This window comes from Myotis nattereri (assembly GCF_964212035.1).
Source record: "Myotis nattereri genome assembly, chromosome: 3".
NCBI lineage: Eukaryota > Metazoa > Chordata > Mammalia > Chiroptera > Vespertilionidae > Myotis > Myotis nattereri.
This window is the reverse complement of record NC_138077.1, coordinates 198,054,018-198,166,834: the sequence shown is the minus strand read 5'-3', so window position 1 is coordinate 198,166,834 and position 112,817 is coordinate 198,054,018. Positions and strand designations below refer to the sequence as shown.

General features: G+C 52.2%; 1 protein-coding gene and 1 pseudogene across 2 annotated transcripts; both read left to right on the top strand.

The window, feature by feature from the left end:
• Positions 1-5,404: 5,404 nt before the first annotated feature.
• Positions 5,405-87,356, top strand: PTPRU (protein tyrosine phosphatase receptor type U; the record flags this gene model as incomplete). Its single annotated transcript, XM_081086100.1, has 32 exons — positions 5,405-5,477; positions 21,914-22,045; positions 25,085-25,356; positions 25,830-25,911; positions 26,016-26,131; positions 26,336-26,510; positions 27,033-27,326; positions 38,279-38,587; positions 42,477-42,586; positions 42,916-43,117; positions 43,437-43,539; positions 46,007-46,280; positions 47,335-47,371; positions 48,116-48,254; positions 52,508-52,537; positions 55,337-55,494; positions 64,517-64,707; positions 65,647-65,722; positions 66,191-66,267; positions 68,007-68,024; positions 72,666-72,702; positions 73,335-73,432; positions 73,515-73,631; positions 74,353-74,507; positions 79,327-79,462; positions 80,178-80,327; positions 80,546-80,719; positions 82,767-82,907; positions 84,310-84,435; positions 84,567-84,724; positions 85,800-85,935; positions 86,164-87,356. The coding sequence occupies 32 exons, from the start codon at positions 5,405-5,407 to the stop codon at positions 86,224-86,226; spliced, it is 4,359 nt and encodes a 1,452-aa protein (XP_080942226.1). The 3' UTR covers positions 86,227-87,356.
• Positions 76,641-77,855, top strand: LOC308516747 (saoe class I histocompatibility antigen, A alpha chain-like; annotated as a pseudogene). Its single transcript has one exon. The product of its transcript is annotated as a saoe class I histocompatibility antigen, A alpha chain-like (transcript).
• Positions 87,357-112,817: the final 25,461 nt, after the last annotated feature.

Genomic DNA, 112,817 nt, shown 5'->3' with positions numbered 1-112,817 from the left:
TGATGAAGGGTGCAGGGCTGGATTCTGGCAAATCTGGACTGAGTCCTGGCTCAGCCACTTTCTAAAACCACTTCAAAGTGATTTTGGACAAGTCACTTGGCCTCTCTGTGTCTCCATTTCCTTATCCTTGAAATGAAGGAAATAATAGTGTCTGTTTCAAGGCTGTTGTGAGGATCAAGTGAGATATTATTCACTTCACTTGAAGCACTTAGTACAAGAATGTTTGGCACATGAGAGCATTGGATGAACATTATTGGGGCGTTATTGTGAAGACTAAATGAGAACTGTCACATGTAAAACACGCAGACTATGGTTTGGCCCATAGGTCATGCTCACAAAGTGTTTGTACTTGCTTTTATTATAGAGAAAGTTGGTGTCCCATCATGGGGGAAACCCTTGGTCCCCCACAGCGCATTCTCTCTCTCTCTCTCTCTCTCTCTCTCTCTCTCTCTCAATCTCTCTCTCTCTCTCTCTCTCTCTCTCTCTCTCTCTCAATCTCTCTCTCTCTCTCTCTCTCTCTCTCTCTCTCTCTCTCTCTCTCTCTCTCTCTCTCTCCACCCCCACACACAATACCCAGTCTTGCTTATCTTCTGTTTTCACAGTGACACACAGGTCGATGTCTGTTGTAAGACTCCCTAGGTGATTTTGAGCTGTTGACATTATCTTCTCCACCAAATTAGTTCCTCTGAATTATGGACAGCCAGTCAGGAAGCCGGGAAAATCACCCAGCGGGTCTCTCTCCTTGGAGCTGGACTCAGGCCCCATCCATCCTGATAGTCATCACGTTTGGTTCAGGCCATTGGCTCTCTTGTTTGAACGGTGTCAGCAGCCTTCTTTCTAACAGAGATCCCCTCTCTTCTTTCTGCCTCCCCAATTCCTTTAGGGGGAACCAGAAGCTACAGTTCTTTGTAAAGCACCATGAACTATTGCTTTATGAAACTTTAAATTGTAAACAAAGCTCTGATTCTATGCTAATTCTAGCATTCTCTCACACTACTGACACATACTAACGTCTTCAGAAAAATGTATGTGGGAAAACACCTTAAAACAACAACAAAAAATTACACTCATTGTAATTAATCTACCTTCTTGCAAATTAGAAAAATATGATTGGTTTTAATTCAATGGTAAACCCCCCCAACTTGGCTTGAGGAACACCTGGGTTCCTCAAGGGGCAAGTTTGAAAACCATTGCTCTAGGAGTTCAAGTCCAATTGTTCCGGCCTCACATTCAAGACCTTTGCACTAGGTCTCCCAGACTGTCTTATCTCCAGCTATTGGACCATGCACAGCCCATGATCCACCCGTACCTGATACCCACCTTTCCCAGAACTTCCATGTCTCGGGCCTTCATTCAACCTGCTCCTCGTGCTTGATATGCTCTTCCCTGCCCTTCCTACCTGGGAAACTCCAGGTTCACATATAATTTCTCTGATGTTATTTTCCAAAACCCTAGGTTGAGCCAACTCCTGCTGCCTTTGTGTTTTCTCTGGACAGGTGTTGCCGCCTTTAGTCTCTTATTTATGTATGTGCCCATTTCCCCCTCCGGGCAAGAGTGGAACTCTGTTTTGTGTATCTCCCTGATGCCAGCACCCAATATGGGGCCTGTCACGGGGCAGGTGTCATAAATATTCCATGAGTTGAAAGTAATTGAATTTCCTCGTGGCCTGGCCCTGCCTGTGGTGCCGTCTCCTTTACCTTAGATTTGGGTCACTCCGGGGCAGGACTTTTCTTGTTCTTCCCCCCTCTCTCTAGGATTATAGAAGTTTGTGGTCTTTTTCAAGTGAAGCAGAATGTTCTCTTTTCATTTGTCCACCTGTTGCTTGTGTTCTTTCTTCTTCCATCACAGTCTCTGCCCTGTAGGCTTCCCCTGCACCGAGAGTGGAGGGGTGTGGCATCAGTCAGATCTAGGTTTGAATCCCGGGCCCACTATTGACTAGCCATGTGACCTTTGGCGAGTACCTGATGCTCTCTGAGTAGTGCTTTTCTGGGTATTGCTTTCTGTCTTTTCTCTGCTCCAGTTTCTCTTTCTCTCCATTTCTTCCCAATCTCCCTTTTCTTGCTTCTATCTTACTCCCTGTGACTCTCTATATGGTTAATTCTCTGTCTCTGGTCCTTGCCTATTGTCTTTTTGGCCACCTCCTGGCTCACAAGGATGGAGACCAAGAGCCCAGGAGTCCTCAGTCCTGCCTCTCCTGCAGGCCACAGAAACCTCAATTGTGCCAACATCCGTGTGGAGCCAGCAGGGAGCAGAGGCAGTGCACAGGAAGGCCTGGATACACCTTGAACCGCTAGGCTCTGTTCAATGTCACTGCCCACTGGTTAGACCCATCTGCCCAGGCCCAGGGGTCTCTGCTTCCCCAGTCTGCTCTCCATTTGGCTGATCAGGGGACTTAGTACTATTATTATTATTATTTTAAGATATTATTATTGATTTCAGAGAGGAAGGGAGAGGGAGAGATAGAAACATCAATGATGAGAATCATTGATCAGCTGCCTCCTGCATGCTCCCTATGGGGGATCAAGCCCACAACCTGGGTATGTGCCCTTGACTGGAATCGAACTTGAGACCCTTCAGTCCACTCTATCCACTGAGCCAAACTGGCTAGGGCTATTATTATTCTTTTAAAGAGACATAAGAACATTTTGCTCTTCTGCTTAATGCTTCAATGGCTTCTCACTGCTCTTAGGGTTTAGCCCATAGTTGTTTGCATGACCTGCAGAGCCTGCCAGCCTCTACAGTTGCCCTGGCCCCCTTCCCTCCCCTCTCATTTCAGCCCCCTTGGCCTCTCTGCTGCCCAAACCCACCAGCTTCTGCCTTTGCACAGGCTGTTCACTCCGTCAGCAGTGTTCCTCGCCAGGGATTGCGTGAGGCTACCTTCTCATACTTCAGGTGTCAGCTCAAATGTCACCACATCACTTACTCGGGGAATCCCTCCAATTATCTTAAGTAAAGTAGATCCCTCCACCCCATCCAATTATGTATCACAACACTCAATCATTTCTTTTAGAGCACACATCTCAGATTGTAATTAGGTATTGATTTCCCTGTTTGCTATTGGTCTCTCCCTCTAAAGTCTAAACTGTAAGCTTCACGAGGGCAAGGACAATGTCTATATTAATTATTGAATTTAATATTTATTGAGCACTAACTACATATCAGATACCAGGCAGTGGGATACGTGGCAGAGTCCTGGCCTTTAGGGAGCTGATGTTCTAGGGGTGGAGACAAGTAATACGCCATAGAGTAGATGCTCTGTTTAAAACCGCAATAACTTGCTTCCCTCTCACTCTCAGACTCGCTCCCATTTCTCTGGTATATCCCTGTCTCATATACCAGGACATTTGCTGGTTTTGGCTGTTTATTTTTATTGTGTGTTTTTTTTTTCATTGGAATATAAGCTCCATGAGGGTAGGGATTTTTGTCTGTTTTATATCTCCACTTGGACTCATAGCAATTGTTGAATAAATGAATCAGTATCCAGTATTTGTTGATTTGTTCCAGATGGAAGGCAGGTCTCAGCCCCAATTCAATTCAGGCCAGATGACCTTGATTCAGTGTTGGTGCTGCTGCATACTAATGCATAACCTTTGAAAAGTCCGGTCTCTCTGTATCTCCATGTCCTCAACTGTGTAGTCGGAATAATAGGGGTGAAGATTAAATTAGCCCATGGGGGTTAAGCACATAGAAGGTGTCTGGTCTTACAAAGCCATGGACAACTAGTTAGTGGTCATTGTACAAGGGCTTCTAAGCCCAAATAATACTTACCCTGTGTAGCCAGTGTAGGCTAGAACAATGAGAGTTGGTGAGGGAGGTGGGCTTCACAGAACGAAAAAGAAGTTTCTGAAAGCCAGGATTGCAAGGAGAACTAGATGAATCCACTATTATTATGGCTGAAGACTTCAGCATCCCTCTGTCAGAAATGCACATTTTCAGCAGGCAGAAAATCAGTAAGGACATAGCTGAACTCCACATCATCAGTCAACTGGATATAGAGGACATTTATAGACTGCTCCACCCAACAACAGCAGAACACCCGTCCTTCTCAAGCTCATCTGGAATATTCACCAAGAGAGACCACATTCTGGGCCATAAAACACACATCAGCAAATTCAGAAAAATAGAACTCATACAATGACTGCTCTCAGACCACAATGGAATGAAACTAGAATCAATAACAGAAAGAGCTGTAAAATCCCCAAATACTTGGAGATTAAATAATACACTTCTAAACAGCACACGGAGAAGAAATCTCAAGAGAAATGTAAAACTACGTTGAAATAGCCGGGCCAGAGTGGCTAAATTGGTTGAGTGTCCTCCTGTGCACTAAAAGGTTGCTGGTTCAATTCCCGGTTGAACAATCAATGTTTCTCTCTCCCTCCCTCTCTCTAAGCATGTGCTTAGGTGAGGATTAAAAAAATAAAACCCCACTACTTGGAACTAAAAGAAAACGAAATGAAAATGAAAACACAAGTTATCAAAATTTGTGAGATTCAGTGAAAGCAGTGCTTAGAGGGAAATGTATAGCACCGAACGTATACATGAGAAAAGAAGAAAGATCTAAAATCAACCATCTAAACTTCTGCCTTAGGAAACTAGAAAAAAAGAGCAAATTAAATCCAATCAGGAAGTAGAAGAAAAATAATAAAAATGAGAGCAGAAATCAGTGAAAGGGAAAGCAGGAAATTAATAGAGAAAAACCAACCAAACCGAAAGCTGGTTCTTGGAAAAGGTGAATAACTCCACAAGCCTCTAGCCAGGCTAAAGGAGGACGCAAATTACTAAGATCAGAAATGAAAGGGGGACAAAACTAGAGCCCGTGGACATTAAGAGGATAATGAACACTAGGACCAACTCTAAAAGTTAGCATTCCAAAGACCCAACCACTCACTCAAGTGAGGCGATGAGCTTCCTGTCCTTGAAGGTATGTACCAATGCGCATTTGGAGGGGCCTAGATAGAGGGGATGAAAGCAACAGACATCCCACAGGACACAGGGTGTCTTTGGGTCTCTGTCCCTGAGAGCGCCGCGTGAGAGGTAGGCGTGGGCAACGAGCGCGCTTGCTTGCGAATGTCGGTGCCAGCTCAGTGCAGCGCGGGTGGTGCCTAGGCCCAGCCTCCGACCTCCAGGCGCGGGGTGCAGGAGTGGGGGAGGGGCGCGCCGGGGCAGTTGGAGACCCGATCCGGCGGCAACACGGGAGGCTACCAGCAGGGGGCGCCCCGAGACCGCGGAACCCGCGGCCGGGCCTGACGTCAGCGCCCCGCTTGCTTGGGCTCCTGCTCTGGACTCGGCGCCAGTCCCGCTCCGCGCTGTGCTGCTTCGCTCCGGCTCTAGCTCGGCTCGGGCTCGGCTCGGGCTCCGGTGGCGCCCCCCGCGCCGGGCCCGGGGCAGAAGGCGGCGCACCATGGCCCGCGCCCAGGCTCTGGTCCTGGCGCTCACCTTCCAGCTCTGTGCGCCGGAGACCGAGACTCCCGCAGGTAAGTGCGCGTCGGTCGCACCGAGCTTGCCCTGCGGAGTCCACGGGCCGTGGCGTAGCTCGGAAGAAAGTGTGAGTTTTGGGTGACCGGGCGTTCGGAGCCCGCTCCCTGTGTGTGTCTGAGTGTTGGATGTGCGATCCTGTGCTCACGGTATCCTGTGCCTGCGACCGTTGTGTATCCATGAGATGTGTGTGCAAGAAACGGTGCCGTGTGTGTTGTGTATCCACGAGTTCCTTGGGGTGAGCGTTGAGTGCATTGAGGCATTGGGTATGCGCTGAGGGTGTGTGTCCGCCAGTGTGCAGTGTTTGTGCAGCCAAGTAGGTTGTGTGTCTGTTGTGTGTGCGTCTGAGTTTGGTTGTGTGGCTGGAGTTGTATCTGCTATGTGTTGCATTTGTTTTGCATTTTGTGTGCCGCGGCAGGGAGTGCTGTTTGTTGTGTGTCTGACAATGTGTTGTGTGTTTGTGTTACGCTTGTGACCGGGAGTGCTCTGTGGATTCTGCCAGCGAGTGTGTGGCGTGTGTGCATGTGAGATCTATGTACGTGTGTGAAGGCGTGGGAACGGGCCCGGAACGTGTGTGTCCGTGCGCTGTGTGCGCGGTGGGTACGTGTGGGAGTGTCTGGGGTTGGTGGTGTGCTTCGCCCGGGGCAGTGTGGGTCCGAGTGAATGCCCAGTGTGCCGGGAATGCGTGTGCAGGAGCGTGTCTGGAGCGGATGTGAGTGTGAGTGTGAGTGTGTCCGTGCGCGCTGGCTGCGTGTCTAAGAATGTGGGGAGTGGGGTGCGCGCTTGGCCGTGGCTGAGTGTGCGCCCAGGGCCCAGGCCGCCCGAGGGGGCAGCGGCAGGATGTGCGAGTGTTTGAGTGTGTGTGTGTGTGTGTGTGTGTGAGTGTGTGCGAGTGTGTGTGAGTGTGTGTGTGTGAGTGTGAGTGAGTGTGTGTGTGTGTGTGTTCCCCGCGTGTGTGCGTGTGTGGCGCGCGGGCCTGGAACAAGTTGCCGCGCGCGTCTCCACCGCCCCTCCTGGGTCGCGCCGGCCACAGGCTCGGGAGGGAGGAAAGGGGCCCCGCGGCCGCAGACTCCGACATGTCGGGCCGTTTGTTGTTTCGCAAGTTCCGCGCGGCGCTGGCTGAGCCGAGGCGGCGCCAGGGCTGCGGGACGCCGGGCGGGTGGCGGGGAGAACTGGGCGCGGGAGGTGGACGCGAGGGCAGCGGGGAGGGCTGAGCCGGCGGGCGCTTCTGGGGGGGCCGGGCCGGGCGGGGCTGCGACGTCCCGGCGAGGGCAGGGCTTGGCTCTCCGCCCCGGACGGCTCCCCCTCCGGTTGCTCCCGGAGGCGCCGCGGACGGGGTCTCCCGGGACACTCCCTGGGTGGACCCTGCAACTTCGTGCGGCCTCCCGCCGGCCAGGCCCGCCCCGCCGTGTGCAGAGTGTGCCCATGTGTCTCTGTGCTGAGCGATCGCGCCGTCTCCGGGTGTGTTTCGGAGTCTGGGTCTTGCGGTGTGTGTGTGTGTGTGTGTGTGTGTGTGTGTGTGTGTGTGTGTATACGTGTGATCGGATATCGACGTGCATATCTGGAGCTTGTGCCAGTGGGGCCGTGTGTGCTGTGGACTGTGTGTGTGTGTGTGTGTGTCCCCAACCACCGCCCCCCCCCCCCCGCCGCCCCCAGAAAACCCCCACATCTCTCCCTGAGGCCTGGATCCCAGACTGTGTCCCCCTCCAGCGGAGTGGCTCCTGATCCCTCCCCTGGGGCGCCGGTAGGCGATCCTCCTCTAGGGGCCTCAGCCTCCCCCACTCCCACCGATTGGGCGGTTCCAGCCTGGTCGCCCTCCCCGCCCCCCCCTCCGGCGCCCGCAGATTGACAGGGAGACGCCCGAGCAGGGGTCAGCGCGGTGCCGGATCAACACGTGCTGAGCCGCCTCTGCGCTTGTCGCTGGTCCCGAGAGAGACTGGCTCCGAGAACAGACTCCCCCGGGATCGAGTTCACGGTCCCGCTGTCCTCTCAGGCCTTTCGAACGCAGCTCTCCGGTCTCCACGGACCCTCCTGCCTCAGGCTCAGACCTGGGAACTAGCATTAGCTTTGACCTCGCCTTGGAGACCTCCCTCTCTATCCTCCCCCCTCCCCCCTCCATGGGCCGCAGCAACTTTGTCCCCCTCCCCTGCCCTGAGATTAAACCCAAGGGGTGCAATACCTTGATTCCAAGAATCCTCAGGTGCCCCAATTCCTGCTGGCATTGTCCTGCTGACAATCCTGGAGGATTGTCAAGAATTGCAGTTTTGGGAGTGAGACCTTAAGCAAATGACTTCCATTCTTCAGGCCTCAGTTTCCGCCTATGCCTCATGGGCATCATAATAATGGACCTTGAAGATTGTAAAGTAAGGCTCTGTCTGTGAATGCCAGGGAACAAAAGATGGTTTTGAGGACTGTTACAGAGTCCCAGCGACTGTGAATGGAAGCTCAGGGGCATCGGTCAAGTTCTGCCTCCACCACTTGCTGTTTTTTTGTGACCTTGGGCAGGTCACTTCACTTCTTACGATCCTGGCACCCTTGTAGGTATTACTGTCAGAGCTTCATTCAGAAGCTCTTAGTAGAAGGCGTGAGATCAGCCCTGACCCCCAATCTATGTATAGTCTCAACCCGGCTCCCTGAATGCCTCCTGATTCCTCCCCTCCTAAGGCTGGGTGTGTGATGTCTCTGCCATGTAAATCTGGCAGTAATTTATTCCTCTGCGTGCTAGCTCATTTTGTCCTTTTGGTTGCTAGGGTTGTGGACAGCAGGAATGAGGGAGAGGCTGCCCAGTGGTTTCAGGTTGGGCAATAAAATCTTGTCTGGGCAGCTGGTCCTTGTCCCTGGGCCTGGGGGAGGGGATTCGGCAGGAAGCCCAGCGTGGCCAGAGTGGGGGGTGCTGAGCTCATGGGCAGCCTCCTGCCCTGCTCAGGTGTCAGGGAAAATCCAGGGTGGGCACCCTGCTTGCTCCAGGCATGAAATCCTTCCATGCCTTCGCCAGCTAAGCTAGATTTGCAGGGTTACCTTGTGCCCCTTCCCCCTTCTGCTCCCTTCCTTCCTCCAAGCACTCTCTCTGCATCCTGATGCACCCTACCCTTACCCACTGTCAGGATCTCTCTCATCTGTCCGCTCTTCTCCATCCTCAGCCATCTCTCAACTGCAAAAAGGCTCCAGTCTCTTCCCTCTACCCCTCCCTCCATGGTGCCAGGGATCTCCCTACAATGAAAACTGCATGTTTGGAACCTCGGTTTGAAACCACCTGAAGGCTCGCCATTGCCTTCCGGGTGAAGTCCCTTTCCCTTGGCCTCACTGCCTGCTCTAGCTCTGCTTGCCTGTCCAGCCTCATCTCATTTTGTGCCTCTTGTTGCTTCGCCCTATTCTCTGGCCAGTCTGACCCACTTATCAGTATCCCCTACATGTCCTTTCCCTCCCTCTCCTCTCTGGGCCTTTGCACTTTCTAAGTCCATCTCTTTACTTGGTGAACTCCTGCTCCTTCTTCAGGCCTCAGCTTAGACATCACATCGCCCCTGAAGTCTTCCTTGGTTATCCCTGTTCTAGGAAGGGAAGGTGGGGATTGATTGGATTTTTCCATACCATTAGTAATTATTGTGATTATTGCTTATTGGTCCATTCTCCGTTTCAGACCACGAGCTCTGCGAATTGAGTTCACCTCTGAATCCTTAGTGCCAGGCACAAGGCCTGGCTACTCATGCTGAGTAAAATATATATGGCGTGAAAGAATGAATGAAGTCCAGTGGGTCAAATTCTGAGCTGGAGGTGCCAGATGGGGGCGCAGTGATTCCACTGAAAGTAGAGATTAACGAACTAGGTTTCCCTCCAGGAATCTAGAAAATTCTGTTGGGGGATGATATTGTGTGTGAAAAGGCCGGGTAGAGAGTGCCATCTGGGAGTTGTGAGTTGAGGAGCGTAAGTCCCTGGGAGAGAGGAAGGGAGCAGGTCTCTGCCTGACAGCCCCTCCTCCAAGTTTCCCACATTGCCCCCGACCTCCCTCCAACCCCACCCCCAGCAGCTGGCCAGGCCTGTCAGTGGACAGGCCTTTGTGCTGGAGGCCTGGCAGTTGGTGAGAGGCATTGAGTCCCAACCGTCAGTGAGACTGTCTGGGGAAGAGGCGGGGAGGGCCCTGTCTCAGGAAGGGGAGACTCTTCCTCAGGTCTCAGCTTCTGTCCTGGCTCCTTGTGAGCCTGAGGGAGGCGAGGAGAGCTGCTCCCCTGGTGACCCCTGCAGGGGGGGTGAGGCCTGCTGAGGTGTGTGCAGGTGTGATTCTGGCATCTGGACAGTCAGAGTGGGGAGGATGTATGTGTGTGTGTATGATTGTGGTTGTATGATTGTCGCCCAGGGCACAGGACATGTGTGGCCTGTCAGGGTATCTAGCCGTCTGGTTACTCTGTGTGGCAGGCTCTGAGTGTGGAGTAGGGAGGCGACCAGCTGCTTTGGTCCTCGGGGAGCCTGATGCTAGGGTATCCGGGTATCTAAAGGTTAAATTCTTGGAGTTTGGGTGCAGAGCTGTTTGGGTGGGTTGTGTTTCAGTATGTAAGTGTGGGTCTCCCCGTGCCAGGATGTGGAGGATCAGGGTGTGCCAACATAAGGATATCCTAGCGTCTCTGTAACCGGAGGTGGGTGTATCCAGGTGTCTGGGAGTCCTCAGGCTAATGGGTGTCCAAGTGCAGGAGGGTGTTTGTGTTGTGTCCAGCTGTGGGCTGTCCAGGTGCCTGGATGTCTGGGTTGGGGGTACGAAAGTGTCTGGATATCTGAGGTTGGGGTACCCCTGTATCCAGCAATGGGCTACACATGCGTTGGACTATCCGGTGTTTGTGAGTCTGGCCATGGGGTGCCCCGTGGTCGGTGTGTCTGTTTGTATGCTTAGGTGTGTATGTCTCCAGGAAAGGGATGTGTATGTGGACCAGGAACTGGGACTGTGTCAGCTCAGCTTCTGACACCCCCTTCCCTGGGTCTTGCCTCCAGACTTTCCTTTAGACCCCAAGGCCAGGAGCCTCTGGAGGAGGCCGGGTTTCTCTGTGGTTAGTCAGCTTAGAGCTGCACATTCCAGTAGAACTTCCTTGCAGTGATGGACATGTCTCTCCCTGCACTCTCTAATATAATGGCCACTGATTCACATGTGGTTATTAAATTTAAGTTCGTTAAAATTCATTGAAATAAAAATTCAGTCCCTTAGTCTCACCAGCCAGATTTCAAGTCCTCAAGGGTTGCACGTTGCTAGTGGCTATCATATTGGTCAGCGCAGGTGGAGAACATGTCTGCCCAGCAGAAAGCTCTATGGACAGTGCTGGTCTAGCAGTGCGAGGCCTGCAGCATCTTTATGAGGCCTGGACACCCCAGGGAGGGGCCTGGGTCTTGCTGCCCGTCACTCAGCAGCTGATGAAGACGCTTTGGTTCAACCTACGACGCCAGCTCCATCATTTCGTGCCTGGACTATTGCAATTGCCCCCTCCTTGGTCTTTATTCTGCCACCAGCCTTCCAATGCTTCCATTGCCCTGAGACCTGCATGACTTCTCTCAGGCAGACACAGGATGCTGCCATGCCATGGCCTCAAGGCCCTCCAGCTCCCAGGGGACAAAACCCAAACCCTGACATGGCAGGCGAGGCCCTGCATGACCAGCGCCTGCTTTCCATGACAGCTTCATGCTTAGGCCTCTCCTCCCGACCCCACTCCTTTCTGTCCATACCTTGTCTTCCAGGTTCACCAGGCCAGACTGATCCCAGGTTCTTTCACATGCCTCTACCTTTGCCTATGCTCTGCCTCCTTACCCCCCTCTCCCCTTCCCCCTCCTCGGGGCCCGCCTACTCACCCAGTCTCCCTTGAGCTGTGCTATCACTTCCCCTGCCCTCCTGGCACAGCACAGTGCGACAGCGTTTGGCACTGGTTTTCTGTCTCCTTCCCCATTAGGCTGGGCTGGGAGCTCCTGAGGGCTGGGTTGAGCCTCTGTCATCTCCCATCCCCAGGGCCTTGTACATGGCAGGTGCCACTCCGTGTTTGCATTGATGCGAGCCTCTGGGTACACAGGGAAGGTTCGGTGGGGGTGGCAGGTAGAGCTGGAGCTCCAGAGGGCAGCCCTGGATGGGCTGGTATGCCCCCTTGGCTGGCTCTGGGCAGGGGCTGCCGTAGCCTGGAGAATGGCTAGGGGAGGGCTGGGTTGGACACCTCAGAAGAGGCTGTTGTGACAGGTCTTGGGCAGATTTCCAGGGTGCAGAGCCCAGGACCTGGTGGTGAATTAGAAGGGATGAGGAGAAAGGGGGCTTAGAGAGGTCAGTGAGGTTTTGGAGTTGACTGTGGAAGTAGGTGGGAGGAAGGAGTGGATGGGGAAATTGGGTGTTGTTGGGGCACAGGACATATGTGATGGCCAGGATCACAGCTGGGGGTGGAGTGATGGGACACGGGGGGGAATGGGAGATCACTAGTGATGAAGACACTTGGGGGGTGCGCACAGCTGGGAATGAAGGGACAAGGAATGGAGCGAACAGCTGAGGGTTGGGGGACATACGAGGGATAGAGAGAAGGGGGATTTGGAACAGCTGGGGGATAAGAGGTGACAACTGGGAGGTGTCAGAAGCTTATCTGGACAGGATAAGTGGGTCTCCTCTGAGAAGGTGGGAATTGCCCTGCTCAGAATGTATGTACGTATGTATGTGTGTGTTTACATGTGAGTGCATGTGTGTAAATATGTGTTTTACCTAGAATGTGGTGGTTAAGATCATGGCCTCGGGAGCCAGATCATCTGGGTTCTAATCCTGGCTCCACCACTGCTAGCTGTTCAGCACTTGGGCAAGTCACTTGACTTCTCTGGGCCTTTAGTGTTCTCATCTGTGAGATGGGGGTAATTATAGAACACACTGCATGGGGTTGCTATGAGGGTATATTCCATTTTCATCCATACAGAGTGTAGAACAGGTCCTGGCCCATGGTAAGCGCTGTGTACTAGTAAGTACTAGCTATTATTAAGTGTGCATTCTTGGCTTCTGATGAAGTCCAGGCCCAGGACGGGTAAAGAGTGATCAGCCAGATGGATTGGGTCTGGCTCGCCTCTCACTTCCACCCCGCTGTTTACACCAACTTGCCGCCCACTCTGTACCAGGGCCCAGTCCAATGGGTCTCCCTCTCTGACTCTCTCCTGCTCTGCCCTGCACTGCTCTGCCCTGGGCTGGGGGCCAGGGGCTGTGCTTTAATTGTCCAAAAGCTTTTTAGCAGAATCTGAATTCATTGTTTGCCTGCCAGTGCGCTGGGGCCCTCCTCAGAGATAAATACCTGGGCAATGTGCTCAGTTCTGGCTGCCCGTCCCCTGGGCAGCAGTGGTTTCATCCTGTGCCCTTGGAGAGTCACTGAGGTGGGCGGTGTTGGGGGTTGGAGCACAGGGGACCCACAGAGCAGACACGGCTCCTAACCCAGGGGGTAGCCCGTTCTCCCTGACAGAGCTTCAGGCCCAGAGTTTTCCAGGGCTCTGGGCTCCCTGCTCTCCAGGGCAGCACAGGGAAGCATGTGCAACCTTCCCCACACACTTTCGCAGTGTGCCGCCTCGTTGCCTTATGCTAATAACCGCGCTGCATCATGGCCCTGGACTGCTCGGAGTGTGTGTTCTCTGGGGTTCCTGGGCACAGCCCCTCAGGACTGGACCACACTGCACTGCGTCTCAGCCCTACACAGCATGGCCGTGCCAGGATCCTGCATTGCATTGGCTGCGTGTCATAGACTCCATAGACTCCTTGTACTGCACCTTCATCCTGCAGCTGTCCTGCCACTTATGTCTTTGCAACTGTCCTCTGTGCGATGTTACTCTCTCGGGCCTCGCTGTTGCATTGGGCTTGTGGACTCTCTTAGGAGTTGGGCATGGCTCCTAGCAATGCACCACTGTGCTGTGCCAACAGATGGCATGCCACCACAACACTGCATCTTTGCGTCGCCTGGCATGTCTGCCTGCTCCTGGCCTAGCCCTTCGCACTGCGCCACTGCCTTGTAACGCTGTTCCCTATGGGATCCCGTCCTTTCTTGGTCTCACCACTGAGGTGTCTGCTGGTGGTGTCTCCCAGGTTCCTGTTGGCAGCCCCAGTTTGAACAGCATCTTTGCCTGGACGCCATCCCTGCACGCACCTCTGCCCCTCCTTGCACACTGCTCAGGGGGCCCGTACATACACTGCAGCTGGGGCCCGCTTTGTTGGGCTTGGGGACTGGCCTGGGTTTTTATGGACAGCACCTATTCACAGTACCCAGCTCTGCACGTGTGCACCGCCCAGGGTTACTGCCCAGACTCCACCCTGCCCTGTACCCGCTCACAGTTGGGTCATGCGCACTCTACTGGATATCAGGGCCCAGAGCCCTTGCACTGAATTCACTGTTCCACGCACCTTCACTGCACTCCATGTTGGTGCATGTTTCTACCCCTGCCCTCATGTCTACACGTACTCTGCTCCTTGGGACTGTGTTGAGCTTATATTGCACACCCAGCAGTTCCTTTGGCATCGCTCGTGTCCTTCTCTTCCCTGTATCTCTGTGCCTACACTGGACACATCCTTTCTGTGAGAATTTGGAGAGCACCTATGTGCCTGGCCCTGTGCTAGAGTCTGGAGGGGAAGAATTAGCAAGGTTTGAACTTAGCACCTGGGCACTCTCTCCATACACCACTCTCCAATCGCACTGCACTGTGCGCTTGCCTCTGTGAAGTTCTGGGTCACGTCCACGAGGGACGAGGCACCTCTACGCTGCATCATGGCACTGGCCAGTTGGGCGGTGCCATTCCAGGTGTCTGTACTGGGCTCTGTGCACGCCGGGTGCTCTACTCCCCTGCGTTGTGTAACTGCATTGTGCCTCTGTGTTGTGTGCAGCGGCTGCCTCGTACCCACAGCAACACCACATCGTGGTACACATAGCCCTCTCCTTCCACGGGACTGTTAGGAAGCATAGTTCTTTGTGCTACATGGTTTGTGCACAGCCCTCTGCCTCTCTATTCTGTACTGTGGCTTTATATGACACAGGGTGTCTGCATGCAGGAGTCTGTGCACTCTTTGCCCATTGTACCTCCGCACAGCACAGCCCTCCATTCAGTCCTTTGCCTCCCGATGGAGTCCTGCCCCATCCTGTGCCTTTCCCTTACACTGCCAACATGGCAGCCCTACTGTTAACCTTGGGATTTGGGATACATATTGATCAGGGAGCTGGGGAGTGGGTCTGGCCTGTTTCCCTTGCTGTAGTTGGCTTCCTTCTATCCTCAGTGGAGATGAAGGATGTTGTGGCTGGCCTCTGTGTTGGCTGCTGTAGGGCAAGCATGTCAAACTCACGGCTGGCGGGCCGCATGTTTGACATGCTTGCTGTAGGGGGACCAGCTCAGCTTACAGTCCCGGTGGCCGGCCCTGGGTGATCTTCCTGGTTGCATTTATGCTCAATCCGCTGTGATCAGAAGGTGGACATATGGCTGCCAGCCCTGGCCTTAATTAATTGCTCATCAATTATTCAGGGCTCTGGAGGGCAGTTCCAGAGAGACCTGGCTGAGGTTTGGATATGTTTATCTGGACAAGGAGAGCAGTGAAGTGGGCTAGGTCAGGTCTTTGGGCTGGAGTCATGGTCCTTGACCTTAGGTAAGCTGGTTGGGGTCAGACTCTCAGGGATCCTAAGTCCAGCTACGATGGACCATCTACTCTACACAGGGTTTGAGGATGGGGTTGAAAGGTATGAGACAGTCCTTAACCTCAGGAAGGGAGGAGGTGGGGGTTAGACGGGCCTGAGATGGAGCCTAGTTGGTGTGAAGAACCTGGGGTAGGGCTGGGTTGGGCAAGAATGTCCAGGGGTGAGGCCCGTGTTGGTTCCGGGGTTGGGCTGGTTACCTAGAATAGGGGTGTGCCTTCAGATGATCAAATAGACCTGTGTTGTCATTGGGGTTGTATTTGGGTTCCCCAGGTCTGGGTTGGGGCTGTGCCTGCGGTTGGGTGTGACCCAGCCCTTACATTTATAATCTTTGGGGAAAAGTTTTGTTTCTCCTGGGGCCACCCGTGGGAACTGAATGCTCTGTTGACAAACTGAAGGGAACACAGATCTCATTGCACACAAACTCTGTTTACTGAGGTTCATGAGAAAACATGGGTAGCGCTGGCAGCCACAGCTGGCACAGAGCACTATCCCCTGTCTAGTGGGGAGGAGTCTGGTGCTCACATGCTTGTGGTCACGCTCACATGCACACACGTATACTTGCACAACTCCCCTCCACCCTGCCATGTAACACCCCCCCTGGGGCACAGGCTTATCACTGAATATGCTCATTATCTCTGCACAGCAACACATACCTGCACACCACAGCTCCACCGCGCACTGCCTGGGGGCCATCCTTTGAGACACCCATGCCCACTCTCCCTCTCCCCCAGAGTATCTATCTCTGCCCTCAAGTAATTCGTGCTCACGTGCATCCTCACACAAATGGAATCAGAATTCTGGAGGTGGAATCCACGGTCACCCGGTTCCCCATTTGCATTTCATAAGTGAGGAAGCAGGGGTTCAGAGAGGGCAAACCACATGCCCATGGTCACAGAGGATGTTAGAGGCTCAGAAGCAACTAGGTCCAGGTCTCCTGCTTCCCACTTGAGTACTTGTAAGTTGGTATCAGGTTATCAGTCTCACAGCCATGTGCACACACACACACACACACACACACACACACACACACAACACGCACCTTGTGGAAACAAGCAGTGGAGTGGTGGAGACCCCCACACCAGGCTTAAACCAGGGACACCCCCTCCCACACTCGGGCTCCTCCTGCAGAGGTTGCTTTGCCCCTTACACCACCCCATCCAGAGCCCAGCCGGATGTGGATAAACCATCCTCCTGCCTTCCCAAATTGTGGCTGACGGTTGCTCAGGCAACCGCCTGCCAGATTGGGGAGATTAGCTGAGGAATGTCGCTGGGCCAGTTTGAATTGATGCTGGGGGAGCTCCTGGTGGTCCTGCGTTGATTAAGCCCACCCTCTCTGGGAGGTCCTGGCAGAGATGGGTGCCCAAGGAGGGGCCTGGTTTTCTCCCTGCCCCTAGGCCAGTTGAGACGGTGTCCCTAAGGCTTGGACTAGGCTGGAGTAAGGGAGTGTGTGTGTGTGTGTGTGTACATGTGAATGTGGGGCTGTGTGTGAGTGAACATTTGAGTGCGGGGCTGTGTGTGTGTGAACATTTGAGTGTGGGGCTGTGTGTGAGTGAACATTTGAGTGCGGGGCTGTGTGTGTGTGAACATTTGAGTGTGGGGCTGTGTGTGAGTGAACATTTGAGTGTGGGGCTGTGTGTGTGTGAACATTTGAGTGTGGGGCTGTGTGTGTGTGAACATTTGAGTGTGGGGCTGTGTGTGTGTGAACATTTGAGTGTGGGGCTGTGTGTGAGTGAACATTTGAGTGTGGGGCTGTGTGTGTGTGTGAACATTTGAGTGTGGGGCTGTGTGTGTGTGAACATTTGAGTGTGGGGCTGTGTGTGAGTGAACATTTGAGTGTGGGGCTGTGTGTGTGTGTGAACATTTGATTGCAGGGCTGTGTGTGTGTGTGTGTGTGTGTGTGTGTGAACATTTGAGTGTGGGGCTGTGTGTGTGTGTGAACATTTGAGTGCAGGGCTGTGTGTGTGTGTGTGTGTGTGTGAACATTTGAGTGTGGGGCTGTGTGTATGTAAACATTTGAGTGTGGGGCTGTGTGTGTGTGTGTGTATCTTTCTGAGTGAGAGCAGAGTGTATGTTGTTTGCATCCAGGATGGGTCCCTGACATCTGACTCCCAACTCCTTGGTTGCTTGTCCCGCTCCTGATCCTTCTCCCTCTGGAGAAGCCACCTGATTCTGTCTGTGCCTCACCTTCTTGAGTAATATAGGCGGCTTAACACCCAGGATCTGGGACTTCAGGTGTGGCCTCGGGCAAGCCACCTCATCTCTCTGTGCCTCAGTTTCCATCTGTTAAATAGGAATAATAATAGTGTTATCCATGTGGTATCCCTTTCCCCACTGGGTGCTGGGGGTGGAGTCCTTACAATATTCTGAGAAAAAATTTTTTTCTGAGACTCTCATGGAGGATGAGTGATTTTTATTTGAGTGGAATTACATCCTTGGGTTTCCAAACTCCCATTTCCCTTAATCCAGTCCTGAAAGATGTGCAGCAGGGGATTCAGCAGAGCTATAAACAAAGCCAGGGTCCAGAGTTTCTGCTCCATGCTGGAACTGGGTCCGGTACAGCACCAGGCTAGTTGCAGTCCATTACTCCATTGTGTGGGGTTCACATGGCTCACATGTGAATGAATGTAGGGGAGCCAAGAATGGAGGGCATTCTTGTAGGGCAATGAATGTAGGGCACCCCCTTCAACAGGAGTCCTGAAAACACAGAGAGTGAATGCCTTTGTTTAGGGGATTAAATATCTCAAGTCTTTCTGCACTTGCAGCGGCCGTACCTGCTCTGGCCAATGACCTGTTCCCAGGTGTGACTGACGGACAAGTACCTCCCCTATGTCACCAAGACTTGACTGGGCATGTGTCTATTCTCCTCCTGTCCAGATCTTCGAGGAGTAGACTGGTGGCTTCCTGGGGAGTGTTAAACTGAAGCTTCCTGGCAAAGCTGCACAGATGGCATGCTCTTTTGCTCCTTTGCAGTTATTCATAACTAGGTTAAACCACAACGCTACCAATAGTATTTACCTTCTGAGTTACTGTGAGGGTTCACCAGCGCAGGTGCTCATGGTGTAGGTGGCAGCCCCCTCGTGGTGGTGGTGACGTATGTGTACATGTCTGTGCCCATGTCTGTCGATGGAGCTGAGAGGGATTTCCGGCTACCATTCTTGCTCTGAACCCACAGTCTGATCTAGTGTTTACCTCCGGGGCTGGTGGCTCCTTGCAGGAGTTGGGTCTCTAGCAGGAGCTGGGACTTGGCTTTGTGTCATACAGACAGGAGGTGATGGGGTTGTTCCCATCCCAGGGTGAGCTGGGGACTGGTTGGGGGTCGGGTTCTCCTTGGGGAGACTGGCCCCAGAGATACTACCCGCTAAGGCTGTGGCTGGAATGGGCCTGGCCCAGAGATACAGGACTGGGGAGGGACATGGGTCAGGGAGTCATTCTGCCTAGGGGCACTCTAGTTGGAGTCAGTCAGCTGGGGAGGTCACCCTGGCTGGGGTCAGTTATAGGCGTCATTTGGCAGAGGTCAGGGGTCAGTCAGTCTGGTGGTCATTCTGGCTGAAGTCAGATGGTCTGGCAGTCATCTGAATGTCAGTGGGGTCACTCTGGCTCAGGTCTGTCTGTGTGGGTTAGTCAGTCTGAGGGCCATTCTGGGTAAGATCAATGGTCTGGGTGTCCCTCTAACCAGGTCAGTCAGCTGGGGAGTCCTGACAGCTCATGAAGAAAAGAGCTGGCACACTCGGGCTCACCCCAGGACCAGGGGCGAGACCTCTGGGGCAGCTGCCTTGTTACTTGTGTAGCAACAGGAAGGGCCTGCACCCTCGCAGGGCTCTAAACTCTGGCTTCTCTTCATGGCAATCTCTCTGCCTCAGGGAGGCCTTGGCTAAGACCCTCAGGAGCAGACTCAGCTCAGGCTGAATGAAGTCACTTGTTCCCTCCTTCAGGAAGCCCTCCCTGACCATCCCTACTGGCGATGTCCTCTCTGTGCTGTGCTGTGGATAATTTTCTAGCGGGAAAGCTAAGACCTTCCCAGCACTGATGAGGTTAAAACCCACCTCCCACAGGCCACAGGCCACTGTACAGACCAGGACTTTTTACACAAAGGGGCAAATGGCTCAGCCCAGGACTTGCCCCAGCTCTGGAGAGAGACTTCTGTGATTTCCTTGCATCCACTTGGTGCCATCCCTATGCCCATGACTGCCGGGAGCCGGTCCATGTTTGCGGTTTCAAGGGACCTGGCATATATGGCATACTGTTCTTAATATGTTTGCTCACCTTCTTGGCACTATGTGTTTTAACCAAGGTCTCCTCTCTGAGAAAGGTTGTTTCCCCAGGTAGGGATTTTCCCCTGAAGTTAGGGAGGGAATAAAACCCCTCAACTAAGTGCCAGGTGGGTAATTAATCACTTTAACTATGAACAATCATGCTTAAGCTACATAATCTTTACTCCCTGGAATGGAGATAAGAAACGCCCTAACCTTTGTAATAGAGATTGATAGGATTGAATCAACTGGTATAAATACAGATGTAACAAGACAGCAAGACACAGAACTTAGAACACAGAACTTAGAAGACAGAACTTAGAAGACAGAACCTACACAGAACCTAGAGACAGAAGAACTTCGCTGGAGAGAACATGGCAAAAGATCCTGTACTGAAACTGGCCACAGAACCTAGAGACAGAACCTAGCGAGAGAACCTGGCTGAAGAACCTAGAGACAGAACCTGGCTACAGAACCTGGATAGAACATGGCAAGAGAACCTGACTAGAACCTGGTGACTGAACCTGGCTGGAAAACCTGGACAGAACCTGGCTGGAGAACCTAGCGAGGGAACCTGGCTGCAGAACCTGGCTGGAGAACCTACAGAACCTGGCAATAGAACCAGGCAAGAGAACCCAACCATGCTGATCAACTGAATGCTGTCTCCGTGTCCTTCCTTCTTCGCCGACTCCGTCTACGCCTTTGGGAACCCCTGGACCTGCTGGGGTTGGACCCCAGCACACGACTCATCATTTTACACTCCGATAGGGTCCAAGAAGAGGAAAGGGAAACCCCCCACAAAGGGAGCCCCTTTGTGTCTGGCTGTGCTGGGTGTTTCCATTATGTGATCCTCATAGCAACCTAGAGAAGTCCCTGCTGCAGGTGAAACAAGAGCCTCTGAGAGTGGTCACTGGCTGTGTGTGCAAAGTCCCCACTGCTCCTGGCATGCAGCACCCACTCTCCAATTGCTGTCTGTTTCTCTCCCCTCCTCTTCTTGAGCCTGGGAAGTAGCTCAGGTTCTCATAGTGAAGGCTTTTCTGGTGGGAGATGGGGACTTTGGCAGCTGACCAACATGGGTTCAAGTCCTGCTTGCTACTCATGTAGCCTCAAGTGGCACGTGTGAGGAGCTGGTGTTCTCTGAGTGCTTGCATGTGCTAGGCACGGTGCTAAGTGGACCCCACAATGAATCCTCAACAACCCCCGTGTGGATGGGGAAACTGAGGCTCAGGAAGGAGAAGTGACTTGCCCACAGTCAAAAGGGTTGGCAAACCTCTGCGTCAAGAACCTTAGGAGTCCAAACTCCTAAGTCTGTCTGATACCAAAGCCACTCACTTATCTACCACGTTTACTGTGGATGAGCCCTTCACCCCTCGGAGCCTCAGTCACCGTGTCTGTCAAGGGCAGGCACCCAGGACAGGGCTGGCACGATTTGTGCCTGCTTCCTTGCCACTTGCTCAGGCATTTTCCAGCTCTCAGATGCTTCAGACTATCACTGAGGGGGGACTCCAAACACTGAGGTTTGGGAGTGAGTACAGGGACCGGGTGCAGGTACTTTCTGAACCAGCGGTATTTGTATTAGGTGCCCAACTCAGGGCTTTGATGAGCGAGCTAAGATTTACGGGCCTCATTACCAACCAAAGGCCTCACTCACATCTATTTCAATCCCCTATTCCTTCCTCCTCTTCTCGTTTAAACTGTAAACATTGGTTCCAAATCATGAGAATTTGCTTCCTTTGCTCATGTGTGTGCCCAGTCCATATATGACCGTGCCATTGTGTGTCATATTCCTGCAAGCAGAAACCTAAGTTGGGTGACTTTGGGCAATGACTGAATCTTCTAAGCTCATCTGTCAAGTAGGAATAATAGTGGTACCCGCTCAGAAGGCAAGGCCTAAATGCGAGTCTGCACCTATAAAGTTTAGCACTGTTCGGGGCTTGTGGTAAGCCTGAGATGATCTGTTGCCACTGTTATTTTTAAGCAGATACTGTCAGGGCTGGCTGAGGGCATTCATGACCCTGCTGGTCCCGGGGCCTACTGTCTGTCCTCTATGGAAAGGTGGAGGGGCAGGTGATGGGCTCTGACTAGCAGTCAGGAGATCTGAGTTCAAACTCATTCAGCTTCTTTGGGCCTCGGTTTCCTCATCTGTAAAATGGGGATAATTCTAAGTCCTAATCTCACGAGTTGTTGTGAGGTTCTAATGATATAGCAGTAATGATAACTAGTTTTGTTGGGTAGGGTCTTTGATGGGTGGTTGAGCAGTGTGTGTGTGGGGGTGTCCTGGGAAGTACTGGAGGAGTGGGCAATGTGGGGAGGTCTGGTATTGGGAGGAGACAATGAAAAGAGAGCTTTGGTAGAGGGAGAGGGTGGAGGAGGGAGAGTTTTGTTGGAGGGAGCAGTGAGGGGAGGGCCTGTGGAGAGGGAGGGGGGCAGGGTAGGCCTGGGTAGGAAGGGAGTGTGGGTGCACCTGGAGGTAGTCCAGGAGCCCCCCTGGATAGCAGCCCCGCCCTAGCCTTGGCTAACCAGTCCCTGCCCTCACAGCTGGCTGCACCTTCGAGGAGACAAGTGACTCAGCAGTGCCCTGTGAGTACAGCCAGGCCCAGTACGACGACTTCCAGTGGGAGCAGGTGCGGATCCAACCTGGTACCCGGGCTCCTGCGGACCTGCCCCATGGTGAGTCTACTCTGTCACCATTCCCCATTTGTCTCCTGCTGGGGGCATTCTGCCGCCCTGCTATGTGACCTTGGGTACATTACTTAACCTCTCAGGGCCTCATCTGCTTTGGCATTTGTAATGACATACATGACACTGAAGGTGAAGCTCTCTGGACACTGCCCAGCTATGTACATCAGGGAGTTTCCCTGTAAAATCGGTGCAGGTTCAAGTATTCAAAGACCCTCTTTTTTTGCCCGGCTGGTGTGGCTCAGTGGATGAGCATCCACCTATGAACCAGGAGATCACGGTTCGATTCCTGACTAGGGCATATGCCTGGGTTGTGGGCTCAATCCCCAATGGGGGGCTTTCAGAAGGCAGCCAATCAATGATGAGAGAGAATCATCATTGATTCTCTCTCATCACTGATGTTTCTCTTTCCCTCTCCCTTCCTCTTTGAAATAAGAAAATATATATTAAAAAAGAAAAGACCTTCTTTATTCACTGAGAGCCTCTGAATCCTGGGTTCCCAGGACTTGAAGATGCTGAAAGAGCAGTAACATTGGGGCTGAATGTGTATAAAACCTTCCTTCCTCTGCCTCCTTTTCCTGCAAGTCCCAGATCCTTTCCACTCCACAATGCCCTAACCCTGTTTCATGCTGGGGAACTGTGTCATTGTGAGCCCTGGGACTCGGAAGACTAATGACATGGATTCTAGTCCTGGCCTCCTGCTCTGATGATGGCCCCTGGAACCCTGGTTCCAGAATCATGAAGACTGAGCTTCAAATCCTGGCATTATCACTTTATCAGCTGTGTGACCTGGGCAAGTCACTTCATTTCCCTGAGCTCCCATGTTCTTACCTGTAAAATGGGGAGAATATTTATTTCACAGTGTTATTAGATAATGTCTATATAAGGTACATAACATGGGTGACATGTAGGGGTTCAATGAATGTTTAGTTGCTATTGTTGGAGGTATTTGAGGGAGCCCAATTATTATCACCCCTTTTCAGTGGGTGCAGAATCAACTGGGAGTTAAGAAAAGGGTAAGACAGATAGAGGCCAACATATCAACCTTATTACCGATAAAAGCTGGGTGGGAGGAGATAGCAGTGTGAGAACCACATGGGCCTGCTGAGGGAGCCTCAGAATTGACAGCCTGCGGACCCCTTCCTCTGCCCTGTCACAGTATTGGGCCAGGGTCTCGGCTCTCAGAACTGCTGTCAAGGGTGCAGGGAAGGGCAGCAAAGATTCTCAGTGGTGAGGCCAGGAGCTGAAGCCAACAGGAGAGAGGCCCTCCACTGCCTGGCCTGGGGGGCCTCCAAATCCTCATCTCTTATCATTGGCATTGCCTCCTAGAGGCCTCCCTGCCTCCCCATCCCGTGCCCCTGTGCCCACCCTGGGGCTCCCATCTCTGCCTTTGCAGGGCTCTCAGTCCCTTGTGTGAGCCCTGTACTATCAGGTATCAGAGTCTGATCTGGGTGAGAGTGATCTATCAAGGTGCCCACGGTAGGGCACTGTGTGGGCCGTCTCCATATCCCCAGGGCCCCACTCTCAGTCTGGTACCTGGTTGGTACTCAGGTACAAGGAGATTTGCATTCACCTTTAACAGTCCTGACCACTCTGTGCGGGCTCTCTCTTTCTCTCCCACACACAAATAGAGGTATATCCAGTGGGAAGGGGAAAGAGAAATTTAGCAAGTAGCAGGGGCCTTGTGCTGGATCCTGGGGAAGCAGGGGTCAGCAAGATGGGCACAGTCTCTGCTTCCTTGGTGCTCTCCTTTAAGATAAGGGTACTAGGGTGGAGAGAGAAGGAAAGAGGCAGAGAGCAGGAGAGAGAAAGAAGAGCCACAGGACTAAAGGGAGTAAATGAAAGAGGGGGGTGGGGGGGCGTGCAGAGTGAGAGCAAGGCAGAGGGAGCAGAAGGAAGAGACAAGAACAAAGTGTCAGATTGAAAGGGGGAGGAAGACACACACAGCTGCTCACAGGGAGAGGAGAGAGGAGTGGGGGTGGGTGGTGTGGGGCCTAGAGAGACTGCGGAGGACTGGGGTCTGCCCCTTCCTGAGTGGGGACGGGGACCTGGGTTTTTGTTTGTTACCCACCAGGACCGGACCAGGAGCAGCCTCCACAGGCTTCTGGCTCACAGAGATGAATGAGATCGCCTCCTTGGAGTCCCTGGGGAGTCATCCCAGAGCTGGGAGCTGAATGAGCTTGTGTTGGCTGGCAGCCAAGCCTGGGAGGAGGCAGCGCTGGGTGGCTGTGGGCACCCTGTTGGCAGCTGCTGGGGCCTTCTCCCCACAGAATGGAAGCCATAATCCCTCAGCCAGGTCCTGAGGAGTCCGCCCACTCCGTCACCCGACTTCCAGGCCAGCAGACAGCCTGGATCTCTGGGGAAGGGGCAGGGCTGCCTTTCTCTAGGTTGGAAATCAAGAGATATGTAACCCAGGAATTTAGGCTCAGGAGGTGGGGGCTGGAAGGGAAGTTAGAGTCTTTTCATTCAATCTGTTCTATACAGTCATTCTGCTTGGGTTCAGAGCCTGTGCTGGGGACACAGTGGAACCCTGAGGCATCATAGGCTGGTGGGAAACACACACACCTTTATTCATGATCTAAGGGCCAAGAGAGAAGCCCGCAGAAGGAGGGAGGAAGGGGGGGGGGGAAGACTTCAGAAGAGGTGGCCTTTGAGGGCTTGTCGTGCCAGACTCTTGACTGCTGAGATGAATGACATGGTCCCTGCCTCCAAGGACAGCTCAGAGCGTGGGGAAAGCCTTGGATCGGCATGAGCTTGGGTTGTGATTGCAGGTGGTGAGGAGCAAGAAAGGGTTGTGTTAAAGTCAGACTTCTGTGTTTTTCCTGCTCCAAGTCTCTCCTTTGGGAAGTAGATGTAGGAAAGTGAAGGGACTTACCCAGTGAATCAGAGCTGGGTCCGGAACTCGGGACTCCGGATTCATGGTGTTGTCCAAATTCCTGGGGTCCTTGGTTTCTGCCCTCTCCTCTGTGTCCACCTGACCCTGGTCCTCCAGGTCTCCTAAACTCCTGCCTCTTCCTCCTCTCTTTTCAGGTTCCTACTTGATGGTCAATGCTTCCCAGCATGCTCCAGGCCAGCGGGCCCATGTCATCTTCCAGAGCCTGAGCGAGAATGACACCCACTGTGTGCAGTTCAGCTACTTCCTGTACAGCCGGGATGGGCACAGCCCGGGCACACTGGGTATCTACGTGCGGGTCAATGGCGGTCCCCTGGGCAGCGCTGTCTGGAATATGACGGGATCCCATGGCCGTCAGTGGCACCAGGCTGAAATGGCTGTCAGCACCTTCTGGCCCAATGAATATCAGGTGGGCTGAGTTCAGTCTGTGGTCAGCTTATGCTTGAGGGTGGGGGTAGTGAGGTGTCAGCTTGAGGGCTGAGGATGGAATTAGTTTGTGTTCAGCATCAGGAGGCAATCTGTGGTCAAGGCCAGGAGTCAGTCTGTGGTCAGCGCTGGGTTATTCAGTGACAGTTCAGTCTGGGTTCAACGTCAGAGCTGGGGCCAAGAGTGAGTTGAACTGTGCTGGCCTGGAATCCCTGTCTGGCTGGGAAGAGTTTTGCTACTTGAAGGTAACTGTCCTCTGGCCTTGACCGTGTTAGCTGAGGGCTGACACCGCCTCCCACGCTAGCTGGCTTGGTTGGGCAGTCATTGTGAGCTGGGCTGACCTCTGCTGGTTTGAGGAAGGGGCTGGAGCAGAGCTGAAAGGGGGCTCTTGTGGACATCTCCCCAGGCGGGGCTGGCGGAATGTCGGTATGACAGGGACCCTCCCGCCTCCCCCAGGTGCTGTTTGAGGCCCTCATCTCCCCAGACCGCAGGGGCTACATGGGCCTGGACGACATCTTGCTGCTCAGCTACCCCTGCGGTGAGTCCCGGCCGCCTCGGGCGCAAGGGGAGGGGTGCGGGCGGTCAGGGCTCCTGCCTGCAGGGGGCGCAGGCCCAGCTCACCCCGCGGGCATATTCCCGCAGCAAAGGCCCCGCACTTCTTCCGCCTGGGCGACGTGGAGGTCAACGCCGGCCAGAACGCCTCCTTCCAGTGCATGGCGGCGGGCAGGGCGGCGGAGGCGGAGCATTTTCTCCTGCAGGTGAGGAGGGTGGGGCCTTGGCCAAAGGGTGTTGGGGGCTTCTTCCGGCCACTGGGTCTCTCCGCCCTCTCGGGTGCCTCCATCCCCCCAGGGACAGCTCACTGGGGCCAGGACAGTTGCTATTTCCTTCGCCGGGTAAAAGGGAGATGGGGACGCTCTCCCCCCGCGTCCCTGACCCGCTCACCCCTCTCTCTCCTCGAGCAGCGGCAGAGCGGGGCGCTGGTGCCCGCGGCCGGCGTGCGGCACATCAGCCACCGGCGCTTCCTCGCCACCTTCCCGCTGGCCGCCGTGGGCCGCGAGGAGCAGGACCTGTACCGCTGCGTGTCCCAGGCCCCGCGCGGCGCGGGCGTCTCCAACTTCGCCGAGCTCATCGTCAAGGGTCAGCGCGCGCGAGCTCGCGGGGGCGGGGCCGACGGGTGGAGGGGCAGGGTTTGCAGGGGTGCGGTAACAGGGTCTTCAGGGGCCTGCAGAGGGGGCAGTGCCTCTCCAGAGAAAAGGTCTGATCGAGGGGGCGGGGGTCTGATGGAGAGACCGGGCCTGGGGGTGGGGCGGGGGTGGGAGCGACAAGGTGTGAACCGGTAAGGCGGTGCCAGGCCGTAGGGACCGTGGGTTAACCCGAATAGGCTTGCAATCAGCTCCTGGAGGCGAGGACTTGGGGATCGAGGGGAGTGAGGGAGAGGGTGTGGACTGAGAGGTGAGGCTGGGGTCAGACTTTGGGGTGGGGGGCCCTTCATGGTCCTGGGCATGTAATGGGGGCGGGGAAGCGTCCTGGCCGAGGGCCTGGGGGTTGCATGAAAGGCCTGGGAGGATGCTTGGGATTTGGGTGTGATCCGCGCCGAGCTGGGGCCCGAGACCTCACAGCAGCATCCGTTGGCTCCGCCTCTACCCCATGTCCTCGTAGAGCCCCCCACTCCCATCGCGCCCCCGCAGCTGCTGCGCGCAGGTCCCACCTACCTCATCATCCAGCTCAACACCAACTCCATCATTGGCGATGGGCCGATCGTGCGCAAGGAGATTGAGTACCGCATGGCGCGCGGCCCGTGGGCAGAGGTGCACGCCGTCAACCTGCAGACCTACAAGCTGTGGCACCTGGACCCCGACACTGAGTACGAGATCAGCGTGCTCCTCACGCGCCCGGGGGACGGCGGCACTGGCCGCCCCGGGCCGCCCCTGGTCAGCCGCACCAAGTGCGCAGGTGAGTATGGGCTCCGGGCATCCAAGGAGGGAAGTGGTGCGTTCTGAGAGGTAGTATGGCCTGCATCTGTGCTTCTAAAACTTTCTAAAACGTGATTTTTCCTCAGTCCTTGCTATGGTAAAGATAATAATAGCTAACACTTTGTGCCAGACACATAACGCACATGTACATGCACACACACACACTCTCTCTCTCTTACTGATTTAAAACTCACAACACACAAAAACCTGTACACGAATATTCATAGCAATACTTTTCATATTCATTTTATAGATGAAAAATTATAGAGAGAGTGAAAATTTTTAGAGAGAGAGGAAGGGAGAGGGAGAGAGAGTGAAAAATCAATGAGGTACAAAGATGTTAGGTTACTGGCCCAGAGCTAGTAAGTGGAGGAACTGGCATTGGAACCCTTGCCTGGCTGGCTCCAGACTCTGTGCCCATAATTCGACATTATGTTACCTAGATAAAATAAACAACTTACCACCAAATGAAGAAAGTGTGTTATTAAATTGTAGCTGGAGTCTCTTGTCTGGGCATTGCTCTTCCATGTTGAAGGGCTGAAGCGTCTGCTAGGAGTGATGGCACACCTGCACCAGAGAAGCCATTATTTTTAATCTGAAGAGAAATTGAGAACAAAACAATTTTCTCACTCTGTGATTTAAGCATTTGTTTTTAATTGGATTTTTTATTATAATAATTACAGATTTATATGCAGTTGTAAGACAAAAGAGAGAATTCCCTGTACACGCTACCCATTTCCTGCAATGGTAACATTTCCCAAAACTGTAGTATAATATCACAATCAAGATGTTGACAGTGATACAACCCACAGATCTTATTCAGACTTCTCCAGTTTCACGTGTTGCCATTTGTGTATATGTGTGTGTGTGTGTGTATTTAGTTCTGTTCGCTTTTATCACATGTGTAGGTTTGTGTATTTGCCACAAACCTAGATACTGAACGGTTCAATCAACTTAAGAATCCTGGGTGGTGTTCTTTTATATCCACACTTGCCTCCATTCCTCCTTCCACCACAACTCCTGAGAACCACTAATCTGTCCTTCATTTCTAAAATTTTATCATTTCAAAAATATTATATAGTCCTGCCAGTGTGGCTCAGTGCTTGAGTCGACCCATGCACTAAGATGTCAGGGCACATGCCTGGGTTTTGGGCTCAATCCCCAGCAGGGGACAACGTGTTAATGTTTCTCTGTCATTGATGTTTCTATCTCCCTCTCCCTCTCCCTTCTTCTCTTTCTAAAATCAATAAAAACATATTTAAAAAGTTATATAATTTATGAAACCATACAGTATATAACCTTTTGGAATTGATTTTTAAATTTGGTACCATTTTTATTGAGATATAATTCACATCTCATACAATTCAGTCATTAGAATGTACAATCCAGTGGATTTTAGCATATTCACAGAGTTGTGCAACCATCATCACAATCAACTTTAGAACATTTTCATCATCCCAAAAGGAAACCTTGTATCTTTTAGTAGTCTACCCCTCATTTCTTCCTAACACCTCCAACACCAGGCAGCCACTCATTTACTTTGTCCGTGTGGCTTTCTTCATGTGCTTATATTTACAGAAATCCATATTTACCTTTTTGTGAACATTTTATATAAATGAAATCTTACAATATACAGTTATTTTTTGTGACTGGCTCCATTCACCTAGGATAATGTTTTTAAGGTTTATCCACGTTGTGGTATATATCAGTACTCTATTCCTTTTTTATTGCTGAATAATATTCTGTTATTTGGACAATACCACCATTTATCCATTCACCAGTTGATGGACATTTGGATTGTTTATACTTTTTGGCTATTATGAACAGTTTTGCTATGAATATTCATGTACAGGTTTTTGGTGGATATATGTTTTTATTTCTTCTGGTTATATAGTGTATATATCATATGGTAACTATGTTTAACCTTTGAGGAACAGCTGCACCATTTTACATTCCCATCAGTAGTATATGAGGGTTTTAATTTCTCTATATTCTTGTAAACATTTATTATCTGTTTTCTTATTAATAACCCTCCTAGGGGGTATGAAGTGGTATCTCATTGTGGTTTTGATTTGCATTTCCCTGGTGGTTAATGATAATGAACATTTTTTTTCATGTGCTTATTGGTCATTGTATGTCTTCTCTGTAGAAGTGTCTACTCAAACCCTTTGCCTATTTTTAAGTTTGTTGTTGTTGTTATTGAGTTGTAGGAATCTATATAATAAAAGCCTAAGCGACTGTTATGGCAGAATGACCAGAACGACTGGTTGCTATGATGTGCACTGACCACCAGGGGGCAGATGTTCATCGCAGGAGCTGTCCCCTGGTGGTCATTGTGCTCCCACAGGGGGAGCGCTGCTCAGCCAGAAGTTGGGCTCACAGTTGGCAAGTGCAGCGGCAGTGGCGGGAGCCTCTCCTGCCTCCACAGCAGTGCTAAGGAGCAGCGAGCAGGAGGGTGGTAAGGAGTGAGGGGTCCTGGACTGAGAGAGAGCGCAGGCTGGGCTGAGGGACCCCCCCCCCCCCGGCCCAGTGCAGAATTTTGTGCACTGGGCCTCTAGTTCTTCATATATTATAGATGCTAAACCTTTATCAGATGTATTTGCAAACATTTTCTTCCATTCTGTGGGTTGTCTTTTAACTTTCTTGATGGTGTCTTTTGAAGCACAAAAGTTTTTAATTCCGATGAAGCCCAATTTATATATTTTTTCTTTTATTGTTTGTGCTTTTGATGTCCCATCTAAAACAAAAATAACAAACTACTGCCTAACCTAATAGATTTACCTCTATTTTTTCTAGGAGTTTTATAGTTTTAGCTCTTACATTTAGGCCCTTGATCCATTTTGAGTTCATTTTTGTATATGGTGTGAGGTAAGGGTCCAGCATTATTCTTTTGCATGTGGATGTCCAGTTGTCCCAACACTATTTATTTATTATTTAATTTATTTACTTTAGAAGATGATTTTAGCAGTTTTTATATATGTTTTTATTGATTTTAGAGAGTGAGGAAGGGAGAGGGAGAGAGACACATCTATCAGCAGCCTCCTGTGCACCTCCTACTGAGGATCGAGCCCGAAACCCAGGAATGTGCCTTGATCAGGAATTTAACCTCTTGGTGCATGGGATGATGCTCAACTAACTGAGCCACACCAGCTAGGGGCCCAGAACTATGTATTGAAAAGATTATTCTTCCCCATTGAATTATCTTGGCACTGAGATTGTTGGGTTTTTTTTGTTCAATATAATTCCCTGGAGATTCATCCAGGTTGTTGTGTATATCAGTAATTTATTCTTTTTTATTGCTGAGTAGTATTCTATGATATGGATATACCACACTTTGTTTAACCTTTCACCGGTTGAAGGACATCTGGACTGGTACCACTTTTTGGCTATTACAAGTAAAGCTGCTATGAGCATTTGTGTATAGGTTTTTCATGAACATAAACTTTCATTTTTTCTGGGGTAAATGCCCAGGGACTCTGCTGATGGGTCATATGCTAAGGGCATATATAGTTTTATCAGAAACTGCCAGAATGCCTATATATTTTACATTTTCACCAGCAATGTATGAGTGATTCAATTTTCTACATCCTTGCCAAAATTTCGTGGTGTCATAATTTTTGTCATTTTAGCCATTTTGAGAGGTGTATAGTAATATGCCATCCTGGTCTTAATTTGCATCTCCTTAATGCCTATGATGTTGAACATCTTTTCATGTGCTATTTGCCATCTGCATTCCTCTTTGGTGAATTGTTTGTGTCTCTGCCCATTTTCTGAGTGGATTATTCATATTTTACTGTTGAGTTTTGAGAGGTATTTACACATTCTAGATACTAGTCCTTTTGTTGGATATGTAGTTTGGAAATACTTTTCTCTCAGCTTATTAATTGTGCTTTTGATGTCAAGTTTAAGAACTCCTTGCCTAACCCTAGATTCCAAAGATTTTCTCCTGTGTTTCCCCCCGCCCCCCAAAAGTATAAAAATAGTGTTTTTTAAAAATATACATTTTTATTGATTTCAGAGAGGAAGGGAGACGGGGAGATAGAAATATCAGTGATGAGAGAGAATCACTGATTGGCTGCCTCCTGCACACCCCCCGACTGGGGATCGAGCTCGCAACCCCGGCATGTGCTCTTGACTGGAATTGAATCTGGGACTCTTCAGTCCACAGGCCGATACTCTATCCACTGAGCCAAACTGGCTAGGGCTAAAATAGTTTTACTTTTTACATTTAAGTCCACAATCCATTTTGAGTTAATCTTTGGATAAGGTACAAGGTTTAGGTTGAGGTTTATTTATTTATTTTTGCCGTTCATATTCTGTGTTTTTAAAAGCTGATCTGGGAACCATCTAAAATCCAGTTAAATGCTACATTTGGGGAGACCCTTGGGGGGTGGGCCGGAGTATTCTAGTGGGAATTACTTTCTAGCTGAGGGATCTGGGTCAGGTTACTTAGCCTCTTGGAACTTTTCTAGTCCCCTTGTTTTATAAAATGGGAAAAATTTTACCATACAGAGTGTGAAGATTCATTAAAAAAAAAGGCTATTGAGTGCCTATTATGTGTGTCAGGTACTATTATAGCTGTGAGGGGTTTAGGACTGGGACCAAGACAGACAAAGGTTACTAGCGTGAGAGTTCTGCATGTGGAACTCACATTTTGGTGGGAGGAGACAGTAAACAACGAAATACATAGTTTGTCAAATGATAATAAGTGCTAGGGAGGGGTGTGTGTGGCGGTAGGAGGATTGTTATTTTAAAAAGGCTCCAGAGTCTAGTTTACTGAGAAGGTGACATTTTAGCAGAGACCGGAAAGAGGTGAGGCCTGGGCCATGCAGGAAGCTGGAGGCATTGCGGGGGGGGGGGGGGGGGGGGCGGGTAGCATTCCAGGCTGATGGAGAATAGTAAGCTCAGTCTAGGCTGGAGCATGCTTGGCATGTGTGAGGAGCAGCAAGGAGACCAGTGTAGCTGCAGGCTAGTGAGTGAGCGGGAGAGGGCAGGAGAGGAGCTCATGACCACATTGGGGATGTGGGACTCAGGGCCATTTCCCTTTGAGTGAGCTGGGGAGCCGCTGTGGGGTCTGGAGAGCAGCAGTGACCTTACCTGCTTTGTTTAAAAGGATGATTCTGGAGCATAGACTCTAGGAGGGGAAGGGGACCAGAGGAGGGACCAGTGAAGAAGCCACTGCAGCAGTCAGTATAGAGACGGCGGAGGCTGAGAGCTGGGAGGAAGGGTGGAGGTGGTGAAAAGTGGGTAGACTCTGGGTTCATGCTGAAGGCAGAGCTAACTGCGCCTGCTGACGGATTGGAAATGCATCGAGAGAGACGGGAAGAGAGAGAAGTCAGGGATGGCTCCACGGTGTTTTGTTTGGGCCGCTGGAAGGATGGAGTTGTCACTTACTGTGAAGAAGCAGACTTCGGGAGGAGCAGCTGTGACGGGGTCCGTAGACAGGAGCTCTGTGTTGGAACTGTTGATGTAGACGGCCAGTGGAGATATCCATCAGGCAGGTGGATTTATGAGTGTGGAGTTCAGGGAAGTGGTTCGGGCCGCAGATACAAATTTGAATTTCGTCGGTATGGACGTGGTGTGGATGGTATTGAAAGCTCTGTGACTGGATGAGGTCTTCCAGGCTGGTGGCTCCCAACCAGGGTGACTTGTCTCCCAGGAGACATTTGCAGTGTCTGGAGACATATTGGTTGTCACAACTGGGGTGGGGTGCTGATGGCATGAAAGGGGGGAGGAAGCAGAGGAAGCTGCGGCACAGCCTACCACACACCAACAGCCCCCACAGCAAAGAATCATCTAGTCCAAAATGTCGATAATGCCGAGGCTGAGAACCCCAGACTTAGTCCTTAGATTTCTAGGAAATAAGTGTAGATGGAAGGAGGACTTGTGAAGCCTGAACATGGGCCCTCCAGTGTTTGAGTTCAATGCAGGTAATTGCATACAAATGCATTAAATGCATGGGAAATACAGTGCCCACCTCGCAGGAAGCACCCAGTCAGTGACAACTGTCATTTTATGGCGTTTTGAACTCATCAAAGTCAGTTCTGGTCAGGTACTTAGAATAAACAAAATCAGAGCTAGGGGTCGAGAGAATCCCCCCTTAGTGTACAGATGGGGAACTGAAACCCAGAGAGGGGCAGGCACTTGCCTGTGATCACAGGGTGGGTTAACAAACCAGGTTTCCGCCCGGCTGGCATGGCTCAGTGGTTGAGCATCCGCTTTTGATATGAACCAGGAGGTCGCGGTTTGATTCCCAGTCAGGGCATGTGCACGGGTTGCGGGTCCAATCCCCAGTGAGGTTGTGGCAGGAGGCAGCCTATCAATGATTCTTTCTCATCATTGATGTTTCTATCTTTCCTTCTCCCTTCCTCTCTGAAATAAAAAATAAAAGAAACCAGGTTTCCTGGTGACAGCTGTTAATCCCATTTTACAGATGAGTAAATTGAGATTTGGAGATTTAGTCACTTGCCCAAATCTACACAGTGAGTCCATAGTAGAGTCAGAACCAAGTTCGAACGCACTGATTTGCAATCCACTGTTTGAAACAACAACAAAACAGCTGCCGTCATGGGCTGAGTGCCCACTTTGTGCCAGGCACTGCTAAACACTTTCCACAGGTTGGCCAGGATGGAAGCTCGGGCAGGACCCAAACGGCTCATCCTGCCCCTTTAAATTACATGCTTCTTGTCGTCGTTGACATAACCACCCCCTCCTTGCTTAGGTGCCTTGGCCGGGGGTTGTTTTGTTGTTGGCCAGCTGTGTTGTCATCTCCTCTATCCCCCTGACACTCCCCTCCCACAGTATTATTTGCCATAAAAACAATAATATAATGTCAGTAGAAGGCATTTTTTAAAAAAATCGCTCTAAATCTCAGCATCCTAGCCCAACAGCTGTTTTAGTTTTTCTGTCTTCTTCAAATCTCTGCCCATATGTCTACAGTACACATTTTTACACCCTTGTCATTGGGATGTAGAAAGCATTTGTATTCTGCTTCCTTTGCTGGAGGTTGTTACATGGGTTATGTTGTTTATAATTATGTTTATTGGCTGTAGAACTCTGTTGAGTGTCTCCATATTGCTGGACTATTTGTTTCTAGATTCCTATATAAATAATACTACATTGAAACAGTGCTTAGCGCGCTTTATTTCCTTCCCCAGTTTCCTTTAGGATAAATAGACAGGAGTGGTCTAAGAAAGGGCTTTGGCATATATTGCTTTATTTTAATTTTTTAAAAAATATTTTTATTGACGTCAGAGAAGAAGGGAGAGGGAGAGAATATAGAAACATCAATGATGAGAGAGAATCATTGACCGACTGCTTCCTGCACACCCCACACTGGAGATCGAGCCCATAACCCAGGCATGTGCCCTGACTGGGAATTGAACCGTGACCTCCTGGTTCATAGGTTGATGCTCAACCACTGAGCCATGATGGCCAAGCGACATATATCGCTTTAAAAAATGGTGGTACTAATTTATACTGCTACCAGTATCTCACCTTAGTGCACACATATTAGTTCATGAATATGGGCTGGGCAGTTTGACCCATCTTACGTAATTCTCACACTTGCTCTTCAAAAAGTACATGTTATCTCCATTTTTTTCCAGTCAAGGACCACACGCCCAAAGAGTTGAGTCACTTGCCTGAAGCTACAGAACTAATAAGGGGTAGATGTAGGATTTGAAGTTTGGAGCACCCAACCCCACTCCAGAGTCCCTTCCACCAGAAACAGCTGAATGGCTCAGGGTTATTGTATCCTCATTAGCATTATTAAAATAAACACACTTGGACTAATTTAACAGATGTTAACCGTTAGCCTTGTTGTTTTATTGTGCATTTTGACCCTTGATCTCCGAGTGGCCTGTAGCCCTGTGGAATTTAGAGGGATTGGGCTTTGAGGGCCCCATGTTCTGTTTTGCCAACGTGTGCTGGCAGCTGAAGAGAGTGTGTCTGGGTGCCAGATGGTTTTTGGAAACACAGAGAGACTCATGAATTCACACCCCTCAATCAACATATCAGTCTCTAGTCAACAAACTATTTGAGCCTCTGGATCTGCCCAGATTTGGTCAGGGTCGGGGGTGAGGAGAAAAGTGAGTTTTCTTTTCAAAGACCCCTCAGTCTAGGGAGGTAGGCGGGGGCTGACACAGCTGGTGGAGAATGAGATGCCCCAGTGGGAGGGTGGACGTTTCATCCTCCCAGTTAGAGGTTGCTATCTTGTGCCCTGCAAAGCGGTCTTAAAGAACCTGAACAGGTCGCCAGGGCTTAAAAACTGGAGGTTTCACATACAAATCTAAATTTCTGGCTTCTCTTTAAAAAAATGAGGATCTGGCAACCCTGAGCCTGTGGTCCTGCCTGGCAACATCGCCTGGAGCTGGGCGGCAGCTGCCCTTTTTGGATGGGATGCTTATTGCCCCGTTTGTCATAGTCCCGGCCCAGACTGTGTCACCAGTTTACACTGAGCGTCCCATGCCCTTCTCTGAATCTGCAGGAGGGCAAAGGCAGGAGGGAGGATGGAAAGGAGTGTGGGGCAGGTGCTCCCGGGGGTAGGGATGGTGTGAGTAGAGCTGCAGGGACCGAGACCTGCTCTCATTAGTGCCAATAAAGCAGCGGTCCGTTGGCTCCCATAGCCGCCTTGGGACAGTACACATGGGACAGCCAGGACCAGAGCCAGAAAGCCAGGGAATACCGCTACGACCTCTGAACAAGAGAGCAGAGTGAGTCTACACAGAGTCCCCCCGCTCCACCCCTGACACGTAAGAATGATGGGTTAAAACAAAGCCACATAGAAAAACATTAGGAAAATCTATGTCGGCCAGGAACGGGGAAGAAAATTTGAGTGCAGGATGTGGGCTTGCAGCCAGCAGCCCGCAGGTTGCAGCGAGCAGTGGGAGCCAGCCCTTTCATGTCCTTGACGGATGGGGATAGGGTCTGCCGTGCTTGTGGGGAGAAGGGAACCAGACTGTAAGAAGCCAAGGGGTGGGCCTGGCTCCTTGCAGGTGCTGAGCTATCCCTTTGGAGGCCAGATCTAGGACTGCAGACACGCAGTTTGCCTGTGGCTCAAGGAAGAAAGGAGAGCGGCAGGGTGGAAACAGAAAGTTTTATTGTGCTGTACTTGGGGCCGGCCAGCCTCTAACGCTGGACTACCCATGTGTCTGAGTAAAGAGCAACCTGGGGTGATGCTTCCCTTTGCACCTTCTTTGTAAAGTGCATCCTGAGCACATTACTCTTGTAACAAATGATGACAGGGACACACTGAATCCTCGTAGAGGCCAAGCAGCAGTACCCTCTCACCTGTTCCTTAAGGCGTGTCCTGAGCTCCTCTAACTGGGGACACCTTGCAGGTACTCAGAGAACTTGAAGGTATTGAAGCTACATTTCACAGAATCAGGGTGCAAGAGAGAAAAGGATCCTGACAAGTGATCTTGGCCTCTTTGCTCGTTTTACAGGCGAGGAAATGGAGGCCCAGAGATTTGCCTGAGGTCATACCGCTGGTTAATACACATGCAGGATGGGGTGGGGGGGGGGTGGGGGTGGGGCCTGAGCCCCTGGGTTCCATCCTGGCTTCACTTCAGAAGCCTCAGTTGTTGCCTTTTATTTTTAAGATTTTAAAATAGGTTTTTAGAGAGACAGGAAGGGAGAGGGAGAGAGAGAGAAAAACATCGATGTGTGAGCAGACCATCGATTGACTGCCTCCTGCACAACCCCCATCAGGGATTGAGCCCACAGCCTGGCATGTGCCTGACTGGGAAGTGAACCAGCAACCCTTCGCTGCATGGGGCAACACTCACCCAACTGAGCCATGCCAGCCAGGGAGAGAACTTCAGTACTTTAATTTATAAAATGGGGACAACTTTCGGGCCCCTCAGAATCATCAAGAAGCTGTAACATGTTCCTTTCTCTTGTTTGGGTAGCTGTCTCTCCTGAGGTAATTTTTTTTTTTTTTGGACAGTGAATTCCTAAAAGGGAGGCTGGGTAGTGGTTTAAGATAATGGATTCTGGAGCCAGCCTGTCCTGGTGTAGATCTCAGCTTTACCCCTTACTGTCTATGTAACTGTGGGAAAGTCACTTAATCTCTCTGTGCCTCCATTTCCACGTCTTTAGGACAGGGCTAATAATAGCACCTGTCCATTGGATTATAGTGAGGATTAAATGAAATAAAGCATTTTAAAGGCTCTCAAACAATGCCTGGCATATACAAAGCCCCCAGTAAATGTTAACTGCTATTATTATTATTATTATTATTATCCTTACATAACATTATATTTCCCTTTTTGCTTTGGCAGCCAGGGAACTCACCACCCAATTTGAATCTTATATTTAGGATTCCCCTCTCCCCCCCTAGGACTTAACGGCATGCATTTCTGTTTCCCTAACATTCTCTGGCATTATCTAACTGTTTGGCTCTCCTTTCCTTTATCATCCTGATTTCTAAATATTATTGTATCATATATTTCAGAACAACTTTGGAATGAATCACCTAAGAAAAATACAGCAATAGGTTGATTCAGGCTGGCCTGATGCGGTTCAGGAATTAGGAGGTGAACTGTGTTATTAAAACAAAAGTATAGCTAATAGTTTGTAGGGCCTGTTGTGTATCGGCTTTTGTTGCATGTACGTGGCATGCATTACCTTAAACTTCACAGCCATTCTGTGAGGTAGGGCTTATTATTATCTCATTTTGAAGCTGAGGAAACTGATGCTCAGTGAGGTGGAGCGTCTCAGCCAGTGGTTGCAGCTGCAAGAGGCAGAGCCAGGATTCGGATGTGGCCCCACCTGACTCCAGAACACACACTCTTACTTCTAGGGGGTCCCTTGAGCTCTTGGGGACAAAGGAGGGATGATTTCGGTCAGCTGACTAGATGTTTTCTCTCTGATGTATCTTCCTCCTCTCTCCCCCTTTTCTCTGCCTTCTCTGTTTTCCGGGTGTTCCAGAGCCCATGAGGGCCCCCAAAGGCCTGGCTTTCGCTGAGATCCAGGCCCGCCAGCTGACCCTGCAGTGGGAACCACTGGGCTACAACGTGACGCGGTGCCACACCTACACCGTGTCCCTGTGCTATCACTACATCCTGGGCAGCAGCCACAACCAGACGGTGCGGGAGTGTGTGAAGATGGAGCGGGGTGTCAGCCGCCACACCATCAAGAACCTGCTGCCCTACCGGAATGTTCACGTGCGCCTCGTGCTCACTAACCCCGAGGGGCGCAAAGAAGGCAAGGAGGTCACCTTCCAGACGGACGAGGACGGTAAGATCCCCAGCCCTGAGTCCCGGGCCCTAAGTGCCTCCTACAGACACCCCCTGTCTGAGACTGAAATGCATATAGGAAATTTTTTTGCTTAGGATTAAACCAGCTCTATAACAATAAAGTCATGAGAGCTAATATTTATTCTCTGGAAACCTTTGGGTTAGTTAGTATAATTTCTTCCTTAAATATTTGGAAGAATTTCAGCAGTGAAGCCATTGGAGTTTTCGTTGTGGCAGTGTTTTTACATAACAGTTTTTTGTTTTTTGTTAATCCTCACCCGAGGATATTTTTCCATTGATTTTTTTAGAGAGAGTGGAAGGGAGGGGAAGAGACAGACAGAAACATGGCTGTGAGAGAGACACATTGATTGGTTGCTTCCTGCACCGGCTCCAACCAGGGCAGGGGATTGAGCCTGCAACTGAGGTACATGCTCTTGACCAGAATCGAGCCTGGGACCCTTCAGTCCATGGGCAGATGCTCTATCCATTGAGCCAAACTGGCCAGGGCAACAGTTTTAATTTTTAAAAATAGATTTTGGGATATTCAGATTTTTTTAATATTAGTTTTGGTGTACTGTGTTTTAAGGAATTTGTTCATTTTACATTTTACCTAAATTGTCAAATTTCTTGTTATAAGTTGATTATAATATTCTCTTATTACATTTATTTAATGTCTATAGGGTCTATGTGATATCCCCCTTTTCATTCCTGGTATGGTAATCCGTGTCTTCTCTCTTAGGAGGTGAACTGTTATTAAAACAAACTCATACCTAATATTTAGTAGGGCCTGTTTCCTATTAGCTGTTGTCTCATGTACTGTGCACACATTATCTTACATTTCACAACATCCTAGGAGGAGGGTCTATTATTATTTCATTTTGAAGCTGAGGACACTAAGGCTCAGAGAGGTGAATTGACTCAGCCAGTGTTTCCAGCAAACGTAGAGAAGGAAAAACAACTTTTTTTTTCCTTCCCACCTTAGTTTCATTGGCTGAGGCCCTATAAATTGGACTGAGAAAAGACAGACTAACAGGGGAAAATGAGTTTATTACCACGTGCCTTGCACATGCATGTGGGAGTGAGTGCTCAGTGATGAGTAATTCAAAGGGGTGTTTAGAACTTGGGCTTATATGGCATCTTAACAAAAGAACAATGAATTTTTAGAGAAGTGACAAGACAAAGGAAAAGGACTTTTTAGGACCAGCAAATTATGTGAAGGCAAAAATATGGGGAAACTAGATAAGGGCTAGTTAGTAAAGTTTGTGTAGGTTCTTCTAGTCTAGAGTTGTCTCAATGATTAACTTCGTTCCTTCTGGGTAGAGAGGGGAGGGGGGCACCTTTACAAATTTATGTCCTTCTTTTAGGCAAATAGGGGAGGGCAGGGAACTTTGCTTGCATAGTCCTTACTTAACATCATTGATAAGTTCTTGGAAACTGTGACTTTAAGTGAAACAACCTATAACACAACCAATTTTACCAGAGGCTTAATTGCTATAAACAAAGTTTAAGTTCCTATGGTGTATTTCTGGTTAATGACCCCAAACACTTCTAATATTAAACATTCAAATAAATGTAAGCTATACATACGTTTTAAAATGATGATTAAAAACAAGTAAGATAATTGTTTTTCAACCCACTTATCCCAGTTCAGGCTCAAGGGAGCTGGAACTCATGGCCCACGGCAGGACCCCACCCTGGACAGGACGCCCTTCCATCAGAGGGCACATCACATGCACTCACTGGGACCATTGAGACACAGCACTCACCTCACACACACAGCTCGGGGACATGGGGAGACACTGGAATACCCAGAGAAAACCCACACGGACATGGGGAGAACAGACTCCACAAAGACAGTGGCCCCGGCCAGAAATCGATCATTTTTTTTTCTGATCAGCATTATAACGAACAGTGTTGAATGAAAGGACTTTATTCAAGGACCTGCTGTATCTGTTTCTCCTCAATTCCCCTCTCAATTCAGCTCCAAATAATCCTTATGCCAAAGTGGCATATTTTGGGGTGACATACTCTGCTACCTTGCACAAACAACGTCAAGTTCAACATCATATTACTCTGTTCTTAAAATCTTTTGACCTCTGCCCTTCTCTCCCCAAGGTATATTGCTGTGGCTTCACCCCATTCTGACCAGACCTCACTTGGACTGCTCAGCCTTCTTCCTTCTTTCTCTGCCCCTCTCCTTTCCCTCCCTCCAGTAACTGCTCGTTATTTAACATTTTATGCTTTTCTTGTATTACTATAATACTTATAGTAAGTACGCTTCTATCAGGTGGTCAGCTCAGTGAATTCTCACAGACGGCACACATCAGGATAACCTACACCCAGACCAAGAAATAGCATCACGGGCTCCCGGGAGCCCCTCCCACTCACAACCTCCCAAGAGCAACCATCATCCTGACCTGTAATGCCATAGATTAAATTCTGCTTGGCTCTGAATTTCCTATCAGTGGAAGCACACAGTGTGTATTCTTTTTTTAAATTTTTTAAAAAAATATATTTTATTGATTTTTTACAGAGAGGAAGGGAGAGAGAGAGTTAGAAACATCGATGAGAGAGAAACATCGATCAGCTGCCTCCTGCACATCTCCCACTGGGGATGTGCCCGCAACCCAGGTACATGCCCTTGACCGGAATCGAACCTGGGACCTTTCAGTCCACAGGCCGACGCTCTATCCACTGAGCCAAACCGGTTTCGGCTGTGCATTCTTTTTATACACTGTAAAAAGACTGGCTTCTTTCTCTCAACCTTTGGCTTGAGAGATTCAGCCATGTTGCGTGTACAGTTCTATAGAATTTATTCTCATTGCTAAATAGACCATTATGTGAAGATACCACATTTATTTATCCTGTTTACTCTTGTTGGGTATTTCAGTTGTGTCCAGTGTTCAGCGATTTTAAATTGTGCTGTAAAGAAAAATCCTTGTAGATTTTTTTTGGAGTAGATTTACACATTTCTGATGGGTGTGTCCATCATAGGTGGCTAGATCCAGTTTCCCCAAGTGGTTGCATCAGTGTATACTCCCACTAGCAGTTGTGTGAAAATTCCCGTTGCTCTGCATCCTCACCAACACTTGGAATTGTCTTTGCCTTGTATCATTTTGGTGGGTGGGGGGTGGTGTTGCCTTGGCAACTGCGCATTTTCACACAGAGCACTTGGCTTTCATTGATTATTGCCTTGGTTTCTGCTTTCCCCTGCCCTAGGAGCTCAGCTTCCCCATAGTGGTTTATTAAGGTGTTTTTCCAATCTCCGACCATCCTCTTCCTAGAAGAAATTCCTGTGACTGCTGTTAAGATGATACATGTGAACAAGAGCAGACAAAACCAAACCAAACCATGCCCCAAAGGGTTTATGCTGAAATGTTAACAGTATTATTCTTTGGGTAATGGAATTGTAGGTGCCATTAATTTTCTTCATGCTCATTTTGATTTTCTACATTGAACATATTGTTTGTGTAATTAGAAATTTTTAGACAGGAATATATCTCTATCCATAATTCCGCCACTAATGCAATTGTTTTCATTTCCCTGGCAAATGTTTATATTTTCTGAAAACCACTATACTGGGTCCAAATAGGACCATTCAAACATTCTTCTCAGCTGAATGCAACCTGCACAGTAATGAAAACGCCAGCTACGCTTTCTGAGTACTCAGGCATAGGTTGGACCGTAGGAAATTGCTGTAAGTATATCGCATCACTGAATTTTGGTGAGAGGAGTTATCATCACTCCATTTCTCTGATGAGGAAACTGAGGGCTCAGGGAGGTCGAGTAATGCGAGCGTACCAGTTAGGAAATGGCAAGGCTGGAATTTGAATTCAAGTACCTGGCTACGCAGCCAGCTTCCCCCTGCCCATGCCGCCTTTCCCTCGCAGTGCCTGGTGGGATTGCGGCCGAGTCCCTGACCTTCACTCCACTGGAGGACATGATCTTCCTCAAGTGGGAGGAGCCGCAGGAACCCAATGGCCTCATCACTCAGTATGAGGTGGGTTTGGACCCCATGATAGTGAGGGCCCCTGGTGGAAGGCGGGCACGCAGCTTGGAGAGGGAGGTGCAGGGTGGGTGGACAGAAGTGATCATTGAGGTTCCTTCAGCTATGATCAGAGTCTGTGGGTTACAGGGACACGGGACCGGAAGGCAGGAGAGAGAGGTGAAGGTGCCCAGTGGCCTGGGCTAAGGGGAGGCACAGTCCCACTGACCTCCTCCTTGGCCCAGCCTTATCCCTAGCTCACTGAACCATGATGGGTGTGAGGCTATGGGGCCAATGAGGCCCTCCCTATTCCTGTGTCTGCCTACCTGCCCATCCTGCCCCAGATCAGTTACCAGAGCATCGAGTCATCAGACCCGGTGGTGAACGTGCCAGGCCCACGACGTACCATCTCCAAGCTCCGCAATGAAACCTACCACGTCTTCTCCAACCTGCACCCAGGCACCACCTACCTCTTCTCCGTGCGAGCCCGCACGGGCAAAGGCTTCGGCCAGGCGGCACTGACCGAGATCACCACCAACATCTCAGGTAAGCTCCGGACCCTGGCCTGGCCCCTTTGGAGGAGACTCAGAATTCTGGGGTTCCGTGGGCACTGGCGGGGTGTGGGGGACCTCCTGGGGGTGGTTGCAGTGGGCTCCTGCTGAGAGAAATGAACCATTTAGGGTTTGAGGTCAGGGAGAATTAAGTCAGAGGGCTCAGGAGACTGTGGTTAGTGGAATGAGAGGGCTGAGGTCAGGGGTCAGGGAAGCTCAAGTGAGAGAGAACAAGGAGCCTAAGGCTGAAGGGGAGGAGATCTAGGGACAGGGGTCCAGGAAGGTGGTGCTTACGCTCCTGTCCCCTTCCCCAGCTCCCAGCTTTGATTATGCTGACATGCCGTCGCCCCTGGGGGAGTCTGAGAACACCATCACCGTGCTGCTGAGGCCTGCCCAGGGCCGCGGTGCGCCCATCAGGTGGGAGAGCCGGATGGAGGGGCGGGAGGTCAGGGCCATAGGGAAGAGGCCCCAGCTCTGACCCAGAGCCCCCACGCAGGCCAGCTCACCCTTGTCCTCCCTCCGTTTCCCACTCCGAGTTCAGCGTGTCCGGAAGCGGATGTTCTGTGATCATGGGCAGGCAGAATGCCTGTGGCCACGCCCCTCTGAGGCCATGGGTGTCTGGCGGTGATTGTCATGAGCTCTCTGGACAGCGTCCAGCCTGGAGAGGTGACTGGCCAGGCTTCTCCTGGGGCCTTCCCTCAGACACCTTGGAGAAGTGAACTCTGGGGCATTTTTTCTTCTCAGCTTATTTCCTGGAGGGTTCTTCACAGGGAGACACAGGGATGGGCTTTCTAGAAGGCTGGGCAGCCAGCTGGGTAGCACCGTCTCTCTGGAGTGGCCGAGAACTTGGCTTCTCCATTTCCTTCTCCCCAGAAGAAGCTGGGCTGCTGGTGCCATGGTGGCTGCCTTTGCTGGGGAGTAGGTGCTGGCAACAAGTAGGTGTGTGAGAGAAAGACATGTGATGTGTGCAGGCGATGCATGCTGTGGATGCGGGAGTGTGTGTGTAGGTGAGAGCAGGAGGGTGTTTATGGGGTTATGTGCACATACTCACTGCCAGCCAGACACCATGCTAGAGACTTTACCTGCACGGACATATATCCTCATGGCATCCTGTGGAGGAGCACTAGTTCCCTTATTTTACTCACCAGGAGATAAGCTCAGAGCCTAAAGAACTTGCCCCCAAGGCCACACAGCTGGTGAGAGATAGAGCTGGGGTTCTCTCCCAGGTCTGCCTGCAAAGCCAGTACCTTTCCTTGAAGTCATGGAGCCTCCCCGCCCCTCTGGTCCATCCCCTCCTTCCACAAAGGTCTATGCACTGGGAGAGGGTGACAGCTTGTATTTGGGCAGGGGAGGGGCATGGCAAGCCCTGTCAAGAAGGTAGTCAGTTGCTCAGGTACCCATGACACCCCTCACTTTTTCACTCCACCCTCCACTCTTTTCTCCTGCTTTGCCTCCCCCATATTTGCCACTGCGAAGCCTGTGGATTCCCAGACCTTCAGGGGAGACCCAGAAAAGTGTCAGAGCATCTGAGGGGCGTTTTGCCTTTTACAGGAGTCTCAGGGCCCTGATGCACCTGAGTCTCGGAGGAATTGGGAAGCCTTCTCCTTTCCTTGTCCGTGGAGGGTTCCTGTGAGCCTGCCTGCTCAGCATCCCTCTGGGATGATGATGAAGAGGCTGGGCAGAGTGGGGGAGGGGGATAGAGAAGGGAGAGGTACGACGGCTGTGCAACCTTGGGTAGGTCCCTTCACCTCTCTGAGCTCCCTTTCCTTATCTGCATAATGGCTACTGCTGATTATCATCATCTCCTGGTGGGACTCAGGGTCAGGCGAGGCCTGAATTCAGCCTGGCAATTGGAGGCAGAGAGGGGCCTGGGCTGGTATTTGCAACGCACTAGTGACAGGGAATGACCCTGTGTGGCCCAAATCCCAGGATGTTGGGGTGATTCCCCCACAACTTGGAAGCTCAAAAGAAACAGCTGGAGAGCAAGGCAAAGGCATTTCTACTTCCCAGAGCGCAGGCTGTCAGTGTGGGGTGTCACACGCCAAGACATGATCAAGGCTGTGACTGGAAATATTTAAATTTGTCAGTATTCATTTAGTTACTCTTGGCTTTGTTCCACAGAGGATTTGGAGGAGCTCACAGCAAAAGGCCATTCAGTAAAGTGATATAAATAAAAAGAAATACACAAGTCGGGACCAAGAGACACAGATCAGAGGGAATACAGACCAGGGAACGTTATCAGCCATTAGGGCCGTGAGACGTCCGGCTCAGAGCTATAAACTCCGGCGGCCTCTGGTTGGGAGGGTATTTGGGGTGTAGGGTTAGTGTGTCCTTGTTTGCTTGCTCAGTGAGTCTCCCCAACAGGAAGTCACTTCCAGGAAGACTAGATCCCCAGGTGCCTAGCACAGGGCCCATTGTCTGAGCTCAGTAAACATCTTCTGAATGAATGAATGAATGAATGAATGAATGAAGGCATCTAGTCTAACTCTACTTTAAGAGGCTCAGAAGGGAGCCCATGGTGATGACTGTGGAGCCTGAGGCTATGGTTCCGGCTCTGGAGGACTCTTTGAGGTGTCTGCGTGGGGCTTGAGGGCTTGCCTCACCTGAGCAGGGTCCACATTCAGCCTCAATCACAGTAATAACAGCTGATAGGCATTGGCTGCTTGCTAAACGTGCCTCTTTCCTCACACCCTCCTCCTGGAACAGGCCTGTGATAACTCCCCTTCTACAGAGGATGAACCTGAGGCGGGGGCGGGGTTCAATGACTTGCCCAGCTAGCAAGAGGCAGAGCGCAGATTAGCCCCAAGCGGGGCCTGACCCCAAAGCCCATGCCATTAGCCCCAGGCAGCTCCCCCTGACCTGGCCCGCTCTCCCCTCCCTCCAGTGTGTACCAGGTGATCGTGCAGGAGGAGCGGCCGCGGAGGCTGCGGCGGGAGCCAGGCGGCCAGGACTGCTTCCCGGTGCCGCTGACCTTCGACGCCGCGCTGGCCCGCGGCCTGGTGCACTACTTCGGGGCTGAACTGGCGGCCAGCAGTCTGCCCGAGGCCATGCCCTTCACCGTGGGCGACAACCAGACCTATCGCGGCTTCTGGAACCCACCGCTTGAGCCCAGGAAAGCTTACCTCATCTACTTCCAGGCAACAAGCCACCTGAAGGGAGTGAGCGACAGGCCGGGGTTGTTGGGGGGCAGACTGGGGATGCCTAGGAGCAGGTGGCCACAGAGGCCAGAGACCCCTCCAGGCCCCGCCCCTTCTGATTCCCGCCCCCTCTATCGGCCCCTGCCCTCCTATAGCCCCTTGCTGCTCGCTCCCCGAACTCCGCCCCTCGCCTGAGCCCCGCCCTTCCTCGGAGCCCCGGACCTCCCCAAACCCCTCCTCCTGTAGCCCCGCCCTCCTCATAAGCCCCGCCCACCCTTCGGACCCCAGGCTCTGCAACTCCAGCACTTGCCTCTTCCCGAGCCTTTTTTTTTTTCCTTCCCACCACACTCCTTTTTATCCAAGGCCCCAGTCTAGTCCCTGTTCCCTCCCTGAGGCCCTGGTCCTCAATCTGGGGCTCTTCTCTCCCCAGAGGGGTCCTTCTCAGGTTCCTGCTTTCGCCAGACCTCGCGGCCTAGACTAGAACCCGCCTCCTCTTTGAAGCCCGGCCCCCCCCCCCCCCCCCCCCCCGCTCTTCTCCAGGCCCCTCCCTCCCCCATCTCTCCTTCCCAGGCCTGCCCCGTCTAACCAGATCCCTGGACCTAGGCCAGCGATGGCGAACCTTTTGAGCTCGGCGTGTCAGCATTTTGAAAAACCCTAACTTAACTCTGGTGCCGTGTCACATAGAGAAATTTTTTTATATTTGCAACCATAGTAAAACAAAGTCTTATATTTTTGATATTTATTTTATATATTTAAATGCCATTTAACTAAGAAAAATCAACCAAAAAAGTGAGTTCGCGTATCATAGGTTCGCACTGACCTAGGCCCTGTCCTAATTTTGGAGGCTCCGCCCCCTCTCGTCCCCTGTCCCCAGTGCCTTTCTTAAGGCATTGCCCTCTTTACAGGCCTCTTCCCTCCTAGCCCCCCCCAGGCCCTCCTGCCCGATGGGGTGTCTTTAGTTACAGTCCACACCAGACAAGCCCTGACCAGGCCCAGGACACGTGTCCGAGGTTTCCTCCTGGGGAGGGTCAGGCCTGGGCTTCCGAAGTGCTGAGACCCCCATCTGTGCCTCCAGGAGACCCGGCTGAATTGCATCCGCATCGCCAGGAAAGGTAAGTCCTGCCGGGTAGGCGGGCTTCTCACTTGCTGGGCTTTGGGAGCCGGACCCCGAGCACCAGGGCTGGAGGAGCAGAGGAGGGTGGTCCAGGCCCTCTGGGGTCAGGAAACATGTTCCTTCTTGGCCCAAGGGCAGCAGGGATAACCCCCTCCCTTCTCTTTCTCTTCATGATCACAGAAGGGGCCTTGGTAAGGGCTTGGAACAGGCCTGTGGACGGGCAGCCATTATGGTTGGGCCATGGGAGTGATGGATGCTGGGTATTAGCTCTGGGTTCTTATTTGCCCCCTTTCCTGGGGGGGGGGTGGGGGGGGGAACAGGGTGGACCCTCCTGTGTGGGGACTGTCTCTGCTCCCAAACAGGAAGTGTGGCTGGTTCCCCATCCTGAAATGCCCTAATCACACCCTAGGTACATAATTATTTCCTCCTGTCACCTCCCAGGAGGGCCAGAAGGTGGGTCTGAAGGTCCCAGGCATCCTCCAACCCCCATTCCCTGTAGGCTGGGGGGACTGGAGAAGGCAGAGGAGATGGGAGCTATTCCTGATAGGGGAACAGTGCAGGTAAATCCTCTGACACGGGGATGCAGAAGGTGTGAGGGGCGGTGAGGAGACACATTGAGGAGGGGCAGTTGTCTCTGTGCATGTGTGTTTGTGCAGCCCGGTGCCTTCCTTGTGGCTCAGACCGAGGGGTAGGTGGTCCCTGTCTTCCCCTCTGATCCTTTGTCCTGCTTTGCTCTCCCCAGCTGCCTGTAAGGAAAGCAAGCGGCCCCTGGAGGTGTCCCAGAGATCAGAGGAGATGGGGCTCATCTTGGGTATCTGTGCGGGGGGACTTGCCGTCCTCATCCTCCTCTTGGGGGCCATCATTATCATCATCCGCAAGGGGTGAGTGAGGCTGTGCCCTGGCCCATCCGTGGCTCCTTCCCTGGTGGGCATAGAGGAGGCATGGCTAGAGACTGGTAGGGCTGGAGCTGGCAGGGCAGCCGCCTGGCGGGTGTGTGGAGGGCTGCCAGCCTAGGCATCAGGCCTGTGGATGGACCCAAGCCGGGTGGTGGGAAGCCAGAGACTCTGCAAATGGAGCTGCCCCTAAGCAGCTTAGCTGGAGCCTGGGTCTGGCTGGTGCCAGGTGCCACTATCCAGGAAAGCAGTGCCTGCTGCCAAGGAGCTGTGCTGTGCCCGCCTGTGCCCGCTGGGCTGTTCAAGTGCAGAAAGTGTGGAGATGACATAATTTTGAATCCCCAGGCCCCGCAGACCTCCTGCCAACTTGTGACTTGTCTGCCCTGACTACAGGGTTGTGGTGTTGACCTTGAGCAGTGGGGGGTGGGGTGGTGGGGTGGGAGGGGTTTGTGTGTGTGTGCTCATTCCCCTTAAAAACAGGACCCTGAGCCTCCCTCTCCTTGGGCTCAGCTTGCCCTGGACCCTGTTATGTTGATCCCCTAGGAGTCCTCTTGGGCCCATGACTCAGAGAAGACCTCCCTATGGCCCTTACCATTCCCTAGGCCTCAGAGGTCCAGCCTCGTATTTGTGAGGGCTGTGTGTCTAGTGCATTTGGCAGTGGACAGCATGAATCCCAGCACATCTTAGAAGAGTTCTGGAGTTTCATAACCCAGGATTTGGGATTCTAAGAATCTCAGAATTTAGAATTGTAGAAGCTCAGAGTCCAGAAAGTGAGATGCGAGGCAGTTCAAGGACATCCATTCTAGTGGGTTTTAAATCTTTTTAAAACAACAGAATGTGTCTTCAGAACATCAAATAAACCTCCCCTGGGAGCCCAGCATGTGGAGCCGCTGAAGCTGAGTCTCTTCGGAGCCCAGTGGGGGCTTCTGAGACTGCTCCCCTCCTACCTCACCCCCCACAGGCAGCCCCAGGACACTGTTCTGCATGCATCTTAATTGAGAATTGGAGATTCTCAGGCCCAGAGGGGTCATGAACCTGCCCAAGGTCACCCAGGGAACCAGACTCAGAGCCCACTCCACCGGCTCTCCACCTGGGCTCTGGCTCCTGCAGCCCCAGCTGCTGCCAGGCTGGGCGCACATGGATGAGTTGGCGCTGGGTCTCTGGGCTGCCAGGAGCAGATAAGTGGGATCCAGGGAGATGAGGGAAAATTGGCCAGGGCCCCCTTGCTGGAGGCCAGGCACCAGCCTGGAGAGATTCTTCCAGAGAGTCTGGGGTAGGACATGCCAGCAGTGGGGTGGTGGCATTGGGGTGGGAGGTGGCCTGCCCAGGGCATTAGGCTTGACTTTTCCCTGGCCTGCTTTCCACATAGCTTCGAGATACAAAATATTTTTAAAGCATCATTTGTTTAGTAGTTACTCTGTGCCAGGAGCATCTCAAATATCACATTAGTTATTGAGTACCTACTGTGTGCCAGGCACTATCTGGCTCGGGATACATGAGAGAACATTTCCTTCTTGGACCCTGACTTACGAAGAGGGTCTTACTCCCTTTTCATGATGAGGAAATTGTAATTGAGTGACTTGCCCATGTCACTTGACTGATAAGTGGCCGGGTCTGATTTGAGCACAGGCCTGACTGCAAAGCCTGAGCACCCCTCATGGACAGGGATATGAAGGGTCTCGTCACACTGGGCGCAGTCGATGCAATAAGTGGCAAGTCCCTATGCTTCTCCCCAGCAGGGGACTTGGGAGTTCACTCAGCGGGGGGTGGGGGTGGGGTGGGGGGGGGAGGGGGGCTGGGATCTGGAACAGATGGAGAGGGGTGTAAAGGCGGGGTCAGATATTAGGGGGTTGCATGTGATATTTGAGGCCCTAAAACATCTACCCTCAAGGAGAGAGGATGGGCAAAGTGAGGGATGTCACCCATCCCTGCAGAGAAAGCATTGGGTCCAGGAGACAATGAGCCAGAGATGCTGCCAGGCCTCACTAGGAAACCCTCAGTTTATGCAGCTGCTACCCCATAAACCCTTCAGGCAACCCCAGAGGCTGCCAGCATCCCCTTTCCTCTAAAAGCCATTCAGTCCCATTCTATAGCATGTTACTACCCCTCCTCTCCCCGCCCCACAACCATTCTACCTGGCCTTCGGGGTGCATTGTGCTCCTCAGGGGTCCTGCAGTCTGTACTGTGGGGTGTCAAGTGTCAGAGCAATTTTGGCAGGGATGGGAGTATTCAGATCAACTTGGGGTACAAATGTAATGGACAGATTAGGACTTTGCTATGGGAGGGCAGATACTCAGTCACCGCCCTGTGCACTCTTGTTGGAAGAAGGTCGCTGGGGGTGGGGGATTATGGGAGACAGTCAGGGCCAGCTGGGAAGAGGTGTCAGATGCTCCATCCGGTCCTGCCTGCATGGACAGTGAGACTGGCGGAATCTGCCCCGGGACTCCAGAGCTGGGGCGGCCGGGAGGCCTGGTCTACCCCAGACCCCAGACTCCAGACCCCAGAGTTCAGGCTGGGTCAGATCCCCTTGCTCTGCCTCTAGAGCCCCTTCCCCTTCCCTTTGCAGCACTTTCTTTTCCTTGCACTTTTTCATTTATTTACTTGCATTGCTTTACTCGATGTTCATCTTCCCTGCCGATTGAGCTCTGTGAGGACAGAGAAAGTTCTGGAAAGTTCTTGGCTGTGCATCCCCCAGAGAAGAGCCAAACCCATGTTTCCTGCTGCTTAAACCTCACAACAGCCCTGGGGGTGGGGGTATTATTACCATGACTTGTTAGAGGAGGAAGGAAAGCTCATGGAGGTGCAGATGTCTTAGTTTCCCTTATTTATGGATTTCTCATTCAATGAATTATTTACCCAGGGGTTATAATGTGCTGGGCACTGTCCTGGGTCCCGGTGATCCAGCTGTGGGCAGGATCCTCTTGTGCTTTGTAGTTAGTGGGGAGCCTTGCATTAAATTAGAAGAAGCACAAATGGATAATTACAAATTGTGAAATGAGCAGGGTGCCTGGGTTGGGAGCAGAGAGAGGGATTGTGGGGGAGTGGTCAGGGAAGGTCCTTTCAAAGTAATGACCTTTTAGGGAGACTAGAAGAATGCTATTCTACCACCCCCTCCTTCAGGGCCTCTGTTACCAGCCACAGGGCCCTGCACCCTCCCCTCTGTTGCTAGGATGGATGAAGCATGCCCGGTGACCTGGAGCCAAGCTCCTGCCCTCGCTGGCCTTCAGTCTCCCGCCCTCTCTCCTTCCCTTCCCCTAATCTGCAGGATTTCCTTGTGAAAGGCCGTTCGTTAGGGTTTCTGCTGATGGGGTGATGTGGGGGCAGGTGAGTGGAGGCCCCTGGATGTGGCCTCAGGAGAGAGCTAGTTCTGGGGCCAGGGTCCTGACCCTGCTCTGGACTCCACTAGAGACCCCCAGAGAGTCTTGGGAAGACCATGGCTGTCTGAAACTGAGCCTCCTCGTCTGCCTCCTCTCTGTGCTCTGTGGTCATGGCAGGGCTCTTGACTCAAGCTGTGCTTTGGGTGCCCATGAAGGGCGACCTTGCTCCTTTAATGGACCCCACACCCAGGGGCAGTCCAGATGGGTGAGGGGCCCCCAAGGTTTGCCCCTGATCCCTCTCTACCCTGCCCCAGCCACTTTTCCCCTCCGAGACACAGGTGTACGCCAAGGACTGTCACCTCTCAGGGATAGAGAGGCCTGCAGGTGTGAGGGGGATTGGGACTGAGGGGCGGGGGCTGTCTGCAGAGGTGAGTATAGTTGCCTTGAGTGTGTGAGTGGGGGATGTCATGTGTGTGAGTGTACACATGTGTGTGTATTGGTGAATATGTGCCTGTGTATCTATCTCAGTGTGTGTGTTTAAATATGTGTGTCTGTGCATGTGAGTCCATGTCTGCATTTGTGAGTGCATGTAGTGTCTGTGTGTTTCTATGTGTGTATCCATCTGAGTGTGCAGGCCTCCGTGTGTGTGCACGTATGCACATTTCTCTCTGTGTATGCGTGTGTGAATGACTGAGAGCTCTGCTCCCCCCAGGCGCTTTCCCCAGCCCCTTCACACTCGAGTAGCAGACCCAGGGAAGGTTTTGGAAGGGACTTGGGTCCTGGTCCTAAATAGTTGAGCCTGGCCAGCCCCCTCCTCAGTCTGGAAAGCACCCAGCTCCTCCCTGCTGGCTGGGTGCTGCCTTGGGCCCAGCCTTGTGGGCGGACCTTGGGCCCAACTGTGCTTTTCTCTTTGCACGCTGCCAGGAGAGACCACTATGCGTACTCCTACTACCCGTAAGTAGCTCCGCGGGCCTGGGCCCTGGCCCCTCGGTGGGAGCCCCTGCCCCATCCCCTCCTGCTGGGCTTGGGCGCCCACACCCTCTCCATGGCCACCTCTGCCTCTGAGCTTCCCTCCTCTGTCTGACTCTCCTCTCTGTGTTGACCTTCTCACGTGGAGGTCACATGCACTGGCTTTGTAGTCAGAGTCTCAGGTTCAGACCTGGCTCTGCTGGGTCACCCCAGCTAGTCACTTACCCCACTGAGCCACATGACCTTTCACCCCTGAGGCAGCCCCTTGTGCTCCTGAGCCATTCCTGCTGCTCAGACCACGTCTGTGTCAGGAAGGCCCTCACACAGGCCGCTCTGGGTCCACCGCCGTGTGTGCACGTGGGGGGCAGGCCGGTGCCCACACTGGCAGCTCTGCACATGCTGCAGACAGCACTCAGGTCACCAGGGGCCCCTTCTTTGCTGGGTGGCCCAGGCTCCTCAGACCCACCGTTTCCTGGGAGCTTCCTCTGGGCTCAGTTCTTCACACAGAATCCTCACACCAACCCTGAGGAGTAGGAAGTAGAATCCCATTTTACTGATGAGCAAACTGAGGCTCATAGAGGTTAAGGGGCCTGTCAGAGGCCACAGAGCTGGGGTTGCCACCAGGCCCCTGTCTGACTCCACGGCCTTCTGATGCTCTGTCATCTGCTTCTGTCTTACCTGATTCTGCAAACCTTCTAGAACACTCCCCCCACTACTGCTTGTTGTCCCTCCTTGCAGAGCAGGCTCAGATGGTCCTGGGCCAGCCCAGAGGATGGTGGTCTCTCACCTCCTCCTCCATGGACCCTCTACTTGCATCGACATCCCCCAATGTTACCCTGGCTTTTCCAGCAGCCACACCCCCATCAACTCTCTCAGCCTCCCGCTCAGCTTTCACAGGAGCTGCTGACAAGGCAGCTCTCCCTCCCTCTACCTGTGCGCTTAATTTTTAACCTAAATGCAGAACTTTTCCGAGTGTCCGTATTACATTCCATCTGCTTGGTCCCACCCTGAGATCAGCAGGAGGCCTGCCGTGTTTGATGTCCCTCCCGGGCTCTGTCCCCTGTGGACCTGGCTGGTTGGTGTTGGTATCCGAGTAGGCCAGGAGGGCGGCACAGACCCTGTGGTTCACACTGGAGACCCCTCCTAGGCCAGTGTCCACTCGTGACGGAGCCTCATTGGGCACCGTTGTTCAGCCAGGTTGACTGGCTGTCCTCTTTCTTCCCCGTGGTTTGCTGGTGTCTCCCCGTCCCTCCCTCTCTCTGTCCCCTTTCCCCATCTCTCTTTCCTTGTCATCGTTCCTTTACTTCCTCTCCCTTTCCCCCTCTCCCTCCTCCTCCTCTGCATCTTAATTCTCTTGCCCTCTCTCTTTTCCTCTTCACCTCTTTCCTTCCCTTCTTCCTCCTTTTCCTCTTAGGATGATGGTCAAGGTCACGGCCACAGAGGTTTCTCCTCACCTGCCCCCAAATTGGTCTTTGGCTGTGCCCTGGGCCACAGTGAGGGCGATGCCCAGAGCCTGCGGGTGGGGCTGGGAGTAGGAGGCCTGGCCCACTGAGCCGTCTCTGGTCCAGGCTGAGAAGGCTGTGCCTACTTCAGTCACAGCAGCATTGGTCCCCAGCGTGTACACAGAGCCATCTTCTCAGCACAGGAAGGGGTCCTGGCAGAAGAGGCATCCAGAGGTCCTCCTGTCCTTCCTCTGCCCTGGGAGCTCTTGAGCCAGGACAGGCTGATTGGAATTTGTCCTGCTGGGATGACCCCTCATTGACCTCTTTATCTCCACAGTAATCAGTGTCCCCAAGCCTTCATTACCTGAAAGTCCATTCTTAATGCTACCCCACATCCTGCATGCTGTGGGGCCGAGCAAATGAATAGTTCTCTTGTCTTGAGCCTCCCCTATGATTGGGCCATCACTCTTCTTCAGTCTCAAGTGGGTCCCAGGTCACTTCCCCATTGCCTGTTGCTTGGCCCCTGTTCATGGAATTGTGTCCCCTGCCTCCGCACCCTTCCTCCCACTCTCCTCCGACTTCCCTGAGTCACAAACTGCCTCCTCATCTGGCTGGAGGCCTGGACCCTCTCCAGAAGCTCTGCCCTCTGGGAGGGGCGGGGCCTCTTGCCTTCCCGCTGTGCTGCTTCTAGCAGTTGGATGGGCTGGTGGTTAGTGGTGGGAACATGGACCCTGTGTGGGTCTCTTTACAAGTCTAGGTGGCCGGTGGTGGGCCCATCCTGGGAGTTTGGGGGTAAGAGCAGCTGGTTGGAGCCCATTGTGGGCCCAGGGGAGGACTCCTGAGCTTGGGCTGAGCGCTAGTCAGACCCTCTGCCAGGAAGGAGGGGTATAGTCCATCCCCTTACACGAGAGAAAGGAGCTCCCGGGCAGGTGTCTGGTGAGGGCAGGGAAGGCGGATGGAGATGGGCGTGCTGGGCTGGAGTGGGGACAGCCGTCTTCCTAGTTTGGGGCGGGGTGACCGTCTGCCACGTCACCCACATGGGCCCAGAGTGATTTTTCCTCCCATTCCTGAGGCCTTGGGGCAGGTTCCCACTGCTGCTCTGTCCCTTGCTCTCAGCAAAGGTCCCCAGGAGAGGGCCCCTGCTCGGTCCTTTTTTGCGGGGGAAGCAGCAGCTCTCTGAGTCTGTTGAGTGAAGGATGGAGGCAGAGTCCCCTCAGCATCCAGAGATGCTTCTAGAATGGCTCCTGGCTTCAAGGCCCGTGAGTGCTGGGCTCCTCGTCCTCTTCTGGGCACAGGCCTGCCCAGCTCAGCACCCCTGTCTCCCATCAACCCCACTCTGCAGGAAGCCGGTGAACATGACCAAGGCCACCGTCAACTACCGCCAGGAGAACACGCACATGATGAGCGCCGTGGACCGGAGCTTCACGGACCAGAGCACCCTGCAGGAGGATGAGCGGCTGGGCCTCTCCTTCATGGACGCCCACGGCTACAGCCCCCGGGGTGAGTGCCCGGGTCCAGGCCCCTTCCTCGTGGCTCTGGGGCTCCTCACGTCAGATAAGTTCTGTAATATCCCCCACCAGACTTGAAGCATCTATTGTGCTCCTGCTGTGTACCAGCACTGGTCCTGGAAATGCAGAGAAGGCACAGGCATGACCTTTGCACTGGAAGAGCTTTAGGAAACATGGCCTTAGACACAGACTCATGGAGGAGGAATGTGAGAGCCTGGGTTCATTGTGGGAAGTGCCTCAGGGACTCAGGAGTGTGTGTGATCAGAGAGGATCAGAGCAGTCCCCTGGCTTATGGAGCACCTGCCGTGTGAGCAGCTGGAGACCAGTGGCGAAGAGGGATTACTCTGAAGTCAGATAGACCTGGGCTTGCATCTCAGATCCCAGAAGCTGTGTGATCTTGGGCAAGTTGCTTAACCTCTCTGGATGTCTGCTTCCTCCTCTGCTCTGCTGGTAGGGCTGCTTGAAGACTAAATGAGATAATGTGTTTACATCACTCGTGCTGTATCTGGCAAGCAAGAAGAGTATAGAGAATCAGTTGTATGTGTTAGCGGCTTGTCATAACGCACTTCATCACACATCTCTTTATTCCGTTCCGTGCTGATTTGTACAAAAGAAAATATGTAATATTTATGAAGATCCTAAAGTCATAATAATACGACGAACACCAGTGAACAGGTGCCCCTCCCCTATCCCATACCTCCCTCTTACATGTAACTATTCCCCTGAAATTGGTGTTTATAGCTTTCTTGCCATCTGGGGGGTAGTTTTCCTAGTGTGCAAGCATCCCCAGACAGAGCATTGTAGAATTTTTCTTGCTTTGGAGCTTTATAAAAATAAACTCACTCTATTTTTCAGCTCCCCATCATGTTTCTAACATTGACCCAGATGGAAGTTTCGCTATAGTTCATTTATTTTCTCTGATGTGTAGTTTTCCATTGTTTGAATCTACTGCAATTTATTTCCCTATTCTGCCATCCATGGACATTTGCTTTGTTCCCCGTTTCCTGTTATTACAAATGAGGCTGCTGTGAACATTCGGAGATGAATCTGCAGATGCACCTGCACAGGAGATGCTAGAACTGCTGGGTTATGGAGTGTGTGTGCTTGTTCCACTTGATAAGACAGCGCCAAATTGTTTTCCGAAGTGGCTCTGCCTGTGTTCGCTCCCAGCAGCAGTGCATGCGAGTTTCCTTTGCTTTACATCACGATCAGAATTTGCCAGCCTTCTTCACTTTTGCCAAACTGGCTCTTAGAAAATGGTAACTCTCTATAGGCTTAATTTGCATTTCTCTGATTACTAATGAGGTTGGAGATATTTTCACATCATTACTGGCCATTCAGGTTCCTTAGTCCCTGAAATGCCTGTTCATGTCTTTTACCTAATTTTCTGTTGGTTTTTTTCTGTTGCTTTCTTAGTGGTTTTTAAAAGTTCTTTATATATTTGGGATGATAATCATTTGTGACTTATGAATTGCAAATATCTTCTCTCAATTTGTGAGTCATCTTCGCAGGTTATTTATAGTGTCTTTGGATGAATAGCTTTTTATTTCAGTTTAGTCAAGTTCATCCATCTTTTAGAGTTCTACTTTTTGTAGATCTTAAAGATTTCTTCCTTATGTAGGGTCATAAAATATTTTTTACTATCTCTATAACCTTTTTTCGTTGTTGTTAATCCTCACTTGAAGATATTTTTCCGTTGATTTTTAGAGAGAATGGAAGGGAGGGGGAGAGACAGAGAGATAGGAACATCGATGTGAGAGAGGTCGATGGACTGGTTGCCTCCCGCACGTGCCCCAGGGATTCAGGGATCGAGCCTGCAATGGAGTATTGTGCCCTTGACCAGAATCGAACCCGGGACCCTTTAGCCCAGTGATGGCGAACCTTTTGAGCTCGGCGTGTCAGCATTTTGAAAAACCCTAACTTAACTCTGGTACCGTGTCACATATAGAAATTTTTTGATATTTGCAACCATAGTAAAACAAAGACTTATATTTTTGATGTTTATTTTATATATTTAAATGCCATTTAACAAAGAAAAATCAACCAAATAAATGAGTTCGCGTGTCACCTCTGACACGCGTGTCATAGGTTCGCCATCACTGCTTTAGTCCATGGGCTGACACTCTATACACTGAGCCAAACCGACCAAGGCTAAAACATTTAATAATTTGCATTTCACATTTAAAGCTTTATCTATTTGTGATCGATTTTTGTGTGTAATATGAATTAAAGATTTTATTTTTTTTCTATGAGGAAAACCAGCTGTCCCAGCATCAGGCATTATAGTGCATACTTTCACTACTGATTTGCAATGTCACCCTTATCAAATGTCATATTTCCAGACATATGTGGATTGTTTTTTGGCTCCCTGTTCTCTTTCATTGGCCAATCTGGTGATTCCTGTGCCAACACCACATTTACTAACTTCTGTAATATTGTATCTTGATATCTGAAACATCAAGCCCTCCTGACTTTGTTCTTCATCAGGGATGTCTTGACTATATTTGTGCTCATTCTCTGTCTTATAAATTTCATAATTATCTTTTCAAGTTCTTTGGAAAACTTTGTTAGATGGATTTGTATTGAATATGTAGATCAATTTTGGGGGAAACTGACATGAAACTTTCTTTCCATTTATGAATATGATATACTAGAGGCCCAGTGCACGAAATTTGTGCCCTTGGGGCGGGGGGGGGGGGAGGAAGGGGGACCCCTCAGCCCAGATTGTGTGAGGGTGCAGGCCAGGCCAAGGGACCCCACTAGTGCATGATTGGGGCTGGGGAGGGATGCAGGAGGTTGGCTGGCTGGGGAGGGACTGCAGGAGGGCTCCAGGGCATGTTCGGCCCTTCTCGCTCAGTCCTGATCAGCAGATCCTGGCAACAAGCTAACCTACCAATTGGAGCGTCTGCCCCCTGGTGGTCAGTGCACATCATAGCAAGCTGTTGGGTGACCTTAGCATATCATTAGCATATTACGCTTTGATTGGTTGAATGGCTGACCGGATGACCACACACTTTTATAGGATATCACCCCATTTATTTAGGTCCTGAATGTCTTTCAATTATTCTTTCCACAAAAATCTTATACATTTTTGTTAGGTATACCCCCAGGTCCCTTATATTTTTTATTTATATTGCAAATGATACCTTCTTTGTGCATGTGTGGTAAAATACACATAACATGAAATTTACCATCTTAGCCATTTTTAAGTGTACAGTGCAGTGTATTAAATTCATTCACAGTGTTGTGCAGAGTTTCTGCCATCCACCTTCATGGCTCTCTTCACTTGTAGACTGAAATTCTATGCTCCTTAAATAATAACTCCTCCTTCCCCTCTCTTCCCAGCCTCTGGCAGCTACCATTCTACCCTCTGTCTCTATGATTTTGACTATTCTATTATCTCATATAAGTGTTTGTGTTTTTGTGACTGGCTTCTTTCACTTAGCATAACGTCCTCAAGGTTTCTCCATCTTGTAGCATCTTTCAAAATCTGCCCCCCCCCCTTTTAAAGGCTGAATAATATTCCATTGTATATAGAAATCACATTTTAAAAATCCATTTATCTGTCAATAGACACTTGGGTTGCTTCTATATTTAAACTATTGTGAATAATACTGTTACGAACACGGATGTCTGTGAGACCCTGCTTTCAGTTTGTGTGTTTGTTTGTTTTTTTTAATCTATATCCAGAAATGGAATTGCTGGATCATAAAGTAATTCTATGTTTAATATTTTTTTGAGAAACCGCCATATTTTCCACGCGGCTATACCATTTTACATTCCCACCAACAGTGTACAAGGGTTCCAGTTTCTCCACATTCTTGCCAGTACTTGTATTTTCTGCTTTTTTTTTTTTTTTTTTTTTTGATAAATGCCATCTAAGGAGAGTGGGTGGGATCGCGTAGTTTTGATTGGCATGTCCCTAATGTCAAAGGTTGTGCATGTGCTGTCTGTGCATCTTCTGTGGAGAAATGACTGTTCAAGCCCTTTGCCCATTTTGAATCAGGTTTTTGTTGTTATTGTTGTTGTTGAGTTTTAGACACTCTCTCTCTATAGTCTGGATATTAATTCCTTCTCAGATATCTGATTTGCATATATTTTCTCCCATTCTGTGGGTTACCTTTTTATTTTGTGAATAGTATCTCTTGGTGCACAAACATTTAAAATTTTCATGAAGTCCAATTTGCCTTTTTTGTGTGTGTTTTTTTGTTGTTGCCTGTGCCTTTTAGAAATCATTCCCACCCTACATTTTCTTCTAAGAGTTTTATAATAAAGCTTTAGGTCTCACATTTAGGCCTTTGATCCATTTTGACTTAAGCTTTGTATATGGTGTTAGATAAGGGTCCAACTTTATTCTTTTGTTTGTGGCTACCCAGTTTTCCCGGTACAAATGGTATACTTTTAAAATATTACATGTCTAATTGTTGCTTGTATAGACGATGTAGTTGATTTCTGTATGTAACTAGATCTCATATGCATACTTTTTGATAAAATTTCTCATTAATTATAATTTGTCTGTAGAATCTTCCAGATTTTCTCAGTACAATCATAAGAACTGCAGATAATGACAGTTCTGTTTCTTCTTTATTTCTCACTCCTTTCCCTCTTGTCTTTCTGAATAGCACTGGTTGGGAACTCTCGTACTGTGTTAAATGGAAGTAGTAATAGCTGGAATTCTTGTCACATTTTCCTGATTTTAAAAGGAGTGCTTCTAACATTAAACACTGAGAATGGCACTAACTATAGTTTTTGGTAGAAACGTTTTATCAGATTAACAAAGTTCCTTCAGTTTTAGGTTGCTAGGACATTTTATTTTAAATGGGCATTAAACTTACCAAATCCTTTTTTCTGCCTTATTGACATATTTTCCCCCCATACCTTGTTAATGAGGCAAGTGACATTTTGCTTTTCTAGTGTTAAAGTAACCTTTGAGTCCTGAGATAAGTTCAACTTGGCCATGTTGCATTAGATTTTTTATGTATTGCTGGATTCAGTATAATTATTATATCGTTCAAGTTTTTAAAGCTGCATTTTCTGAGTGGGATTGTGCTATCTTTGTTTGGTTTCTGACATCAAAATTCTGTTAGTCTTATAAAATGCATTGAAGTTTCTTTTCTTTTTTCCTTATCATGGAAGATCGGAATAAATGTCTCCTTGAAAGTCTGATGGAATTCATCTGTAAAACAATCTCTTTCTGTTCTTTTCTCTATGAAAAATTTAAACTTTTAATTCAACGAATTTAAAGGAGTAAAGGATTATTGAAGCTCTCTATTTCTTTCTCGAGCCTCTTTTAGTAAGTTAATTTTTTTCTAAGAGTTTGTCCATTTCATTCAAGTTTTCAAATTCATTGACATGTAGTTCCTCATCATGTTCTCTTTGTGGTCTCCCTCAAATTTTCACCGCATGCGTGGTAGCTGTTATCAACGCTTCATGTTACAAACAAGGAAACAGAAGCTCAAAGAGGCAAAGTCACTTGTCCAGGTCAAAGAGCCAGGAAGTGGCATAGCCAGGATTTAAATGCAGGTCTTTCTGAGTTGCAAACTTCTGTTTCTACTGTATCATGCTAGGCCTTGAGCAATGGGTATGATTCGGACAGGCAGAGATGGGAAAGAAGGGGCGTTCGTGGATGAGGAACAGCACGTGCAAATGCACGGGGTGGGCATATAATCTTTATGGGAAAGCAAGGAGAAGTCTGATCAGACTGAAAACTCCAGTGGGTGTTGGGGAGAGTGGGAGGGGAGGGTGATGGGGGCTCACATCTTGCTGCTGTGAGAGACCCAGAGGCAGGAAACCCGGGCTCTGCTCCCAAGGAACTCACTGAAGGGCTGGGGAGACAAGGCCGAGCCAGGGGAGTCAGCGCCAGGCTAATCGCCAGGTGGGTGATAGGGAAATCGCCAGGTGGGTGGTGGGGACTACCAGTACTGCCAGGGTTTTGAGAAGATACACCTTTGGGCAGGGGTGGCCAGGTTTTCGGCTGAGATGGGTAAGATTTGACTGATGGTGAGGAGGGAGTGGGCACTGAAGGTGGGTTGCAGGACGTGGGTGAAGAGGTGACATCAGGGGAACTCAAGGAATTTTCTGGAGGCCGGAGCTGAGCCGCAGCGCCTTCTCTCTATTTCTCCAGGCCCCACCCTGCTCTAGCCTCCACTTTCTTCTTTTCTTTCCCAAACAGTGTAGGCCAGATCTGGGAGGTTTAGAACAGAAAGCCATGTTGATTTGGATGCATGCTCATTGTGCACATGTTAAAATCGGGACTTCTCGTGCTGAGCAAATGGTGGCAGGCGGGCTGTGAATGTTCCCAAGGTGTTGGGATGTGTCCCTGTTGTCTCTGAAATCCTGCCTATGAGAACCCTCAGAGCCTCTGGGCCTGGCCATTCAGCACTCGTGATCCGTGCCTCCTTGTGAGGCTGCGTCAGGCTGCCCAACTTTCAGGGTCTCTGGGATGAGCTGCTGGATTCCCCATCACCTCCTTTACCCTCTTCGCTACCGGGAGAGCCCTCCATAGAGCTGTCCGCATGGTTTCCACAAAGAGCTCTAGGAATCCTCCCCACTCCCCGCCCCCCTCCCATCTTGGAGTTCGAAGAAATCCAAGCAGAAATCCTTTGTTTGGAAAGCTTTGCACTTGTGTGTTTGCTGTAGTGCAGTTTAGAATTGTCAGGTCCTGGACCGAGATCCTACAGCGGAGAGGGACTAAGGCAGGAAGGCCTCCTCTTGTCAGCCAGCTGCCGCGGCTCTCTGAGACTCAAGGGTTCCTCCCTTTTCTGGAAACTACTCCTAAGTCAATAGCTGCCATCTGCAGGCGCTCATCATGTGCCCGGCACGGGGCTGCGCGCTTCACGCACATTCTCTTATTTAATATTTACATCCTCAGGTTGGAGAGTAACAGGTCTTTGTTTTTTCATTTGACTCGTGAAAGTGACAATTCGGAGAGAGTGACATCCCCAAGGTCACCGGCAGAGCTGGGGTTTGATCTGCGGCCTGACTCCAGAGCCTGTCTCTTAATCGCCACATTACACTCTGTTCCCTGAGGGCGTTTCATGAAACAAAAAAGCTCTCGCAGGCCGGGGGTGAAACATTGCTGTATCCGCCCCTCTCTTGGAGATTTAAAATGCACACGACCATGTTGGAAGCCCTAAACAGGTCTTCCAGGAAAAAAACCTGCTTATTATTTTTAAACCAGAATTTCAAAGGTTTCCTTAAAACGTAGAACCCCTCTTTGTCCTCCTCCTCCTCCTCCTCTTTTTTTTATTTTATATATATTTTATTGATTTTTTACAGAGAGGAAGGGAGAGAGATAGAGAGTTAGAAACATCGATGAGAGAGAAACATCAATCAGCTGCCTCCTGCACATCTCCCACTGGGGGATGTGCCCGCAACCCAGGTACATGCCCTTGACCGGAATCGAACCCGGGACCTTTCAGTCCACAGGCCGACGCTCTATCCACTGAGCCAAACCGGTTTCGGCCTCCTCCTCTTTTTAATGGAATACCACTTAGTCATGTGACATGACTAGTATTTTCTGGAACACACTTAGGCAACGGCTGCATCAGGCAGGTCTCTCATCTTTGACTTCAGTTTCCTCATCTGTAAAATGTAGCGTTTGGGCATCTGGCCACGATGGCGTAACAGGCACTCGACTTGCTCTCCGGCTGTAAGCCACTAGAAATCTGGACAAAAGATGTGAAGCAATTGTTTTCGGACATTGAATGGCAGCAGCTCAGGACTTTGATTCTTGAGAGAAGAGACACGGATAAGCCCTGCCTTGGAAACTGCCTTTCTGCTTGGAGCCCCTAAAGCCAGTTTTCAAACCCAGCCCAGGAAGGGGGGCCCAAGCAGGACCCGGCAGTCTTCTGATTTGAAGGGACAGGGACTGGAGTTTGGGGAAGTCGGGGTGTGCAGGGTGTGCCTGGTGCTCATTCATTCATTCATTCATTCTATCAGTGAGTCATGAGTAGGAATTAGAGGCCAGGCACCACTTGGCTGAGATCTGAAGGAAGAGTGTGAGTTCACCAGGCAAAAACAGGAGGGGAAGGGTGTTGGAAGCAGAGGGAACAGCATTTGTGAAGGCAGAGGGAAGGGTGGGAGCTGGTATGTAGGCCCCACTGGCAGTTCCCCACTCTCCCCTGCCAGCTCAGACCTGGGCAGAGAGTAGCTGTGAGAAATTCGGGGGGCTGGCCTAGAGTCCCCCACCCCTTACCCAGGACAGGAGGGGAAGGAGTGTTAAATAAGTGTGCGGGAGTGAGTGTGTGAAGGTGGGAGGACTGAGTGGGCTGTTTTCTCAATCCCAGGACCTGATCTCAGGGACCAGGTGGGACATCCTTGGAGGGATTGACCGGAAGAGTCAGGGAGTGGGTTGGTCAGGGGGGAGGGTACAATTTTATTGGGGGGCACTATGAATCTCTCCACCTGTTCCCTGATTGGCTGAGGCTGCTGCACAGACTGACAATGGAAATGCTTGCACAGGGAAAATGTCTCTATTCAGGTGCCTTGCGTTAATCTGCAGAGGGGGTGGCCTCAGCCGCTAATTTTGGGATTTGCTTATCTTTGAGTTTTGGGATTTGCTTTTCTTTGAATGGGGGTAATTGCTGGGAGTTGCCAGAGTTCCAGATTGTTCCCTGAAAGAGTGAGGAAGGATGGGGCTGTCACAGGCTCTGCTGAGTGCTGTCCCCTTCAGGGAGATGGAGACGTCACAGAGGTCTGGTCCTGGGAGGGAGCAGAGGGATGCAGTGAGGGGACCACAGGATCACAGCAGGCAGGGCTGGACCAGGAGGGCCCTCAGAGGTCACATGATCTGACCTGCTCATTTTACAGATGGGAAAACCCAGATGCAGTAGGGAAGGCACTTGCCCAAGGTCACATGGGCGGGCCCAGCGAGGCCGCTTGGCTACTGTGAACCACCCAGCCATCCTCCACGTTGCCCATGCTCCCTCCTTCCCTGGCTCCTGTAGTCCCTCAGGGGCTCCCCAGGCTGGGCCTGTGTGTGTCAGGAACCCCTTTCCCTTCTCCAACTGCAGGGGACCAGCGTGGCAATGGGGTCACTGAGGCCAGCAGCCTGCTGGGGGGCTCACCCCGGCGTCCGTGTGGCCGGAAGGGCTCCCCGTATCACACGGGGCAGCTGCATCCTGCGGTGCGTGTGGCCGACCTCCTGCAGCACATCAACCAGATGAAGACGGCCGAGGGCTATGGCTTCAAGCAGGAGTACGAGGTGCAGGGCCCCAGGCCAGCCAGGGCCCCTCACCAGGGCCTCGCCTGTTCCTCATGTGCACCCTGCCCTTGCCGACCCTCAGCCCCCTCCCAAGGGACTCTTGCTCTGATGGTCCCCAACTTAATTTAATTTCTTTTACTTGGCCCTGATCCTAACCTCAGACTTAATCTGATTTCTCACTTGTCTCCTAAACCTGACTTGAAATCTGACCTTGAATCTTACCTTCATTTCCATTCTGATCAAGCTCCTCATCCTATTCCTAACAGGAACCTGACCACCAACACTGACCCTGACCTCAAACCCCCCGTCTGACTCTGACCCTGACTGTCATCCTAACCTCCATTTAACTCTAATTTGAATCCGTCCTCCCTCTCTCTAGACCAGCGGTTCTCAACCTGTGGGTCGCGACCCCTTTGGGGGTTGAATGATCCTTTCACAGGTGTCGCCTAAGACCATCGGAAAACACATATATAATTACATATTGTTTTTGTGATTAATCACTATGCTTTAATTATGTTCAATTTGTAACAATGAAATTGGGGGTCACCACAACATGAGCAACTGTATGAAAGGGTCGCAGCATTAGGAAGGTTGAGAACCACTGCTCTAGACTCTGACACCACCCTTTTCCTAATCTTAATTTGACCCTTACTTTTACCTCATTTCCCAACTCAAACCTGGATTTAACCTAAACCTGATTCTTATCTTAAAATGTCTCTGAATTCTCGTTTTTCCCCCTTTTCTCACTCTCTCCTCCCCCACTGCTGCTTGGTTTTGAACCAAGCTGATAAAGGGATTTACAGTGACTTTATCTTAGGCTCCAAGTTTAACCATGAACCTGGCCCTTATCATGGTCCCACCAGCATCCCGCTGAGAGGATAGGGTTCTTAGGAGTGGAGGGCTTCTCTCCCCACTGACTTCCACTTTCCCTTCTGGCAGAGCTTCTTTGAAGGCTGGGATGCCACAAAGAAGAAAGACAAGGTCAAGGGCAGCCGGCAGGAGCCCTTGCCTGCCTGTGAGTGCTGGGGAGGGGCCTGGGGTCTGGGGCAGTGGGTGGGGGGCAGGAAGGGGAGGACAGCCAGAGGGAGCCACGTATTGAGTGTCTACCATGTTCACGCCGTGTGCTGAGCGTTACACCCATTACCTCACTTATTCTTCTCAATAACTCTGTCACGTGGGACATATTATAACCCCACTTTACAGGTAAGGAAACTGAGGCGTGGGACGTTAAGGTCCTTGCCCAAGGTCACAAAGCTAATACTTATCTGTGTAGCACACGACCTCTGGCCTTCATGATGCTGTAGCCCAGACACTAACCAATGGCCTGTCCTGTCCCTCGTGGTCTACAGACCTATTGGTCTGTTTCCTGGCTGCCTTGCCTCTGCCCCACATCTGGCTTCCAGGAAGCCTTTCCTCTTAGCACCTGCTCTGGCTCCCCAGCTCAGCCCCTGCCCACCCCATGGCCCCTGCTCTCTGCTTCCAGATGATCGGCACCGAGTGAAGCTCCACCCGATGCTGGGAGACCCGGATGCCGACTACATTAACGCCAACTATATAGACGTGAGTGCCTCTCCCCTGCCATCTCTGCTGACCTGGCCCTGCTCACTCCAGGCTCCCTGTCCCCGCAGGGCAGAACCTGTCAGGGGATACGTGGGGATCCAAATGGCTGGGTTCTGAGCGCCCCTGTCTCCTGCATCAGTGCCAGGGAGCTCAGCAGGGGGACAGAGTGGGCGCAGTCATCAGGAAGGCCTCCTGCAGACTTCGGGGCTTGGCGGCCTCAGAGATGCAGAATAAAGGGAGGAGGGTAGACAGCGAGGCTCAGCCGTGAGGAAGGATCCGCTCTCGGTGAGGGGCCAAGGGGCTTGGAGCTGGGATTGTCATGACACACAGTGAGGCTGAAGGTAGGCAGGGGCTGGAGTGTGAAGGCCTCAAATGACAGGTGAAGGAATTGGGGCTTTTCCCCAAGGGCACCAGGGAGCTGTTAAAAGTTTTGACCGTGATCAGAGTGGTACCTAAGGATAAGAATTCATATTTATTCAGCACGTCCGGTATGCCAAGCACTGTGCTAAGCACTTTATACCAACTATTTAATTTTACATAATCCCTGCAACCACCCTGGGACGTAGTTAGCATCATGACCTCCCTTTATAGGTGAGGACTCTGGGGCTCAGAGAGGTGAGGCTCCCTCTCCTGGGTCATACAGCTAGTGCCTCCGTCAAGAAGGGACTCAGATCTCAGCCTGTGTCTCCAAAGCCTTGGCTGCGAACTGTGAGGCCCTCCTGCCATCACTGCAGCACCTGGGTCTGGCTGACCAGCGGGCGGGGGTGCGGGGGGGTGCGGGGGGAGGAGGGGCCAGAGACAGGGCAGGCAGCCAGGAGGTCTGGCCTGGGTGTGAAGAAGGGGTGACGAGTCTACTCCCACATATGGCGGAGGGTGAGACAAGACACTGGTCAGACTCCCTCACCCTGTAGCACGCCAGGTTTGGGGGAGAATCATTGATTCGCTTAGCAGATATAATTTGAGCACCTACCATGTACCAGGCATTGTGCTGGACACCAGGGATGCAGTAGTGAACAAGACAGACACGGTGCCTGCTCTCCTTGAACACGTACGTTCTAGTTGGGGAGACACATAACTATATACACAAGTTCAATGTCAGATCAGAGGGGACAGCGCAGGCCAGAAAAGAGGAAGGACTTTCCCAGGTCCCACAGCAGGTTAGTGGCAGGGCCACACAGCCACGGTCAGCCCTGGTCGGCTGCCTGGAGGAAGGAGGGCTTCGCTGGCTTTGGGCGGCTGCAGAGGAGAGGGAAGGACACCCCAGGGAGGGAGGAGCGTGAGCGAAGGCCTGAGGTGTGTAGGAGGAGGAAGGGGTGCATTTGGGAGGTGGGGTAGTTGGGGATTCTGGGGATGACCTTCTTCTCCCTGTTCTTCACCCCCTCCTGGGGGCCAGGCAAGCCAAGCTCTATTTCCCAGAATGCCTTGCCTTCTCCCCCGCCTCCCATCCTCTCCTGGCTGGGATATGGGCGGGGCCTGGCTTCTCAGACTGAAGCAGCTTTGATGACTGAGGCCTTTCCTTGATCTCCTCAAGGTCCCAATTGGCTTCTTCTTGGGCCCCAGCAGGGACACGCCACTACCCTTCCCTCCCCCCCCCCCCCGCCCCCCCCACTGCCTCCGCTCTGCCTCCCCTGCTCGCATCGCCCATTCTGGCCACTTCTGCGCTCCGTCCACCTCCATCTGCCTCTGGCCTAACATCTGTCTCTTTTGCTTTGTACTGTTCCCTCACTGGAATCATTAAGATTCGGATAAACCGTGAAGTAAGTATATCTCCCCTTCCCCGTTTCCTCTGCCTCCTGTCTGTCTGACGGCTGTATCTCAGATTCTCTCTCGGTCTCTGGCCTCTTTCCCTTCACTTGTGTGCCCCACACCAACCGTCCATTTCAGCAGCCGGGCCGGGGGCCGTCCAGGGCTGCCGACTCGACACTGTCCCTGTTGTAAGCAGCTCCCTGCCATCCTCCAGTGCCCTGCGGTGGGCAGCAGGGTTGGGTGCCCCCGCAGGCCCTGTTATGCACCAGCTACCACCTTCTGTCATCTTTGTCCACCAGCCCGTGCTGTGCCCCAGTCCTCTCACTAGCCACACCTTCGGGGGCCCTGGGAAGGATGGGCAGGGGGAGCTGCCTGGGGGCCCTGTCTCTGCTGCTTCGGGGTCAGGATTGTTTTTCAAGGAAGCAAGACAGCCATGGTCAGTCCCCTTAAAACTAGTTTCCCTGGTGTTCCAATCCCTTAGTGATGAGTTTGCTTGAATTCAACCCCAACCACTTTGCCCTCAATTTAGCCCTAATTTGAATGTTTTATTTTGGGGGAGCAGTTTGGCTGTTCTATTTTTAATACATTGTGTCATCTTTGGGCCTTTAAGACCATAAAAAAAAACCCAAATTCATCTAGTGATCCTCTGATTTGATTTATAGATATACTAGTGGCCCAGTGCACAAAATTCGTGCACGGGGGTGTGTGTCCCTCAGCCCGGCCTGTACCCTCTCCAATCTGGGATCCCTGTGAGATCGGGCCTAAACTGGCAGTCGGACATCCCTCTCACAATCTGGGACTGCTGGCTCCTAATCGCTCACCTGCCTGCCTGATTGCCCCTAACCACTCTGCTTGCTGGCCTGCTCCCCCCCAACTGCTCCCCCCCACTGGCCTTCTTGCCCCCAACTGCCCCCCCTGCCGGCCTGCTCAACCCCAACTGCCCCCCTTGCCAGCCTGCTTGCCCCCAACTGTCCCCCCCCACCCCCGCTGGCCTGATTACCCCCAACTGCCTTCCCCTCCTGGCCTAATCGCTCCTAACCACCTCTGCTTTGGCCCCATCACCATGGCTTTGTCTGGAAGGATGTCCAGAAGATCTCCCAGAAGGTCTCCTGGTCTAATTAGCATATTACCCTTTAATTGGTATAGATTATTTTCATAATATTTGATGCCTAATCGGATTGCTTGCTATTTTGTGGGTACGTTTTCTATTTTAACTTCCTCATTTCTTTAAAAAATATTTTTCTTGATGATTGCAAAAATATGGCTCATTATCAGACAACACGGAGACGCCTCACATAAAGTGAAAGTTCCCTGCAGTCACATCTGCTGGAGGTGACCAGTTACTGCAGATGTGCTCCCAGACACCCCCTTACATTGGGGGTGCTTATTCTGTAAGGTTCCCAAATTTTAATGGCGCATTAGACCCACGAAGTGCAGTGGCTGCACTGGGCCCTCGCGCCTCCATTAAGAGGTGATGAATATAGGTGGTTATACTTCTGTATGCCCTGTTTCCACACAACACACAGCCCCACCCGCTTGGCTCTTTGTTGTCAGACCCTTAAGAAACACCCTCAGACGCCTCTGCTTAAAGGCTTCACACAGCAGTGCTGCCGTGCTGTGCTAGCACATCATCCTCACCGCACTCCGCAAGCTGGGGGACCACGTTTGGCAGATGAGAAAATCGAGACTTAGAAAAGTTAGGTGACTTGTTCACAACTGCATGGAGCCGGGCCTCCACCCCAGCCTGAGCCCTCAATCCTCACACTGGACTGTGGTTCTTCCCCTTTGGGGAGCATCAGGAGCCCTGGGGGTCTCACCCATGATGCAGGTGGTCGGTCTCCCAGTTCCACCCGCTTGGAGGCTGCAGGGAGGGGTGGGGGCGGGGTCAGGCTCCTAGGACACGCTGATGCCCTGGAGCGCCCAGAGCTCTCTCTCCCATGCTGGTCTCTGAAGTGGGTTTGCTCAAGACGGATCCCTTCTCTTCCTTTAAATCTGATTGTTTTAGCCGAAACCGGTTTGGCTCAGTGGATAGAGCGTCGGCCTGCGGACTGAGGGGTCCCGGGTTCGATTCCGGTCAAGGGCATGTACCTTGGTTGCGAGCACATCTCCAGTGGGAGATGTGCAGGAGGCAGCTGATCGATGTTTCTCTCTCATCGATGTTTCTAACTCTCTATCTCTCTCCCTTCCTCTCTGTAAAAAATCAATAAAATATATTTAAAAAAAAAATCTGATTGTTTTAAACTTTCTACTTCACTGTCCTCTATGTAATATAATTATGCAATAATGCATGTTCACAATTAAAAAGGTAATGTGCATATATTGAGGGTTATCTGTTTAAAAACTTGCACTTGCTGACTAGCATGTGGGCGGGTGCTGGGTCCTGCAGAGAGAGAGAGAGAGAGAGAGAGAGAGAGAGAGAGAGAGACAGACAGACACACACGGATGGATCTGAAGAGGCTCTGGCTCCCATGTGGGCTCTCAGGCAAGTGGGTTTTATTTTAGGTGGAGTAGCCTGTTCCCAGCTTGACCGGCACTGGGGAGGGGGCAGCACTGGTGCACCCTTGCTGGGCCCTCCCCTCTAACCCCAGCTGCCCAGCAGCTCTGCTGAGGACTCAGAGCAGAGACAGTGGCTCGGGAGACAGCAGAAGGGCATTGGGCTAGACCGGGAGGAGCCCGGTAGTGAGGGCTGAGTGAGTCTGGGCGGCTTTTCATTATTGGTGTCTTTGACTGTGTTGTGGGCTCTGAGATGCATGTCTCCTATTATGCCGAGGAGAACCGAGCTTAGGGAGGCTGAGAGTCTGGCTACGCCAAGTGTTTTGAGGCCCAGCATCAGCACCACCGGGGAGGTGGTTGGAAATGCACAGTTCCGGGCCCCACCCCAGACCTTCTGCAGCAGAATCCGCCTTTTAACTGGACCCCCAGGTGCACACGAGAGGCTGAGAAGTGCCCTTTAGGCTCTAGAGCAGCGGTTCTCAACCTGTGGGTCGCGACCCCTTTGGGGGTGGAACGACCCTTTCACAGGGGTCGCCTAAGACCATCGGAAAACACATATATAATTACATATTGTTTTGTGATTCATAACTACGCTTTAACTATGTTCAATTTGTAACAATGAAATTGGGGGTCACCACAACATGAGGAACTGTATGAAAGGGTCGCGGCATTAGGAAGGTTGAGAACCACTGCTCTAGAGTCACATAGCTACTACTTGGCAGAGCTGTGACAAGAACTGGGTCAACTTGACTCCAAGGATAAGATTCTTAACCTCACAGTAAACCACCTTCTGCCCCAGAAATTCTTGACATCCACACTATTTGGATCTTGAAAGATAAGATACTCTTGGACCTTTGAAGTAGTCGTAATAATGATAGTTATGTTGATTAAGTACTGACACTGTGCTTGCCTTGGTGCCAAACCCTGACATATGTTACTTCACTCTTCACAACAGCCCGGGGAAGTACAGTAGATACTGGAGTCTTTCCAGTCGTATAGATGTGAACATCGACGCGTAGAGAGGTGAAGCGATTTGCCTAAGGGCACACAAGTTAGCAAGAGCTCCACAGAGCTGGCTCCAGGGCTCCTTGGGCCTGGGGTGGAGGAGTTCAGGGAGGGCATGAACTTGAGACAAGTGGCTGACCTTGGTGGTTTTCTCTTGCTCCAGCCCTGCAGGACTTCTTATATGTAATCCCGTACCTTTGTGATACCCTGGGTATCTCGTTTGGGCAGGACCTCCTGGGCAGCTGTGGCCCTGGGGCAGGGGTGAGGCAGGGGTGGGGTCTGGCCAGTGCCTCTTCTCTGCCTGAGGGCCCTGGGCATGGAGAATGAAGTAGCTTTTGGCATTTCTAGTGGGAGATAATTCAGGTAAAGTGCTTAGCACAGTAGGTGGCCTTAACAGGGTCTCAAAATTTATTACTGATTTTTAAGGATTTAAAAAATATTTATCTAAGAACCATGAGTAACCCGTGTTCATTTGCTCCCAACCTGAATCCTTCCTCTGGGCCCCCAAACTCTGGGTGACTGAAGTAGACGGGGCGCTGTCCCTTCTGGTCGCCTCGCGTGGGCTGGGATCGCTGACAAGACCCAGCCCTGGGTCTCTGGGGCTTTGGGGACAGGGCAGGATCACCCTGGATTTTATTTTTCTCCAAACAACAGCTGGGTTGCCAGCAGATTGTGGATACCTGTTCCCAATTTATGGATGGGGAGACCCTCTAGGCCCATAAAAGGAGTGTGTCCTCCCTGGGGTCACACAGCAAAGATGGGTCTAGACCAGTGGTTCTCAACCTTCTGGCCCTTTAAATACAGTTCCTCATGTTGTGGCCCAACCATAAAATTATTTTCATTGCTACTTCATAACTGTAATGCTGCTACTGTTATGAACCGTAGTGTAAATATCTGATATGCAGGATGGTCTTAGGCGACCCCTGTGAAAGGGTCGTTCAACCGTCAAAGGGGTCGCGACCCACAGGTTGAGAGCCGATGATCTAGACCCAAGACACTGGTGTCCCAGCTGCTTTTCCCTTCTTGCTTGGGGACTGGTGGGACAGGAAGTCCTGGGGAAAGGGAGGGGCAGTGCTGGGGGTGGGGTGTGCTTGTTCTGGGGAGAAGGGCGGAGGAGACCCTGAGGTCTCACTGCTCCCTCTTCTTCGTTCCAGGGTTATCACAGGTCAAACCACTTCATAGCCACTCAAGGTACCTGGCACGTCTGCCCGTGTGACCCCGTGCCCCCGTGTGCCGAACGCCCTCAGCCACCTTCCTGTCTTCCCTACCGAGCTGCTTGACTCTCTGTCTCTCTGCTGTTTCTGTCTGTCTGAGCCCCAACCTGGCTGTATCTTCTGGAATCTGGCTGTTAGTTTGTACCTGCCTGTGCTTGTGTCTCCCTGATGTGCCCAGTCCATCTGTAGCTCCCTGTCCATCTGTCTGTCCCCAAGGCGGTGCATGCAAAGGGGCTAGGCAGGCTCAGTCCTCCGAGCTGTGGGTTGTACCCCAGTCTGGGGGCCGCCTGGGTCCCTCTGGCTGTGTCTTTTCCTTCCAACTGTGCATTTGTCCATCCTTTCTGGAGACTTGGGCCGTGGCCCTCCAGCGCTGCCTACTGGGTTCCTCTCAAGATGACCCAGGTCCCCAGCCAGGCCCTCCCTGGTTCTCCCCGTCCCCAGGGCCCTCCAGGCCTGAGTTGGCAGTTAGTGGGGGTGTGGGTGGTGTGTGCATGAAGCCCCCCTTGGGACTCAGGAGCCTCCTGGCCGGGAATGCTGATGCCGGGCGGTGGGGGTGCTGGCCCTGGACGGAGACCTTGCCTCAGGGACAAGCACCCTCTGTGCCTCCAGGGCCGAAGCCCGAGATGGTCTACGACTTCTGGCGCTTGGTGTGGCAGGAGCACTGTTCGAGCATCGTCATGATCACCAAGCTGGTGGAAGTGGGCAGGGTAAGCGGGCTGTGGGGCGAGGGGCATGGCAGGCTGAGGGGGCAGCGAAGAGCCCGCTGAGCCTGCCCCGTGGGGACTCTAGGTGAAGTGCTCGCGCTACTGGCCAGAAGACTCGGACATGTACGGGGACATCAAGATCACGCTGGTGAAGACGGAGACGCTAGCAGAATACGTTGTGCGCACCTTTGCCCTGGAGCGGGTGAGTCTCCTGTCACCTGGTGACTGGGGGGTGCCTGATGGGGTGGGGCAGAGCCCACCTCCCCACCTCCCCCAGCCCAGGAGCAGGAGGGGGAGGAGGGCATTGCTGCCCTCCCACTAGGCAGCTGCCTGGTACCTGCTGGGAGCACCGTGATAGGGCGAGAAGCTGTCTTTGCTGGTGACTTCAAAAGGAAGTCGAGGTACCGAAGATGCTGCGATAGTTGCTGGTTGTTGGTCTTACTGTGTGCGGGACACTGCTGAGAGTGTCACACATGCTGTTTCAGCCCCGAAAGCTCTAGGATTAGGCATTTCCCATTAGCCCCATTTTACAGACAAGGAAAAGTGAGGCTCAGGGTGGTGACATCACTCATGAGAGGCCACAGGGCCAGTGGACAAATCCTCCCATACATGATCCTATTTGATCCTCTGTAAGCCCCTCTGGTCTTCGTCTTAGACTGAGAGCCGAGCATCAGAGCAACAATCTGGTGTGAGAGGTAGGTGTTCACTGGTGCAGGGCAGGCATCAGGCAGACCCGCCCAAGTCCTAGGTAGCTAACCTGGGGCAAGGGCTTTCTCCTCCACGAGCCCTAGTTTTCTCGCTTGTACAAGGAGCCTTAGCACCCGCTCCTAAGTTCATTATTGGGACTGATTGAGATCCTGGCACACAGCAGGCGTCTAATAGATGCCCGGGGTGACTAACTGCAGTTACTGTTGTCTCCCCAGAGAGGCTACTCTGCCCGGCACGAGGTCCGCCAGTTCCACTTCACAGCGTGGCCGGAGCACGGCGTCCCCTACCACGCCACGGGGCTGCTGGCCTTCATCCGGCGCGTGAAGGCCTCCACCCCGCCTGACGCTGGGCCCATCGTCATCCACTGCAGGTGGGGCGCTGGGGGTCCAGGAGAAGAGAGGCTGGGAGTGGGGTTGGTTCAAGGTCCTTACAGGAGCTGGACGTTCATTCTAACGGGAGATAGAGGAGAGGAGAGAATGACCCCCAAGGGCCCTTTGAACTTTAGCTCTAAGGTTGGCACCCTCATGTCCTCCCCAGAACCTGGGGAGGCCCTTGGCCCAGACACAGGAGACACCAGAGACCTAGAGGCGTTGAGCTTGGCGGCACCAGGCAGGGTCAAGTTCTGTTTGTTTCCGTTCAACAAGTGTCACCTACGCCTGCAGGCTAGGTGTGGCCCAGGTGCTGGCAAGGACTTGGTCTTCTCTTCTTTTCTCCAAACCCAGGCGACTTTCCTCACCCTCGGCCTTCTCACCTCCTGCAGCTCTCCTGACTTCTCCTTGGTTGGGTCCCGTGACCCCCAATTGCCCTTTCTCTCTCTGCTCTGCTTCCTCCTCTGCTCATCTTCCTTCTTCCTCTTACGTGGAGGCCCAGTGCCCCGTCCTGTTCCTCCCCCAACTATTCCCCTCCCCCCCACATCCTCTTGGAGAGCTTCACCTCTGACCTGTGGCCCCTGGACCTCTGTCTCTTGTCCTGGCACCTCTCCTTGGCTTCTTATCAGCTCCCCCAATTCCACAAAGCGGGCTCATGCCACCGCTTGCCCTGCCACCCGCAAACCAGCTTCTCTTTGGTTTCTTTAGGCTTCTTTAGGATACCATCTTTATAGAATAAAACTTCATCCATGAATAATATACTTGAAGCAACATGCACAAATAAGTGTATATATGACATCATGAATTTTCATAAGTTGCACACACCCATGAGATAACCAGCACTACTCAGATCAAGAAACAACGTTACCAGCACCCAGAGGCCCCTGAGCCCCCTCCTCCCACTCTGCCAATCACTGTCCTGACCAGTCACCGTCCTGACCAATCGCTGTCCTGAGTTCTGAACCATAGGTTGGTGGTGCGTGTTTTTGAATGTGGTGTGAATGGAATCGTACAGCAGGTGCTCTTTGGTGTCTAAATTCTTTCCCTCAACCTTATGTTCCCCAAGTTCCATTCATATTTTATCTTATTTGCCTGGATGAATAAACCACAATGTGTTTATTGGTTCTGCTGTTGATAGGCGTTTGGGCGGTTTCCAGTTTTGAGCTATAGGAATAGTGCTGCTAAGGACATTCTATTGCATGTTGTGGCCAACATACATACGCATTTCTGTGGGTTATGTGTGTAGGAGTGGAATTGCTGTCTGCAAACATTCAGCTTTCGTAGATACCGCCGGGTTTCCAAAGTGGTTGTTCGAATTTAAGCTCCCACCAGCAGTGTATGGGGGACCCAGTTGCTATATGTCCCTGACAACACTTCAATACTACTACTTTCAAGCTTGAAATCTTGGTGTCATCTTTGTCTGCCTCCACCCCCTCCCTCCCCCTGCCTCCCGCCCTTAACTTTGCTCTACCTGGTGCTCAGCACGAAGATCCCAGGGACAGATGAGACTCAGCCGAGTTCATGATGAGCTCCCAGTTGGGCTAGGGAGACAGTCAGGTAACCAATGACCACGTGGCAGGAAGGGTGCTTTAATGAAAGAATGCTGATAGAGGTTGCCAGTCCGGGCTGCAGGAGCTGCGGGTGTGGGCGCTGCGGAGGCGGCAGCGAGCATGCGACGTGGATTAATAACTGTCTCACCCTGTGTGATCCGTGAGGGGTCACTGTGATGACGTCACCACACACACAGGTTATCGGGGCGCCTGCCTGTGTGTGAGGCCGCACAGAGATGGTGACACCAAAACCCTGGAAAGTCCCTGAACAGCACAGCGCCTGGGCCAGGCCTCGGGGACAGGGTGACGGCGCCCCGCGCGGGAGGAGGGGCAGGACCGAGTCCCAGGGCCCAGGCCTGCGCTCAGGGCTCCGCAGGGACAGAGTCTGGGGGGGGCAGCTCCGTGGTGGGGACTCCCCAGCGCCCTGGTTTCACTTCTCCTCTCCCAACCTGTGTCGGCGCCTCCTTCCTGGAGACTCGTGACGCGGGACCATTTCTCACTCCCATTGGCTGAGCGGTTTCCCGAGCAGCCAATCAGCGTCCCCGCGGCTCACGGTCATAACTCCTCCGCGGAAGCGCCGGGACTCAGATGGTTCCCCGACGCCGAGGATGCGGGTCCTGAGCCCCCCCACCCTCCTCCTGCTGCTCTTGGGGGCGCTGGGCCTGACCCCCAGCTGGGCCGGTCCCCACTCCCTGAGGTATTTCGAAACCATCGTGTCCCGGCCCGGCCGCGGGGAGCCCCGGTACCTCGCCGTTGGCTACGTGGACGACACGCAGTTCGTGCGGTTCGACAGCGACGCCCCGAATCCGAGGATGGAGCCGCGAGCACCGTGGATGCAGCAGCCGTGGGTGGAGCGGGAGGACCCGGAGTATTTTCACCGGAACACGCAGATCAGCAAGAACAACGCACAGAATTACCGAGTGAGCCTGCAGAATCTGCGCGGCCACTACAACCAGAGCGAGGACGGGTCTCACACCATCCAGTGGATGTTTGGCTGCGACCTGGGACCGGACGGGCGCCTCCTCCGCGGGTACAGTCAGGAAGCCTACGACGGCGCGGACTTCATCGCCCTGAACGAGGACCTGACCTCCTGGACCGCGGCCGACATGGCGGCTCAGATCTCCAAGCGGGAGTGGGAGGCGGTGGGTGAGGCAGAGCGTGTGAGGAGCTACCTGGAGGGAACCTGTGTGAAGTGGCTCCGCATTCACCTGGACAAAGGGAAGGAGACCCTGCAGCGCGCAGACCCTCCAAAGGCACACGTGACCCACCACCCCGTCTCTGACCGTGAGGTCACCCTGAGGTGCTGGGCGCTGGGCTTCTACCCTGCGGACATCAGCCTGACCTGGCAGCATGACGGGGAGGACCAGACCCAGGACATGGAGCTGGTGGAGACCAGGCCTGCGGGGGACGGCACCTTCCAGAAGTGGGCGGCCGTGGGGGTGCCCCCTGGAGAGGAGCAGAGATACACGTGCCATGTGCAGCACGAGGGGCTGCCCGAGCCCCTGACCCTGAGATGGGAGCCGCCTTCTCACACCTTCATCATCATCATGGGCATCGCCGGGGGCCTGGTTCTGCTGGGAGCCGGGGCTGGAGCTGTGATGTGGGGGAGGAGGCGCTCAGGCTGCCAGCAGTGACAGCAGCCAGGGCTCTGATGTGTCTTTCTCAGCTTCTAAAGCGTGAGGCAGCTGCCTTGTGGGGACTGAGTGATGGAAGATGTTCACGCTCCCACTTCCTGACTCAAGAACCTCTGATGGGGGGGCTGCCCCACCCTGCTCCCCTCACTTTCCTGTCAGCAGAGGCGGGCTGGGCCCTCCCCATCCCTGCCTTTACTCCCTGGTTCTCTGAGCTGCCACTTCCTGCTTTGTATTGAAATGAGATTGTGGATTGACCTCGTGTTTTAATTCTTGCCGTGACTGGTGACGGGTAATTAAAGGAGACCCTTTAATTAATTGTTTTCTCAGAGGAAATAAATGGAAGCACCAAGGATAAAAAAAAAAAAAAAAAAAAAAAAAAGAAGAAAAAAAAAAAAAGAAAGAATGCTGTTGGCTAGAAGGGTTGTGAGTGGGTGGGGCTTTGAGGGATGTGCAGGAGATTGGAGGAATATCCGGTGCCGGGAGCCGGTCCATGCTTGCTGTTTCAAGGAAACTGGCATATATGGCATACTGTTCTTAATATGTTTGCTCACCTTCTTGGCACTATATGTTTTAACCAAGGTCTCTGAGAAAGGTTGTTTCCCCAGGTAGGGATTTTCCCCTGAAGTTAGGGAGGGAATAAAACCTCTTAACTAAGTGCCAGGTGGGTAATTAATCACTTTAACTACAAACAATCATGCTTAAGCTACATAATCTTTACTCCCTGGAATGGAGATAAGAAACGCCCTAACCTTTGTAATAGAGATTGATAGGATTGAATCAACTGGTATAAATACAGTTGTAACAAGACACAGAACTTAGGAGACAGAGAGAGACAGAACCTAGGCACAGAAACTACACAGAACGTTCTCTAGAGACAGAAGAACTTCGCTGGAGAAAACATGGCAAAAGATCCTGGACAGAAACTGGCCTCAGAACCTAGAGACAGAACCTAGCGAGAGAACATGGCAAAAGATCCTGGACTGAACCTGACTACAGAAATTGGCAAGAGAACCTGACTAGAACCTGGTGACTGAACCTGGCTAGAGAACCTGGACAGAACCTGGCTGGAGAACCTAGAGAGGGAACATGGCTACAGAACCTGGCTGGAGAACATGGACACAGAACCTGGCTGGAGATCCTAAGCAGAACCTCTCTGGAGATCGAGACCAGAACTTGGCTGGAGATCCTGACTGGAGATCCTGGCTAGGCTGCTGATCAACTGAACGCTGTCTCCGTGTCATTGCTTCTTCGCCGACTCCGTCCACACCTTTGGGGACCCCTGGACCTGCTGGGGTTGGACCCCGGCAATCCGGGAGCAAGGACAGTCTTGGATTAAGCTCTGAGCATCACCTTTGTCCCTCCCCTCCGATCCAAGTTGCTAAGTTTCACCTCTGCGTTCTCCCTACCCCTTTCCCTTCTCTCCTCCTCCAAGGCCCATCCCCAGCTCTATCCTAACCACCTCCCACCAGCACTGTCCAGAGGCTTTCTCCCTGGCTCTTCCTTGCCCGGGGAGGGGGTCTCTCTGTGTCCCCTCCCCTGGGTGGTGGAGACGTGGCCAGGTGCCTCTCTTTTCTCCCCCCCTGGAGCTGGGCTCCCTTCCCAAGGCCGTGACCTGGCCCGGGCCATTCTCTCCCCAGCGCCGGCACTGGCCGCACAGGCTGCTACATCGTCCTGGACGTGATGCTGGACATGGCCGAGTGTGAGGGGGTCGTGGACATTTACAACTGCGTGAAGACCCTCTGCTCCCGGCGCGTCAACATGATCCAGACTGAGGTAGGGGATGCGGCCTCCTCTCCGGGACTCGAGTCCTGCAGGCTGGTATCAGAAGGGTGTCCTCAGGCCCTTCCCCTTCCTAGGATGCCCCCTTGTCCTTTCCCCTCCCTGCCAACCTCTCAGGGTCTCCCAGACTCAGCTCCACTGTGTCCTGCTGGGTGAGGTCAAATAGCAGTGGGCCAAGGTCATAGGTTCTGCAGTCAAGGTACGACCTGTCTGCACCCTCGCTAGATGTGGCTCTGGGCTGTGCCCGCACCATCAGAGCTGCTCACAGGGTTGTTATAGGGATGAAATATAAGTGAACATACCCATGAAGGTTGTTTCAAGTAGGGTTGGCCCAACCTGTAGTACCACGTGGCTGAACTCCACAGCAGCACACCCGTGCCTCAACCTTGGGCTTGCTTCCTCCTGCCTCCACCCCAAATTTCTAGCTTCTCTGCCCCTCCTGGTTCTTCATATTCTTTTTTTTAAAAAATATATTTTATTGATTTTTTACAGAGTGGAAGGGAGAGAGACAGAGAGTTAGAAACATCGATGAGAGAGAAACATTGATCAGCTGCCTCCTGCACATCCCCCACTGGGGATGCGCCCGCAACGCAGGCACATGCCCCTGACCGGAATCAAACCCGGGACCCCTCAGTCTGCAGGCCGACGCTCCATCCACTGAGCCAAACCAGCTTCGGCAGGTTCTTCATATTCTTCTCTCCTGTTCTAGGAGCAGTATATCTTCATCCATGATGCAATCCTGGAGGCCTGCCTGTGTGGGGAGACCACCATCCCTGTCAGTGAATTCAAGGCCACCTACAAGGAGATGATCCGTATTGACCCTCAGAGTAATTCCTCCCAGCTGCGGGAAGAGTTCCAGGTGGGGCAGGAGTGTGTATGTATAGGTGTGTGTAGGTATGTAGGTGTGGTTTGTGAGTGTGTGTGTGTGTGTATGTGTGTGTGTGTGTGTGTTGGAGGTCCTCAGTGCTGTAGGAGTCAGAGATGGATGAATAACTCAGCCCAGTTTTCTTCATGGGGCTGTGAGGAGGCCCAGTAAGTGCTGGATGCCACCCCCATTTCTCTTCTCACTCCTTGTAGACGCTGAACTCGGTCACGCCGCCGCTGGACGTGGAGGAGTGCAGCATCGCCCTGCTGCCCCGCAACCGAGACAAGAACCGCAGCATGGACGTCCTGCCGCCCGACCGCTGCCTGCCCTTCCTCATCTCCACCGACGGGGACCCCAACAACTACATCAACGCGGCTCTGACTGACGTGAGGGCTCGGGCGTGGGGTGGGCTCTGGGCCTGCCCCCTCCCCCCCAGCAGGTGGGGACGTCCGGGAGCCAGGGAGTAGAACTGAGGGCTCTGGTTCTGGGACCCTTTGCCCATTCAGGGGTGACTCTTTTACCCCCAGTGAGCTCCATTCAGGACATTAAAGCCAGTCTCCCCCCTTGGCCTGAGTCGGGGTTGGGTGGTGGAGTCCAGGGAGGGCTGTTTCCAGCACTGGACCAAGCAGGGCCTGGGGTAGGAGTGATTTGGGGGCCTTGGCTGGGAGGGTAGGAGGGTTTGGGGTTGGGATTTGAGACCTGGAGTCTGGAGCCAGGGGAGCTTGTGCTGTGGTGTTTGAGCAGGAGCCGGGCTCAGGACACGGCCCAGGATGGTGACTTGCTCCCTGGCCCCACCCCTGGCTTGGTCTGAGGGCTCAGGAGCCATTTAGAAGCCTCTTCCCCTGCTCCCAGCTTGGGGGCTCCACTTCCTGCATTGGGTGTTGCAAGCAGAACAGGGGCTTTAGTCCCCAAGGAGTAACCCCAAGATGCTGCCGCATGAGGGAGACAGGGAAGAGTCCGTGAGCATTACCCCATTCCTCTCCCAAATGGAGCCAGCTGAGAGGTGGGTGCAGGAGACAGACTGGATTAAACCGGAGAATGTGACTTCCGACATGTGGCTAAGGACCGGCTCCTCCTTCGCTCCTGAGTCAGGCAGACTTGTCCCGGATACAGCTGCGCAGCCACAGGCCCCCCCTTCCCACCAGGGACAGGCCTTTACATGTGGCAGGAGCAGGAGCAGGAGCAGTTGAACGCACACTTTCTGAGGACAAGAGGGGAAAAGAGGGGAAGGGGCAGAGCTCAGCATGCTCAGTCCTTGTCCCAAACTTGCCATGGGAGGAGTGCAGGAAGGTGGGCCAGTCACAGGTTTGCCGACCACTGATGTCCCTCCACATGGAGATGAGACGTGGAGAGGGAGGTATTTTCAGAGCAGGTATGAGGGAGAGGGGCCTGGCTCCCGGCAGAGTCCCTTGGCAGGATAGTGCAGGGGACAGGGGAGTTTCTCTAAGGGAAGCCCCCGTGCTGGCTTCCCAAGGGCTTCCGATGTGAGCTCAAGGCCAGGGGAGGAGGAGCCCCAGCCACTGAAGGGAGTGGCTGGAGAGGGGCCCACCAGTCACTGTCGCTCGGCCGGGTGGGATGCATGAGTAGGTGGGTGTGCATGCCCCTGCTGAGGGGGCCAGGGCCCTGGGGCAGTGGCATGGGTACTAGTGAGTTTTGGATGGGAACTTAGGAATCGGTGACCTTCCTCCCAGCCCCTCTTTGGCCTCAGGGTGCACACTGGGCAGGGCAGCAGGCTCTGTGAGGGTCCTGCGGGTCTCTGAGCTGGGGAGGGTCACACGGGGGCTCCCTGGCCCTGGGTGGGAATGGGCCGCTGGGTACAGGCCACAGTCCCAAATCTCTGATCTCTTAACCTTTGCATTTGGGGAATAGGTTGAGACAATTATTAAACAAATATCCAACAGAATGTCAGACACTGGTAATCTCTACAGAAATCAACCAGGCAGAAGAAATATTTAATGTGGGTTTTGGGGGCTCGCATGTGTGGCTATTTTTGATGAGGTTAAGATTAAGGAGGGCCTCTTGGAGGAAGTGATAGTTGAGCAAAGACCAGAAAGAAGTGAGGGAGAAAGCCGTGTAAACACTTGGGAAATTTGTTCTAGGCAATAGGAATAGCATGTGCAAAGGCCCTGAGGCAGAGAGCAGGCTTGGCCAGCCTCTGCCTACCAGGCCGAAGCTTCCATTGTCACACATTTGGGAACCTTTTGCTGTTTAGTTCCTTGGAGCCATAGGCTTGGACTCTGGAGAGGTCTGGGGGCTCACCCTGCCCGCTCAGGCGTCAGTGTAGTGGCCAACCTGTGAAATGGGCAAATGGTGGCAAGCCTGGTCCTGTGAGGCACAGCTGTGTGGTCGGTGGGGAGAGGATCAGCTTGTGGCAGAGGATCGGGCTATGTCGTGGTGGTAAGCGGGCCCTGCTGAGTCCTGGTCTCCCTGCAGAGCTACACGCGGAGCGCAGCCTTCATCGTGACCCTGCACCCACTGCAGAGCACCACGCCTGACTTCTGGAGGCTGGTCTACGACTATGGGTGCACCTCCATCGTCATGCTCAACCAGCTGCACCAGTCCAACTCCGCCTGGGTGAGGGCCCTGCTGGCCGCGGGCTGGCTGCCTGCTGCCCACGCCACCGTGCGTTCAGGGGCACATCTCGAAAGTCAGGGGTTGGATCCCAGCTCTGCCACCTATTGGTTGAGTGGCCTTAGGCAGGTCATGCTCCCTCCTGGGGCCTCCGTTTCCTTGTCTGTAAAATGAGATTGTCAGACTGGAGGAAAAGAGCTGCTTTTTATGAAGTCCCTGCTGTGCCAGGGACTCTGCTTTGCACTTATGGGCTTCAGGTGAGAAGATTAAGACCCAGAGAGGCGAAGCAACTTCTCCAAGGTCACAGCTGGGAAGCACGGAGCTGTGCCCCTACTCTGCGCTGCCTCCTTCCAGAGCCGATTAGTTGCTGAACTAAACTGCCCATCATGGGGGGTCTTTGAGGCAGAAAAAGTTCCAGCCTCCTTACTTTCTGACTGTTCGATCTAGGAGATAGTTTGAGCCTTCGTTTCCTTCTCTGTGAAATGGGCACCATCAGAGCACCTGTTCGCTCATGGGGCTATTGTCAGGACCATGTCAGGCATAGGTAGGATGCGTAGCGCTGGGCCATGTCGAGTACACAGGCTCTCAGTACGTGGCAGGGATGAAGATGATGAGGGTGAGAGCTGCTTCGGAGGTTGGAGGATGAGTGACCCATGGAGAGGGAGCAGCATGTGCAAAGGCCTGAATGCAAGGACTTGCCCGAAGCCCAGGCTGAAAGAGGAAGGTAGTGAGAGAGGAAGGTGTGGTCAGAGAGGGAAGCAGTGGAGCCTGGAGTTGTCTGGGACGCGTGTGGGGCCACTTCACAGGCAGAAAAATGGGCCCAGAATCAGGAAGAGCTGAGACTAGAAGCTGGGGCCTGGGACCGACTAGCCCGGAGCACTTGTGTGTATGTGTGTGGGGGCCCTGCCGCCTCTGTCCGTCTGCTGTCTCGAGTGTGTGGCCTGGAGGGGGATACGTGTAGGTCCCTGACTCCGTGGAGTGGTCTTGGGCAGGAGCTGAGCTGTGTGGCAGCATCAGGGACACCCTACCTCTGAGCTGATGCTGGGGGGGCAGAAGTAGGGAGAGAGAAGACCAGGGGGCGGGGTTGTGGGGATGGGAGGGCCGATGAGGCGCCCCTGGGCGAAGGCAGCCTGTGGAGGTGTGTTAGGCGTGGCTGTAGAGCACCAGGGCACCCACTCTGAGGGGTTTGTCTCAGCTGCCCCGGGTGTGTCGGCAAACACACCGGGCAGGTGTGCATGCAGTTGTGGGTGAGTGGTGGGGAGTGGGTGGCTCTGAAGAGGGGTCCGGAGTGAGTGGGTGGGCCAGGGTGCGTGGGAGTCCCCGCGCAAGTGTGGAGGTTGGGGTGGGTGAGTGGCAGCTGCCCGGAGGCTCCGCTCAGCGCCCGTCTCCATGCTCGTGCCGCCAGCCGTGCCTGCAGTACTGGCCGGAGCCGGGCCGGCAGCAGTATGGCCTCATGGAGGTGGAGTTTGTGTCGGGCTCCGCGGACGAGGACTTGGTGGCCCGTGTCTTCCGGGTGCAGAACGTCTCGAGGGTGAGTGATCTGGAGCCCCAGGGTGAGAAGCGGGGGGGCGGTGGGTGTGGCCTGTCGGGACCTGCTCGAGGTCACCGGGGGCCTGGTCACCCCGGTGCTCATGCCCCCTGGCTGGCTGCCCACACCCCCAGCTGCAGGAGGGGCACCTGCTGGTGCGGCACTTCCAGTTCCTGCGCTGGTCCGCGTACCGGGACACACCGGACTCCAAGAAGGCCTTCCTGCGCCTGCTGGCCGAGGTGGACAGGTGGCAGGCGGAGAGCGGGGACGGGCGCACGGTCGTGCACTGCCTGTGAGTGCGGGCCTGCCTCGGGCGGGAGGGGGCGGGGAGCGGGAGAGAAAGGTCCAGCGTGAGAGGCCGGCCTGAAGACTGGCACCAAAGCCCCTGGCCCTGCCTTCTCTGGAGGATCCTTGTCAGCTCTGACCCTGCAGAACTGCCCAGCGCTCCGTGTGTGATGGTTGACTTTGCCCATGTCATGAGGGCCCTGCCAGGGTCCTGTGATCCTGTAGCACACGTTTTAAGCCAGTGGATTTCTGGTCTTTGTTCATGAATGCTCACATAGAACCTTTTCACCCTTTCAGTAGTTAACGAACTCACTAATTAATGAATTCATGCGCCCCACCCACGATTCATTTATGCACTCGTGTCTGCTGCAGTCACTCCTTTGCTGCTTTCAGACTAGCTGGCCCTTCCCGGGCTGGGCTGGGCGTGCTGGATGCGGGGACAGGGTGCTGAGTCGGGCCTGGCCTGCCTCTTGGGCTTTCAGTTCTAGTGGGAGAGACTCTAGAAACAGGGCTGAGGGCCTGTCCAGTCCCCCATCTCCCAAGAGGACGTCACACCCTGAGTTACAGGAACAGAGGAGGGAGAGGGACGGGGACAGGCGGTGGAGACTCAGGGTGTACCTGTGTTTGCACCCGTGTCTGCATTGCTGGGGTGACGGTATTCTCAGTATTCGCTTCCCATCCTGCTCTCTGGGTTTTGCTTGCTGCTCCGTGGCCCTTCTCTGTTGCTGTCATTCTTCCTCTGGGAGTATGCCTTCCTCCTCCTCAGAATGGGCCGTGTCTCCTGGAGGCTGTCTTCCTAGAGACCTTCAGCTTTGGATGTCAGTCTTGGCCCAGACTCCGCCCCCTTACCCTCTTGCTCACCTCTGGGCCCCCTTCCCTTCCCTTCCCTTCCCTTCCCTTCCCTTCCCTTCCCTTCCCTTCCCTTCCCTTCCCTTCCCTTCCCTTCCGGGTCCTTGGCCCTGCCCTCACCTCTGGTCTCCCAGCCCTTCCCTTTTGGGTTCCCAGACCCTGGCCCTGCTCTTTACCTGGGAGTTCACCCTCCTCCCCCAAGCCTTACCCCAAACCTTTTGTGTCTCATTTAGAAATGGGGGTGGCCGCAGCGGCACCTTCTGCGCCTGCGCCACGGTCCTGGAGATGATTCGCTGCCACAACCTGGTGGACGTTTTCTTTGCTGCCAAAACGCTTAGGAACTACAAACCCAATATGGTGGAGACCCTGGTGAGGTTCCATGTCCCCTGTGCCCTGCCACTTCCAACCTCCATGCCCAGCCAGTCCCCTCAGTCCCCACTCTCCCATATCCAGTCCCCACAACTGGGCCTCGGGTCCCCCACAGTTAGTCTTGTGGTGCCAAAATGTGTCCTCTATTTCCCCTTCTCCCCAAGACGGGCCCGGTCTCATGCTTGCCCCCTCCCCCCAGGCTCATGGCTCCTTCTCTCCTCTCCCCAGGATCAGTACCACTTTTGCTATGATATGGCCCTGGAGTACCTGGAGGGGCTGGAGTCAAGATAGCGGGGGCCCCTGGCCTGGAGCACCCACTGTGCACTCAGGGCCAGGCCCGTCATCCCGACCGAGAGGAAGACCTGTGTCCCCAACTCTGCTCAACCACAACCCATAGGGAAGGCACTGGAGTGGGTGATGGGCCTTCTTGGTGCTGCCTTTACGGGGGGCAGGGCCTTTCGCCAAATGTACCGTGGGCAGCCTGGGGGCCAAGGAGGAGCTTAGCAAGACTGCAGCCCAGCCCACCTGCGTGGGGCCCTGCTGGCCTGTGCCGAGGGGCCGGGCACTGCCTGGCAGAGTGACAGGAACTCAGAACTGCTTGCTTGGGGGGACTAGGCTCCAGTCCCGTGACTGTATCCCAGCCCTTGGTGGGATGTGTACCAGGCCAAGGTTCCACCCAGCATGGCTCCACATGAGCAGGGAGTGCACTGGGCTTTGGCATCTAGAATCCCATCTGGCCCAGTCCCTGCGGTCCTGGGGAGACTGGGCTTTGCTCTGATTTGCCAGTGGGCACATCCGACTGAGGTTCCCCTGGCGGAACCGCAGCCCCTCCTCCAGCGCTGCGCCCCGTAGCCCCTGGGAAATCTTGCTCATGATCCCTCCTACTTTTGCTTCCCTGACATGTGCTCTGAGTTCCCTGAACCAGGATCTGCCCACCCCTCTCCTGCCCGATGCGAAGCCCCTTCCCTGCCTGACCCAACGTCTGCAGAATGAGACACAACCTCAGGCGCCTCTGCCTATAACTTCCCGGCCTTGCTGGCCGGGTCCTGCTCAGCCTGGGCCAGTGACAGTCTGAACAATAAGGCTGAACAACAGCCCGTGGGGTTGAGGTTCCTGTGGCTCCCGGTCAGGCTGCCAACTGGGGAGAGAGCACTGTTAGGTGAGGGCTGCTCCCAACCCTGAGAGTTCAGAGGAAGAAGGTGTGTTTTGGAGTGGAGGATCGATGCTTTTTTGTTTAGTTTTTGATGGGTGGGTGGGAAGATCTCTTTACAACGGGGCAGGCCACACCCCCATTCCGTGCCTCAGATTCCCCATCTGTAAACTGTAGATATGACTACTGACCTACCTCGCAGGGGGCTGTGGGGAGGCAAAAGCTGATGTTTGTAAAGTGCTTTGTAAATAAACGTGCTCTCTGAATGCCACAGAGCGGCCTGGTGTGTGTCTGACCAGCTTGACTGGGGCTTGCTCACCTGCCCCAGCGTCCCAGTCAGTGGGTGGGCCCTGGACTGGGGGGTCAGAGGCCTGCGGGCTGGTCTGGCATCCGTTTTCCCATAAAATGGTGGAGGTGGGGACCAGAGCATCATGCAGGGTCCTTCCATTTGCAGAGGAGGTTCCGAGGGACTCTGGCTTGTTGCTGTCTCCTCCCAGGCCTCTCACCCCTGGGGGCCTGGATCTGGGTTGAGCTCTTTTGGGGGCAGCTTGGGAGGCTCAGGCTTTGGTGTCAGGCACACGGGCCTCACCAGCTGTGAGATCCTGGGTAGCAAGTCAACTGTCCTCTCCAGGTCTTGGTTTCCCATCTGTAAAATGGGAACAATCCTGTTAGGAGCAGAAGACATTGTGGTTAAGTTTCTCGCGTGGTGCCAGGTGTGCTGAAAGGACTACTTATGAGCACACAGCAGAGAGGGGACAGAGGGGACATGCATCTGGGGATCTGGTCGTCCTGCTGCCCAGGTTCAGCCCATTCCCAGCCTGAGGCTTCCTCGGGGGCTGGAGGGGAGGAGGAGTGGGGACCTGAGTCACTCCTGGTTCTCACAAACTTGCTATATGACCTTGGGCAAGACCCCTCCTCCCCACTTGTTTCTGGGCCTCAATTTTTTCATATGAAGACTGGCTCTATGATGGACTGGTTCGGCTTGCACACTGGCTGACTCTGTGGGCCTCGGTTTTTCTATTGGTTAAAGGATATGACCCATTCTAACCACACAATTCAACATCCTTTACTTTGAACTAAAAATGTATTAGGATCTCACCTAGCTCGACTGGCCTGCTCACACTCCTTCTGCACTGACTGCTGAACCTTACGTGATAGGTCACGAATGTATGTCCAATACTAGCTAAACAACAGAATGTGGCTTGCTTTGACCAATAGAATGTGGCGTAAGTGATGTCAAATTCTGGATCCTAAACCTCAAGGGGCACTGCAGCTTTTGTTTGCCCTTCTGGAACTCTGCTATGTAAGGAAGCCTGGTGAGCCTCCCTGAAGATTGAGGGCACATGGAGAAGTACCAATGAAACCTACGAATGGCAGAGACCAGCTGTCAGACCTGCAAACTAGGCATCTTGGAACTTCTAGCCTGGCCGACCTGTCAGGTGAGTGTAGCTGCATGATTAAACTTCGCAAAAACTGTCCCCAAAACTGGGAGAGATAATAAATTGTTCTTTCTTTTAAAACAAAACAATACATTTTTGGGATTGTTTGTTATGCAGCAAAAACTAACTGATACATGTGTTCCAGGCAATGTGGATACAGCTTTACTCTTTGCCCCATCAGGTATTGACCTTCTCAAGGGCAAGAAGTATTTCTTTGTTCATTTTATTGTGCTCATTGGCCAGCAAAGGGTTGATCTTGGAGCTGGTGCTCGAGAAATGAGGGAGGTAAGAAGGGAGGGAAGGAAGATGCAAGTGTGGTTGTGCCAATCTGTCTGACTAGTGGCCTTTCCGAGGAGCTGGGAAGGTAGACTGTGTATTAGGAGGAGCACTAGCTCCAGAACCAGCAAGCCAGCATCCCATCCCCAGCTCCGCATTCCACCAGCTGGTGACCTTGCTCAAGTGCCTTAACCACTCTGCTTCCTAAGCTAGAAAATCAACATAACGATAGCTATCTGCAGGATTGGTGGTGAAGTGTAGAGATAAGATGCTTAAAAAGAGCTAGCGTAGTAAAAAAACCCAAAACTAGCAAAGTCACTGCCCCTCCATAAGTGCCATCCCATAGGATAACGTTGAAGGCCGTGGATAATAAAGATGGTCACCACCGCTTTTTGTTTGGCACCTATTACTCTGTTAGATGCCTTCTACCTTTTTCTCTTCATTCATTCAACAGCTCCTTAGAGGAGGCATCATTGCTCCTCCTACTTTTAGAGGAAATGGGGTCTCAGAGAGGCAGTTTACTCCCCCAGAGTCACAGCCAGTACATGACGGCGTCTGGACTTGAATCTGAACCCATGTTTAGGCTGACTGCAGCCTGGGCCTTTAATCATCTTGCTCTATGGATGATCTGGGTGGTGTCAAAAGCCAGAGGATCGCTTGGTGCAACACCACATGAGTCATTTGTGAACTGGGCACTGATTTCCAAATGCTGCGAAATGTGTCAGAGGTGGTAGCCTCTTGGACAAGGTGGCCTGGAGCACAAGACGACGAATGGTCCACGGGCCCAGCCGGAGTGGGGTAGAAGCCCCTACCCACCCAACCCCGGCAAATGGGATTCCTGCAAGCGTGGATGGGCCGGCTGCCTGGTACTGCCGGCAGCTAAATTTGTTTCTTTATGTCACAATAAATCTCCTGTAGGAACCTGCCAAGGCAATTATTACTTCTCACGGCCTCTCTGCTGGCCTCTGATTGGGACCTGTTTTATATCCTGGGCACCCAGGAGATGGAGCCGTGACTTTGATAGATGCTAAGGCCATTTCCAAGGCCCTAATTGAGAGCAGGCCTTGGCTGCCTCCCTGTCACTGGGATCCTGCTGACCACCCTTGGCGGTGTTCTGATGGACAAGAGTTTAATAGACACCCCCATGGCTGAGGGCTGTGCAGAAATAAGGGTGTCATTGCATAGGCTCCAGAACCAGCAAGAACCTACCTTGCCATGCGTGGAGAGATCAGGGACCCTGGGGCCTGGGGCCCTTAGTCTGAGGACCTCCTTTTCACGGGGGCACTGAGGTGGGTCCTGACTCTCAGTGGGCCTTGGTGCCTCATCCTGGAAATGAAAGAAGAAAAAAACACAGGCTGTGGTGCTCTCAGGCCGTGGGAGGCTGGGCTGTGTGGATGGGATTGGAAGGACCTATGGTTTCAACAGGTGCAGGCCACGCTGGCGGAGGACGAGGGCTTTGGACACAGTGATGTAAAATAGCAAAGCTTTATTTGGTGCGTACACTGCATGGGGCATGGTGCTAATGCTCTGTGTGTGTTGTCATGCCAGCCTCCGGTGAAACCTGGCGGGGGGGGGGGGGAGGTTCTGCTACCCCCATTTTAGAGAGGCGATCGGGCTCAGAGGCTTAAGCATCTTGCCCAAGGTCACACAGATGTCCCTCACATGGCAGCAGCCAGTGATCGTTTGAAAAAAAATAAGCCAGGTCCCATCACTTGCCTGCTCTGACCCTCCAGTGACCTCCTACTGCTCTGAGTAAAAGCTGAACTCCTGGCCCTGACTCTTTCTCTCTCTCTCTCTCTCTCTCTCTCTATCTCTATCTCTATCTCTATCTCTATCTCTCTCTCTTATTTTTGTTATTTCAGAGAGGAAGGGAGAGGGAGAGGGAGATAGAAACATCGATGAGAGAGAATCATTGATTGGCTGCCTCCTGCATGCCTCCTACTGGGGTTACAGCCCCGCAACCAGGGATTGTGCTCTGACTAGGAATCGAACCATGACCTCCTGGTTCATAGGTTGACGCTCAGTCACTGGGCCACACTAGCTGGGCTGCCTTTGCCGTTTCTCTGACCGTGTCCCTCTGGCCTCATGTCTTCTCATCACTTCACACTCTGTGCCTGGATGCCCTTCACTAGTCTCTGTATGACTGGTCCTTCTTAGTATCCAGGTCTCAGCTCAGATGGCCCCTCCTTCAGAGGTCCTTTCTGAATGCCCTGAGGTGCCTCCCTCCCCCACTGTCCCTGTCCCTCTCAGGGCCCTGTGTCCTATGTCCCTATTTGTCTTTTCACAGTGGGCGATCAGCTTGTTATTCATTGGTTGTTTGTTCACTGCCTCTCCCACCAGACGGTGAGAGAGCTGGGCCATGTGGACCTGGCCCTCTGTGCCCCCTGCACTGAGCATGGTGCCTAGCACAGACTCAATGAATATTTGTTGAATGAATGAAAGGTACAAGGCCAGAATTCAAACCGTCTGTCTTCCTTTAAAGCCCATACTTTAAGCACGTTATCTTTAGTCTTCCAGATGGTCGAATGGCTTGATGCCATGAGCTGGGTTCCAGTGCTGGCTCAGCCACCACCATGCTGTGTGGCCTTGAGCAAACATCTGCGGTCTTTGGGGCTCAGTCTCCCGATCAGCCCAGTGAGGAGGTGGGACGAGGTGCTCTTTAGAAGCCCATTCCAAGGAGGTACCACTGGTTCAACGTCAGTGACAATGGCAGGGAATGTAATCGATAATATTGTCATAACTATGTATGGTGCCAGCTGGGTGCTAAACTTATTGGGGTGATTGCTTTATAAGTTATTTAATGTCTAATACCTGAAACCAATAGAATATTGTATGTCAACTGCAATGGAAAAAAAGAACAAACAAACAAACAATAAACCCTATTAACAGGGCTGACGTGGCTCAGTGGTGGCAGGCCACTGGCCTAAACATCTGCTTTCTGAGTCTGCTGAGACCGTGGGTGTGGCCTGGGCTGTGGTCTGACGGGCCTGGGCACTCACCCTGGTAGGTCCCTGCATTATACTTAATACAGACATTGTCCCTAACCTTCCAGAAACCCTGAGAGGTACATATTACCAAAACCATGTGATAGATAAGGAAGCAGGTTCAGGGAGGCGAGGCGAATTGCTTAAGGTTACACAGCGAGAAAAGAACCGAGGTAGCATTAGAGTCCATGTCACTCGGCTCCAACGCCTTTGCTCTTGGAACCATCCCAGACGAGCCGGAAAGTCTGAACCTGAGCCACGTGAGGTGCCTGCAATCTCTTTCTTGTCCGTGACTCAGTCTGCCCTCTCAACCCCGAGGCTCCGCCAGGCTCAGCTCGGGCCGCGTAGACAGACTTAGCTGAGGCCCATCGTCAGGCAGCTTCCCAGACTCAGTGGTCTAGAACCGTGGTCGGCAAACCGTGGCTCGCGAACCACATGCGGCTCTTTGGCCCCTTGAGTGTGGCTCTTCCACAAAATACCACGTGCGGGCGCGCACGTACAGTGCGATTGAAACTTCGTGGCCCATGCGCAGAAGTCGGTATTTTGTGGAAGAGCCGGTATTTTGTGGAAGAGCCACACTTGAGGGGCCAAAGAGCCACATGTGGCTCGCGAGCCACGATTTGCCGAGCGGCAGTTTGCCGATCACTGGTCTAGAAGGTCTGCTGGAAATGCTGTTGAATGAGTGTTTGAATATCAGGTGAAGCTGCAAATGGTGGGGTGTGGGGTGGCGGGGGGGGTGGGGGTGGGGGTGGGGGTGGGGGTGGTGAGTGAGCAGGAGCCAAGGAACTGAGAAAGCCTCTTCAAGAAAAATGAAATGCGTCTCAGCTCCTTCCTACTCGCTCCCCGCGGTGGGGAGAGGGAGCTGCCCAGGAGTTTTATGTTCCTTTGAAAGCGGAACAATGTGGCTTTCTGGAGCTGTGTTTACTCTGTGGCTGCATTCTCTTTTTGAAGAGAGCTGGGAACAGTTCTCTCCCCAGGGCTCCAGCCCATGCCTGACCCTCGCCCCCAAAGGCCCCTAGTGAGCCCTCTGCTCCCTTCCATACCTGCCGCTCCCCAATGCCGGTTATGGGTTTATTGTCTCTGAGCTCCAAACACACCCTTCTTTGCCCTGCTTGGTGATCCTGGAGCTGCACCCTGTAAGAGTTCTTGTGCCTGCTGGAGCAATGATGGACTTCGCCAGTAGAGGGCGCAAGAGGGACACTGTAAGGCAGTGGTTCTCAACCTTCCTAATGCCGCGACCCTTTAATACAGTTCCTCATGTGGTGGTGACCCCCAACCATAAAATTATTTTCGTTGCTACTTCATAACTGTAATTTTTCTACTGTTACGAATCGTAATGTAAATATCTGATATGCAGGATGTCTTTTCATTGTTACAAATTGAACATAATTAAAGCATAGTGATTAATCACAAAAACAATATGTAATTATAGATGTGTTTTCCGATGGTCTTAGGCGACCCCTGTGAAAGGGTCGTTCGACCCCCAAAGGGGTCGCGACCCACAGGTTGAGAACCGCTGCTGTAAGGTGATCGCAGCAGGAAGGCAATTTTCCAGATTCTGGTCCTCCCTCTATTGAATAAAGAACAACCCAGTACAGGAACCCAAACCTCAGTGACTCTTGTAAACCAGCTCCAGATGTACCCTCAGACCTCACTTTCCTGAAGGCCACTTCTACAGACCACCCCCTGGCAAGTTTCTTAGCCACTAGAGGCTGCATGTTCTCGTGGTCCTCCCACCCTCACTGAGGCGCTCTGCATCAGTCCTCAGTACTTCTCCTCAGTCCTGAGTTCCTTCACTATTCACTCTCCCTCAGCCTGAACATAGTGGTTTTCATTTTTTATTTGCAGAACACCTTTTCTTCTGGGTGCCTTGTTCCTGCTACTTCTGGGTCCCTTAGCACTGTCTTTTACCTCTGCTAGTAATTAACTACCCTTTGCAAGGTAATTCTTTATATTAAAATTTTCATATTAAAACGATGGGCTATGAGCTCTGTCTCCTGTCTGGATTTAATTGATATAGAATCAGGAGCAGGGGTGGTCCCAGGAAACAGATCCCCAAAAGTGCAATTTTGATTGGTTTTGTTGCCCATGGACTTGAGCACGGTGCTGAGCTCCCTGCCAGTGGGACCAGGGATGCTAGCAATCCACAGCACGATGGCATCGTAATTATGCTGTCACGATGGATTTTGATGTGATGCCTACTGAAGTCAGTGTTTTGGGAGCCCAAGTGACCACTACACCTGACCATCACATGAGTGATGTGACTGCAAGGACTGTGGTATGGGATGGGTTCTTGAATGCCCTGAAGCACTCAAGAAAAAAAAAAGATATGTTCAAGCTGTTTAATTAGCTCAAATCCTGGTTTGAAAACCACAGAGCTTCCATGAAAACATCTCTTATTTCATGTAGCTATAGAGCTGATATTGGTGAAAGTAAAATATCTACTTGTGTGGGTCACAGAATGTAAGCACCAGTTAAATTTACAGCATTGCCAAGTTGTTCATGTGAGAGTTTGGGTATAACTTAGGAAAGAATCCCTGTATTGGGTCTCTGACTCAGGAAGTGAGGGCAATTATGGAAGGAATTCTGGAAAAAATGGAAGTTCCTGAAACTACTCTACCATGATAGTAAACTGGGAGTACTTCTCTATCCCAGGGGAAACTTTAGGGATTAATGAAGGCTGGAATAGACAGAGGTGGCAATTCCTATTTCATTACCATTTAACTTGCCTGCTGGCCTGTGCAGAGGTTGGATGGGTTTTGGAGAATGACTAGAATATTGTGCTTCATCAGGTGGTGACTCCAACTGCAGCTCCTGTCCCAGAAATCGCCTTTCCTGGAGCAACTCAGTACAGCACTTGGTATATAACCACTGACAGAGCTACTGCCTTTTTTTCCTATATGAATTTGTGAGGACTACCAAAAACAGTTTGCTTTTACCTGAAGGGGCCAACAGTACACCTTCACAGTCTTGCCTCGGAGCTAAGTCGATTCTTGCTTTCTGCCATTATACCATCCACAGATAATGTGATCACCTTGACATTATGCAAAACATCACACTGATGCACTACATCGATGACAAGCTGATTGCCTCTGATGAACAGGAAGTACCCTATGGTGAGAAGTACCACAACGTTTCAGAGGTTTGCTATCTTAGTGAGGTTTCTGAGGGTTCAATGGTACGAAACGTGTTGAGATATCCCCTCCAAGGTGAAAGTCAAATTGCTGCACCTTACACTACCATCCTTAGAAAAAGAGGGTGGGCTTGGCAGGCTTTTGGATTTTAGAAGAGACATATATCCCATTTGTGTGAGCTGCTTTGACTCATCGATGAAATCCCCAGTAGACTTCCAGCTTTGAAGGCTCTGTAGCAAGTAAAGGCTTCCGTAAAAGTCTTTCTACCAGTTCATCCTGTAATCCAGTAGATCCAATGATTTTCAGAAATTTTATAGTACGTATGGATGCTATATGGAGTCTCAGGCAAGGCCCCAAAGAGAGATGACAGAACAGACCTCTAGGATTTGAGTAACCCATTCCTTCTTACGCAGACAACACTCGTTCTCCTGAGAAACAGCTTCGAGCTTGCTACTGGACTGTGGTAGAGCCTGGGTGCCTAACTGTGGGCCATCAGGTGACCTCAGCCTGAGGTTCCCACTTAGGATTCTCGTGACACAACTAGCCAAACATTGAGCTTTGTGAAGCAACAATCTACCATCAGACGGGGGTGGTGTGAAAGAGACTTCACGTGGGCAACTCTGCAAGTTATGAAGCTATACGAGCCAATGATTCTGACTCCTGCTTCATTGATTCCTATTTCTCAAACATGCCTATGGCTTCCTGCGGAGTTCCTTATGACCAGTTGACCGAGGAATAAAAACTCAAGCCTGGTTTATGGCTGGTGCTATACAATAGGCTGGTACCATCCAAAATAGAAGACTGCAACCCCATCTGAGTGGCCCTGGAGGACAGTGCTGAAGAACTATTTTTTCAGTGGGTAGAACTCTAAGTAGTATAGTTGGTTGCCCATTTTGGAATTAGAGCTGGCCAGAAGTATGGATGTACAGTGATTCATGAGCAGCTGTTGATGGTATAGTTTGGCTTGATGGTCAGAGGAACAGGATTGGAAAATTGGCGGCAAAGTCTTCTGGGGAAGAGGTATGTGGATGGACGCTTCAGAGTAGACGTAGACCGATTTGTGTCCCACGTGAATGTTTACTAAAGGGAATCCTCTGCAAGGGAGGCTTCCAATAATCAGTGACCATTATGACATGCGTTGTGGTTATCAGTCTCTTTACCCAGCAATCCCCGTGCTTGCCCAATTGGCCCCTGAATGCAGTTGCCATAGTGGCAGGGATAGGGGATATGCATGGGCTCAGAAACATGAACTTCCCCTTACTAAGGGCTGCCTTGGATGCCATCACTGCTGGGTGCTCATAAACTCACAATATGGCACCAACATGAGCCTACAAGACGGCACCATTCCCTGGATGGACCAGCCATCTACCTGGTGGCAGGTTGATTTCATTGTACCTCTTCCGTCATGTTGGGGGAAGCGATTCTTCTTTACTGGAATAGAACAATTTTCTGGATAAGATTTGCTGTCCCTGCCTGTAATGCTTTTGTCTATATCACCCCCATGATTTACAGACTGCCTCATCCACCATCATGGTATTCTACCCAGAATTGCCTCTTCTCAAGGAACTCATTTCATTTCAAAGGAAGAGCTGCAGTAGGCTCATTCCCATGGAATTAACTGGTCTTACATATAACTCATCACCTGAAAGCAGATGGCTTAATTGAAGGTAGAATGGCTTATTGAAGGCTCAAGTATGGTGCTAGCTGGGAAACAAACCTTGAAAGGAGGTAATATATGCTTTGATTCGGACAGCATTGTGTAGTGCTGTCTCCCTCATCACTGAAACACTGGAGTCCATTAATCAAGGTGTGGAAGTGCAAGTGGTTCTGGTCAGCCAAGGTTCAATCAGGGGACAGAAACCACATCGAATGAACGAAAGGGGAATAAAGGGAACTCTAAAGAATACCATGGAAATTGAAGGAGACTGTTCAAGGAATCAAACTTGGAAGGGGAATGGACCTGGAGACTATTATGCTAAGCAAAATAAGCCAGTCAGAGAAAGATAAATATCACATGATCTCACTCATTTGTGGAATATAAGGAACAACATAAACTGATGAACAAAAATAGCTACAGAGACATGGAAGCATCGAACAGACCGTCAAACCTCAGAGGGAAGGCAGGGGAGGGGGATAGGGGGTAAAAGATCAACCAAAGGACTTGTATGAATGCATATAAGCATAACCAATGGACACAGACAGTACGGGGGTGAGGGCATATGCTGGGGGGTGGGAGTGGGCAGGGAGAGGTCAATGGGGGGAAAGGAGACATATGTAATACTTTCAACAATAAAGAATTAAAAAAAAAACTTGAAAGGGAGCGAGGATCCTCCTTGTGGCTGGGGTTCAGATCACTCGAGAGGCTGTGGTTGCAGTCTGTGGGATGGTGGGAAAGTTCACTGGGTTCTCTAGGCCGGAGGTGTTCTGATGGTGGGCCGAGGTTAGTGGGCAGAGAACTACTTGCTGAGGTGCTGATGAAATTGGATGCTGCCTGTGGCGGTTGCTGTTGAATGTGCTGGAAAGCCAGCGGGGGCACTGGCTGCCCAGGAGTTTCCCACAGAGTGGGGGGTGGGGTGGGGAGGGGAGAGGCTGGTGGGGAATGAGGAGCCATCATTGGGAAGATGCTGGGAAGTGAGCTGGGGCTCCATCCATCTTGCCTTTGGGAAGCCAGCTGTGGGGGTGCTGCTGATACCATAGGACCGTGTCCTGCACACCAAGAAGAAGCAAAGTACCCGGACTCAGACAAAGTCCCCTGTCCTGCCAGTGCCATCTGTTGACAAAGATTAACCTCGTGCCTGCGAGGGAGGATGTCCTAGTACCACAAGTAGGCCCTCCAGGTGGATCTGAAACGGAGAAGCTGCATGACAACGGACACAGCCTCCTCTCACTGTCATTCTTGGTCACCCCCTTGCAGAATTTTTGCTTCTTAGAAAAACTGAGCTGTGCTGGCTTGGAGATCTTTGTTCCCAAGAGGCCACACCAGGACACAATGATGGTCTCAGTGAATGGGAGGATGAGACGGCCATTTGAGATCCTGGTGTCACTGAATAAACACTAAAGCAAAAAGTTGTGTGTGTTTTTTTTTCTTAACCACAAAAAAGAGTTACTCTACTGGATAGAATGATTGATTGAGCCTGATCACTGAGGTGAAACTGAGCTGCTGCTACATAATGGGGGCACAGAGGACCATGTCAAACTGAGGGCTTCTCTGGAGCACCTCTCAGTACTTCCTTGTCCAATTATAAGGGTTAACAGAAAACTTTGTCAACCCCCAAAGCAGGATAACTGAGGAATCTCACCGTTCAGGGATGAAGTTTTGGCTCATTTTTCCTGGTAAAAACCGCACGTAGCCGAAGTTCTGGTTGAGGGTGGGGAAAAGTGGATGGGTAGTGGAAGAAGGGAGTCATCGATATAAGTTATGGCTTTATGATCCATTGTGGAAAGGAGGGCTATAGTAGCTTTGCTTGTTATGTTTGTAATTATATCAAGATGGTAACCATTTTGTTATTTTTCCTCATTCCCATTAATATTTATATGTAGGTTATTGGACATTAATTTTATCGTTCAGTTTTTAGGAAACAGAATAGCCGGCGCGCCTGTGCTGAATTTGAGGAGTCATTCACACAGCCAGTGATGGACCCAGTGACACTGGAACTATTATCTCCTCATTTTGAGGCAAGTGTCCAAGTTGTATTTGCACAAAGGATAACTGGCTTTTAGGTGGAAACACAGAGTTAGTTGCTTTGTTGTGAAGGGCAGTTCGAAAGCATGTGGAAGGTGTAAGTGGAAGCTGATTAGCCAAAGGCAAGGACCGTGGCTGTTGTCACCTTATCGTCCCTCAGTTCCAAGTCTACCCATTGTTGCCCTGCTTTGTGATGCCGGGGTTGGGCCCTGAAAACATGTCCTCTTTGCCAGCGGGTGCAATGTTAGTATCTGTCAACCCAGGGTGGAGAGGGCATTGCAAGGTGGCAGCATCAGAAGGCACCTCATTTCTCGTGTGGGACTCGTTTTGCCTTTCATTCGGTGTGGGGCTCTTCAGTGGCAGCCACCAGGGCCCACCTCCACTGCACCCTCAGGCTGTGCTCTCCTAACTTGGCAGCCACTGGTACAGGCCGGCTTCAGCCACACCCGTAGTCATTGCTAGAGGCAGTACGTTTCCCCTACATTTCCCATTCCTGTGTTTCTCAGAGTCCTCTCTCTCTCTCTCTCTTTTTTTTAAAATCCTCACCCAAGGATATTTTTCTATTGACTTTTAGAGAGAGCGGAAGGGAGGGAGGAGAGAGAGGAGCATCGATGTGAGAGAGACACGTTGATTGGTTGCCTCCAACATGCACCCTAACCCCAGCTGGGGATTGAGCCTGCAACCGAGATACATGCCCTTGACCGGGAATTGAACCCATGACCCTTTGGAACATGGGCCGATACTCTCACCACTGAGCCAAACCAGGTAGGCCAGAGTCTTCCTTTAACCCTTTTACTAGTTAACACTCTATTGCATTTAATTTTCCCTGTTCAAATGCCTGGCATGCTCTCTGTCTCCTGAATGGAGACAAATACTCCCACCCCAGCATCTGGTCTCCTTTGCTGCCCCCACCAGTTCAGTGCCTGTTTTTAAAATGTGTTCCTCATGAGAACCCTTTTGTGCGTGGGTTGGCTGGATAGCTAGTATTCTGCTCCTCCTCCTCTTTTATACAGTGGTCTTCAAAAGGGCACAATTTTCAACAGGAGGTTCACAGTGCAGGTGTGTGTATGTTACCGGCATTTACTGGATAGTAACCAGGGATGCTGCTACAAGTCCTACATGGCTCAGGACAGCGCCCACAACAAGGAGTTATCTGGCCCAAAGTGTCATTAGTCTGAGGTCGAGAAGTTCTGAATTTAACAGCCGTCGAAATGGAGGCCCAGAGAGGGGAAGTGACTTGCCCAGGGTCACACATAAAGTGGGCAGCAGAACCTGGGTGGCAGCCAGGTCCCCTGACTCCCAGCGGGGGTCTTTACAGCTCCCACCCTCACCAGTTCTTCTCCCTGGTACAAGGATAGGGAAGGAGATGGGAAGCCAGTGAGGCCCGCCCCCGGGGAATACTGCGCCTGCAGGCTGGCATTCTCCTCTTGCCACCCTGCCCTGCCAAACCCTAGCCATTTCCCAAGGCAACCATCTGCTTTCTCAAGTCCTGTTCTGAGATGCCAGGAAGCCATGAGAAAAAGGCACCCAGTGAGTCCTGGCAACATTGCCAAGGAGCTCGTGCCAATGTCAGCTGCCTCCAGCGCTGCCCATCCTTCCTCTGACCTTCCTGTTGTCTGCTCCCAGTCCCCTTACCTTCAAGGACTGTCCAAGTCCTCCATCCCCCTCAAGCTCTCTCCCTTCCCCAACCATCAACTACTCACTCCCAACAGGTAACGGACTCCTTCAAGCATTCCCTTCTGTCTGACAGCTAAACCCATTCTCAGCCAGCTCAGGAACAGTTCTCACCCATCCTCAGGAACAGAATCCCCGCGGCCCCCCCCCCCCGGCCCCCGTAGAAGGCCAGTCTCTTCCCATCCTCTGGGTCCATTTCTTTCTGCCTTTGCAGGGGGCTGTCCCTATAAAGTTCTCTCTCTCTCTCTCTCTCTCTCTCTCTCTCTCTCTCTCTCTCTCTCATTCCACCACCCAAATCTTCCCTGCATAAAGGCTACTCACATTGCCCCCATAACCAATTCTAAGGTAAGTTATTTTCTTGAGAGCCTCTGGCCTTAGAGCCAGCTCCATTTCTTCCCCTCCCATCCACACACTGTTCCAGCTGCCTGGATTAGCCACCCCCATGACCACGGCAGTGATAAAACTCACACTCACGCTTCAAACGCAGCTCAGACGCCAGCTCTCCAAAGATGCCGTAGCAGGTGCTGTGGAGGCCCCGCCTCATCTCCCCTCGACTTTCTGAGCTCCCGAAACTGCAGACAGTTCTGGGCATGCTGACAGCTTCCACCCCAAATGCCTGCATTTTTTCCTGTTCTCTCTGGCACCTGGACAACTTGCTTGTCTTTGAGGCAGTTGTGTGTGGCAGGTGCCAACTGGAAGAACAGAGAGTCATGGGCAGACTGCCCTCCGGGAGGATGGCCCTGAGATAGCTCCTCCTGGTCCCCAAAGGGTCCCAGCAGGACTGAGCTCGCCCACCGCTGTAACTCATCGCTCGTCCATGCTTTGTTGGCTTTACCCCTTCCCTGCTTGGTCTCTCCACGTCCTCACATGGAGTCACCTCCCACATAGAACACTGGCATCAGAGCCCTGTCTCACCGTCTGCTTTTGGGGCACCCACCCTCAGACCCACACCTGCCGCATCTTCCCCTTGAGGTAATTCATGCTCCCTTCTCCTGCTCCTTGGTGTCTATTTTAAAAAATATATTTTTATTGACTTCAGAGAAGAAGGGAAAAGGAGAGAGAGAAACATCAATGATGAGTGCCATTGATTGGCCGCCTCCTGCACGCCCCCTACTGGGGATCAAGCCCACAACCCAGGCATGTGCCCTGAACCGAAATCGATTCCAGGACTCTTCAGTCCACAGGCCGACGCTCTATCCACTGAGCCAAACCAGCTAGGGCCCTACTGTCTATTTTTGCTCTTCTTGGGGCAGAGTTTCTGTCTCTGGTGCTAGACTCTGAGTCCCTTGAGGGTAAAGGCAACCTGTCAGTCACCCCTGTGTCCCTTTCACCTGGCACCTTACCCCTGCACACCAATGGCTGAGCAGTGTTCGTTGAGTGAGTAAGAGGTGGATGGATGAGTGATGAAATGAATCTGTGGGGCACCTATGCTTGGGAACAGACCCCATGAAGCCAATTATCCCGTTGGTGTGACCCTCTCAACCCCAGGCTCTCCTCTCCTGCCCCCGCCCAGGCCCAGATACCCCTCACTCTGTCATTGGCACCGTTCTTCCCTCTGTAACTCAATCAGTGGTCAGCGCCCAGGACTCCTCTTGACAGGAAAAGTCCCCAGTCAGGGAAGTGGGTCATTCGACTCTGACTAAATATAGGTTACAGGAACCAAATCAAATGTTCTCCTAATATGACATAACTCAATGCCACCTTCCGGCAGATGTTTTGGAGGGATGGATTTGTCCCAGCTGGACTCTGGGCTCATTCAGAAGCACTCGGAACAACTCCTGCTGCTTCTGATGTGAGCAGCCCCAGGAAATGGTAATATCTACAAATCAACTTATTCAGCCCAGATACACGGAGCTGAGTTTCCGGCAGGAGGAAGTGGAATTGTTGCTGGGGATGTGAAGCAGCTGCTGCCAAGCCGAACCATCATGTGGACCACATCCAGTCTTGAGACCCCACGGGGGCGGGGGGTGCTTTGAGCACACCCAGAATGCCGGGGACTCAAAGCTCAGTGCCCTGGTCCTGTGGAAGATGATTTTACATGCGAGGAACCGAGGCCTGCAGAGGCAAAGGAGCAGCTGCCCAAGGTTGCACAGTGAGCCTCAGTTTCTCCGCTCAAGGGGCACGATGCTTTACTTTCTGGGATGCTGTGAGGCTCACCCGAGGTCCCGAAGAAGCCCCTTGGCACATCTGTGTGAAAGTGGCCCTGTAGCAAGGTGACACCGAGGGTAGAGCTAGTTCCACATCTGAGCTTCTGGACAGAGTGAAGGGAACTCCAATATGTCATCTCCCATCCAGGTGGCTCTGGAGCCCAGGGAAGAGCTCCAGGGTGAGTCTGGAAGCCCTGGACCTCCTCCCCATAGGGTGATGGTCTCTGAAGTCATATCTCTCTTGCTGTACCAGCAGGTAACACGGAATGCCGTATCTCAGGCTGCCTAGCCAAAGGGTCCTTGGAAGTGCTGAGCTGTGGGTAAGAGCTGAGGAAGGGAAAGGATAAGGGCGATTCAGAAAGGGGTGGGAAGAAGAAAAGGAGGTGAGGGGAAGAAGAGGAGAACAAGGAGGACAAAGAGGAGGAGGGGGAACATCTGCAGAGGGATGACGATCTTCACCCTCTGGTGAAAAATGCACGCAGAGAGTGTAGGCTCTAAGATGAGAAAGACCCGAGATCAAGGGCTGCTCCACTACTCAGTGTGTGTAGGACTTTGAGTTAATCATTCAGCCATTCTACACCTGTTTCCACATCTGTAAAATAGGGATAAGAAGGGTGTACCTTTCTTAGGGATAATCTTGTCAAAGTGCTTAGCACCACACCTGGGCCAGAGGAAGTTCTCAATATATATTAGCTAGAGTGGCAAGAGAAGCATGAAAAGTCACCATAAGTCTACAGATGAGTGTGCTCTGGGTGGGCGGTGGTCAGAATGCATCTCACTGACAAGAGGAACAGGTAGGTTTGTCTACCTTGAGAGAAGCTTGAGGAGGTACAGAAACCCAGATCACACTTGCCAAGAAATACAATTAACACATTTTTTATTGTATTGATTACAGCAGGAATTATTCTTATCTGGCTAACAGAAATTATATTAGCGAGGACAACAATTCTTGTACTAATGGTGGTTAAATTGATTAAAAAATAAGAAAGCAAATTTCATGTCGTTAGATCAATCATGGAGACACATCAATGAAAACCGCGACCAAATGACTGTTACACATATAAACAATGGGCGAGATGTTACAGAGACAGGAGAGGGAGTGACTGGGCACTCACCGAGTCAGCATTTGATATCAATGAGGAGCAGCAAGTGAAACAGCATCCCCAAATCTCACAGTGGACCAGCGGAGCCTGGACTCCAATCCAGACAGCTGAAGCTGAGGCTGTGACTGCTCATCAAATTGGCCAACACATGCATTCAGGCTGGACCTCCAGGCCTGCCAGGCCCAGCAAGATAGGGGGACAGAGCACCAGAGACTGTGGGGTATGGACAGATGGAGTGAGGAGACCTTCCCTGCAGTCCTGATGGGGTGGGTCTAGCAAGGACCATGCCTGCAAGTCCAGAAGATAGATGTGCCAAGCTGTGGGCTTTCCAGCTCCCCGGGATTATGAAATCCTTGCAGGATTTTCCTTTCAGCATCTAAGAAAGGCACATTCCCCATCATGGTGCCAGAGCTCTCTCTTCTTAGCAACCCTCTTGGGTAGCCGTGATCACAACGAAGCTGTGGGTGGAGATGAAAACATCCAGGATGCACACTTGTGGATTGGGCTGAAATGCCAGCTAAGTATTTGTCACCGATTTTCCTTCTTGAATAATTGAATTATGAGATGACAGTTGTTTAAATGTGAGAGACATAACATCCCATAGATAATTTATTACATGCATAGTCAGTGAGATGTGAGCGCACACACACAATTTCCCATCTTCAAGAATGCTGAATGGTTCTGGGGAAGCATAAGAACGTCCCCAAACTCAAGAAAATATTTTTCCCGGTTAATGCCACATGTAATAATTGTCCTAATCTAGCTCCCCTCCTTACCCTTCAGCTCTACCTTGCCCTGAGGATTCTGTCCCCTGAACTAGGGAATATTCACTTCCTGGCCATCAGAGTTGCTCAACTTTGTGGGGTCTTCTGTGAGTCTTCCCAAGAGATGGACACAGAGTAGAAACTCTTAGGTCTGAACTCACCCGTTGAAATGGGGCAACCCTGTTTCAGAACCACGGACAGCGCCATTCACTAGGAGGAAGCCGAGAGGTTGGATTTTGACAAGGTTAGGAAGGAGAATCTGGGAGCTTCTTGCTGTGGTGTCAGGACATGGGGACAACCAGGTCACCAAGAAGTCTACAGACAGGGCTTCATCAAGACCCCAGCCACAAGCTCACAGGTTCTTTTAATTCTCCAGTTTAATATTTCAAACCCATGCAAACTTTGCCCTCTCTGATTTATCCATGATTGTTTAATATAAAATACTTTCCCCCATGATATTAGAGTAAAACTGACACAGAGGGGGGGGGGGGATTCTCTGTGCTTATCCTATGGCTTCCTTCAGTGAGCGAGTGTGTGTGTGTGTGTGTGTGTGTGTGTGTGTGTGTGTGACACTGCCTACAGGACAAAGTTCAACATCCTTAGCTTGGAATTGATATCGTCACCAACCACTCCCTTCTTTTCCTCCCCTACTTTCACCTTTGCCCCACCCCTCACATCTCACACAACAACTACACCACACACACACACACACACACACACACACACACACCCCACATAGATCCCTCTGAGCCCAGACTCACCCTGTAGTGTTTTTCAGGTTATATCCTTTCTCCATGGGAGAAGGTGGGTTCCTCCACCCGTACCTTCTCTGCTCCTGCCTGCGAATACAGACATGTGTCCTGAGATGCAACCCACAGGGAAGGGCAGGGCAGGGCAGTGGCTCTGCTATTTTTTAAGGAATAGCCTGGGCTGCCCTCCACTGATTACTTTCACTCTTGGAGGCTTGCCCCCTGGCATGGGCTGTTCAACATTGCCTGCAATGAGCGGACTGAGGGAGATTCCAGTAACTTGACTGTCCAGGTGAGCTGCAGCTGGAAAGTAAATGCCTGAGCTTTGAGTCCCCTCCCCCCACCCTATAGTCCAGTTGTGACTCAGTGAGACTCCCACAGCATTAAAAGTTCTGTGGGAGCTGAGGCCTCCTCCACGCAACCTGTGTGCTAAATCTCTTCCGGGGAAGTTTCTCCCTGTTGCTGTCACGTGGGGCTGGGTCTCCAGGAGGCTCTCTGGATGGACAGAGGAACAGCAGCCAGCCCCCCCACATCACACACGGCCCTGACCCTGGGAGGTGAAGGGGAAGCACCCACACGATTTGGGCAGCAGCCCCACTGACACCGTCTCTGGGCAAGGCCTGTTCTGGGCTCTGGGACTGCAGGGGTAACTTGGGCATCGCCCCTACCCTTGGGGAGCTCATTCTGGGGGCTGGTGGATGAACCACACAACCACAGAGGGTGTGGGACTCCATTGGGTCCCACAGTCAGGCAAGGGGTTGGGTTAGGATAAAACCCAGACCTTCTGACTCACGGGCTGCCCAACCAGGACTTGCTGTTCAGGTGCCAGGGCAGTGTAAGGGGTCAGGGTATGTTTTATGGGGAAAGATCTTCTCATAAGAACTGTACACCCCACCCCATGCCAGGTCCAGGCACTCTGCTATTTTTGAAGCTCTGTGCAATTCTGTCTTCCAGAAATGCCCTGATTCAGTTAAAAACTTTTTACTTGAAAACAACAACAGGCTAGACCTGTGGTCGGCAAACCGTGGCTCGCGAGCCACATGCGGCTCTTTGGCCCCTTGAGTGTGGCTCTTCCACAAAATACCACGTGCGGGTGCGCACGTACAGTGCAATTGAAACTTTGTGGTCCATGTGAAGTCAGTATTTTGTGGAAGAGCCACACTCAAGGGGCCAAAGAGCCGCATGTGGCTCGTGAGCCGCGGTTTGCAGAGCCGCAGTTTGCCGACCACTGGCTTAAACCAATCAGGCCTCACACTGGAGCTGAGGGTGGGCCATTCAGACCACTTGACTGAGGCGGGGGGCAGAACAGTCCTCTAAAGGAGATTTCGTTGGGCTTGGTGGTAGGAGGTGGGACGGAAGCTGGGGAAACAGCATAGAACTCTGACAGTTGCCAACCCTAACCCTGAGGTGATTAACAACAATCAATTAGAAGTCTTCCCTGCAACTCTGGCCCCGTCTCCCATGTCCTGCCTTATGCCCAAGCCTCCTGCGTGGCATGAAGTCCCCTGTGCCCCACCACACTAGCTCATGACTCCATTCATTTGCCCAGGCTGTGCCCTCCATCTGGATTCTCTACCTCCCCTTCCCCCACTCCCTTGCATCCTCTCGGCTACAGCTCAAGCTTCACCTTCTGCAGCTATGAAACCTTTGCTGGAGCCTCACAGCACCTTCTCCCACCACCATCTGCTGCACCGTGATGGTCAGAGTTCCGATTGCCCCCTGCCCTGCACACATACACGCACAGCTTGCCAGCTTCTTGAAGGAGTTGAAATACATTTCTAGGCCCGAGATGGAGCCGCTCCTGCCCAGGGGCCCACATCAGCAAACCCAAACTCAGACAACTTTCATGCCTTTGTAAATGCTCCCCTTGACCAGAAATGCAGGCTATCTACCCAGCCAGCCCCCAAGGTCATGCCGACTCCGGGCTCTAGGCTGACTTCCTTGTTCCTTATTTATTTTCTATTTTTTTCAGTTCCTTATTCATGCTCTGTTTTTGTCTTTCTTGTTCCTCATTCTTTTGCCTGTAAAAGCTTCCTGACTTCTGCCCCGATTTGCAATTCCCAGAGCCCTTGGGAATTCCCTGCTTCACAAAGTGTTAAATAAGTTTGCTTGTATCACCTAAATTGTCTTCTTTCATCATTTTAAAAACAAAGATATGAACCTGAATGAGTCTTAATTAATCTCTTTATTCCCAGCTTCTACGTAGTCTGTTGAGAAGCCAATACATATTTGTTGACAATGAAAATAAGTCTTTGTTGAAAACACTACTTCTGTGAAGATGTTTGTATTTGAACAAAGAATAAAAAAACCTCAAGCCACAGGAATGAGCACCAGGCACCTGGGGACAGAGCTGCCTCTATTGTTCCGTGTGTGGAGGAGGCAGGTGGAATTTTCCACGCTCGGCTTTCCGGTGCCAAACAGTCACCCGGTCTCAGGAAAAATACAAATGTGTCACGAAAACAAATGTGCTTTCCTTTGGCCTTTTTGTGGGAGGAAACCTCTCTGTCCAGTCTGTTTCCCGGGGCTGGTTCTGGTTGACAGCGTGTTCCTTCCTGACGTCCCTGTGAACCGCGAGGATGATGCCCCGACGGACCCTCTTCAGCTCTCTGACCCCACAGTCACCAAGCCCTGCCTGCCAGCCCCACTCTGCCTGGCGGGGAGACTCACTCTGCAGTCCAGACATTTCCATGGCAAGCCCATTGGGCTGGATGCTTCTTCCCGTTTTCCTGGGGCCTGTCCTCAGCACTGGGTCCCTCTCTGGTCCTCCAGCCCACCCTCTACTGTGCCCCAGCTCCATGCACTGACAGTCTCTCTGCCCTCCAGCCCACCCTCCACTGAGCCTCAGAGCTGCCCTCAGCAGCGCAGAGCTGACAGGGTCCCTCCTTGCTGGGAACCCTTCCCAGGCGCCAGAGGCACAGGCATTAGCCAGGCCCAAATTCCGGTGACCTCCTGGACTCTGTTTCCCCATCTGACAATGGGGGGATTGGACCAGATGATCGCTAAGGTAAATGCTGCTCCAGAGTGACTAACACATAGAAAAGAATGACCTCAGGCTGGAAAAGATGGATCGAGCCTTGCTTTGTGGACTCAGGGTCCAGAAGGGGGAGGAGATGGAGCAGGGACCAGCTCCCTGAGGATGAGCTCCTGCTCTGAGTGAACCCGCAGAGGAGACGGAGGGAAAACGAGCAGGATGACAGCAGTCCCAGAAGCATGGGGGGCACAGCACTGGGCTTATGAGGAGCTCGGCTATCCTTGATGTGTCTGAGTCCCTACCAAGCCTGGGACAATGACCCCATGCTCAGACAAGGCGAGAGATCTGAGGTGGAAGCAGCTCCAAAGGAATGCAGGGCCAGGACTCGAACCTGAGCCTCCACCCAGCATGCCCACCCCCTTCCCATCCCCACGTGCAGGCTCAGGGCTCAGGGGATGGGCAGGGCCTGTCCTGGGCCTGGAGACTCGGGCAGGCGTGTTGATCTGCTTCCCTTCACACAGAACCATCGCAAGATGTGCCAGTTTGTGCCCAGCATCTCCAGTCCTCACAATGACACCTGGGGGATACACAGTGGTGCCCCACTTTACCCGGGAGCAAGCTGAGGCTCCCAGCCGTGAGGTGATGTTCCCAGCTCCCACAGCTTGGAAACCGCAGATCCATGCCAAGGGCCGCCTGGCCCCGCAGCCCCAGGCAGCTCGGCTGAGGTCTCATTTCAGGAAGGCAGCGAGATTGATGCCCGCGTCTGCAGCCGGCCCCGCTGTTCCCAGCTCCCCCGACCCGACCGGCTCAACCAGCAAGTGTTTTATGACTTCAATCACATCCAGTAAGCATTGCCCCTTCGGCTGGACATTGAGAAAGCGTCTTAGCCCCCAAGGTGGAAGGGGAAAGAGGAATTGCTGGGGAAGAGGGAGAGTGACCGGCTGGACAGAGGCTGGGGCTGAGCGGAGGCAGAGAGAGACCCGCGGCCAGGGAGGCCAGCCAGGGCCCGGCAATGGGCTTCCAGCCCAGCCATCCCATTGCTGGCTCCGCTGACTCGGGCAGGCTGGTAGCCCCTTTGAACCTTGGCTTCCTTCTGGGCAAAATAGCTCTGGCTGTTCTCAACCCCTGGCAGCTCCATTCCTGGAATTTTCTTTGACTCTGACTCTGCTGGACCCTCTCACCTCCTCTGTCCTCCCAGCCTTTGCACGGCTGGTGGCCCCACCAGGAGCCTCTTCCCCTCCTGTGGCCTGGCTGCCCCCGCTCATCCTTCTGATCCTGGCTGAGACACCCCTTCCTCCGGGAAGCCCTGACTCCCCCAGGCTGCCCTGTTCTGCGTACAGCCCGTGCCTCCTTCCCAGGGTGTTAATTGTCCAGCTCAGTGCTGCATCCCCAGTGTCCAGGACAGGGCCTGGCACATAGTAGGTGCCTAATAAATGAATGACATTTCTTTATTCAACAAGTATGTATTGAGCACCAGCTGCATGTCAGACCCTAGGTGCTGGGGAGCCTGAGGATGAAGGGAAGCAGGACACTTGGAGGTTCTGGGTAGCACCAACCCCTCTCCCTCTCCCTGTAGTCTGCCCTGGCTTCTGTGTGCATCATCCTGACCCCACACACACCCCCTGGGCCCATTACCAGTCGCTGCAGTCTATGACACAGGGCCTGCAGACACGGAGTGATGGACTCACGGACAGGCAGGGAGTCTGAAGGGGCTGTTGAAGCTGGATGAGCAGATCCTGGGCCCAGGGGACAGGCCAGGGCCCCAAGAAGGCTGGGAGTTGGCTACTTACAGAGCAGGGGAAGTAACTAGGGTCTGAGGGCTGCAAAAACGGGTCTACACATTCATATTCAAACTGAGTCCACACATTTGACTCTAGTGGGCTGGAGGAGTGTGCAAAGCTGTGACCTTGGAGGGGCTTCCTGGTCAAGCCCACCCTGCCCTTCCTGTTACAGTTCCCCTTGCTGATCCCACCAAACACCTCTCTTTCCCAAAGATGCTCTGGGCGTCCCCACTTCCTGGCTTCTTCCATCTGGAATGCCCCTCCCGCCCTATGGCTTATGTTCTAACACCTGTGCCCGTCAGAATCCTTAGCCTCCTTCATAGTCCAGTTCACATATGACCCTCCTCAGCCCCTGCCCAGATCCCCACAAGCTGCACATTGCCTCCCTCTCCTCTGCTCTGAGTGGGTAGAAAGGGCATGAAAGAGAGCTAGGCAGTGGGGTTTGCACCCAGCGCCTTGCTGCCTGGCTGTGTGGCCTTGGGTAAGGCTCTTCCTCTCTCTGAGCCTAGCTCCTCTCTGAGTCTAGTTCCTCACCTGATGACAGAAGTGACACCCACTGGCCAGACTGTGGCCTGACTTTCCATAAAGCACTCAGTAGGCGTGAACCGAATCACCCCCACCTTAGGATGGTCTTTTATTCATCATTTTGCTCCACAATCTGACTATAAACTGAACTTCTAGAACTAAAGACTCTTCTTGCTTTGTTTTCTTTACTTGTTTAGCAATTATTTATTAAGTGTCTCCGCTGCACAGGCCAGGGCCTGGGCACTGTTAGGACACATACCAGCTTACCCCTGCCCTGGAGAAGTCCCACTGTCTGCACCCTTCCTGAGGGGGTGGCCTGATTATAACTGGGATCCGTGAGGCCCAGTCTCCCCTCAGTGTTGTAGCCAAAGAAACAGTCCAACAACCAACAGTCATTTAAAAAAGGAATTCTTGCCCTGGCTGGTTTGGCTCCGTGGATAGAGTGTCAGCTTTCAGTGAAGGGTCCCAGGTTTGATTCTAGTCAAGGGCACATGCCCAGGTTGTGGGCCCGATCCCCAATGGCGGGCGTGCAGGAGGCCACCAATCGATGATTCTCTCTCATCATTGATGTTTCTATCTCCCTCTCTCCCTCTCCTTCCTCTCTGAAATCAATAAAAATATATATAAAAAATCAAAATGAAAAAGGAATTCCTACTTCTACTTCCTGAAGGAAATGAAGGGATACAATTTCGACACCCAGAACATGTTGCCAAGCCCATTCCTCGCGTGGGGCACCCCAGGGCCTCTCACAGCCCACACTCCGAAGTCTCCCTGATCACAAGTTTGCAGGGCTCTTCTCTCTGCCTCCCTGGTCCTGGCCTCTCCGTTTCATTATATAAGGAACGGCCATCCGAGACTTCTGGTTTCTCCTTTGTTTTTCTCTCCACGGCGGGTTCTCCTGGCTCGGCATCACGTGCAGGCACACACACATCAGAAAACATCTTGCAAAGGTAATACTTTCCTTCAGAGGGCAGGGGAAGGGGGGAGGCTGAGTGGGTAGAGATAAAATTCCCGTGTGTGTAAATGGTTGCAAACACCCACACGACAGTCAATCCCGTTCCCGCCGTGCAGGTTATCACTAAGTGCCTGGGGAAGTCCCTGCAGACGGAGATGCTGCGATTCCATGAATTTTAAGATGTCAGGCCTCGAGGGGAAGGGAATGAGCTAAAGCCCTCACCCCGCCGCCGGTGCGCCGGTGCCTCTCACATCCTCACCAACTCCAGAGCCATGAGAGGAGCCCAAGCACTGGACAACAGTCTCAGAGGAGAGATGGGGACCTGGTTCACTGAGGCTCTTGTCCCAAAAGCCCCGCTCCCAGACTCTCAGCTCCAGGGGGCCCACTTGTTTCCTGTATCACCCACAGGGCCTCAGGGGCCGCAGCCATATCCGGCACAGGGCATGCCGTGGACCATGGCGTGTGTGTGTGTGTGTGTGTGTGTGTTAACGCGCGCATGTGTGTGTGTGTGTGTGTGTGTGTGTGCGCAGGATAATCAGGGCTCTGCCTGCAGAGCAAAGGGCCATCACCTTTACCCCCGAGGAGAGCCAGGTGCTTTCCTTCTCTTGATTGTTCACCTTGAATGTCATTAATTCAACAAACCCTCAGTGTCCCTGTCCTGGTCCTGCCCTGGGGTGGGCACTGGGGCCTAGAGGAACCCCTCTTCAGCGTGCCTGGTCTGGATGGGGAGGCAGGTGGAGACACAGACCGCCTACAAAGCAGAAGGATAAGGGCTCCAGTGAGGCGGTGAACAAAGTGGGCAGAGCCTGGAAGCCGATGCCAGGTTGAGCTGGGATCAGAGAAGATTGGGGGGTGGTGGTGCTGGAGGAAGCTCCAAGCTGCAGTCACAGACTCAGCTCGGGTCCACCCCATCATTTGCCCATCTATTCAGCACCCACGCCATATTTCTTGCGTACTGGATGTGATGCTGGAGAGACAGTGCCCGGGACCTGGTGGCGGCCCCCATGGAGTCGGCAGCCAGTGGAGGAGCGATGCACTGAACCAGTCACTGCCACGGGAGGCATTCACACACCCGGGGCAGTGCCACGTGGGAGGCGGCTCTCATGCTCGGAAAGACACACCGTATAGAGATTGGACCGGCCCGAGGAGGCCAAGGAGAGCCACAGGGACCAGGTGGGTGATCTAGGCAGGGATAAGAGCAAGTGAAGGCCCTGCAGTGGGTGGGAGCCTGGGGCATTCTGGGAGATTGAGAGAAGGTCCTGGATGCTGGAAGGCAGAGGGAAGAGAATAGGGAAGCCAGTGCATGAAGGAAGCCTGGGAAATAGGAGGGACAGGCTGCGGGGGCTTTGGGGAGTCCACCCTGTTCCTATAGCCGCCATCCCTTCACCAACCATGTGTTCAAGGGATGTTTTCTGTGCCACACTCTGTGCTGGGCACTGAAGGTCGCGGGGGTGGAGACAGGTGACTGAGACCTCTCTCAGCTCTCCCCACCCCCAGCCTCTGGCCACGGTCTTGGCCCTTGCTCTTGACATTCTCCAGACACCTGAA